At 49.5% G+C, this 144,179-nt stretch overlaps 1 protein-coding gene across 5 annotated transcripts; it reads right to left on the bottom strand.

The window, feature by feature from the left end:
* Positions 1 to 39,067: 39,067 nt before the first annotated feature.
* Positions 39,068 to 139,713, bottom strand: GFRA2 (GDNF family receptor alpha 2). Of its 5 annotated transcripts, XR_002085122.2 has the most exons (10): positions 138,935 to 139,711; positions 133,426 to 133,740; positions 127,751 to 127,834; positions 107,949 to 108,303; positions 70,253 to 70,362; positions 69,362 to 69,502; positions 66,836 to 67,008; positions 63,688 to 63,831; positions 57,197 to 57,250; positions 56,091 to 56,138 (listed from the first exon to the last, which is right to left on the bottom strand). XR_002085122.2 is itself a non-coding variant. In XM_019467045.2 (9 exons), exons 1-9 carry the CDS (start codon positions 138,972 to 138,974, stop codon positions 56,016 to 56,018), a joined length of 1,395 nt encoding a protein of 464 aa, XP_019322590.1. In that variant the 5' UTR covers positions 138,975 to 139,707; the 3' UTR covers positions 54,774 to 56,015. The 5 variants fall into 5 exon arrangements, 4 of the variants coding, with proteins under 4 accessions (XP_053756943.1, XP_053756944.1, XP_053756945.1 ...); XM_019467045.2 differs by lacking the exon at positions 63,688 to 63,831 and having other exon boundaries at positions 54,774 to 56,138; positions 138,935 to 139,707; XM_053900968.1 differs by lacking the exons at positions 56,091 to 56,138; positions 57,197 to 57,250; positions 63,688 to 63,831 and adding an exon at positions 39,068 to 40,523 and having other exon boundaries at positions 138,935 to 139,712.
* Positions 139,714 to 144,179: the final 4,466 nt, after the last annotated feature.

The raw sequence follows: 144,179 nt of genomic DNA, 5'->3' as shown, positions 1-144,179 counted from the left end.
TAAAAGGGTTAAGAATCATCATCCCATCCCCTACTCAGAAGTTGTGCCATCAGCCCACAGTGACAGTCACAATTAGTCATCCCCTGGCAGTGACAAGCAGCATCAAGACCCCAGACAGGGCTCCTCTGGGGATCATGAAGCAGGACCTTCCCCGGTGGCAGTTGTATGAAAGTGTACCGGCGGGTTTAAATGCATGCAGGTGACTGAGGATGACATGGACAGCTAATGCCACTGAAAGATTTCATTGTCACAGTTCCCCTGGAAATGAGAGGCACAGTGTGGCACACAGGGCCACATGGGAAGCACCAAGGTGAGTCAGGAGGCAGAAGTCAGAGCAAGGGGAAAACAGAGCCACAGGATTTATTGTTATTCTGCACACAAGGCAGGGCAGGCCAGGGGAGATGGCCTAGGATTGGCTAGTGTGGATAATGTCATTGGCCAACTGTGGGCTGGGGGGGTAGTGTCTGCCTGGTGCCTGGCCCTGGGGTTGTGCAGGGCAGAGGGATATGGGTTCAGCAGCTGAAAGCTGGATAAAGGATGTAGTGGGGTATGGACTCAAGATTGTTGGTTTGGATACACAAGGTGTGTTCACAGGCACAATGTTTATTATCTCCAAGAATCAGCTAGCCCTGGGAGGGGCTGTCTCATCACAGCCAGCAAGGCCCTTCAAGGAACCATTATAAAATGTAGGAGGTATAAACCACAATTGATACAGCAGTGGAGGGGAGGGTCAGGGTACAAGTAGGTCCTGACACGCATACACATGGCCTCCACAAAAAGACATCAACCTCCACACCAGGGTCCAGTTGCCAGACCAGAGAAGCCCCATTATCCACCCTCTTCCCTCCCCACAGAAAGCCACCCACCCAATTTTCTTCTGAGGCCTATCTCTTATCATTTTACCTTGATTTCACCAGGATTAGGATGGAGGGGCACGCAGAACAGGATACAGCGAAACAGTGTTACTTGCTCTGGGTCACATACTCCCCCATGGGCCTTCCAAAAGCCAGAAATCCCCATCTTTCCAGACGCCATGTGTGCTTAAGGACACACAGCCAGGCAGTGGGGTCTGTCTCCACCCCGGCATGTCACCACCACCCTTAGGGAAGCTGCACAACTTGCAGGGGACACCGTTGTGAACAAGCTCCCAGGCCTGGCTCACTGCATCTGGCACCTCCCACTCAGCCACCTGGCAGGAGGGTGGAACAGCAACACATGTGCAAGGAGACTGCCCACCTGTCTCCCCCACTTATACACACTCTGTGGCTTTAGGGGTCCCAGAGGCCCTGCTGCCTGAATGTCGTTGTCTCCCCACTCCCTGGCAGCCAACACATGCAACCCTTCCTTAATTCTTCTTTCCTTAAGCTTTGTTCAAATGTCCCTCTCTCTGTATTCTTGATAAAATGAGGTTCATTTCTTCATGCTGAGAAGGAAATGGTCTTGAAGTAAAGCAAACTGGGGTTCAAATCTCATCTCCATATTTCCTCAGTGAGTTACTAAATCTATCTGAGCTTCAACTTCCTCATCTGTAACATGGGAATCCTACCTACCTCATAGGACTACTGATGAACACCTGTGACAGCATGTGTGGTAAGCCTGGCACATAGCAGATACCTCAAAAGAAAGTAATGGCGGCCTTTATATTTCCTAAGTCCATTGAAGCACAGAAGCTGGAGGCCTTTGGGGCTGGGGAACAGTACAGCCATATCCCTGAGGGCAGCATGAGGCCTGCCCTTGGGGAAAAGGCCTGGATGGGGAGACCTGGGACCATGTGCCCCTTACCAGTTTGGCTGAAGATGCTCCTACTGCCACCAGTGGGTTGGCCCACTTGTGCTCACTGGTTGGTCCTCTGATGATACAGGTAGCCCAGACCCAAGCAGGGAGCCCCAAATGCCAGCCAAGTACCCTGGCCTCAGGATCAAGGGTGCATCATGTTTGTGTGCAAAACAGTCCAATAGGGTAATAATTAATAATCCTCTTTGGCTGGTGAGCTGCACATCAATAATGCAGAATGTATGATATAATTGCACAGTGTGCCTAATTATAGACTCCAGTGACAATAATAATAGGATTAATTAACCTGGAAAACACTGAACACAAAGGGATCTGTAGCAACTAAAGAGCTGTCCAGGGAAACTAAAACTCAGAGGAGAGGGGACCCTGTTGCCCTGTGTTACCAACAAGGAGCCTCTTCACAGCGAACTCCAATTGTCCCCAAACAGGAATGACATGATGCTAGCCAACGGTTCCTGGAGGAACTGTTCTGGCCTCCTGGCTGAAAATGCCAGTTGCTCGGGTGTCCCTGAGGCACAGTCTGTCTCATAAAAGATCCGGCAGCAGTGGTAGCAGAACTGGAAACTTGCCCAGAAATGAACATCCCTTTGTGTCACCAGCCTTGTTCATGTGCCTCAACAAAGGCACAGACATGGGGCCATGCTCTACATTTTGGCGATGGAAGAGCTGGCTGCCTGCTGAACACTGTTGAATGCTTGCGTGGGCACTGTGATGAAAGCTATTCCCTGTCTGGGTGAAGGGGCTGGGGGGAACAAAGCCGAATGATCTGGGTGCGACGACTAGCCACTCACAGGAAATGCTCTCTCTGGTGCCTGCTGGGTGGCAGGCACTGCCACAGCACTGTGACTTCCTCCTGGTCTGGCACGCAGGACACGCTTAAGTACATAGCTTCCAAGAGGCCATCCAACCTCCTCCAATCTCTTCAACACTCTGGTCTCCTCAACAACAGACAGCAAAGGGGACCAGAAGTCCAGAGGGGCCCTGTCCTGAGCAGTCATTGTGGCTGGCCTTCAACTTCAGGGCCCACCTGCACATCATCCTCCACGCCTGTCCTCTGCAGGGAAGTGACTCTCGGGCCCAAGACAGCTTCCTCACAACTGTTCTGGGGACATCCTACTCACTAGCACATGGCCCATGCCTCTGAAAATGGCACCCAACCACTTCAGTATGTCAAGTACATTTCCCATACAAATCAAAACCACACTCAGATATCACCTCATGCCAGTCAGAGTGGCCAAAATGAACAAATCAAGAGACTATAGATGCTGGAGAGGATGTGGAGAAACGGGAACCCTCTTGCACTGTTGGTGGGAATGCAAACTGGTGCAGCCACTCTGGAAAACAGTGTGGAAGTTCCTCAAAAAATTAAAAATAGACCTACCCTATGACCCAGCAGTAGCACTGCTAGGAATTTACCCAAGGGATACAGGAGTACTGATGCACAGGGGCACTTGTACCCCAATGTTTATAGCAGCACTCTCAACAATAGCCAAATTATGGAAAGAGGCTAAATGTCCATCAACTGATGAATGGATAAAGAAATTGTGGTTTATATACACAATGGAGTACTACGTGGCAATGAGAAAGAATGAAATATGGCCCTTTGTAGCAACATGGATGGAACTGGAGAGTGTGATGCTAAGTGAAATAAGCCATACAGAGAAAGACAGATACCATATATGTTCACTCTTATGTGCATCCTGAGAAACTTAACAGGAACCCATGGGGGAGGGGAAGGGAAAAAAAAAGAGGTTAGAGTGGGAGAGAGCCAAAGCATAAGAGACTTTTAAAAACTGAGAACAAACTGAGGGCTGATGGGGGGTGGGAGGGAGGGGAGGGTGGGTGATGGGTATTGAGGAGGACACCTGTTGGGATGAGCACTGGGTGTTGTAGGGAAACCAATTTGACAATAAATTTCATATATTAAAAAAAAATAAAAAGTGCATTTCCCAGTCACAGGACCATCTCCTAAGGGTAAGCCCTGTATCCTTGGCACCTCAGTAGTTTGGGAGACATCAGAGGTTTTCATTAAACCCTTATCAAATGAGTGAATCATAAACAAGATGCCATTAGTGGATTTCCCACTATATGCTGAGCACTGCCACTTTCATACAATCCTGTAACGACCCTCCAAGGTAGATCATATTATGCCTCTTTAGGAATATGATATTATGCCTTATTCAAGGAACCAAGAAGTGGAGGAATTAATTTAAGCTACTACAGCTGGCAAACGGCAGGACTGAACTCAGCTGAGCTCTTCCTGATCCTGCAGCACCTTTTTCACTACATCCTGTTATGGAAAATATAGTTTCACTTGTAATGTTGGCTTCTATAAATTAGGGATGTGGCATCTAAGAACATACACACTAGAACACACTCTACTACACCAAAAACGTGGTGAGCTATAGAGGTCATTTTAAGGGGGTTTGCAGATGGTCTCTTTCCAACAAATTCAAAGAGGTCCCCAGGGTGTGTATGAGTCAAGACAGTGCTAGCTGCTGTAATGGATGAACCCCAATATCTCAGGGGCTTTGTTCTTTTTCTCTGAAAGTCCCACTAGCAGGTGGAATGGAGAACTCTACACTGCCCATTTAGGGACACAAGTCAAGGAAACGGCCTTCATCTTCAATGTATGACCCTGATCATTGACATCCAGCCAGAGAGAGACAGGGAGAGGGTAGGAAGGTCACATGGGAGGCTCTAGGGAGTCAGGTGTGGTGGTGGTAAGAGGAACTGGGAAATGTGGTTCCTGGCTGGGCAGCTGCCACCCTGCAACAGCACTAAACCATGGAAGGGAAGAATGAATCTGGTAGGTCCAGCCATCTCTGCCATACTGTATGTCCTGTATAAACAGGCAGAAGATTTGGCCCTGCCCTGCTGGGATGGGGAGAAGGCTGGGATTCAAGGGTAGAAGTATGCATCCACCATGCTGATATGCATTGTGCATTTATGGTGCATCTGCCTAGGGATGTCGGCGTGAATGGTAGCATTTCCTGAAGCCTCGGAGTAGGTGTTGGAGCCGGGCCAACTGTTCTCTAACTGAGGCATGAGTTCCCCAAGTCTCGGTTTCCCCTGCTGTGACTTGGGAGCAGTAGTACCCAGCTCACTGGGTTTTGCCAAAATGAAAATGAAGTAGTCCATGTAAAGCTCTGCCTGGCTCACAGTATGTGCTCTGTAATATTAGTTACTGTTACAACACATTTACCTTATTTCATTTAATCCCACAACAATCCACTCTGATAAGCTGAAAGAAGCTAAGTATGTTAGTCAAGTTTATACCCCATTAAGCGATAGAGCTAGGAATCCATTCCATATCTATCTGACTAATAAGAACCCAACAGAGCTCTGGGTGTATGGGGAGAAAGTGTACAGGGTCCCCTGGGAGGAGTCTGGGTGAAGGCAAGGAAAGAAGGAGTGATTAAAAGTCCACACTAGAGGGGCGCCTGCGTGACTCAGTCAGTTAAGTGTCAGACTCTTGATTTCAGCTCAGGTCATGAGCTCATGATAGTGAGTTCGAGGCCCATGTCTCTGTGTTGACAGCATAGAGAATCTTGGGATCCTCTCTCTCCCTCTCTCTGCCCCTCCCCCACTCCTGCACACTCATGCTCTCTCTCTCAAAATAAATAAACATTTTTTGAAGGTCTGCCCTAGAACACAAGGACATCAGAAAGCAGTAGACCCAAGCCCCCAAAAGGGGCTGGTCCTGAAGTCCCCAGATAAGAGAGCATGGGGTAGATGCTCCCTTAACTCCTCCTCCACTGACAGGGGCCAGAGACCCACTGAGTACCAGTGATCGCTGGGGCTCCTCTCCCAGCAGTGACTATCTTTTTACCTGGAGTTTTTTGCCAGTTGTACTTATTACTATTGATTATGCAGTTAGATTAAAGATTATGTACAGTAATAAACTAGAAGTGTGAAAAGGAAGTTGGTGATTGCAAATGCAGCATATTGAACACTTTGGGAAAACTTGATAAGGAGTGGCATTCAAAATGTTGTTAAATAAAATGGAGCTGAGTACATTAACAAAGAGTGGGGCTTGGGGAGCAGGGCAGAGGGGTGGTGAGAGTAATAATAAAAATCTAGAATTCTGAATTTATGCTGTTTTTCGTGGGTCTTGAAGTTCTTGCTCTACTTTAAAGAAACTCAAACTTGGCTTACCTGATGTATCACAGGTGTTGTTGATGCCCGGAAAGTGAAGGGAACTCTAATTAGCAGACCCACATTCAAAGAATAGGCTTCGACCCTTCATCGAAGGATTGCAAATAAGTACGCATTTAGATATTTTGCACAAGATGCTCCCAATGCATAGGTGTCTCTTTTGCCACAATGCCCTGCTTCTGCAAGTCTTTCTGGATTCACCAACTACCAGTGTCTGTTAAGTCACACAGACCATGCTCTGTTCTTGGAAAGCTGGGCTCCAGGGGAAAACATGGGCCCAGAGAAATCTGTCCTACTCTTCTGCCTGTGATTCTTCTGAAATGTATAGCAGTCAGGGAGCTCAGTGACCTCACTCAAAGCCTACCAGCAGGGACAACCAGGGATGCACCTCGAGGCCTCCTTGATACATGACCTTCAGTTAGGTGCCCCAAAGCATAGTCTCCCCCTCAGTTAATATGCTAATCAAAGATCTTGCCTTCTACTTAAAATCCCTAAATGTCCTTGGTGTTCTGCCTAGCCCAGCCACAGAGTAGGCTATGCTGCCTTCCTTGGTGTCTTCTGCTGACCCCAGGCCAGAGCCTGGGCACAGAGCACACAAACTCTCATTCTTCCACTTGTTCACTTAACAAACATCATTGAACAGCTATTACATTCAGGGATTACTTCTGAAATGATGAAGACAGTCTGCCCACTGCCCAATAGAGGACACAGTAAAAGATGATACAGTCAATGTAATCAGTGCTGGGGTGGATGCTAAGTGAATAGACAGGAGAGAATAACTCAGGTACCAACTGGTTAATGTCATACTCACAGTTGTGGCCGATCACATGTGTGCACACACACACACACACCCCATTCCTTCAACCCGGTAGCAGCTCTCAGCTGTCCACAAGGTGCTCTGGAGCAGAGAACTCTAAACCTCCAAAAGAAAATGAACATGGAAACTCAGCTGCTGCATCAGGAACACCTCCCTCTGGCACTGCAGTTACCAGGATGCAAGCAGAGCTGCGTCCTGAAGCCCTCTAAGAATGGCTTCGAGAGTTCCCAGGAATTTCATCAAAACACCCTCTGCATAGCCACCTCCCCAGAGAACATCAATCCAACCACATCACTCCTCTGCTTGAAACATTTCAACGATTCTGCCACTACAGAGCTAATTAAGTCCTCGCCCTTGACCTCACGTGGACAGCTCTCCTGGATTTGTGGACTATTTCACCTCCTCTGCCAGCGTTTTGACTTCTAATTCCAATCCGCTGTTAGACACACACTCACAGACGCACACTTGTTTCATGCATCCATGATTTTATTTACAATTTTCCCCCTGCCAGGACTTGTTGGCAGAGTTTTGTTTGTTTTGTCCTAACTATTCTTCTCTGTTCTTTAAGAGCCAACCGCAGCACTGTCTTTTCTTGGAGGCCTTCCTGAAGCTCCAGCTCCTGCAAGTGCTCCCATAAAATCCAGAGCCTATCCACTTGTCATTCACTATATTAACACCTATTTGCACACTCTTCGAGGACACTCTCTCTGGTCCCCATGCTGAACCATGCAGAGCCCAGCACCCACTGCTCAGTAAATGTTGGTCATCTGAGGCAGGCAACCTAATGTCCTCCATGTAATGCAAGCTGCTACATAAGGAAGGGCAGGTTGAAATGAACACCATCAGGTAGTGTCCCCACTGAGCTGGAGAGTGAAAGCGTGAGTGTGAGCATCCCCCGGGAAGGTGTCCTGACCTACTGACCTGAATACTAGCTGCGTGGTAGGCAGAGCTTAGAGGAAAGGATTGGGTCAGGTTACTGCAGCTCGATAATAAATCCTCACACCCGCCCTGATCCCTTGGTCTCTTTCCATGTTTACTAACTTTCAGTTAGTAAATTGCTTCTCAAAGAGGGGGAAGAGCATGTGGTGTCCAGGTGCCAGGACTCTTGAGTCTTCTTGGCAACTGTATCTCATTGTATATTAATAATCAGCATTCTGGCTTATTAATAAGACTTCTGTGAGTTAAGCAAGTGTAAATCAATTTGCCAAAGCCTGACGTCCCCCTGCATCCTGCAATTGCAGCGGTCGAAGGGGATCCTTCACCATGGAGTGTGGGAACTACTGCACCTTGGAGATCACCTAGGAAAGCCTGGGCATTTCATCACAAGGAACTGGAAGGGATGTCCTCAATGAATTCTAATCAATCCTGCTAGTGAGAAGAATGTATGAGAGTTCTGCTCACTTGAGGAGCTTACAAACGAGTCTGGGAGTTGTGTGATAAAACAGAGAGAAATTGAACTTTAGAACAAAATAGGCTGGGGCTCAGATCACAGCTTTGCCACCTACTAGCTGGATGGCCTTGAACAAGCTCCAGGACATCCTCTAAGTATCTATTCATTCACATGTAAAATGAGATTAATGATATCTATTTCACAGAGTTATGGTTATTTGAGATATTGTATATATCATATGCCTCATTGTGTATACAGTAGGTACTCAATAATCGTTTCTTTACTTGAACCAAAGAATAGGATAAGGACATAATCAAGGACTAAACTGTGATGCCCACTCTATATACTGTTAGAGTTCAAAAAAAAGGAAACACACAGTTGGGGTTTTGTATGAGGCAGATGGATGGGTTTAGGGAGTGGTCAGCTCGAACCCTCTAAGGTTATTTCACACCTATCAAAAACCATCCAAAGCCCCCATTAGGTCCTTCAATCAAACCAACTATTTCACAGACCACATTTTCTCACCCTATTATGGGTTTAATGGTGTCCCTCCAAAATGTATATGTTAAAGCTCTAACCCCCATAATGTAAACTTATTTGAAAATAATGTCTTTCTAGATATAATTAGTTAAGATAAAGTCATAGTGGAAGAGGGTGGACCCCTATTCCAATGTGACTGGTGTCCTTTAAAAGGCAGAAATTTGGACACAGACACTCACATAGGGAGAGTACCATGTGAAGGTTGGATTTTGGCTGCCACAAGCCAAGAAGCCACCTAAAGCCAGGACAGTGCCTTAAATATATCCCCCCTCATGCCTGCAGAGGGTGCATAGCCCTACTGACACCTTGATCTCAGACTTGCAGCCTCCATAACTATGAAACAGTAAATTTCTGTTGTTTAAGCCACTCACTTTGTGGTACTTTGTTATGGCAGCCCTAGGAAACTGATAACACCCATGTCCACTCCATTGCCATCGTGCCCTGAGGGGGCACTAAACCCAAGCCAAAGGGGGCCCAAGGGAACCTACATTTACTCCTCAGCTCAGGGACTATGAGCTAAACAGTGTCAGGCCTCTGGGCTTCTGTGCCCATCAACCAGGAGTGGAGAAAACCTGAACTTCAGGTCTGCAGTTCCTAAACATAGATGCAGGGTGACCAGGGCATAAGAGCTCAGGTAGACAGCATCTGCAAAGTCCCTACTCCTGTCTGGTTCTAAAGTCCACTTCAGCCTCCTTGCCCATAGCTGTCCAGCCTTTGCTTACACACAGATAGTTGAGCAAAATTTATTATCTCTTTAAGTTAAAGATTCCACTAAAAAACAGTAACAATTGGGATACCTGGGTGGCTCAGTCGGTTAAGTATCTAACTCTTGAGCTTGGCTTAGGTCATGATCTCATGGTTCATGACATCAAGCCCAGAGTTGGGCTCCGTGCTAACAGCGTGAAGCCTGCTTGGGAGTCTCTCTCTCTGCCCCTCCCCCACTCATGTGCATGCTATCAAAATAAATAAATAAGATTAAAAAAACAATAACAACGACAAACCTTGATCAACGCTAAGTTCTTCTTATAGAGAAGTTCAGCTCTTTCTTCCCATAACTTCTTCCCTTAGCCTAATCAATAATTCTGCCCTCAGGGACCATGAGGAAAAGAAAAGGAAAAATTGAATCCCACATCTTCTTGGCAACTCTTCCAGTTCTTGAAGACTTAGTATGTCCCCCTAGTATTCTCTTTCTCAGCAAAACAACTCTTCCTATTCACCTCCTACCTAAAAGGGAAGTGGCCATGTGTTCACACATTATGGAAGAATTTTACTTAGCCCATGTGTCTTCATCACTATTTCTCTGGTTTGGGGCTCAGAGTTGAGTTCCTCAGGTCACACAGCCACTGCCCCCACCTTCTTTCCCAGGTCAGCTCACATCTGGCGAGAGTCTACTACAAGGGGCCTTGGCAGAGGCTGGGAGTACCAAGGGGTTAGGACATGGTGTCATTCAGACTACAAGCTCTTAGCAGGCAGGGTGACCCCAACTGTCACCAATGTGGGGGAAAAAATAACTCTTTACCCAAACAGGCAGTAAATGAAAGTTACAGAGAGAAGAAAATCAGATACCCTCCAATTGACGTCAGACTCTCAAAAAGCTCAGTTAAGCAGAAGATTATTGTCCCCAAAGAGAAAGAAAAAGGAAAACTGAATTGACCTGAAAACAACCCCTGACCTCATTTAAAGACTCCTTTTTTTTGCAATCCAATACCCAGGATCCCTTCTTGGGGTGTAAATTCCCTGAAAAGCCAGATCTTTTCAGGACATGAAACTGTTGGCTGCCCTTTTGAGGGCTGAGAGCAAAGAGCTCCAAAATTTATGCACTACATTAAGCGAGATGCCTTGGTATCCAACTAGGTTAAATTGCTTTCTATATTTAAATTGCCTGCTAGCTGGTTAGATGTGGGAGCCACAGCTGTGAAATGGATAGTTCCAGCCAGTAAATAGAAAAGCATAAATCCTAATGGATTAATCTGTTATAATTAGACAATTCTGGATGACTCTGACACGGAGCCAACTCTTGGAAGAAATGGGAGAGAGGTGGGGGTGCCCACAGGTATGGGAAGGGACATGGCAAGAGAAGAGCAAGAAGATGAAAGGGGAGGTCTGAGGATCGGAAGAAGTTTGACCAGCCACAGTGAAGGATGCCTGAGTAAAGTCTGAGATGGGGGGACAGAGAGTTTAAAGAAAGATTCCTCTCCACAAAAGAAATCCACACCCAAACCGGAAATTTAAATTATAGAGAAGAAAGGAAATACATTGCAGTGGACTCCTCCCTCCTCTCCCATCCATTTCCTTTTACTTATAGAAGTTCTTCCCTTCTGCTTCTCAAAGGGGCAAACCCTTTTGAGAAGTTTCCTTGGAGTCTCAAGAAGCTAACCTGGAGCATTTCACTCTGCTCTCTCCCTCCTCCTGCAGCTCTTCCCTCTTGCCAAGACCAGAAAACCCTGAGGGGAGTAAACAGCCAGCAGTGAGAGACATTCTGGCCACCAGGCCCAAGAAAGCCAGGGTGCAGGTGAGGAGTTGAGAGCAGGTTAAGGCGGGCTGGAGGATGGAGTTGGCAGTGCAATGGGGGCACATTTTTGGCCATAAGCAGTTCTGGGAAATCCCTTCTCACTCTAGATCAGGATAGTGAGGATGCCTAGAGCATAAAAGTTCAGTTATCTGGGTTTAATCTAAGTTAAGTTCTTATCGATTTGGAATTCCAGGACAATTTTGAACACTTGTGTTCTACTTGGGACCATCTTCTGTCTTGAGACAATCTCCAGGACCAGAGTGATCTCCTCCCCAAACTGTCCAACCTATTGTTCCTGCTTCCAATACAAGCCCTTGGCTCCAGCAAGACTGGCCTCTTTATTCAAAGAGACCTCAAAGAGAGAGTAGCTAGGAGCTAAGGGTACTACTGATAAAGAACGGGGACCAGAAGCTATATGGGTCAGAGTTTCCTAAGTAAACACACACACACACACACACACACACACACACAGGCACTAAGAGGTACAAATTTGGATTAATCTGCAGATGAAAGAGAGAGACTAACAAGATAACTCAGAAGTTTAGACAACAGGCAGTGGTCAAGGAATAAGCTGGATTCTTGATATAATGATTTACTAGGGGCACTGAGAGTCAGGAAATCACAACTGGGCATCATTTTGGGCAATCAGGCCCTGTATTTTGCCAGCTTAAATAGAATGTGTACCAGATCAAGCGTCATACCTACAGTGATGTCCTTCTATAATAAAACAGATAAAGTATCTGCTAACCACCCATCTACCCTGAGCTATGCAAAACTATAAATCCAGATCCAGATACATAATCAGAAATAAAGGGAGTAGAAATAAGACATGAGCAAAAACAACAACAACAACAAAAGATCTTGAAATAGAGCCTGTGCCTGCTATAGGTTCCCAGATCAGGTGCAAGTAGCCCTGAGTCTCCAAGCAGACCCAGATGCCCCTCCCACCTGCCAGGAAAGAGAGCCCACCTGGGCCCCTGGGAGAGGATGGAGGGTCAAAGTAACAAGCTGCATCAGCCTCTCTCTACCTCGAACACCTCTGTCTCCTGCTCCAATCCTCCTGGTGAGCCAGAGGGCCACCCTATTCCCGTTTAAGCAAAACGTTACCTTATTGAAAGAAAGCTTGAGTAAGGATGGTATATCCCCAGATGGGAAAGCTGAATGTTGTAAAGAATATTCAGTTCTTGAGGCACCTATGTGGCTCAGTCAGTTAAGCATCTGACTTCGGCTCAGGTCATGATCTCACAGTTCATAAAAGTGTTCATGAGTTCAAGCCCCGCATCAGTTGAGCATGAGTCCTACTTCAGGTGAGCCCTGTCTCTCTCTCTCTCTCTCTCTCTCTCTCTCTCTCTCTCTCTCTCTGTCTTTCATGGGATTCTCTGTCCCCCACTCACTTGCGCCCTCTCTCTCTCTCTCTCTCTCTGAAAAAAAAGAATATTCTGCTTTTTGCATATTAATTTATAAACATGGTGCAACTCCAACCAAAATTCCAAGGGAATTATTTTTCCTTAAAGCTTAACTAAGTGATCCAATGGTGCTCTGTAAAAATAAATATGCTTTCATTCCCAAAAATAGAGTCTTAAGAAGAACTTGCTGAGGTAAGAATTAAAACTGACCAGAACAACAGAGATCAACTAGTGTAGAACTGATGGAAGGATCACCACACAGTTCCCAGAAAATCCAGGTGTATAAGGAAGCACATGACTCATACACGTGTATGACTTCATCTGAAACATAGATGCCATCCTCAATCTGTCAGAAAAATTGGGACATTTGGCTATTTGGTTAAGAATTTAAATTTTTTATCAAAATTAATGGGTGAGTAAATTTTATAACCTAAAAATCATAATAAAATCACTAAATAAGTAGAAAAACGGGTGAAAATTAAATTCATCCTGGGGTGGCGAAGACTAAGCATGAAGAGTAAGACTGAGAAAATGTTCTACATGCAAATTGAAGTGTGCGCAGGTCAAAATCCCTGTTTTAAACAAACAGGCCAATGACACATTAGAATAAAATAAGGATATAATTAAACAACCCTTTTAACATTATTTATAGAGCTCATATATAAAAAGGAAAGAAAAACAACCAGTTAAAAATAGCCACCACTGGCTTAGTGGCTTAGTCAGTTAAGCGTCTGACTCTTGGTCTCAGCTTGGGTCTTGATCTTCACTGGGTGTGAAACCTGCTTAAAAAAAAAAAAAAAAAGGATGTACATCACTACATAAAAATAAAAATAGCCATTAAACATTTTTAATAATAATAGTGCCATAACATGATCATTCTCAATCACTACTGATAGAATAAATTGATTAAAGTAAAACAAAACACACACACACACACAGAAATGTTCTGGAAAGTTAAGTTGACAATATGTAACAAGAATTTGACTTCTAAGACTGTGTCCTAAATAATCAGAGATACAGGCAAAGACTTATGAGCGATATTTTTATTGAAGTGTTACAAAACAAAAAATTGGAAATAACCTTAATGTCCACTAACTGGGGACTGGTTTAAAAACATACAGTGCACCTTACAAGGTGGATGATTTAAGATCAATGGCATAGGAAAAGGCTCAAAATATAATCTTAAATTTTTAAAAATCAGAGCAGACTGGAAGAGTAATAAGTAAGGAATTCTATAAAAAGTTTTTGAAAGGAATATATACATAGAAAAAAAGACTGGAAGGAATTCTTTTAAATGTTAACAATGACTATCTCTGGGTGGTAGAATTGTGGTAATTTGAGTGTTCATCTTTATACAGTTCTGATTTTTCAGATGTAATATACTGACCATGTTCCACCTATATAATTAGAAATTTAAAGAAACCAAGCTTATTTATAAAAGAGTAGTCCTCCAGTGTTCCAGAAAGGGAGAAAGGGAGAGGGCCCTCTGTCTAAAAGCACTTCTGAAACCTCCCAGATGCTTCCTCCTTCAGCACTGAACAGACTAACGGAGGCTTTAACCTGGGCTGACAGCGGGATTATTTATACCAATGGCTACACTGCTGCTCGCTCACCTGAAGGGAGCTCCCTGCTGGATCCCCTCCTGCCCTAAACAAATCAGACCCCACAAGCCAAGCCTCACTGGCTGCACTTATCCATGTAAATTAGCTCGATTTGATGTTCATAATTGCTCTCCTCAACTGCCACATGCACGCACGCACACACACCTGCTGTCTCCTCAGATGTGGTTGGCAACCACAGAGCTGTCACCAGCGCTGACCTTTGCTACACAAACCCTCATCCGGGCCCACTATCAGGCTCACACGCACCCAGCTCTCTGCACTGCTGTGTACCCTCACACTGCCCTGCCTGGAACACCATCCCCCTCCCTTCTGCCAATCCACACCCTACCCCGAGTGTAAGTGGCCCTGCGGTTCCTAGCCCAATCTATGAAGTCCTGCTCTGTGCCAGTACGGTGCACCAGGGACAGAAATGGATAAGGCCCACACTCACTACCCGTAAGGTGCTCAGCATCTAGTGCAGAAGACACACAGACGAAGACATCATTTTGAATCCAACAACGAGGGTGCTATGAAGGAGCTGGATGTTGGATGCTAAATGATCATGGAGGACTTCCTGGAAGAAGTGGTGCCTGACCTGAGTCTAGAAGGCCATATAGCAGTCAGCCAGGCAAAGGGAGTGGGAGAGAGTCTAGAAGAAGGAACAGACTAAATGAAAGCCTAGAGTAGGAAGCAACAGAAGCTACAGGACACCCCAAACTGAAAGTTGGCATTCAGGGAACAAGAAACGGGAGGAAAGGATCAAAGGAAGGAATGATGCTGGAGAGCCAAACAAGGACCCGGTGGTAAAGCACGTGGTCCGGTGAGCTGAACTGAAGAGCTGGGTGTGGCCCAGGATTTCCACCAAGCCCTGTCTCTCCCTGTTTAGCCCCCACTGCTCTGCCCAAGAGCACATCTTGGGCCTGGCTCAAGAAAAACAACTCTGTCTGGCAGGATTAACTGGTCACAGCCACCCTGACTGTCACCTCCACATACCTCCCTTGTTTCCAGATTACTGATGCCTGGCCTGGGTTCTCACACATCCTGGCCACATGTGGGAGGTTGCCAGTGGTGGTCCTCTACCTGATCCAGGTCGTCCTCACCTGGGCCCTCTCCAATCAGGCTTGCATCCCCACCCTCCTCTGAAACAGTGCTCATCAATGTCACCAATGACCTCCACATTGCAAAATGCAAGGTTCACTTTCCAGTCCTCACCAGCAGCATCCAGCACAATGCTGACCACACGTCAGCATTTTCCCTGACTCAGGTCTCCCAAGCCCTCCAGGACACAGCCCTCCGGTTCTTCTGGATCCTCACTCAACCTCCTTTTCTGGTTCCTCCTCATCCAGGTCATATCTTAGGGCTCAGTGTATGGTCTCTTTTCTAAGGTCTTAATACTGTCTTTCAGACGACCTAACTCCTGAACTCTTACTCCTATATCCAAATACTTGAGGTCCTATGTGAAATTCCACGTGGACATCTAATACTCACCTTAAATTTAACATATGCAAAACTGTGCTCTCCATCTTCCCCACCCCCCCCCCCCGCACCCTGAGAACATATTAACTAACTAAAGGCTTTCCCATCTTAGTTGCTAGCAACTCCATCCTTCCCATTGCTTGGATCAAAAACCTTCTAGAAGAAAATATAGTAGAGAAGGATACAAAATGTACTAACCATAAAGGAAATACCCATAACATTACAAGTAAGAACTTCTGTTCTTAAAAAAAAAAATCATTGGAGCGCCTGGCTGGATCAGTCGGTTAAGCGTCTGACTTCTGCTCAGGTCATGATCTCGTAGTTTGTGAGTTCGAGCCCCATGTCGTGCTCTGTGCTGACAGCTCAGAGCCTGGAGCCTGCTTCAGATTCTGTGTCTCCCCTTCTCTCTGCCCCTCCCCTGCTCATGCTCTGTCTCTCTCTGTCTCTCAATAATAAATAAATGTTTTTAAAATTTTTTAATAAAATAAAAAAATTTTTTAAGTCATTAAGAAAGTGAAAGGCAGTCTAGATTGGGAAGTAATATGTGCATTGTATATAATCAGCAAAGGACTTGTGCCCAGAATACACTCTTTAAAAAAGTCCCCTATACCAAGAAAAGAAAGACAGGCCACCCATTTTTTTTAATGGGCAAAAGATATGAACAAACATTTTACAAAAATAAATATATCCAAATGGCCAATAAAAACCTGCTCAATTTTATCAGTCATCAGGGAAATGCAAATTAAAAGTACAATGAGAAAATAAATAAAAATATATATATATAAATAACAAAATAAAATAAAAAATAAATAAAAATAAAAAATAAATAAATAAATAAAATAAAAAAATAAAAAAATAAAACTTCAGCATTAAAAAAAAAAAGTACAATGAGACATTGCTGTATACCCAGAAGAATTGCTAAAATGGAAACACACAAACCATACCAAATGCGAATGATGATGTGGAATAACTGGAACACTCATACATTGTTGGTATGGGAATAAGTTGGTACAAACACTGTAAAACTGCTTAACAGGATCTATTAAAACTAAATGTATTTGCATATCCTATAACCTAGAAATTCCATGCTTTAGTATACCCTCAGCAAAAATGCCTATGTATGCAGCAAATGCCACATACAAGAATATGCACAGCATTATTATTTGTAGTAGCAAAAACCTGGAAACAGTCCAAAATGTCCATCAACATTATATAGGATAAGAAACTGTGGTGTAGTCACACAACACAATACAACAATGAGGGAGAGTGAATTATCACTACCTACAATATCGTGAATAAATGGCATCATTTCAAGAGAGGACAGCAGACAAAAAAGAGTACATTCTATGTGATGGCATTTATATAAAGAATTAAAGCAGACAAAACTAATCTATGGTATTCTAATTCAGATGTATGGAACCTTTGGGAAAGGACATGAGATGCCTGACTGCTGACAAGTGGTCAATTATTGGATGCAGATGGTGGTTACATACATGTGTTCACTTTGCCAGAGTTTATCAGCTTCATTCAGGGTCCTTAGAAGTAAAACATGAGATGGGGCTTCTGTGGAGCTGGATTATGGAGGGTGCTCTGGGGAGGAGCATGAGGAAAGCAGGTATGGCAGGGAGGGAACGCTCTCAACTGGGCACCAGCTTCAGCAGGGTCCACAGAGAGTACAGGGGTGGGGGTGGGGAGAATTGCACCACAGATTTATTCTCACTGCGAGGCAAGGGGGCTGGCCTTTTGTCCCCAGCAACAGTCAATTATCAGCTGAGAGAGGAGAGGGTGTAACTATCCAGGTGCAGGGTCTCCACTGGCTAAGGTCAATGCTTTATTGATTATTGTCATCTCTCTAGCCCACCACACACACACACACACACACACACACACACACACACACACATGAATTCCACAAGACATTGGTCTGCTTTGTGTCTCTAGCACCTAGATCCACATGGGGTTCTTTGGGCACAGGGTGGACCTAACACAGTACTTGGTGGAATGAATGAGCCTCTCCCTCAGACTGCTCTTGGGATGATGCACAGAATCTGGCCCTCCCACATTGCTCATCTGGCAAGGACCCTCCCTGTCTCTGGATTCCCACCCTAGAGGCCACATGCTGCATCAGGCATCACTTAGTGTCAGCCATTCAGTTTGCTGTCCTGGAAAGTGCACAGCTTCTTGGGTCACCCCTTGAGCACGAGGTTCTAGGAGAGCATGGAGAACAGTTTAGACATCTCTTTTACTCCTCACAGTGCTGGTCATGGAGTAGGAACCCAATAAGTACTGGTGAGAAGGCTACAAATGTCATTAAAATTAAATTCAGAAGGTAGCTTCTGCACTAACTTTAAAAGAGCTAATGAAGGTATATCATCTTCAGCCCCAAAGAGAACCCAGGAGATGTCAACAAAATTTCCCCTTTGACTAACCAGCAAGCAAGTTATCAGTAGAAAGTAATGGTAATAAACTGCCTGCAGATCATTCTGGTTTTAAAAGTCCATCCGGTGCTCACACCATGCTGGCCGGAGATAATCAGTGATGTGCAGCCAAGGTAAGAGGTCACCCCCAGCTCTCAGGGCAGGTAGAGATGCCATCCCGCTTGCCATGATGGATGGCAGCAACCTTCAGCTTCTAATTGCTCCCAAAGAATTCATGTATGATTCAAGCCCCAAATCACACACATGGGGAGAAGAAGGACAGAAGCCAAGCCAAGAGGTTCAGTCAGCAAAATTGGAATCACTTGAGAAATGGAGGAGGCAGAATCTCCCATCGTTGCTGCCCTATAAAAGCCTAAGTGATGTATTTTCTTCCCCCAGTTGACTTTTTTAAGTGTCTCTCTCATAAGCCATTAATAACTAATTTCACAATCGCTGCATCATGTGATAGTCATAAAATATTGCCTGCACTTTTCCCAGCAAATTTTAGTATTGAGCCAATAATTGAATCCAAATTATCTATTAAGTTAATTCTTTAGTAGACAATATTTTACACTTGAAGTCATTTTTCACAAGTATTCTGGAATGAAGTAATTGTGGAATTAGCAATGACTTTTTCCCCCCTCCTGAGCAAGTAAAAATAAAACTGCTGGGTTCAGCCTGGAGGGTGTCAAGCTGTTATGAATTTTGTTTATATGCTTCCTCTTCCTAGTTAGGACCAGCTCTGTGTCCCCAGAAATCACCAGGCAGACAAACTGGACATGGCTACTATTTAGTCCATTTCTTATCTGGAGCCATCCTGGGACAGTCCCATGTCACCCTCCTCAGTTAAACTCTCGCTTTTAATACTCATCCTTTTTGTCTTTTAAGACAGATTCAGAGTGAATGTGGCAAATCCAGGCAACCCACACTTCTCTTTTCTGAGATCCAACCTCCCATCCACAGGGATGGACCTCTCCAGCCATGCTTGTGCAAGTGACCAGGTCCTACCCCTTCACATTGCCCCACTGCTGCCACACAGATTGTAACAGGGTGGACACTGACCCTTTGTAGGCAATCAGACTGTCTCCTATAAGAATTTGAATTCGGGTCAAACAGGCACCATCCAGTCTCTGTTGGTCCCTTGAAATAAGAAAGTGAAATTTCCATGCACTTTGCACAGGATCTTTGCTTCACAACCCCCAAATCCTCATGAGTCTGGAAGGATTGGGAAGAGATGAGAACAAGAACAAGAGGGAGAAGGAGAGTGAAGAGAGACAGAGAATGAGGGGAACCCACACATTAGAGGACGTGAGGTCCCTGAGGGGGAGGGACAGGCAGGGGGCCCAAACTCCATTCAAGGGTTCCATGAGATCTTTCATTTTCATGCAGCCCAAATAAAATTTGGCTTTTTGGGTCCTGTTTTGTTTTTTTTTTTTTTTATGAGGATACATTGAAAAAAAAAACACAACTCACATATCTGAACACCAAAAGGCCCAAAGATGACCCATAGCTCCTGACTGAAGTTGTTCTTAAGAATTAAGGGAAAAGGAGGCTGCTGCGCCTAACAGTACCAGCAGCATTTCTAAACATGCTTTTAACATTTCTCTTCTGTCCCACACATCGGGGTTGCTGCTCAGACATCTCTCCACCTCTTCCTCCTTAGCTCTCTACCAAATGCTTCCAGAAGGCATCTGTGGCACGTCACACCCTCTGTCTTGTGGAAGCCACCACCGTCTCTCCCTTCACCTCCAAACACTCATCTGCAAAACAGTGACTCATCCATGGTCCCACGCACAGTGACTGTCACTTACAGGACCTGCTCACAGGCAAGGCACAGGCAAGGTACATTACCATCTAAGAATACTTGTAACTTAACACTCATGTCCCTGTTTAGCTATGATCAAGTCCCCACTTTTTACAGAACTAAGGTAAGTGATTTTCTGTTATAATCAACCAAAAGGGCCTTGTTCCAAAAAAATCTCTAAAAGCTGGCCACGACTCAGTCTTTGTCCCACCCATGGGAAAGAGCATAAGATTTGGGGCCAAATAGACGTGGGTGCACATGTCAGCTTCTTAAAAAAATAAAACAACAAAGCTCACATTTCTCCATTCAGTGTGATGCTGCTGTAGGTTTGGGTAAGCAGCCTTTCCAGAGTTAGGGAAGTCCCCTTCCATTCCTGGTTTCCTGAGAAATTTATTATATTGGTGATAATTGTTATAAATGGGTACTGAACTTCATCATTTTTATTATTCTTTATAAATACATATTGAACTTCATCAAGTGCTTTTTTGCAAATCTTGAGCTAATTATGTGATTTTTTTTTCTCTTTCAGTCCTTTAATATTGTGAACTGCCAGACTTTCTGCTGTTAAACCACCCCTAGATCTTTCATATAAACCCAACATAATTGTAGCAATTGTTTTTTATTTATTTATTAATTAATTTATTTATTTATTTATTTATTATTTTAGAGAGAGAGAATGACAGAGAGTACACAAGCTGGGGAGAGAGGCAGAGGGAGAGAAAGAGAGAGAGAGAGAGAGAGAGAGAGAGAGAGAGAGAGAGAATCTCAAGCAGGCTCCACACTCAGCACAGAGCTCAACAGGGGGCTCAATCCCATGACCCTGGGTTCATGACCCAAGCTGAAATCAAGAGTTGACCCTCGGGGCGACGGGGTGGCTCAGTCGGTTGGGCATCCGACTTCGGCTCAGGTCATGATCTCGCAGTCCGTGAGTTTGAGCCCCGCGTCGGGCTCTGTGCTGACAGCTCAGAGCCTGTTTCAGATTCTGTGTCTCCCTCTCTCTCTGACCCTCCCCCATTCATGCTCTGTCTCTCTCTGTCTCAAAAATAAATTAACGTTAAAAATTAAAACAAAAAAGGGTTCACCCTCAACTGACTGAGCCACCCAGGCACCTCACAGTGATTATTTTTAATATGTACATTACTGGATTCAGTAGCTACTGTTTTATTTACTGTTTTCATCTATTTGTGCAAGTGAAATGTGCCTCCAGTTTTTTTTCCATCCTTCTCTGATTTAATAAGAACAATTAAACAACTTCATTAAATGAATCAGACAGCCTTTTCTTCTTTCTTTCTCCTCCTCCTCTTCCTCCCCCTTCCCCTTCCCCTTCCTCCCTTTATTTGTCTCCTTCTTCTTCTCCTTCCCCTTCTCCTTCTTCTACCTCTTCCTCTTCCTCTCCTTCTTCCTCTATATTCTAGGACAGCTTCTACAAGATGGGGATTATTTCTCCATGAATGCTCTGTAGAACTCCACTGGAATGCAGTCTGGATTCCAGGCTTTAAAGGGAGGGGTTGGTCATGATTTTCTTTATTCATTACTGGTCTGTTCAAGTTTTCTTTTTATTCTTTTCCAGGTTTGGTATTTTTAATTTTCACAGAGAGCTATCCAATTTATCTAATTTTTCACATTTATGGGTATCTTGTAATACTTGTTCATAATACGATTTCTTATTTTTAAAAAAAAAAAAAGATCTGTTATGTCTGTCATTTCCCTTTATCCTTCAGTTTTATTTGATTATGTCTTTTTTTTTTTTCCTCAAACAGTCTTGTCAGGGGTTTGTGTAATTTTATGAGTCTTTTCAAAAGACCTACATTCAGCTTTGCTAGGCTTCTGTGATTTTTAATCATAATTTGCTTTTCATGTGTTTCTGCCTTTGCACCCTTCTTTTTCTGTAGGCTAACTCTGCCACTACTTCTACAGCCCCTGGAGATGAGTGCTAAGCTCATTTATGTTAAGTCTTCTAATAAATGGCTGTGAGGCTACACATTTTCCCCTATATGCTGCTTTATCTGTGCCCCACAAATTTTGCAATATGGCTTATTTCATTTAGTTCTAAATATTATGCAGCTGCCTTTATTAATTCTTCTTTAATCTGCAGGCTTCTTAATATTGCCATTTTTTTTAGTTTCCATACATACATGTTTTTTGTTTTTTGTTTTTTGTTTTTTTTTTTTTTTGTTTTACTGATTTCAGGTTTTATCATACTATGGTCAGAGAACATCATCTGTATTATGTCGGTCCTTTGGAATTTACTGAGGTTGTTATTGTGCCCTGATTTATGGTGAATTGAATGTTCTACATACAATCAAAATAATGTGCATTTTTTGTTTGTTAAGTATAGTGCTATGTATGTGTGTGACTATACACACATATTTAAACATAGGCTTAATAATAAACAAGTTGTTCAACTGTTCTATATATTTATCAAATTTTGTCTGCTTGCTCTATCAACTTATAAGAGGAATATGTTAAAATATCCAACTAAAATGTTGATTTATCTATTTTTCCCTGTGTTGCTGCAGCTATTTTTATAAGTGTATGCATGTGTATCACTACACACATACATTTGAGGGTGTATTGTAAGTGGGTATGTATTTATCATGATTGTTATACTTCTATGATCTATTTTCCTTACTAAATGGTCCTCTTTTTATTTTCTTATAAATTTTCTTTTGTTCATATTTGCTTGCTATATCTTCCTCTACCCCTTTATTTCTATCTTCTTGTTGTGTCTCTTGTAAAAAGTGTATTCCTACATCTTATGTTTTTTAATCCAGTTTAAGAGTCTCTGTATTTTTAATTATGAGTTGAATCCATTTATATACCATTGTAAATGGATGTTATAATAAGACTGTGTTTGCCATTTTATTTCGCCTTTTCTATTTTCCTTACTCTTTCTTCCTTCTTTCCTCTTTCCCACTGGATAGATAAAATTTTCCTCTGCTAGTTTGAAAGCCCTGCATTCTATTTTTATGGTTTGGGCACTAAGTTCCTCTAGTTATTCAGGCCAAAAATGACATCATCCTTGATGTCGTTTCCTTCTCTCACCTATTCACCAGGATATCCCATTGGTTCTTCCCTCAAAATTTATCCAGAACCTGAGCCCTTACTTCTCACCAACTCCACTGACACTACACTGCTCCAAGTCACCACTGTCTCTCATCTGAATCAATGTCATCGCTTCCTAACTGGTCTCCAGTCTTCCATCTTGGCTGCCTAGAACCTACTCTCAATGCCGAAACAGATACTTTTATTGTTGTTGTTGTTGTTATTGTTAATTTTTTTAAGTTTATTTATTTATTTTGAGAGAGACAAAGACAGCCTGAGCAGGGGAGGGGCAGAGAGAGAGGTAGAGGGAGAATCCCAAGCAGGCTCCACACCATTAGCACAGAGCCCGATGGGTGGCCCAAACCCACACAACCATGAGATCATGACCTAAGTCAAAACCAAGAGCTGGACACTTAACTGACTGAGCCACCTAGGCACCTCCAGAATGATCTTTTTAAGATGTAAGAGCATGTCACTCTCCTCAAATCCTCCAAAGTCTCATTGTGTCACACAGAGTAAAAGCCACATTTTCACAATGGTCTACAGGGCCACCCCTCTCAGATACCGTCCTCTATCAATCTCCTCTTGGCTCACTCCACTCTGCACATGTTGGTTTCCTTGCTGTTCTTCATACATTCCAGGTGTGTTCCTACTTCAGGGTCTTTGCACTGGCTCTTCCCTCTTCAGAGAACACTCCTCCCCATATATCTACGTAACTACTGCCTTACTTCCTTTGAGACATGGCATCAAGACTTGAAAAGGAGACCTGGCCCATCCATCTTACTTATGTTGTAACTGTGTCCACCCTGGCACTTCTGGTCTCCTTTATACCACCCCATTTTTGCATAGTACTCATGAACTTGTAGCATTAGTACATTTGTTATGTTTACTGAGTATTGCCTGTCTTCCCTCACTCCATGAGAACAAGAACTTTTGTATGTTGTGGCCACAAAAATGTGCTGTTCAGATCTCTGCTGTGAGAAGCATAACTGACCAACAGTCTGATCCCTTTGGGATCCACCACTAGGCTCCTGTTGAGGCCACATTTCTCAGGTGCTGCTCCCAGCCAGGAGCTGAGCACTGTGGGTACTAAGGTAGGAAAAATGCAAGACTCTTCCAATAGCTAACTGAGGTTCAAGGGCTTCACATCAGCCAGGCCAAACCAGTCCTGGAATTGTGTTTTAGTCAGAAATTCTTTCCACCCCAAGCCTCCTTCCTTCCCTCTCTCCTTCTGCAGGTTATCTGACCTTCATCACAATGTGAAGGCTCTCCCTGACGTCCATGTTCCTTCCCCAGGAAATCTCATCTAATTGCAGCATTTTCTTGCTGGGCCTGGACTGTGTCTATTTTGTCCACTGCTGTGCTCAAGTGCCTAGTCTTGTAATAGGTCTTAAGTAAGTATCTGTGAAATGCATGTCTAATGAAGGCCAAGTACAAGCCAATGGGGTTCATCTTAGAGACTTCCCCAAAACACCACCTCAACATTCCTTCAGTTAGGGTTTATAATAGGGAAGGTGAAAGTCTGTCCTTTACAGCCTGGTTCTTCTGACAAGTCTGCTAGCTACATGCTCAACTAGGATGATGAGATCCCAGGGTCTAATCATAACCAATACTTGCATAGTAGTTTAGAACGTGCCAAGTACCTTTACAAACAGATTGCCATATGATACCCCATTATCTATTTCAAATTTGGTAAAAAAAAAAAAAAAAAAAAAGTAAATAAATAAGCACAAAGAGGTTGATTGACTTCCCCAAGATCACACCACAGGGCCAGGCTTCAGGTTAGATGTTTGTGCCCCAGGCCCATGATCTTCCCACTAAATCATATGGCCCACACTGAATGAGCCCCAGAGTAGGAGAAGAGTAGGAGTTAATGACTTCTGGAGAAGTCTAGTTGAGGACTATATAGGCTTACTGCTAAGAGAAAGAGCAGGCCTGGAGAACCCCCTTGGGGAAGGGCCCCATGATCACAGCTCTACAGTGGGGTGTTATTGGTTCTCCCTAGAGTTGTATGACATTGAGGTCCTATACAAGAAGCCATTTCCCTGGGTGCAAGAAGTGTAGGGAAGACTTAGCTAAATAAGAGTGTAAATAGAAAAGAGACACGGAGGGAATGAAGGCTTCTAATCAAGCCTGGGAAGATAAGACTGGACATGGGACAGAGCCTTCTAGAATAAAGAGTTTTCAAAAAAGCCCTCCCCCACCCCCAACTGAACTGAGGTGTCCTCTCTTCCAATCCCATAAACCTAAGAGTACTTTCTTTTATATATATATATATATATATATATATATATATATATATATATATATATTTTTTTTTTTTTTTTTTTTTTTGAGAAAGAGAGAAAGAGAGTATGAGCAGGGGAGAAACAGAGAGCACGAGACACAGAATCCGAAGCAGGCTCCAGGCTCTGAGCCATCAGCACACAGTCTGATGTGGGACTTGAACTCATGAACTATGAGATCGTGACCGGAGCCAAAGTCAGATGCCCAACTGACTGAGCCATCCAGGGCCCCCTTGGGAGTACTTTCTATACCTACCATCATAAGGATATTTTTGCACTTAGAACAGTGGAGCAGGAACTGTTCAGATAACTATGGGTACTTTCCTGCAGGAAAAGGGGTGGGGGACACAGGAGGGACAGACAATATTGATAAGCCCCCACCCCACCCCCAGCATGCAGTATCAGTGCTCCAGTAAGTGACCAACCTGGCATTCAGTCTCTGAACTACTCGAGTGAGGAGCTAGAACCATGACCAGTGGTAGAACAAACCTCTGCTACTAAATGAATAAGCCCCTTCTCTCCTTTGAAGCATTAAATAGAAATTATCAGCCTCTCAAAAAAGAAAAAAAGAAATTACCAGTCTCTCTTCCTGTGCAGGCCAGGATCCCCAACTCCTCAGGCCTGCATGTACTTCCAGCCAGCTCCATAGCCCCAGTGTGCGGGGTGTCATCTACCTGCAGTGTCGCAATGTTGGGGCAAGAGTGGGTTATAGCATATAAGACGTTGAGCCCTGAAGCCTTCATAGCACATGGACCAGGGCTGGCCTCTGGTTACAAGTGGCCTCCCCCATTTATTCTATTGTGCCCTACTGCTGTTATCACCCCCCATTTATTCCAGTGAGCCCTACTGTTATCATTGTCCATGCATGTCATGATGCTGGAAGGGAGGGAGGGAGGGAGGGAAGGAAAGAGGAAGTGGGGAAGCACAAGAGCTCTAGTTGAATCTCCTCCTCCCTCACCCACCACTAGATGCCACCCCACCATTCATTCACCCATTCATTCATTCAATTAAAATGTATTAGTCATCTACTACATGCCCAGCATACTCTAGTATGTCACCTGCAAACTCTTCTGTCAGAAGAAGTCACCCTCTGCCACTAAGAAGCTTTCTAACTGTGGACCTCAGACCTCCATCTATAAACTAGGAGCCTGAATAGAAGCTGGCCAAGGTCCCTGTTAATTCTGACATTCTCGATTATGGTGGGGAAATTCTGTGGAATAACCCCCACTCAGGCAGCTAGGTTTTTCCTTGACCATCACCCCAGGACAAGGACAAACAAACCTCCCTGGAGCTTCTTCCTGCCTCTAGAGTGTCAAAAACTTGTGTCTCTAAATCACTGAGAGCACTCTGGGGTTTGCCTAAATGACTGAAGGTTCAAGGATGCCCTCCCTTCTTCCTAAACAAGACTCCTTCAGAACTGACAGGGAAGAGGAGGTTGGCATTGGAGAGGAAACAGGGATGACTGGGCAGCAACCTCATGGATGACTGCCTAGGGACAGCCAGGATGGTGACATCCCAGTGTACACCTGCATGGTCAGTTATGTCCAGGATCAGAGGAGTCATCAACATCCCACAGTTTGACATAACATTTCAGGAGCCCAGGATCCTAACTCGAGGCATCCCATGTGGCCGGGGAGTAGGGGAGGGAGAGCACAGCTGGGATACCAGAGTCCTTCCTGCCCTCAGGCGGGATTGGCTCAGAATCTGGGGCTGTGGGTGGGATGGGGCCATATAGGGCCTTCCCAGAAAGAGCTGGGGAGTGGAACATGCCAGAAAATGCCTCCCAGGGGTGAGACTCACCAGCCAGCCAGCTCCCTGCAGAGTTCCCTTGGAGGCCATCACAGCCTGGCTGGATTTTCACCCGGGTCCCCCTTGTCCCACAGCATTCCTTTCCTTAGACTCCTCTGCACTACCGGCAGGCCTCATTCACCCAGGCTGAACCCTGTGTCTTGGCAGCCCTGGTGCCAACCTGCTATCTCTGCCAGCAACAGCTGCACCTTGCCAGCAGCCTGCCAATTAACCGGAACCGGGTCCCCCACGGGTGCCATGACCTTAGCAACCCCACCTCGTCCCAGCGATGAGAGTCAGAGCCTCGTGTTCCAGATTGGCACCCTGCCCCTGCCCAGGCTGCTCCATCCCTCCCCAGCCTTTACTGCCCCTCACCACCCCAGTCCAAATTCTGCCCAAAGGATGTCGGGCAACCCTTGTTCCTGTTTGGGGAGCCCAGCCAAGCCCCCCAGGGGCTGCTCCTGTTCCTCTCTTAACCTTATTGTGTAGGTCTAACTAGCTAACAACTGCAGTGTGATGACATCCCCCCTTCCAAGCTGCCTGCCCCGCAGCTCCCAGGGAATTATGCACTACTTAAGGGGCAAGTGTCGCTAATAGAAAACAGTAGATGAACAAGGGCTATTGCAGGCACCTTGCTTCCTTCCCTTAATTTACAGCAAACCTCTGTTTATTGAGCCGGTAACATATTTGAACACTGACTCATAAGAGGCCCTTCTAGCAGACACTGTATATCTAGCAAATAATTCCCCTTCCACTGAGGTGTGTGCGGAATTCAGCCCAGGCAATTTACAGGGCTGCTCAGGGAGGGGCGTGCAGGGTTCACTTAAGCTGCAACCCAGACTGCATAGCAGCTGGTGGTGCCCTGCTCTGTGGAGGATCCACCCCTGCAGTGTGGAGTCTAATCTCCACCGCATAGGCAACTCCAGGGAGGGCCCGCTGCTCTCACACTGGTGCAGGAAGGGGGAGGTGCAGAGGGAGCACCAGACTTTCTATAGGCTGTCTCCCTGCTAGCACTTCTCCACCTGTCCTCTCACTCTTCCCTCAACCAACTCCATGAAGAAGGCCAGGCAGTGTGATTATGTCCATTTTACAGGTAAGTAAGCAGAGGCCCCAAAACCAGATGGTGAAAGTGGCTCAAGGTCACATAGCTTTCTGTTCAGCGTTTGTTCTGCACCCTAGGAGGACATCTGTGAATTCTTTCTTGTGAAAGGGCAAAGAGAAAAAGTAACAGCTGTCCCCCACTCCCTCCCACTGGCAGGAGATGTGGCAGTGTGTCAGTGCCTGGCTGAGAGAGAGAACTCACCATAAACAGCGAAGATGGGGAGACAAAAGGCATCTGATTGGCATTAGAGTGGTTATTACAGATAAGATTAGAAAGCAGCTTCTCTCCCAGCTTGTCACCCGCAAAACCCTTGAAAGGCAGCTGATAATTAAACCTCATTAACAGGGTAAAAGGATGCCCTCCCCCCACCAGCCCACCCTCTGCACACACGCACAGGGGCACACGTGTACACGCATGCACACACACACGGCTCTCTAGAGGAGAAACAAAAGGCTCCCAAGGTTGTCCCATGTTCAAGGATATGCCTGTGGGGGGCTATACTCAGATCCAGTCTAGCCCAAAGAGATGCCTTGCTCACAGGTGCCCCCCAAAGCCAGCCCCAGGCACCCCAAAACCACAGCAGACCAGAGAGGCGGCAGAATGAAACAGAGAGGGCGTGAAACCCGAGTTCAAGTGTCACTTGCTAACTTCATTACCTGGGTGAGTATTAAACTCTCTGAGCTTCAGTTTCTTCAACTATAAAATGGAAGGTGAGTATAGCAATCATACAGATTTTTTTTTTTGGAGGATCAGGTGAAATATTAGACATTTAGCACAGTGCCTGGCATATAGCTGGTGCTTAATAACTATTCAACTGTTTCTCCCTCCTCTTCACTCTTCCTTCCCTGCTAAAATATAACAGCTCATTATCTCCAGAAAGCTTTCCCCAAGGTCAAGCTCCTTAGAAATAGACCCCAGCATTTCGAGCCAGGATTCACATGGGAGTGACATCCCAATGGTGTGCTCCCTGGAGAAATCTGTAAGGAAGAAGGAGCCGGGGTGAGTGCGGATTTAGGGCAGGCCCAGGAAGGCAACCTCAGCAGGTCCCTCAGGGTCTATTACACATCTGAGATGTCCTGACGGTGAGGCCAGGGAGTAAAGCTTACACTCCTGTTCTCCCCCGTCATGGACAAAGAGCCCAGAGCAAGCGCGTGAGGAGGTATGGTTCCTGGCACTTTGGGAAGCAGCTCTCAAACCCCCTGGGCTACCCTCATCAGGGCAGGCATTGGAAGCTCACTGGAGCCAGGAAGGGACTCACAGAAGCAGTCACTGAATGGGTGTCCGAGGGAATGTGAGCAGAGGGAACCCCAGCTCCTAGTCAGTTCCAAGCTGCTGGATAATGCCAGAACTGCGCTACTGAGCATGGCAGGATAAGCCAGGTGGTCCCTAGTATTCAGAGGGCACCTTGTCAAGCATTCATAAAACATCTGCAGACACTCTCTAATCCTCTCCCAGGATTACTTTTCGTGAAGTAAACAGGGCAGATAGCATTACCTTCTTTTATAAAGAAAGTGAGGTCCAGAGAGGTGTGATGAATCACCCAGGGTCACAAGGTTAATTAATAGCAATCTGAATCCAGGTTTCTGGACTCCCAGTGGCGACCTCCTTCCAAAAATAGTGTTCAAACATACACACACATGCACATCATATGTTGCTCATCTATATGAGATTTTGGCCGCTCTTCAGCAGTAAGGTGCAAGTTGATGATTTGGAGAGGGGAAGGGTCAAAAGTAGAGTAGCGAGGGCCATGAGGAAGGGTCCTTCCCTCCAGGATGTGCAATTCTCAGCTCCCCGGTGGGAGGTGGACAGAATCCCAGGGAGAACTAATGGGGACTTTACATCTCAGCGTGAAGTTTTCCCATTTATTTGCTCTCCTGCAAACATCAGGATGCTGCGGGAAGATGAACTTGGTCGAAGGGAAAGAATGAGTTGTCTTTGCTGAGCGCCATGTCCTGGGTGCAGATCAGGCAGCATTCATGGCTGCGCTTGACCATGATTTCCTCAGAGGCAGGGCTGCCATGTCCCCTGTGTGCCTCGGCACATGCATATAGGCCCCCGCGAATGTTTGTTCAAAGAATAAATGAGCACAAGACAGGGAACAGAGCTCTGTAGCAGGGACCTCAGCAAACAGCGGGCACATCAGTCAGTGTGAGAGGTAAAGACAGGGTCGGCAAGAGAGGGGACACCCTAAGGGATTGGGAGGGGGATGCAAAGGAAAGTAGGAAGATTCCAAAGACATCTTTAGCTACCACAAAATCGTCCCTGCAAGGAGCAGTTCCTGCCAGATACTTTGTACACATGCCAGCTCATTTGTTTATCTCAGAGCCCTCTGGGCCCCGTAAATATGAGAATGTTCCTAAGAGCTCCAGTCTCTGGAGCTTCTCCAGACTTCCCTCCCTGGCCCCCAGAGGGTCAGCTGGGGCTATTAGCCTGGATGTTCCCCTAATGCTTTGACTCCAGAACCTGGGAGAATGAGCTGATCTGCATCCAGCCAAGAGAGAGTGAGGGGGTGGCAGGAAATGGAGCCTGAACTCCTGCAAAATGTAAAGAAAATGGAAGAGAGTGTCTGTTTCCAGATGGGGGTGAAGTTTGACACATTGCTTATCCTTCCTCAGTGTCAAAGGTTCAAAGCCATGCTGAGAATCGCAGAGCAGTGAGAGGTGGGCTCCCTGCATGCATTTGCTGTCAACCTGGGTGCAGTGGGGACAGTGACCCATCATCTCCGGGAACTTCTTCTTTTAGCCTGCCTGCCATCCACACTTTGCTCTAGCCATGGTAGGAAGGGGCAAGGGGCTGAGAGATGCTGCTTCTCAAATGGTCTTCCCTTTACCCCAAATGTTTGCTGCAGAGAGGTGCCAGGCAGGAATGCCAGCTGGGGTGAGGGGCTCTGGAGAGGGACCTAGAGCATCTCCCTCATTTCACTGGGGAAGGAACTGAGGCCTGCAGAGGAGAAGGAGCATGCTCCCAGTCTCACAGTTACTTCTTCTCCCTACTCCGAGAAGATGTTCTGCCAACAGGAAGCAAGGGTCACAGATGCGATCCAGGCAGGATAGGGTGCTGGCAAAACAGGGGAGCTGTTCTTGCCAACATCTCATACCCAATACTTACCACAGGCCAGATTTGGCAAATTTAATCTCTAGCTCACAATTCCTCATTGTTAGCAGCATATGGGAAAACCCAAGTTTTTCCATGACACTCTCATTAGCCCTTGGGGATTTCGGGAAGAAACAGGAAGGAAACAGACTTTTTCCCCTGATACAAAAACAAACAAACAAATAAACATACACAAACACATAAAAACATAAAAACACAAAAACAATCAAGCTGCAACAGCCAAGAGAGGGTAGAACAAAGGGCCAGGGTGCAGACAACCACCACTGTCCTTGGGGAAGGCTGGCCTCCACCACTCAATGCCCACATTCCTTTCTGTGTCTTGCCTCTTTGACTAGAGGCCCACAGAGAACCCTAGCTGGATGCCGCTCAGCCAGAGCCCCTCCGGGTCCTCCTGGCATGTTCTTGGCAGCTGAGGGGCTTAAAGGGCTGACACTCGGCACGGAATCTCCACAAACATTTCCCTAATTTCCAGAGTGCATCCCAGAGAGGGCTTCAGAGTTGATGCCTGAGGAGCAAGATCATGGTTTTGTTGTTTCCCCAGCCTCTGTAACTCCCACATGGTCTTTATTTGGGTTACTCCTTGCTGCTCTCAATGAAGATTAGCAACAGAACCCTTAAAAAAAAAAACCACACACACACTTATGTGCCTAGCTCCAGAGTCAGCAAGGAGGTGAGGTGGCTGTGGGACACACAGCCCATAGGAACACAGCCTGTAGCAACACACGGCCCATGGGACACATAGCCCATAGGACAAGGAAGGGAGTTCCAGAAGGAGAGAAAGAAGAGATGGCCTGGTGCCAGGAGATCCCCCAGGGCCACTGTCCAATGCCCACCTCTCAGGACTAGGGGCTTCCTCTGCATTATCCCCTTGACAGAAGTGGAGGAAGTGCTTCCTGGAGGGAAAGGAAAGACCAGAGAGATCACTTTAAGCATCTTCCATCAGTTTCCCTGAGCAAGGTTTGGGGGTGTGAGAGGGACATTGCTGGGTGGGTGGATTGGGATATCCATCAGAGCTCTCAGAACTCCCTGGGGAACTGGGCAGGGCAGGGGTAGTTTGAAAAAGTATCTTCAAGAGTACAATATTTCACATTTAAAAACAAAAAAATTTATGTCATTTTCATAATGCAAACTATGGAAAATGAAATCCAACTTGCTTTTGATTGCTGGAGACAAGCACCTAACTGCAGTGATTCTCTGTGCGATGGGAGGATCAGCCCTGGAGGGCACAGACAGGATCCCCAGGGGAAGGAGCAAGGTTTTTCACACCCATCTGATTCAAACCTGGGTTTTCAGGACCCGGGTCATGACACAGGGTCGATCTTGTCTCTCCCAAGCTGCCCTTCCCTCCGTAACTGGGAACTTGTGGGGAAACGTAACTTCCCAGGGCCCATCACAGACAGCAGCCTGGGATCTGGATTGATTTTAACAAGTAACGCAAGTGATTCTTATGATCAAGCTAGATTAGAACATACAGACTTCCAGGACAAGTCAGATAAAAAATGTATTAAGCCCAAGCTAAAAATAAATAAATCCAGGGAAGCCCTGCTCAGTACCTCCCCTGTTCCCCACCACAGATAACCCTTTGATCCATTCCTTGTTATCTTCCCAATGTTTCTTCAGGCAAACACAAGCACAAAGGAATATATATATTCCTATTTCTTCCCATTTTTTCACAAAAGATATGATACTGTTTATATGTTCTCTACCTAGCTTTTTTCACTTAACAAAAATATCCTGGTGATCCCCACACATCCCTAAGTGGAGATTTTCCTCTTCCTTTCTTACCCCTGTAGTTCTCCACTAGGTGAGATGTACCATAATGTATTCATCCTTTCCCCTTTGCCAGACACAGGGTTATTCCCGGTATTCGGCCATCGGCAGAAATGCCATCATGTGTGACTTTGTGCATGTGTGATTTCACACATGTGCAGCTATGTCTGAAGGACAGACCCCCAGAAGTGGGATCACTGGGCAGAAAGGTGGGATGCATTTGTGATGCTGGGAGACAGATGGGTGAGACCCAGGGTCACCCGAAGAAGTACTCCACTTTAGACCCCACCAGCAATGGCGGAGGACACATGTTTCCCCACAACTTTGCCAGCACTGTGTTTCATCAAGATTTGGAGTTCTGCCAGCTTGAGAGGTGAGAATTCAGTGTAGTTTTCATTTGCATCCCTCTCACTGTGCATGTGTTTGAAGGGGAAAGGACCGTTTGCATTTCTGTTTTATGAACTCAGTGTTCATATCCTTTGTCCATTTTTCTTTTTTTTAAGTTTACTTATTTTGAAAGAGTGAGTGCACAAGCAGGCTCCACACTGTGGCAGAGCCTGCCACAGGGCTCGAACCCACGAACCGTGAGATCATGATCTGAGCTAAAGTCATGAGTAGGACACTTGACCAACTGAGCCACCCAGGCACCCCTCCCTTGTCCATTTTTCTATTGAATAATGGGGTCTTTTTCCTGATTTCTATTTCTTTTCATGTTAGGAGGATTAGCTCTTTGGGATATATTTGTTGCAAATACTTTTTTCTCAGTTTGTCATTTGCCTTTTGACTCTACTTTTGTTGTTCGGGGCATGCATAAACTTTTTTATTTTTATATGATCAAATTTACCCATCTTTTCCTTGGCTTCTAGATTTTGAATCATAGTGAGAAGGTCTGTCCTCATCAAAGGTGATCTTCATGTTTCTGTATGGCACCTTTTTAAAATTTTTTTTTAACATTTTATTTATTTTTGAGAGACTCAGAGAGTGAGAGCAGGGGAGGGGCAGAGAGAGAGAGAGAGACAGAATCTGAAGCAGGCACCAAGCTCTGAGCTGTCAGCACAGAGTCAGACACGGGGCTCGAACTCACGAACCGTGAGATCATGACCTGAGCCGAAGTTGGACGCTTAACCGACAGAGCCACCCAGGCCCCCCCTGTATGGCACTTTTATGTTTGTGTTTAACACTTGGAGAGTATCCCAATGCATGGCATGAAGCACAGAGCCAAATGTATTTTTTTCTAAAAATGGCTATTTTGTGGTCCCAATGTCCTTTATTTAAAATTCATCTTTACCATATTGATTTGAGAGGCCACTTGTATCATTTACTAATTTCTTATAAATGTTCTGGGCCTATCTTGGGAGCATTCTGTCCCTCTGGACTATTTTTGTATGCCACTGCCACACCATTGTAATTACTGAGGCTGTATAGTGTTTGTATTCTCTGGTAGGGCTAGTCTCCACTCATTGTTTTTTTTTTTCCTTTTAATTATTTCTCAGGGTTTTGTTTTTTTTTTTTGCTTGTTTAAATTTCCATATAAACTTTAAAATACCTTGTCTAGTTCCAGGGGGGAAACAAAACCCACTGGTATGTTATTGGAATTATATTAAATGTATACATTAGCCCAGGGAGTACTGGCCTTTTCATGATATCCAATCTTCCCAACAGGGGTGGGGATGGATGGGAGAATGAGTTCTGGCTTCAGGGTCTCGAGTCCTGTGTGGGATGGGGTGATAAGCATGGCGGGTGTGAAGCCTGTATTGGCCATGTTCCCCCTGCCATTCCTGCCATGATACTGTTTGTGGCTAACGTCCATCCGAACTCTTCTTGAGATTTCTGAGAGGACATAAGAGTCACTGAAGTAGTTTAGTAGGACACACTAATTTCATAATCTTTTGAACATCCAATTTAGGATTGGGACCGCTCAGTGTCACTGTAGTGGTTGGTGGTCAGGTGGAAGACAAGTTACAAGTTTAGTAGGTGCTTTCTATGTGCTAAGACTGGGGAGGAGGTTTTACAAGGACAGAGACATTCCCAGATGCCCCAGAGCACATAACTGGGCTCAGCAGCTTGCAACTGTTTAATGCAGGGGGTGAAATCCTACAACACTGACACCAAAGGGGACCATATGCAAAATGGGTTTTAAGTTTTAAAGATGAAAGAGAAAGGCATTGTTGGATGGCAGAGATGAGCATCAGCAAGACATTGAGATCCATGAATTTTTCCTTGTCTTTCCATTTAGGTCCTTCCTTCCATCCATATGACACTTCCTCAGACATAAGAGCCTCCTGTTGGTCCTCGGCTTGTCACATTCCAGCCACACCAAACAACCCGAGGTGCTCACTGCCAGCGGTAGCTCTCATCTCTCTGTGCATCTGCACATGCTGCTCCTTCTGCTGGGGTGCCCTTTTCCCCCTGGCTGTCTGGCCTCTCTTGCCCACTCTTCCAGACTCAGCTCGAGCACCACACTGCTGCCATGAAGGCTGACCCTTTCCTGCATGCCAACAGTCGCTGATGCTTAGCCTACCCTTGTGGAGCCCTCCGGGGCTGGGTGCTCTACACGTCCTCTGCTGAGCACTTTCTCCTAGGCTGTGCCCACAGGCTGTGCTTCGAATGAAGCCTCCCACATTAGACTCTGAGCATCACCTGGGCAAGGACTTCATTTGTATTTCAGAGTTGGATTTATAGAAAACACCCACTATGTGTTTGGATGTCCATTTGTACAAGCTAACAAAGCAATAAGCAGGAGGCCCCAGGTTCAAATCCCAATCATCCACCACCACCATTCACCACAACCAAATGACCTTAGACAAGGAATTAAGCCTCTGTTAGCCTCAGTTTCCATGCTTGTAAAATGGAGAGAATAATAACTCCTCATAGGAATATTAATAGGATTAAATAAGATAACACATGTAAAATGCCTAAAAGGCACTCAATTAATGTTAGTTACCATCGTTGCCATTAATGAGATTTTAGTTAATGAGGTTTGAAGTTTGAGCTTTACATTTAACAAGAGGGTGCAGGGCTGGGCTTGGGCTCACGTTTCCTGTAGGAGAGCTCTTTCTACCATGCTCTGTCCCTTCCATTAAATGTCCCTGCTCCCACTGAGGCCACTAGGTGTGCTGGGCCCTGCCAATGCAGATGGACTCAGAGAGCTTCCCGGATTGAGTGTGCTCAGGAGCAGGTGCCTCCATGACAGAGACCTCCCAGCACAACACAAAGGTTGGGAAGCCTGAGTTAGCGCTCCAGTGGCACATGGAGCCCAGCAGGACAGAGGCACAATTACAGCACATTGGGCTTTCTGGAGCATTCCTCGGAAATGCTTACTGAACAGCAAACCCCAACTTCACATAAGGTCCCATCGGAAAACCGCTGACAAAAGCCCAGTTATGTAACTGAGATGACAAATTATTAGCACAAATGCTCCCCAACAGAAGTGGAAGAAACACCCCCTAAGGCCCAAGCCATTCTCCAGAAGGAGACCACAGAGAAAGGAGAAAGTTGCTTGCATTAGCCCAAGTATCAGGGAAGGATTTTCCTCCCTAGGACAGACTTAATTGAAAACCATCAGAGAACAGCCTGCCCACCGGAGAGAGCTAAGCCAAGGCCTCAGGGTCTTCCTGCGGGGGGGGGGGGGGGGGGGCTGCCAAGTCCCTCTTCACTTCCTGGGAAGGTGTGGGGAGGGGGCCGGTGGGCAAGAGCGCATGGCACCAGTCACCCATGCATGTGAAGGGGAAGCCCGCCCTGCCAGCTGGCCCATGAGGGACTTTTTAAGGCATTTCCTCCTTGTGCCCCCCCAGAGTCAGTACATAGTAGGTTCTAGATAAATGGTGTTGGATGAATAAATTTGTCTGCATCTCAGGCTCCAAGCTCGCAGAGATTTCCAGAGGACTAGGAGAAGATCAGGGCAGGGGGAAGTGTGCACAGAGATCACCTCCCCTATCAGGTGACCACCTGCCTCCTTGAGTGAGCAGCATCCCCAGGGCCTCCACTGTCTTGCAGGCCCAGGTTACTGAGACCAGCTATGTCTGGGGAGAGAGATGATTCTTCTAGGTAAGGGTTAACACCCAGCTGTCAGCAATGTGGAGTGAGTTACCACATAGATTACAAATCGGTGAGGGCTTCATAAAGAGCCACTGAATAAATAGGCTATGCTTTAAAAGCCCTTAAATGTGGATTTAATTTTATACTGCAATTCGAATTTGGAAAGTTGCTAAATGCCAACTCGTGCATGTGTTTGGGAGGCCACTCTGAATGGAGGCGTGTGTGTATACATGATACAGCTTCAGAGGCAAACTTCAGAGCCTTTACTCCACAAGCAGCCCTCTCCACGACCCCTACCACATTAATACTGTCTTTGGCAATGCTGCCTGTCAGAGCTTTTGACTTTGAACCCAGCCCCAGAGACAAATCAAGACCTTCAAAGCTAAGCCCTCTGTCTTCCCCTGATGCCATCATCCCGTGTAAGTCATGGGCAAAGGCAGCCTCACCAAAAAAACAGGCTCTCGTAGCTTCTGCAGGCTGGACTGGTTGTGATTCAGGCTCTGACCTTCTTCAGAGCAAACTTCAGAGACTGTGCCAACTGTTAGACACAGCCCCTGGAGGCACTCCCCCAAGGCTCAGGACAAAGAGCACTGAACCAGGGCCCTAGTTGCAGTTTCTATTGTAGCTTGGCCGCTAGCTGGCTGTGGGATCTCCACCCCATCGCTTGACCTCTCTGGTCCTTAAGCTGCTCACAGAGAATCCAGATGAAAACGCCTGCCAGCCTGTTTCACATAATCCCTGCGAGGACGAAATGAGATCACGGCTGTGAAATAGTACTTTAGAAACATAAAGCTCCACACCTGCACCACAGGTAATTACCGTAGCTTCAGAACAGCGCCCTGAGGCCAGGTGCGGGGAGGGCCGATATCCTGGGCCACGTTCAGTCTATCCTGGCCAGGGGCACAACAGATTGGAAGGTGTTCTTGCCTGACATGAGGAGCCCGGGTCTGGGGCCAGGCTTTCCACCCAGCAGTGTAGCCTGGGGACACCACAGCACCTGCCTATACCCCAGTTTCTCCCACATAAAATGAGAGACAGACCCCTGACCACAAAGGCCCCTTTCAGATCCATGTGCTATAAGTCCATGAGCCAGCCTGGTATTTGTCTGGACATTGTCTCCAACGGTGTTCAGAAGTCTATTCATGGATGTACAGAGCCAATGTGTTCAGTCGGGTGGCCCAGCTTACACAAAAGGAGCATCAGGTAAGTCACCTGGCCTCAAGGAGCTTAAAGTCAGCTCAGAACAGTAGGACACATGAGGTGCATCACATCACTGAGGTGGAGACTTTCTTTCACTCATGATAAATATTTGCTGAGCACTCATTATGGCTAAATACTCTGTTGCACACTTCACTTACATGTTCTATTTCATCTCCCACTGCCCTACGAGAGAAATTTCTTTACCTCCATTTTTATAAACAGAGAAGCAGAGAAATCTGCCCAAGTACACACAGCTGTTAAGTGACAGCCAGGAAAATGCATGTCTTGCTCTGCTCCAAAGTCTATGTTCTCGAGCACAAGACACTCGCTGGAGCTGGCAAAGGAGGTGTTGTGGAAGAGAAACTTAGTTATTTATCTCTTCATTTATTTACATCCTCAACCCCACGTAATTCTAAAGTTGTGTTTATAATAAAAAGTGTGCAGGGGCACCTGAGTGGCTCAGTCGGTTAGGCATCTGACTTTGTTTCGGGTCATGATCTCACGGTTCATGAGTTTGAGCCCTGCATCGGGCACTCCACTGACAGTGCAGAGCCTGCTTGAAACTTTCTCTCTCCCACTCTCTGCCCCTTGCACATGTGCTTTCTCTCTCTTTCAAATAAATAAAGCTAAAAAACTTTTTTATTTTCTTTTTTAAAATTTATATCCAAATTAGTTAGCATATAGTGAAACAATGATTTCAGGAGTAGATTCCTTAATGCCCCTTACCCATTTAGCCCATTCCCCCTCCCACAACCCCTCCAGCAACCCTGTTTTTCTCCATATTTATGAGTCTCTTCTGTTTTGTCCGCCTCCCTGTTTTTATATTACTTTTGTTTCCCTTCCCTTATGTTCATCTGTTTTGTCTCTTAAAGTCCTCATACGAGTGAAGTCATATGATTTTTGTCTTTCTCCTACTAATTTCACTTGGCATAATACCCTCCAGTTCCATCCACATAGTTGCAAATGGCAAGATTTCAATTCTTTTTGATTGCTGAGTAATACTCCATTGTGTGTGTGTGTGTGTGTGTGTGTGTGTGTGTGTGTGTATACCACATCTTCTTTATCCATTCATCCATCAATGGACATTCGGGCTCTTTCCATACTTTGGCTATTGTTGATAGTGCTGCTATAAACATGGGGGTGTATGTATCCCTTCGAAACAGCACACCTGTATCCCGTGGATAAATGCCTAATAGTGCAATTTGTGGGTCATAGGGTAGTTCTATTTTTAGTTTTTTGAGGAACCTCCATACTGTTTTCCAGAGTGGCTGCACCAACTTGCATTCCCACCAACAATGCAAAAGAGATCCTCTTTCTCCACATCCTCGCCAACATCTGTTGTTGCCTGAGTTGTTAATGTTAGCCATTCTGACTGGGGTAAGGTGGTATCTTTTGATTTGTATTTCCCTGATGGTGAGTGATGTTGACCATTTTTTCATGTGTTGGTTGGCCATCTGGATGTCTTCCTTGGAGAAGTGTCTATTCATGTCTTTTGACCATTTCTTCACTGGATTGTTTTTTTGGGTGTTGAGTTTGATAAATTCTTTGTAGATTTTTGGATACTAACGCTTTATCTGATATGTCATTTGCAAATATCTTCTCCCATTCTGTCAGTTTCCTTTTAGTTTTACTGATTGTTTCCTTCACTGTGCAGAAGATTTTTATTTTAATGAAGTCCCAGTAGTTCATTTTTGCTTTTGTTTCCCTTGCCTCCAGAGACGTGTTGAGTAAGAAGTTGCTGCGGGCAAGATCAAAGAGGTTTTTGCCTGCTTTCTCGAGGATTTTGATGGCTTCCTGTCTTACATTGAGGTCTTTCATCCATTTTGAGTTTATTTTTGAGTATGGTGTAAGAAAGTGGTCCAGGTTCATTCTTCTGCATGTCGCTGTCCAGTTTTCCCAGCACCACTTGCTGAAGAGACTGTCTTTATTCCACTGGATATTCTTTCCTGCTTTGTCAAAGATTAGTTGGCCATACGTCTGTGGATCCATTTCTGGGTTCTTTATTCTGTTCCATTAATCTGAGTGTCTTTTCTTGTGCCAGTACCATACTGTCTTGATGATTACAGCTTTGTAGTATAGCTTGAAGTCTGGGATTGTGATGTCTCCTGCTTTGGTTTTCTTTTTCAAGATTGCTTTGGCTATTCAGGGTCTTTTCTGGTTCTGTACAAATTTTAGGATTATTTGTTCTAGCTCTGTGAAGAATGCTGGTGTTACTTTGATAAGGATTGCATTGAATATGTAGATTGCTTTGGGTAGTATCGACAAGCTGAAAAAAAATTTTTAAGTGTGTGGTAATTGTAAAAGATCGAAATGTAAAAGGTCAAACCCCACTGAATAGGAAAGAAAAGATGGTTATATCTGATACCTGAACTAAAGTGTTTATATAACCACTTGTTCATTCATTTACCTTTATTCAATGAGCTTTTATTGAGTACCCATACATTCCAGATAGCAGGTGTTCTGTCCTCAGTGAACTGAGCTGGTCCTCAAGGAACCTAAATCTGGGGGTGGGGTGAATGCGTGCATGTGTGCGTAAATGTGTATGTATGTGTTGTGTGTGCACGCAGGTGTGCATGTATGTGTGCGTTGTGCATGCATGTGTGTGCATATACATGTATACGTGTGTGTACGTGTGTGTGTGTTGAGAGAAAGGGAGTGGGAATGTCAATTGGACAGGGTTCTGTTTGAGGAAAGCATGAATACCAGAAGCACTGAAGTAGGCCTCTTTCTCAGACATGGGGAGTCAGAGAAGGTTTCCTTGAAGGATGTGTGAGAGAGGTTAAGTTGTACAAGTATTTCGGGTATTATAGCTCCAAAGCACAAAATTTAATTGAGTTTTCTGGCAACCAAGGCCAAAAGGGGAAATATGAACTGTTCTACAGTGGTCTAACATCAAGGAAGACTTCATTTTTCCTGTACTAAAATCTAAGATCATGTATTTCAGGGCTATTGCCTATAATGGGCAGTGTCTTCCAGAATGGGTTTGCACACAAAGCAAACTTTCATCAGGTGGCTGGGACTTACAGCAATCCCCCAAAGGGAGCTGAGAGTGGAATGCTAAAATGTCCCCCAGTGTGCATATTTGTACAGGGAATCAAACTAACACAGTCGCCTTATATGGCTTTCCAATTCTCAAACTTGGTGCAGCAAGTGAGCCAGAAAAATGGCAGTGTGGGCAATGAGGGAATAAAGAAAATGAGAAGGGAACATATTTTGTTTAAAATTTTTTTAATGTTTATTTATTTTTGAGACAGAGAGAGACAGAGTGTGAGTGGGGAGGGTCAGAAAGAGAGGGAGACACAGAATCTGAAGCAGCGTCCAGGCTCCAAGCTGTCAGCACAGAGCCTTACACGAGACTCAAACTCACAAACCATGAGATCGTGACCTAAGCCAAAGTTGGACGGCCACCCGACTGAGCCATCCAAGCACCCTGGTGGGACCTATTTTGTTAAAGAGCCTACTGTGTGCCAGGCCCTGCAATACATTCACATTAGCTCATTCAGTACTCCCAAATCTTCAAAATACGTTTGCTTAACCCCCTTTTGAGGTGACAGATTGAGACTACAGAGGTTAAGGGGCTTCCCACAGTCATTTAGCAGGAGCTTAGTGCTGAAGGAGCTGGAAATTGAACTGGCCCACACAGAGACAGCCCATCTTCTCCAGCTGGCCACCTACAGTCTCACCCATTCACTCGCTCTATATTGCCTGACCATCTGCTCCAAACCACTCACTGACAGAAGAGAAAAATGAGGCAGACAGAAGGAAGTCACCTAGACCAGAACAAGGACCACAGCCTTGCTTTCCTGACTCCCCAGCAGGTACCGCCTCCCTCACAACTTTTCCTCTAGGGCAAGCCAACGGTCTTGCCCATCCTGGTGGAGCAGCCAGTCAAAAGTCCCCACAAATGACTACTTCTCAGTGATGAGGAGCTTGTTAGAACCCCCCTGCCCTTTGCCTGTCCTCCATCTCAAGGGCACTGGCCACTTCACTACAGCCCTGAGGGCTGTAAGCAGAATTCCCCAAAGGGCAAATACATCCTAGATCCCATCCAAAGGGATGCAGTGTCGAAATCCTACCAACCTTTTGTTATGAGGCAATCTCCCCCATGCATAGGGAAGCCAACTACAGTGAAAGGGAAAATCCCTCCACAGCCTTCTCTGTGGCTGCTTTTCTCCCCGTCCACTCTTCTTTGGATTTCTCTCTGAGTTCCCATGCAAACAGTTAATGACATTTTTATTTATTTTTTTTTCATTTTTTCTAGTTTTATTTTATTTTATTAAATATAATTTATTGTTGGTTTTCATACAACACCCAGTGCTTATCCCAACAGGTGCCCCCCTGAATCACCCACTTTCCCTTCTCCCCCACCCCCATTAACCCTCAGTTTGTTCTCAGTATTTAAGAGTCTTTACGGTTTGCCTCCCTCCCTCTCTGTAACTTTTTCCCCCCTTTCCCTCCCCCATGGTCTTCTGTTACATTTCTCAGTATCCACATATGAGTGAAAACATATGGTATCTGTCTTTCTCTGCCTGACTTATGTCATTTAGCATAATACCCTCCAGTTCCATTCATGTTACTACAAATGGCCAGATTTCATTCTTTCTCATTGCCAAGTAGTATTCCTCAGAAAATTAAAAATAGACCTACCCTATGACCCAGCAATAGCACTGCTAGGAATTTATCCAAGGGATACAGGAGTACTGATGCATAGGGGCACCTGTACCCCAATGTTTATAGCGGCACTCTCAACAATAGCCAAATTATGGAAAGAGCCTAAATGTCCATCAACTGATGAATGGATAAAGAAATTGTGGTTTATATACACAATGGAATACTACGTGGCAATGAGAAAAAATGAAATATGGCCTTTTGTAGCAACATGGATGGAACTGGAGAGTGTGATGCTAAGTGAAATAAGCCATACAGAGAAAGACAGATACCATATGGTTTCACTCTTATGTGGATCCTGAGAAACATAACAGAAACCCATGGGGGAGGGGAAGGGAAAAAAAAAAAAAAAAGAGGTTAGAGTGGGAGAGAGCCAAAGCATAAGAGACTGTTAAAAACTGAGAACAAACTGAGGGTTGATGGGGGGTGGGAGGGAGGGCAGGGTGGGAGGGAGGGCAGGGTGGGTGATGGGTATTGAGGAGGGCACCTTTTGGGATGAGCACTGGGTGTTGTATGGAAACCAATTTGACAGTAAATTTCATATATTAAAAAAAATAATAAAATAAATTTTAAAAAAAATTAAAAAAAAAAAAGAAGATGTGGTTTAATGACATTTTTAAAAGCCAAGTGAAGGAAGGGGCACCTGGATGGCTCAGTTGGTTAAATGTCCAACTTCAGCTCAGGTCATGATCTCCAAGTTCGTGGGTTCGAGCCCTGAGTCGGGCTCTGTGCTGACAGCTTGGAGCCTGGAACCTGCTTCAGATTCTGTATCTCTCTCTCTCTCTCTCTGCCCTGCCCCTGCTCGTGCTCTGTCTTTCTCTCTCAAAAATAAATAAAGCATTTAAATTTTTTTTTAAAAAGCCAAATAAAGGACTTAGCAAAATTCTTCACCAGTTGTAAATTATCACAGGAAGAGTGCCATCACAGGGGCCATTAAAGGAAATGCCCTGGACTGGCAGGCTCTCAGTCAGATTTGAGACAGGAAGGCAGATGGACAGACAGCAGGACCCTCCTGCAGTGGGGCTTCCCCCCAGCCCACTGTCAGGCCCAGCCGTGGTCCCCTAGTCACCTGAGAACACAACCAGCTGGGTGGCCACAGGGCGAGGCCAAAGAGACCAGTCCCCATAGTCCCGCCATTTCTCAGCCCACTGCCCTTTGATTTGTCAGTCAGCTTCCCACAAAGGAACTCAGATTTGGTTCAGAGAATTGTCAGAGTGAACAATTCCACCCACCCTCATTGTTCTGCCAAGAAGAAATGTGTACGTGTGTGCATATATATGTGCTCACTGGAATGCACATACCCATCACCCCTCACCGCAGAACAGGAGCACAGAAGAGGAAACATGGCCCCTGAGTTGCACAGCCAGCTGCTCAGGTGTGGAGCTCCAGCAGGCAGTGCCGCACGCAGCCCTCCTCTACTCGCCCTCCACGGAGAGTCAGATTTGAAGCATTTGTGTCATGCACATGAAGCATTTTCATGCACATGAAGCATTTTCTTAAGAAGATTGTCAGTACATTTCAAACACTTAAGACCCAGGGTTTGCTGTTCATGGTCCCTGGCTTCTCCTTTGTCTTTAAAAGTCAGCAGCTTTGTGACCCCTGACGGGAGGCAAAGGAACTTTGCCTGTGACCCCTGACTCCAGTCCCCCAGATCAATGCCCCTCACTCTCCAACATCAGTAGCTGGGGGGATAATTATGATAAGGAGGCTGCTCACCCAAATAGACTTTGTATGAGGTTATGTTTGTTCACCGGGGCGCACTGGAACCTTTCAATTTTATCGCCTTCCTGCGATTGTATCTATTTCCTCCCCATTTCAAGAGGCAGCTGTTGATCTCGGTTGTAATGGCCTGGTGATTTCTAACAAGCTCCTCGTCCCTCTGCTGACGGCCTTTCTCAATCACATACCTGAACAAGCAAGACTTAATTTTCCCCTTTTATTATCAGCAGCTCCACAGAGTGAATAAGCCCCCTGCCCCCTTCCTCCACCTCTCCATCCAGGAGGTGGAGGAACCCTTCCAAGCTCACTCTCGTACACTGGGTAGATTTGTCCTTACCAACCTCCCAATTTTTTAACTAGGAGAGTGAGGCTGGGTAAATGAGGACATACAGTGCCTTGGAGGGATGGGATGGAGAAATCCTGATGACTGTGAGCTTGATTATAAAATAAGCTTCCTGCAAAGGAACTCCACCGAAGTTGTTTAAACAGATGTTCAAGCCACCATCCTCAGCCAAGGGGTTTCTTTAGACACCCTCATCAAATCTGACCAGGTGTAAACCTGTGCCTTACCACCTCCACTGAACATTCCTTTTGTCCTATCCACCAGAAGAGTTTGCTAAGCTAATTGATTATTTTAAATGAGATCACAGAGTATGTATACAACCACCTAAGAGAAGAAGCCATTGTCCAAGGTGGAAGGAGGATCAGACTAACAAACGGAATCCTGAGTTCTGGTATCAGCCTTGCTGTTAAGTACGCTCTGTGTGGCCTGGGAGAGAGTACAGACTCTGGACTTGTTTCAACAATAAGGAAAATGTGTCCAGCCAGCACTCCCTGGGCTTCTGCTTTGATATGCTAATTCAAGATTCTCTCTGTTCCTCCCCAACCCTGTTTTCTCTCAATGTGCCACCTGCTCATTCTCCAGGATCTGCTCAAACTCCTTATCAACTTGCAGCCAATCAACAAACATTTGCAGAGGTCCCTCTCTGCCAGGCACTCTTCTAGGTGCTAAGGATATGACAATGAAAAAACAACAGATGGAGCTCCTGTACTCTTGGAGATTACATCATAGTGGAGTGAGGCAGGTCATAAACTCCCAACACACACACACACAGAGACACCAAATACACATGAACATATATGTGTATGTATAGTCGGTCAGAAGGTGACACGTGCTTTGGGGAAGCAAAACATTAGGGAGTGGAAAGTCCTGAAGAGGGTGCCGAGAAAGGTATCCTGGACAGGAAAGTTATCATTAGTTGGCTGACATTTGAGTGGGGACCTGAAGCAGGGAGCAGGGAAGGTAGCTAGAATGACTAGAAGAGTACCCTAGACAGATGGAACAGCCACTACAGAGACCCTGAAGTAGGAGCCAGTCTCACATGTTCAAAGAACAGCAAGGAGGTCAATGTGGCTGGGGCAGAGTGGGCAGGGGAGAGCAATTGGGAAGGAGATGGGAAAGGCAGCCAGCCAGATCCCGTGGGCCTTAAAGGCCATTACAAAGGCTTTGGCCTACTGCAAAGACATCATACTACTCATTCAGCAAGATTCTAAAGTTCAGATTTTTTTTATTCATTTAGGTGAGTCTCCCTTGACCTCCCAATTCATTCAGATGAGAAGAGTTTGTCCCCAGTGGATGGAGGGATACAAGAAAACCCACAGGAAAATTTGAAGAGGCTGCTAGTGGGGAAGATGGAGCTCCTGGGGCAAACCATGCAGGTGAAGGGAGGCTGCCTGCCAAGCTGACAGGAACCCTATAGGTTTCTGCCCTCAACTCCACAACCCATGGTGAGGACACCACCAGGGGCAGGACTGGATGGTGGGGGGAGCATGGATGGGAGGATCGAGATGGAAGCAGAGAACAGCTAGTTCAGGGACTTTGAGGGGACACATCCCCAAAATGCTGCTCATTTGGGCTCAGCTGCTAAAAGGAAGAACAAACCTGACATGAAGCAGAGAACTAGAAGGAGGAAAGCCCTTACTTCTCCAGGTCTACAGATGCTAAACAGACACCCATACCAGAAGGTAACACCAGAGAAAAACAGCCCGGGATAAGATGATGGAAAGGAGAAGGAAAGATGGCATTTCAGGAAGAGAATGACTGGATAGTCTGAATTCTGGATGCCCCACAGCACATGGGAGTCACCTAATCTGTTGAGCCACACCCATAGTCAAAACCCACATTTGCCTGCCTAAATTGTAGGCTCTGGAGTGGTTCCAGCAAAAGGAAGTGTCCAAGGCCACGGCCCTGGCCAGGGACAGCAGCAGGTGGAGTGAAAAGGGAAGGGCTTCTGGGACAGCAGCCCCCAGGGTGGAAGTCGGAGGGATTTTCAGGACGACCACCTTCCATGGAAATCAATCACTCCATCCATCACAGTTTTTCAGAAGGAGATAGTACCCATCCCCAGCCCTCCCACTGTCCTGACACAATCAGATTTCACTCCAGAGCTGTGACTCCCTGAGTCCACATGCAGATGCCCACCTGGAGGACCGAGCAGGCTGAATTGTCACCCAGATGCATGGGGTCCTTTGTCTGTCAGACTCAGGAGCAGGTGCCAGGGTGAATGGAGAAAGCCCTGCCAGCTAATGCCCAAAGAGGAACGAGGGCCACAGCGTGAGCTCAGCCCCATCCCATCCATGACAGGGACCTACACTTGTGGCTGCTCCCACAAACATTCCTCTGATTGCCCAGGGGTCTTTCTAGACCTGTCCTCTCCATGGCTGTACAGGCCCCAGATATCCAGACATTGAGATGCATGGACTTGGGCAGGGTTGAGGGCTGCCGAGGGGTCTTCCCCATCACCCAGACAATAGCCCCTCTGGACCATTTCCAGTCATCAATAAAGTTGCTTCCTCATTTGGAAGAGAAGGTTATTTCAGCAGCTCCCAGCTACAAACTTCCAGGAGGCAGGCATTTTAGAGTCCTTCATGTCCTGGGGCCTCACACTCACCCAGCTTTCTCACACAATGAGAATTAAGAGTGATTTCAGGTTGTAGAGACCCCTGAAAAAAAGGCCTTTCATCTTCCATGGAGGATAAAAGTGAAGGATGCGCTGGGCCAAAGGTGTCATCCCACAAGGATTTGTTTGGCCGACTAAGCTAGACTCTGCTGTTTAAATGAAGTAGAGTGAGAGCTGCAGCCTTTATTGTAAATTGTTAAGCACCTGCATGTGGGTGGGCAGGGAGGAAAGAAGGGGAGTCCACTGTGCAGGCCCGGGAAAAATCACGGCAGAGGTTTTCTCAGATGCCTCTCTTCTGGCTGCCCGAGCTTCAGCACCCCAAATCATGCTGGCCAAGGTGGCTGGGCAAACTCCTCCTGCAGACATATTTGATGAGGATTAGTCACCTCCCGCCTGGGTGGTCCAAGTGTAAACAGTTCCATGACCTCTGACCCCTGAGCAGCATCCCGGTCAAGATGGGGACTCAGACAGGACATGGTGGGTATACCTCCATGTGGCCCCAGCAGGTGTTGACTTTCTGGGAAATGCCACCTTGCAAGGGAAAGAAATGAGGCAGAGCCTGAGAGAGCACCACCATCAGCCATACCCAGAATGAGTCCCACAGCAGCAGTCCGAAGCTCTGCACAAGACACTTGGTGAAAAATTGGAGCAACCAAGCGGGTGGTGGCGTTTATTGAAAGAGAGATGAATTCCGTCTCCTTCCAAGTCATTCTGTGCCGGGCTAGTGAGTTCAGAAATAGCTGGCAGTCATAAAATCAGAGAATCCTATTTGTGGAAAGGAAGCTTGGAGAACAGTGCCTCTGACCCTTCCCTTTGTAGATGAGGAAAGGGCGGGGGGTCAACCAGGTTAAGTGACTTGACGACAGGGGCTTTCAGGGGCTCCACTGCCACACCCCGCCTTCTCCCCTCCCAGCCCCTAGAATGGCAACTGCCCTTGCTCTTGGCCACAGGCCCTGCTCCAGCACATACAGGAGCCCTCGTGCAAACCAGCAAGCGATGACCCCTCCTCAAGCCCAGGGTGGGCCCATGGATGGATGACTTGAGCACAGCTGAATTTCCAACCTATTTGCCCTCCTGGCCCAAAGCCCCCGTGCAGAACACAACTGCAGCCCCCCAGACTCCAAACCACACTTCTGTGAGCACAGACCATAGGCTACATGGTTCTTTCCTCCTTCCTGCCCAGCACAGGACGCTTCCTTCTGGTGTCCTCTCCCACCAATTTCACCTCCCCTGTCACAGTGGTGGACTGTCCTCTCTCTTCTTACAACCCCAGGATAACTTCGGCCCTTCCACCCCTTAGCATTCCTGCCACCAAACCTCAGTAGTCAGAATGCCCAGGATTGAGAGCTTGGTCTCAGAGATTATTTAAAGCAAATGGTGGCAAACTATAACCCCTAGTCCAAGTTCAGCCCATATCTGCTTTTGTAAATACATATTTATTGGAATACAGACAAGCCCCATGATTTACACAATGCCTATGACTGTTTTCAAGCTACAAAGACCAAGATGATAGTTGGCAGCCAAGATGCCACGACCCACAAAGCCTATGCTACTTACTATCTGGCCCTTTACAGAAAATAGTTTGCTGATTTCGGAGAGCAATCTTTCTGAGGCTCAGAGAAATTCAGTGACTTAGCTGATAGATGGCCAGCCAGACTTTGAGCCCAGGTCCCCCGACACCCCTTCAAGTATACCCTACAATTCTTGAGGACAGCATATGAGCTTGAACGTGTCATCAGGCTCACACCTCATTGCCAGCCTTTTTTTCTATAGGGAAATCACAGAGGAGAGAAAGTTCTGCTCAGAAAGCATGGAAGTAACTCAGAATTCATCACAAAACAGGGGTTTGGGGCCTGGGGCTCCCTCCTCACAGGGAGTTCCCAAGCTTGCCTTGGACCCTCCAGGACCCCATGCCAGCCTGTCACCCGTGGGTGCTGACATTGTTCCCAGGCCTCATGGCTGATGAGTGCTTCCTGGTCTCCATTTGGGGCTGCTGATCTGATACGCATTTGCCCTGGTGCCCTTGAGCTGAGATGTCACTGCAGCAGCACGTCTCCTGCCTTCGTGCATGGAGAGGAGGTGGCCAATCAAAAGGACTCCAGAGAGAGCATGACATTTGGCTGTTCTGTAGCCACTGTCCCCAGTGACTCATAGATCAAGTCAACTGTGCTTTACAAATAACAAGGAAGTTTCCCTTTTTTCTCTCCCCACCTCTCCTGCCCTCTCAACTCCACATGGCAATCCTTCAAAGAGCACAGTCCAGGGGCCTAATGACCATCATGTTCTTGTGTTTACCACAAGGCATCTGGCTGCCATGAGGATGAGACCTAGTGAGCCAGGCAGGTGCAGAGAATCTGCGGAGGTCCAGGCTGGCTGGCCCACTGGAAGCAGGAATGGGATGGCTGATGGCCTGCCCACTCTGTGCCAGTCCCTTGGCAGGGTATAATCCCATTTAATCCTGACAAGAGTTCCTATGAGGCAGGGACAGCCATCCCCATTTTACAAATGAGAAACCTGAAGCTCATACTAGACATGATCACCTGGCTGGTCAATGGCAGATCTGTAATTCAAACTCAGGTCTGCCTAGCCCCAAATGTGTCCTCTTCCATCATCACCATGGTGTCCCCAAAGCAAGAGCAGTTCAAAGTCAAGGGCAGGTCCCCAGATGGTCAGTCTTCTTCCTCAAAAGGCCATCTTCCCACAAACTGTTTCCCCACAAGGTCCACACTCGTCCTAGCAAACACCGAGGTGGGACTCTCCCCATCAGAAAGACCTGGGGTGGGCCACGTCTAGAGCTGCATCTTCCTCATGCCTCTCTCCCTTCTGGAGTCTACAATGTATTGGATTTAATGAACCGGTTTACAGAACTCCCTCACCATTTGCCCTATAGGCCGAGAGGGAAGGGAAAGCACAGCAACGAAGCCCAGATTAACTGGAGCCCCCAGGGAAGTGGCTGCCTTGGTCAGGCCAGCTGAGGGCCAGCACAGAGCCAGGGACAAGTGTGGCAGTGTGGCTCAGGCAGCAGCTGGGCAGTTTGAGCCCAGACCCACAAGGCAGCCCACCTGGGCTTGTGTCAGAGTGCCGCCACGCCTCCTACCCTCTGTATGATCTTGGGCAGGATCGCAACTTGTCTATGCTTCAGTCTGCTCAGTATGTAGTATGGGGAGGCAGAGCTAAACTAATTGCATCCCCATGGGAAGGAAATGAGTTGATACTCACGCAATTTTGGAACAGTGTCTGGTGCATGTGAGGGCTATGTAAATGTTGGTTAAATCTTATATATACATATTTTAAAATATCCACATTTGGTTTCAGTTTTGAGTAATGCTATTAAAATCCTTCTATATTGTTCACTTCCCTTTTTCTGCTCTGGAAGGTAGAGCACAAAAAAGCACTTCACTCCAGAAGTGGAATGTGGCAAATAATGTTCTGATTAACTAATGCTTCTCTGCACAGCCCTGATTTTATAAACCACATCTTTGTGAGGATTTCAAAGCCCTTTCCATTTGCTCACTTGTCTTGAGATAGGAATGTAACAATGAAATGGTATGTCTGGGCTTTTAGAAAACACATCTAAACTTAGAATTTGAAATGGTCATATGGCAGACGGGGATGACTCCCCCTTACTCAGAACACTGGAGGCACTGAGCAGGAAAAGCACATCTGGTGTAAACCTCTGTCTCTGTATCTCTCTCCCCCTCTAGAGCTTATTCAGAGTTGAGAAAGACCTTAACTATCCTCTAACAGAACTTTGTAGATGAGGTAACTAAGGTTGAACAAGAAGACAGAAACCAGTGTTTCCACCATTTAAACCCACCACTAAGAATGGTACCAACTTTTTGGGTGTCTGGGTGGCTCAGTCAACTAAGCATCCAACTTTACCACTTCAGGTCAGGTCGTGATCTCGCAGTTCATGAGTTCAAGCCCTGCACTGGAGTCTGCTGTTAGCACAGAGCCTGCTTCGAACCCTCTGTCCCCCTCTCTCTCTGCCCCTCCCTAACTCGTGTGCATGCTTGCACCCCTTCTCTCTCAAAAATAAACATTTTTTAAATACCAACTTTTTACCAGTTTTGGCTCCAAATGACTGCCTTTTCCTTAAAAAATTAAATCTTTCTTTAAATTTTTTTTTATTTTGAGAGACAGAGACAGCACAAGTGGGGGAAGGGCAGCTAGAGAGGGAGAGAGAGAATCACAAGCAGGTTCTGCGCTGCCAGCACAGAGTCCAATGTGGGGCTCGAACCCATGAAGCCATGAGATCATGACCTGAGCCAAAACCAAGAGTTGGATGCTTAACCAACTGAGCCACCCAGACATGCTAAATCTCTTTCTAAAAGATAAATTATCTACTCCCCACTGAGACTTTAAAGGAATAGGCAACAGGCTATGAATACATTTAATTGTATTAACACAGAGTGTATGGCCAGTTTTATCCCCTGGTATCCCAGCCTACAAGAGAGGGAACACCCAGCTTAAGCTCATTCCACAGATTAGAAAAGACTGGCAAAAAATTTCTCCAGCAGCAGGCAACACTGAAGCTTTGCTCTCATGTAAGGAAAGGCAAGTCTTTGTCTTATATGGGCATCAGGCAATCCCTGAGACAGATCTGGGAACTAGAGACAAGCACACACACACCACCCCCGTGAGGCCCTTTGGCACGAAGTTAAGTCCTTGCAGGTGGACCATCAGACCCTGGGAGCCCAGGGACCAGCAGTTACCAGCACAGGGGAGGCTAAACCAGAGTTCCTGGGTGGACATCTCAGTAAGCAGGTGAGCCATGGGCAGGATCCAGAAAGCAGATGACAGTTGGACACCCTGTCAGCCCCAAAGCTGCTCAGCATCTAGAAGGTCTGGTAGACACGGCAGGGCTCAGCTAGGGCCTAAGGATCGAGTCAGGCCTTGTGTCTTAGAAGGACTCTAGAGAGCCAGGTTGGGCTCAGTCTTGGGAAACCTATGCTGTCAAGTAGGTTATGAAGGCAGGGTGTGAGATGCAGGAAACTGAGGTAATGACCCTGCATCTGGTCTCAGAACAAGGCAGAGGTCCAGCTGTGCAGCTCTCCACCAAGGTTAGCTCAGGACCAGGGCGTGGCTCACTTGATACTGAGCCCTCTGTGCTCCTGAATCAGCCTTCTTGGATCTGCCACCATCATAGGTCTCCACTGGGCCTTCAGTGCATTCTGAGTGGTCCTATCTACGTTACAGGAGGGTGGCAGGGCATGAGCCAGGTGGGAAGCTGATGTCTGGGTTCTTGGCTGAGCAAAATCATCGCAGGCTGGAAGCCTCCCCAGGGAGAGGAAAAGCATGCCTATGTGATCTCAGTCTCGTCAAGGTACTAGAGCCTAGTTGCAGACAGATGCATACCTCAGGTCAGGAATCCCCAAGGGACTAACGGCAAAGAAAGCACATTGTATAGACTGCTAACTGGGGTAAAGGCACAGTGAACCTATACTTCATGCAGCTGACTCTCCCCAAAAGAATACTAAAACAATTTTAGCTCTATCTCTGGAGTCCTTACCAATCTTCTCCTGATTCCATTCCTGCCCCTCTTCACTTATCTGTCCCCCATGCCCAATCTCAGTGTTTAGGTCCAAATGTCTTAATGTTACTAAGATTCATTCAAACTATTAAACTAATTAGCATTAAGATAGTGACATTTTATTCTTCCCACTTTTATTTACACATTTTGAGAGAATCACAGGGAACAGGAATCATCTCAACCAAAGGAATGAATATTTCATGGTAAAATTTCAGCTATGTGATACCTAGACAGGGAGAGGTTTTAAGGCAGAGTAAAGCTGCCCTGCATCTATTCTGGCACCTCCAGTTCCTTTCGGGAAATCTTCTCTCCCTCATTATGCAAGCCAAGGGTTTATATCACATTAGGAATACCAGATGTGAGATATTCTCCTCTCTCACAAAAGTATGGCAGGAGGTAGGCACAAGGCCCCAGTAAACCGGTTGGACAAGTTGGTGGTCATTCATCACAGAGACAGCAGCATGCTGACCCTGTAGATCATGCCTTCTGACCCTTCAGATGTCCTTTGGTTCCCACTGTACTCTCCCCTGGTCCCCCCACCTTCCACTGATTCTGAGCCTTTTCCCCCCAAAGCCTTTTAAGTTAGCCAATCTTTGCTGTTCACAAAGAACATGGATTCCCAAGTAAACTCCACAGCCACCTCCACACACAGTAACACCAGTGGTGACTAGGGAAGACAGTTCACTGCCCCACTGGCCCTCCATGCACAGGCTGGAACCTGTACACCACACTACTCACCACCATAGGCCAATGTTGCCGACATTTCAGCAACTGGAAACAAGAGCCATTTGGGGAGAGCAGAAAACAGCATCTCATCTCCCAATGGCGACAGGATGGGATCATGTGCAGCCCTGACAGCGGGAGCACCCCCTCACATGACAGTCTTCCTCCTTCATCTTGGCATGTGCACATACTCATACATGCATATGAACACTCACAAGCCTGCATGTGGGTGCACGTACACACACTCAGCCAGCATCCATCCTCCTAGCCTTCTCCAGGGAGAATCTCCCCAGGGAATACAGCAGGCCCAGGGTCCAGGTGGAGCCCGGGTGGTAAATGGAGAAAAAGAGAAGAAGGGATGGATCATGGTCATCTTCCTTCTCTAGTAGGACCCAGAAGACCAGATCCCTGCCTTCATAATCACATACCTTAAATAAACCAGGAGTCCCAGTGAGAAGATATCACCTCATGCCACATAAGACCAATGGGCCACTTAATAGGACCACACAGACAGCCTTAAAACAAAAATATACCCGAGGTGTCAAGATCAACTGGTCTCCTGCCCCTCCAGGTCCCCACAGGTACTTTCTTTCTCTTCAAGGTGGGGACCAACAGGCACTGGCACTGATAGGTAAGGGAAGGTAGAGGAGGATGGGTAAAGAAGGGCCCAGAAGGCTGAGCATAGCCGGGACGCAGAGACCCACCAAGTGTAAAACCACCTCCTAAAGGAGCTCCATCACCCACATCAAAGACACATAACAGATGGAGACACATGTGCACATGCGTGCATGCCCCCCACACACACACACATTCTCCAAGGCCCACCAGGACCCCAGGTAAGCAGCCAAGAGGCAGCACTGTGCCAAGGAAAAAATAGCAGGAGAAGGCACACCGGAGGGAGGCAGAAGGCAAATTGCTTCCTAGTATGTTTATTGGAGCCTTGGCTAAGTATGAATACGGATCAGGAACCCCCTTCCACAGCCCAGTCAGCCTGACAGAGGCAGAGACACAGGGAGTCAATCTCCTTTTTTTCCCATTATAGACAACATTGTTAAAAAAAATAAACTTTACAATAATACATTTTCGCTCATCTGTTGGGGTATTATTTCGATAGTTTTGTTTCTTAAAAAAAGGAAAAAAGGGGAAACCACACAATATATGTATATGGATCTATATATACATATATGTTGAGAAAGGAGTCGTGTTATGTACATACAGTTGGCGCTTGTCTGGGAAATGAGGAGAGAATGTGGAAAAGAGGAACAGGGGGGCGAGAGGAGGAGAGAGCTGCGGCCAGTGAAGCACAGTGCCAGCAGGTGTCCCGCCATGTTCTTCTCTGCCCCTCTCCCTGGTGGGAGACCCACCAAATGAACCCACAAGAAACCAAAAGAGCCAATGACGGATCATTTCTCTTTGATTTCAAAATTCCTGCCACCAAGCAGGAAGCAGCAGCCTTGAGCTGGTGCCCAAGCTTTGCTCCCTCTGCCCAAGGGGATGTCCCCAGACGGCTGAGCTCCCAAGCCCCCTGGAGCTGGCCCCAGTACTCCCTCCATGCCACAGTCAGAGGGCCTGGTACCACACCCTCCACAGGCATCACTGGGGGTTCTCAGTTCAGATGCAGACAGAGAGCACAAAACAGACTCCATGCTCGAAACCGAGTGGAGGTGCTGAGGTGCCCAGCTGGACCCCCAGCAGCCAGCCTGGCTGCTTTGCTGCCCGATGCCCTCTGCCAAGCCGCCAGTGGGGATCCCTGGCCCTAGTTCACATCAGCACAGTTCCAGTCCCTCAGGCCACAGGGGTGTCATCTTGGTCTTTTATGTCAGCGAGGTCCAGAGAAGAAAACACCGGGAGAAAACGAAGGGCATTTCTAGACCCTTGCACCCTCCTCAGCACTGGGTTTCCCTTGCCGAGGGACCTCTGGGCCAGCTCTCAGGCTGCCCGCCTACTTGTCTGTTTGGTTTAGAAAAACTTCTCCAGAGAAGAAATCTGGGAGGAGACAGGTTCAGAGACAAGGTGGGGAAAAATTTTTTTTTGCAAGATGTGTGTGTGTGTGTGTGTGTGTGTGTGTGTGTGTGTGTGTGTGTGTTTCCATGTTGCCAGGCAGGTGTTCTCATCTGCGTAGTTTCCGGAAATCCCCCGACATGGGTCCCAGAGCCTACAAGGCCAGCTTCAGCATCAGGAAGGAGACAGCGGTCAAGGCAGCCGACGGTCTGGCTCTGCGGGGGCCTGAGTTAGGTTTGATCACCTTGTTACTCCCTGGGATGATATTGGTCGTGAGCTGCAGCCATGACACAAGGGGAGACAGAAGCAAAGAGCACAACAAAAGACAGAAAAACAAAGGAGTCAGTAGGGCTGGGATCAGGCAAAGGAAAGGACTCGAGAAGTGGAGTCCTTGAGCCCCTGCCCACCCCATCCACCCAGGGGACCCTGCTCTGTGCTCGCCCGCAGGTGGTGCTAGGCTTCCATAGAGCTGAGCTGAGCTGAGCCCCAGGCTCCAGGAGACCGGGCAGCAGTCCCCAGGGAAAAGGGTTGACACTGCCAAGTGAGGAAGAGGGTCTGTGGACACAGACCAGAGAGGAGGAACATGGTACCTAAGGTCTCAAGAAGGAGCTCTCGGGGTCCACAGGCACCTGCTTCCTGAGAGGAGAGGAGGGAGAAGCTCTGTTCTACCTGTTCCTAAATGTCTTTGAATCCCCCTGCTCCATGAAGCTTCTTCCCTACACATCTCTCTCTGAGCACTCTCCTCTAGGAGTTTATACTTCTTTTCCTCTCTCTCTCTCTCTCTCTCTAATATATATAGACACACTCTTTCTCTCACACTCTTTCTCTCTCTCTCTCTCTCTCTCTCTCTCTCTATATATATATATATATATATATATATATATATATATGTGAGAGTGTGTGTGTATGCACACACACACGCACATACATACATATAAATACCTACACACACACACTATATATGGAGTCATAAATACACTCCTGTTTTGGGGCTCCTTTTAGGAAGGGACTGTGTCTTTTCCCATCTCCCAATCTCCTCAATATCACAGAACCAGCACAGAGTAGGTACTCAAGACACTTGTCATAAAGAGTCAGGAGGGCTTAAGAGGGCTTTTTCTCAGAGCAGCTGTTTGTGTCTCACCCAAGGAGACAGCCAAGGCCCCTGGCTGCAGCCTCCGAACCTGCACCCCCAGTGCAGTGAGCACCCACCCAAGTCTAAGTGGGCCAGAAGCTCATGCGATGGGATCTGGGGGCTCAGAGTCTGAGACTCACCTAGGAAACACCCCCTTCTAGCCCAGTCCCCTGCAGCCATCCCCCACTCTGCCCTTCACTCACCTCTGTGAAGCACATGCTTAACTCTTTGGAGTTATTGGGTTTTAGCCCCTGTTCCTGTGGAAGAGAAGGTGCTAGTAAGGATGGGCTACCAGAGCTGGGTCTCTGGCCAAGCTTTGTCCCGTGACTTGAATAAGACCAAAGAGTCCATGGCCCCACCATCCACCGTTGCCATCATTAAGCACAAGGTTCACATGAAGAGTGCTGGCTCAATCCCGTGTAGCAAAAAGACCTGGTCCCTTTCTCACACCATCAGCACTTAGGTCCTGTCCCCCTTAGGCTCCTGGAGAAGGGATTCCTAACTCTGCTTTCAACTTAGAGCATGATGGAATAATTACAAGACATTTGCATGTTTGTCTACTATACTCAAAACTCCTCTTGACAGGGCAGGGACCATGGCTCCTTTTCCTTGCACTAAGCAGTGTCTGGCTCATTCACACCAGCTCAGTAAATGCTTTACTAGATGCATGAAACCATGACTCAATGAATGAATGCCATATATCAGAACCAGCATGCAAGTGCCAGCTCCAAAAAGCTCATAAGCCTTATCTGGGCTTGTGGGGAAGAGAACTGCAATTGATTAGTGATGTCTGCCACTGGTGCATGGTAGGAAGACATCTGGCAATAGTGCCAGGCATTGGCCATTCCACCCTAAACAGATGTGGGCACCTGTGAGCTTGGTGGTCCGAGGCGATGAATGAGAAAGGAAGGCTGGCCTACTGATGATTCTAGGATTCTCTACTCCTGGCATAACCACTTGGATGCAGGACCAGAGGGTGAGCAAGAGGAAGTGTCCTTTGTTATCATCATAATAATGATCCATGAGAACCAGTTGGGGGACATGGTGTTTCTACCCTGGCTTCAAATGGCTTGGTTCCCAATGCACTTGTGGGGAAGCTCTGGCCACCATAAGCACCAGGAAGCCCAAGAAATTATTCCTAAATCACTGCTCTTGGCCAGAAGTATCAATAATCCCTTAAACATCATAGGCAATCTACCACCCTGGGCATCTGGTCAGCAAAACAAGGCCCCAGCTGTCACACAGAGGCCAGCCAAAATCCAAGTCACTCCCAATCATGGAGATATGACCACGGTGATGATGAGCACAACGGGAATGGAACCAGGGACCTGACCCAGGAAGATCTTGTTCAAGACCACAGTGCCCATGACTTCAGGTGCCAAGATCCAAGCCTACCATGCTACCCACCTTGGTCCCTGAAGAAGGGCCCTTTGGAACCCAAGGACTGGATTCTACTGCCACAGACGAAGTGCAGCTCCAGCCAGGCCTGTGGGAGGTCACTGCTGGACAGAGCCTGCCCACCCCATCCCAGGGGCTGCACTGTCACCACTATCTTCCATTCAACTGCCCTCATCTACACAATCCTCCCTCAGTCACCCCCCTGAGCAATTCACAGCACTTCTGATATCCTATGCCACAGGACCCAATACCCGCTTTTCCTGGCATTCTTTCCAGGTATCATGGGTTCCAGGTGTGGCAGGTCTCTGTCTCCAGGCCCATGTCCTCTTCCTGTGTATTCCCCTCCCCCAGTGCCACTAAATATGGAACGTGTCTGTGTTGCATCAAACAGCCAGGATGAGTGTTCTCACCCCCACTTCAACCAAAGCAACTCTGATTTTATTTGTTCTAGATGTTGGAGCTATACACAAGAAGTATTTTAAAAAACAGCCTACTACTTAAAAATAAATCAGGTTTCAGAAAAGAACTAAACTAAGTGACCTCTAGGGCCTTGCAGTACAACCTTCTGTGATGGGTCCTCGACACGGGCCTGGCCACCGCTGGCTCTGGAAGGCTGAGCCCCAGGCCAAGTCACACAGAGAGAAGCCAGCAAAGCAGAGGAGCACCAGGACTTAGAATTAAAGCAGTGGGGTGGAGGGGAGATCTGAACACAGATCTCACCTGGAGCAGCTGGCTTATGGCTGGATTTTGCTCCTCAGAGTGAGCAGACTTGACAGGCTCCTCTTAGAAGAAGAGAGGAGAGGGGGCTGTTGGCAAATATTCAAGGAAAAAAGAGAGGGGGAGGAGCAGAGGAAAGGATCAAGAGAGGAAAGGAACAGAGAGAAAAAGGAGAGGCAGCACCCTAGGAGAGCACATGCAGAGAGTTTGGAGGTTTGGGGGGGAGCAGGGAGGACAGAGGGGAGAAGGGGGCAGGGGACAGAGAGGAAGGGGGGGCCACAGGAGAAGGAGAGTAACAGGAGGAGAGGAAGAAGCAGAGGAGGAGCCTTCATCCTCTCATCTGACCCATATCAACAAGAGAAAGTGACACACACCCCTGGGCCAGCCCCAAGGCAATCCAATCCTTGCTTGCTGGTCTCTGACAGGTGCCACAGCGACTGTGGTGGGAGAAAAGGACTGGCCTCCATGAAGATCAGGGATAGGACCTCTCCCTGTACCCCATGTGACCCACTGTATATCCAGCATCCACAGCATTCACCTATGTCCCTCTGCACTGATGACATGTCAGTCCAGCAGGCTCCAGGGCCACCAGCCACACACTGAATGTGTGCTGAATGCCCAGGTGACACCCTGAGCTTCTTCTCGCTGTCCAAAAGTACTTCCTTCAAGTGCTGTGAAATCTAGCTTACAGATTTTTATCCTCACAGACCCATGCAGCCTTTCCCTTTTAGATCAAAGGGTCTTAATTTTTGGCGTCCATCCCCACAGGACAATTCCCTGGATCCAAGGAAGAAGAGCCTGAGAGACCAGAGCCCCGGGCTCAAGCCTTCTTTATCCAGTGACCCACAAAAGTCACTTCATCTACTGGAATATCCATTCTCTCATCTATAAAATAGGGATAGACAAACGCACATCACTGACCCACTGTGATGATTACATGAGACAGTGCACATGGCACAGCAAAGCTCCACACACCTGTAAGGGCTCCTCAATTCCACAAGGCACGAGGCTGAGCCAAGCTTAGTTTTGCATTCAAAGGCAGAGCCTATGAGAAATGCAGGAAGGGCCCAGGAAGGGGCTGTGAGGTGAAACCCAGGGTCAGCCTTAGCCTGGGGCTACCTCAGCCCTACCCCACGGCACATGGAGCAGTCTCTGCCCCAGCACCTGACTTCCAGCAGACACAGAGCAGACAGTGAAGGCTACAGTAATCTCCCCAGTGGCAAACCTGAGACCCCCACACAGCCCCAGCCACACAGAGCAGTGCGGGGGTTTGCCCATCGGCTGACCTTTTCTGAAAGCAGCACATGGGCGAGGTGCAGAGAGAAGGTTGCACTACTTAATGGCAAAACCACCGGTGGCTCAGATTCACTGCCTCCCTCCCTCACCATTAACTTTCCCCCACTGCTCCCACAAGGGGTTCTAAAGATGAATGAGTCACAGCTCTGCTCACACCCTAATGAGACAAATAAACATTCACACAGTCATGTCAGCACCGGTTAAGTAAATGGGAGCAGGAGAAGAGGCTGCCTCCCTCCCCAAATCCCACAGGCTGCAGGCTGCCCTCTGAGGCCATGCCCCCCTAAGGCCACCCACAATGCCTATCTCACCCAATTTTCTTGGACTCCGATGGAACAAGTTTATGGGAATAGAGGTGAGTTGCTCACCCCTGTCCTGCTTCCATCACTACTCTGAGACTCTCCTCCCTTCACGGCAAGCTCAGGCACTGTTGGGTTACAGTGTCCCAAAGGGCACAGGTCTGGACTGCAAGGATGGCAGGAGGCAGGGCTTTTAACAGCAAATCCATGTGACAGAAAGGTGGGTACAGGGGCTTTGTGTCCTTGGCTGTACTACAGGGGGCCTCCAGAAGTATGAAAGAAGCAGATGGCACTGGGGGACTTGAATGAGGGAAGGGGCACAGACACAGAGGAAGAAAGGCAGCAAAGGTAAGCTTCATCCTTCTAGAAATTTCTCCCAGAGGGGTTTTTGCCCTCTGGCAAAAGGAAGTTGAAAGAATTATTGTCTTCCTCTCTTCCTTGCCCACCTCTGTCTCCCACTCCCTAAGCCAGGTCTGGCAGTCCCAGGTCCTTGCTGACTTAGCCCAACTGCTAGGGACGAAGCCCAGTGTTGCGTCCATGGGAAAACCATGTCCCCTGCTTCTGGTCCTGGCCCCATCCCCAAATCTCAGTGTCCTCAGCAGCCTTCCTCCTGGCAGGCCCACCCAGTAACTCATTCCTCTTCCCCTCCGCTACTTGCCACCCCTGGCCCAACGCTTCCATCTTGCCTCCTATGACTATCGATTATGGCAAAGATCAAACACACCTGCAAGCACGTCTCCCTTGCCAATCTCTACCTGCTGTCACAATCTTCCCAAATCACAGCGCTCATCTTCCCATCCGCACGTTCCCCAGTCCAAAGCCTTTGGTGGCCCCTCCAAAGCCCGTGCTTCAGCCTGCTCACCAGACTGCATTCCCATCCCTGTTCTCACCCAACCCAGGGCCTGCTCTTCCTCTAGACCAGGGCAGGCAAACGTTTTCTGCAAAGGGCCAGGAAAGTTAGTATTTTAGGCAACTCTACCTGTAGCACATGGAAAATATGTAAACAAGGGGGTGTGGCTGTATCCCAATAAACCCTGATTTATCCAAACAGGCAGCAGGCCAGATATGGCCAGCAGATTCCCCTACTGGACCTGTTCTGTGCTATGCTGACTCCATGCCCTCACTCCCACGAGACCCTCTGCCTGGACACCCTTACCCACTCTACTCCAATTCCATGTCTCCACATACTCAGTAATCTCTGTTCTTCCAGGCCCAGCAGCAGGGTTTACTCTGCCCATGAGTCCTCTGCCCCTACTCCCAGTCCAGAGCAGCCCTCCCTCCTCTGGGCCCCGTGTCACTTTATCCACCTTCCTAGGGTGCCAATCGCTTCCTCCCCACCAATTATCTGAGTGTGCATCCTGTCCATCCTACCAGTATGGGACCAAGGTACTGGCCCTGGTGAGCTGTCAGCCTCAGAACCTGGAACAGAGAACATGCAGGAAGAATCTACACTGAGTAATGAATGAATGCACTTATGGGTAAATAAATGAATGACTATAAGGGAAGCTAGAAGAAGGGAAGAAAAGGAGGAATGCATTCAAGTCATTCAAAGCTTTGAAACCTGCCATATTTGTATATCAGAACTATATGCCTAATAGACCTACAACACACTGACAGGCCTCTCAGTCCCCCACTCTGATGCCCACAGGCCTGCGCACTGGGATGAGGAGGAGATGAAAGTGTCTGCAGGCTGCTGAGCCTACCACAGGTGTGTTGAGGGGGGGCTGCATCAACCCCTCCAAATTCATTTCTAATTCCACCAGGTGTGATGGGTAGGATCAAGGGGGAAAGCAAAAACTGGCTGGTAGAGACCAAAAGAGCAAAGGAGGCTGTGTTGCCAGGGCTCTGCAGCCCTGGGAAAGGTGAGACCCCAGTTGATCTGATGGGTCCCTGCAAAGTGGCTCAGAGCAAACCACAGGAAATGCCAAGGACACTGAAACAAACCATGACCAGAGAAAGCAAGTCCACTGCCAGTCTCCCACTATCCCCATCACTGCACCACTGCTCATGTGACAAAAGAACCTTCTAACCAATCTTCCTGCATCCTCCATAGAAAGACTTCTCCACCTGCCTACCCTCATGGCATGCAGACAGCATCTGTGAGAAGGAGGTAAGCTGCACAGAGCTGGCTGCAAGCAATAAGGCACTCAGAACCCATTCTCGAATGGAGAGCAGGAAGTTCCAACAGACCCGATGAACCAGGAACTCTGGGTTCTTCCCTCAACCTGTCTAGAACACCTACTCAATGCCATGCACTGAGCACTGGGGTCCACAGGGCAACAAGGAGGGTGAGAGGCAGCCTCTGTCCATCAGGGATGGAGCAGGGCACATCGTGATGGGGGCTCAAGTGAGGTAAAGCAGGAGCAGAGTCAGGGGAACACGCCAAAAGGGGAAGCCAAACAGGGTTCGCCAAGCAGAGAGAGGAAGGACAGGCTCTTCACTCCGAGGACTGACCAGTGCACAGGCCAGCAACCTGCTCACTGCAGCCTATGCCATGGGACAGCCTGGCTGTGCGATGGGAGTTCAAGCCTGACCTGCCGCCTACAGATCAGGGAGGGAATTCACACAGGGGTGTGTTTACCTACAGATACAGGCAAGGCCAGAAGGGAAGGGGAGAGACGATTTTGCAGATATTGCCATGCTTTCTCCAAGTTTCAAACAGTTCCAGGAAGGCAAGGCTGCCTGAAGCGGTGACCACAGCCAGAAATGGAAACATGAGAGCAGGACTCAAAACAGCATCAAAGATGCCCAGATGCAGGCCAACTCAGGGGCCTGCTGGCTCCTGGCTCCTGGGTGGCTGAGATACCCAGGTTTTTGTGTAGCAGCTCTATGATGAGGACAAGGGTTCCAGTTGAAGACCCCAAACCCCACCATGGGAAAGCCCTCTGGGATAGCAGATCTAGGAGAGGACCCAGTGCAATACAGCCAGAGGAAACTGTTCGGGATCTGGGGGCTGGGGGCTCTGAACAAATTACTGTCCTTACCAAGCTTTCATACTTTGGGGCTTGAGAAGGAGATCTCAGAAGGCCCTCTTATCCTAACGTCCAATCACTTATGTGGGATCCCCAACTCGCTGCCATCTCTGGGTGAGTGAAGGGGGTCCCTAAGGCTTTCCCAAGGGCTTGGGCCTATGAATGGGGAGGAGGACAGAGGTAATAAGTAAAGACCTTGCCTTTCTCTCCAGGGGGTGTGTAGGGTGCACAGCCTCCTCTACCCTCCCTCCCACCCTGGCCTCAGCTTCCTGTCTCTGCCCTCACTCCCCTGAGTGGAGTAAAGACTCCTTTCTGTAGTTGTAGGTTGCTGTCACTCCCAAGGCCCCACAAAGGCCACCATGGAGCCCCTTCCAGCCCAGCAAAGCTGAGGGAGAGGGTGTGGGGACAAACCACCCATGCCAGCCTTTAGCCAAGCTGAGGGCAGGGATGAGGGTTTATTCTCCTTGCACTCCCAGCATCAGGCATAGAGTAGTAGGTTCTCACCAAACAGGTTGTGATTAAAACAGAATCAGGCCATTCCCCTTTAGTTTCAGTGAGAAGGAACCAGGAAGATGGTTGGTGGGCCCCCTCTGAGGGTCTACATCTCTTCTTTTTCTCCTGGAATGGCCAATCTCAGCTGTCCCGCCCAGAGTGACACAGTCAGTAGACTGTGAGTGGGCAGTCCCTGAGGCCAGGCCTGGGGAGCCCCCTGCTAGTCAGCCTCCCCAGCTCGGGCCCCTGCATTCAGAGCGCTCCTCTGTCTGCAAGCACTTTCACGTACATCATCTCACATACACATGGTGTATTAACTCCACTGGAATTAAACCAAGTGTAAGACAAGCCCCAAGATGGTGAACCTGAAGAAAACCAGACTGGGGCTAAAAGAAACCAGGCAACAGTTTAGCAAAATGCCGAGGGAATAGAGGAAAAATTTTTAAAAAGGAGTCAGAGCCACCAGGCACTGAGTGGCTGAGTGGGCTGCAGTGAGGGCAAGAGACCACACCCTTGAACTCTTCCACACCCACGGTGGGTCAAGCTACAGTAAGAGCCTCAGGAAAGATCCACAGCCACCTGCTGAATCAGCACTTCCCTTTGTAAGCCTGCCCCGAGGAGCTCAGGGAGGCTGGTGGTGCCCCAAGGGACATGTGGGCCATGCCAGAGCATGGTCACCTGACAGGTGGCCCAGCCCTGACCGCCGAGCTGCCTGCCACTCTAGCATGAAATTGAGCTGGCAACTGTCTGTGCAGCGGGCCCCCAAGCCCCTGCCCGCAGCCACTCAAGCATGGCTAGTGTAATTAGGAGCTGCCCGAGGGTGACACGGACTCCTCAGCTGGGATCTGGAGGAGCGGCCTGATGGAGAGGCGCAAGGCATGGAAGGGCCCATGCTGAGCCTAACAGGAGGATACCTGGAGGTCAGCTGTTCAGCACAGAGAAGCCCACCAGGGAGGGCAGGGGGGGTAGGCTTCCCAACCAGGACAGGCACCCACCCCAGCTCCTGTGGTACAATGGGTCCCTGCTCAAGTCCTCATCCTGGCACCAGGAATGCCCACTGGGGTTTTTTCCAGCTTTACTGAGGTTGTAATTGACCATCAAACATTGCATGTATTCACAGTGTACAACCTGATGACCCAATATATGGGCACACACACTGTGAAATATTTACCACATGCCAATCAACACACTTCATAATACGATAGTGTCAGCTACAGTCACATCGCTGTATGCCAGGTCTCAGAACTGCCTTGCTGTACACAAGTAAAACTTTGTAGCAGATGTGCACTGTTGATCCCTCGAGTATGACACCCAACTTAGCCTGGCGTCTTCACTGCCTCACACGTAGCCAGGCCTTGATAACCCTGCCCCCTCACCCACTCAGGCTGCCCCCAACCTTCTTGGCAATTCTAGGCCCAACTCCCTCACTGTACCCCAACACCCTCAACCTTGCTGTTCCGTCCTTCCTCTGCTCCGATACTCTGCATGGGGTCAGTCCTCTTTTACACTCTTTGTTCTAGGGGTGTGTGTGTATGAGTGTGAAAAAGTGTGTATGTGAGTATGGATGTGAGTGTGAGTGTACGAGTGAGTGTATTATGTGAGAGTATGTGAATGTGAGAGTTGTGGGTGTGTTGTGAGTGTGGGTGTGTGTATATATGTATGTACGTGTGTGTGTGAGTGGCTGTACTGTGTGTGTATATGTATCAGTGTATGTATGTATGTGAGTGTAAGAGTGTATAGGTGTGGGGGGGGGGGTGGTGTGTGTGGGTGTATGTATGTGGGTGAGTGGGTGTGTTGTGGGTGAGTGTATGTATGTATATGTGTGTGTGTGTGTGTGTGTGTGTGTGTGTGTTCTGACTAGATCCAACTGCCTAAGCAAAGAATCTACTGTAGCAAATGGCATGATGGCAGGAGGGTAGCCCAACAGAGAGAAAAAGCTGAGTGGGGAGCCCTAGGATGTGCCCCCATAGTGCCACATGTGTCCCCTATTGTGGCACTGAACCCAGTCCATGCCTGATGCTTGTTGAATTGTTTGACCCTGAACAAGACCGTAAGGACCACAAAACCCAGGACAGTGTCAGTTTTATTCACCAAAGTCTCCCTCACATCTCACGTAAGTCCTGGCACATAACGCATACATAATACATGCTCGATGACTAGGTGGATGGACAGATGGACAAACAAATGAACATCATGGGTTTTGGGGTCTGACGTAAGTTTGAAATCTTATTCTACCACTAACTGGCTGTATGACCTTGGGTATGTTACCTAACCTTCTTCTTGGGTCAGTTTCCTGTGTATAATACATGAAGACCAACACCTCACTTTGTGAAAATTCAGTGAAATAGGCAGAGAATCTGCTAGCATAACACCTGGTAATTAGCAGATGGTTAGTATGTGTTAACCATTCCATTTCCCTGGCACCCCGTGTTTTCTAGCACAATCCAGTGCTTCCTACTTGTCAGGTGAATGCCTAGGGAATGTAGGCACAAAAAAACTAGCTCCCAACAGCTGTTCCCTGCCTCTTGGGTCCTGACCCAAGGGCAAGAACTTGCCAGTCCCATCCCTGATCCCCAGTGAGCTAATTTCCCACACCCGCCTCTCATGTCCTGGTGTTTCTCTATGCCTTCAGCCTGCCCTCCCCAGTTGCAGAGCCGTGTCCCCTCACCTGGACAGATGTGCAGGTGGTGATGACGCTGGTCCCCAGGCTGGTGCTATCACTGAGGTCATCTGGCAAAGAAGGTGTTTTCTCCACCCGAGGGGCCTGCGTGGCCTGGAATGAGGGGCTTTTAGGGGAGAGGTTCACATCCGTGCCGTTGCCAAAGGCCTGGATGGCATTCCCTGTGGGGGGTGAGAGCAGGTAGGCACAGAGAAATCAGGGGCTGCCTCCATAATTTCTTCCCCTCACATCCTAATGCTGCCTCCCCTGTAACAGCCCAGAGCCGGGGACAGGGTGTGGCTTGTCCAAACTTAATTTCTCTGGAGTCCCCTTTCAGACAATACTGACATCTCACATGGAGAGAAGAAAATAGCAAGAGGGAGGTTGCAAAAGACAAACAAAAGAAAGAAATGTGGAGCCCAAATGTCCATCGAAAGCTAAGTGACTTAAGTTGGTCAGAGAAAGACAAATACCATATGATTTCACTCATGTGAAATTTAAGAAACAAAACAGATGAACACAGAAGAAAAAAAAGAGACAGGCAAACCATAAAAGAGACTCCTAACAATACAGAACAAACTATGGGTTGATGGATGGAAGTGTATGGGAAATGGGCGATGGGTACTAAGGAGGGCACTTGTTGGGATGACCGCTGGGTGTTGTATGTAAGTGATGATTCACTGAATTCTACTCCTGAAACCAACATTACATTATATGTTAACTAACTGGAATTTAAATAAAAACTTGAAACATAAAAAAAAAAAGAAAAAGAAATGCAGAAGAGGAAGGGAAGAGTAGAAGTGGGGTGGGGAGCCCAGAAGGAGGCAGCAGGCCGGGCCCAGGGCGGTGATCACTGGCTTCTCTGTAGCATCCTGTGCTGCAGACCACCCTCCACTTCAAAGCGTCCCCCACACCAATCCCCATCCCCACCCCTGCCCCACCCCTGCCCCACCCTCCAACCCCCACACAGGTTCTCCTGGCTCCTCTGCCACCTCAGATGCTTCCAGGTCCTGCCAATGGCATTCCAAGAGCCCCAGACTCAGCCATCTTCCACAGTGGCCTCACCTACTACCACACCATCATCACCCGTGCACTGAAGACTAAATAATGGGACTTCTTGGACCAAACTGTTCCCAAGACATGACCCTGGAACCAAGTGCCTCCAGAAATCTCCACCTCCAAGTCCCAGATGCACCTCAAGTTCATCACATCTACGCCCCAACAAGGCATCGCTCCCTCCTGTTGCATCACTGCTTTCTGCCCATGTTTACAGTCTTGCAGAGGTCATCTCTCCCCACCCAAGCCCCCCACCATGCTTCCATGACCGCCCACTTGCTGGCAGTTGAGCCCATCGCCTAAAGATCTGTGCACTCCATCTCTCCTCTCTCCTGCCCACCACTGCTCCGGCTCAGTCACACCGGCCTCTTTGGGAATAGCTGCCCCCCCACTTCTGAGTACACTGGTGTTGGACCACCTGTCAGAACCACAGCCCCAACCCTCCACACCAGAACCAGAGAACAGGCCATCTGCATGCTGGTCTGCCCACAATGCCACCTGCTGACTCCCCTTCAGTGACCTGCACTCCCACCTCCACCACCTGTAGGACCATAAGATCCTAACACTTTCAGGACTGCAAGGCCCTTCATGAGGAGGATTCCCTCTCCCTGTCCAGATAACCCTCAGCATCCTCATGCTCTAGAGCAAGACTCCATAGTCCACAGTTCCTGCAAGCCGCCCTGCCAAGGGTGGACCGGTGCGCCCTCCCTGCCTCGTCAGCTGACAAATGCCACTCTCCCTCAAGGGGCCAGCCTCTGAGGAGCTTTCAGGGCCTCCTCCTCCAGGCTGACTGGTATCACTAGTCTGGGCTCCTAAAGTGCCCTGTACTGACGTCCACCCTAGTATCACTCACTCCGTACTGTGGTCACAGTGACCCCCTGACAGTGTGCCTCCATCAGACTCCACACTGCTCAATGGCAGGCACCATGGCTCATCTCTCTGAATCCTCAGTGCCATACAAAAAGGGAGGATGGACTGACGGATGGAAGGAAGAAAGGACAGAAGGAAGGCGGGAGATTTTCAAGTGGGTGGGTGGCAAGAGCATTAGACTGAAAAGAGCGAGGCAGGCAGACTGTGGCTAACCTCTCTCTCTAGCCTTTAATTAGCAGTTTGGGACTTGCAAGTCACCAATTCTAACGGGAAACAAATCCTTAAGGGGACAAGTGACAGATGCTGAGATCCTCATCATACGGCTGTCCCTGAAGGAACCTGGCTAAAGCTCTCAGGATAATAGACCAGAAATCTTCGACCTTGGCCTGACATAGGCTCAAATCCTCTGGTGGTAAATTCAGGCTGGCCTACTGACTATTCAGTAGGATGAGTCCCCAAGAGCACAAAACCCAAGTTCTCCGTGGGTCACTGGGGAAGCCCTGTAGATTATCACTGGCCATCCCAATGGAGAGAGAAGGGCATGGCAAAGGTAGGCCTCCAGGGCCCCTCTGGGACTGAGAGGCATGGGGAGGGCCTGCTCGGACTTACGGAGGCACGGGTTCTCGGTGAAGTCCCTCAGGAACTTCTCACACTCCTCCTCCATGTTCCCACTCCCACGACAACTGCACCAGGGGGACACCACGATGCCAGTGGGGTTGGAGTCCACGTAGTTGGGTGTCATATCAAACCCTGGGCAGGGAGAAAGGGAAGGCAAAGGAAAGAGGAATAGTGAGGCCTTCTCTTTGGGTCCCAGGCCCCAGACACAACAGAGAAGAGGCTGGGGAACTCTCCTTTCCTCCCACCTGCCCCCTCAAACACACATATATCCTAACTCAAACAAACGGACCATTACTATCCCAGCGACCATGCAGCCATGGCCACAGGGGGCAGAGGGGTATGGACACTGAGGACAGAGCAAGATAGCAGAGGAGCTATCCCGGAGTCACCACCCTGCCCCCTGCTTCCCTGGGCCTTTGCCTTCTTCACCAGCAAGCAGAACCTGTGTTCGAGAGCCAGGGAGACTAAGGTTCACATCCTGGGTTTGGATCCCAGTGCCAACATTTACTAGCTAGGGGAACTTGTGCAAGTGACTTGACCTCTCTAAGCCTCAGTTTTACCATTTGTAGAATGGAGATAGCAACTCCCCCCTAGTAAGTACTGCTATGAGAATTAAAATAAAACAGTTGGTGTAAACTGCTCAGCGCGGTACCTGGAAAGTCCAAACCATGTAATAAATGTTGTTTTCTCATTTCAAAAGCCTTATAAGGCCCTTGGGGCCCTCCTCCCCCCATGATAAAAGGTTGCCTTCTCCTCTGGTTTCCCACCACAGAGAAAAGCGAGCTCAGGCTGTCCACTCTCTGGCCCTGAGCCAGGCCCCCTGCCCATGGGGATCGGGCAGCCAGGAGCCACCAAGAGCCCAGGTGCGCGGGGGCGGCTTACCAATCATGCCAGCGTAGGAGCCCAGACACGCCTGGTAATTGTCGGCAGGGCAGCTGGTGAGCGTCTGGTAGGAGGCACGACAATTGGCGTGGAAGTCTGCCAGCCGGGACCTGGTGTCAGGAGAAGACCCAACAGAGAGAACGGTTTAGTCTGGCTGCCTTCCCGCCTTTTCTCCAGCAGAGCAGCTCCTGCCTGCAGGTTCCCAGGGCAGGAGGAAGCCAGGAAGATGGAGAGGAACATGGGGGGAACCAAGCCTTGAGGGACTTCAGGCTGGGAGCTCCTTGAGGGCAGGACTTCCTGGAGAGCCAGGTACACAATTTAGGAACGGTGGGCTCTGAATGGATCTTCCAGTCAGAGGAACACAGACAGAAAGAACCTGGGGTGGGTTTGCCAAGAATGCCTGGGACCAAGGAAGGAAAGCTGGGCTCTGCTTTCTGCTTGACCACAGTCCTGGGTGACCTTGCCCAAGGCCTTCAACACATCACTCTTCCTGCCTGCAAAATGCATACAATAATCCCTGTTCCAGCTACTCCCAGGATCCAGTTGAGGGTCAAAGGAGCCAGCCCCCAGACAGGTAAAAAAAGAGTCCGTCTATGGTGAGACACCCATAGGCTTTCCTGACAGTCCTCTTCTGAACCAAGTCAGAGCAAAGCTTCCCCTGCTGTCCTTCCAACTGCCCCTTGGGCAGAATCAGCCCTTTCTTCCCTTGGTGATATAACCTGCTGTCACCCCTTCCTCTCTGTTGGCCCCCATAATACTGCTTCATAACTATGTGGGCACATCCCTCCTTGACCGTGAGTCACCTGAAGGCAAACAGATGCTCTCTGGCCAGGGTCTGTCTCCAGCACCTGATGTGGAAGGTCACATGGAGCCCAGAACACCCAAATCTAACCCACCCTGGCACCCTGGCTACCATCAGCCTGGCCATCTCACCTCCCCACCTGCCATCACTTCCTACAGGTGAGTGCCCTTTGCCATGGGGTCTTCGTGTATCATACCATTTGTGTCTCACAGAAGCCCCAAGTAGAGAGGAATATGGTCTCATTCACTGGTATTTTCCCAATGATGGGCACACAGTAGGGCCTCAACAAATAGGTGCTCAGTGAGGAGACTGTGGTAGCTATAGGAAGGACCAAAATGCAGCCCTTGACTCCCTGCCCCCACTCTCTCCACGCCATAAGGCACCTCACAAAGTCATCCCAAAGGTTGCCCCAAGTTCAGCTCCCCTGATCCTCCACTGGAACTCTGTCCCATCTGAGAAAGAAGCAGGCAGAGAGAGACCAGAGGTTGACAGAGACCAGGACAGCCTGACAGGAACACTCTCAGAGCAGGCAGTTGTGTGTGTCCCACCATGGTACACATTCTGGTTTGTCCTGGGGACAGGGTTTGGGGGAGAGAGAGGAAGCTCTGCAGAGGAATTCAACCCCAACGATGCCTCATGTGTCCCAGACCCTGCAGCCCACAGAAGTGTGGGAGACAGAAGGTGATGAGCACCGAACTGACAGGGGACTGGGGCTCACACTTCAGCTGTGTCCCTAATTCACTGGATGACTCAGGCAAGTCCTTCCTTCTCAGGGACTTGGTTTCCTGGTTTATCAAATGAAATACAAAGTGCTCTCAGTAAAAGATATTTTCACAGTCTGGGAAGATGAAAAAGTTCCGGAGATGGAGGTGGTGATGGCTGCACAACATTGTGGATGTATTTAATGTCACTGAAAACCATACAGTCAAAAATGGTTAAAATGGTAAATTTTATGTAATGTATAACTTATCACAATAAAAATGATTTAAGAAAAGAAACTTACACATCCATCCATTTATCATTAAATCCTCACAAACACTGAGACCTGAACTCTGTGAGATCTGACCAGGATTGTTGTTACTATCCCACTTTACAGAGGAGGACGCTGAGACTCAGAGGAGCTAAATAAATTGCCCAAGATCATAGAGTTCCTGAGCAGTGGAGCCAGGGCCCCGCCCCAGAATGAACAACAGGGTGGATGCCCTTTCTGGGGCAAAAGCCCCTGAAGGTCTTTCCAGAGCCAACATTCTGCATCCCTGAAAACAGGAAGCCTGCAGGTGTCTTCCCCCTCCTTCCTACCCTCTATCTCCTCACCACCCAACACCAAAACAGGGAGAAACAGCATTTCTAACCAAGACTTCAGTCCCTGCAGAGTAAGACTCAGTCTTAAATGGTAAGAGCAGCGTCTGTCCCACCGCGCACCCCACATGTGCGTGAAGACATTCTGACAGTGTGAGTGTGGTGGCCTCTGCCTATCTCCTAGCCTCCAGAGACACAGACTTTAATAGGTAGAGGAGACCTGGAGGCAAGCAAAACAAAAGCTCTAGGCACCTGCTATGGGCTGAATTGCATCCTGACTCCCAGTACTGTAATGGGACCTTACGTCGGAATGAGCTTTTTGCAGACGTGACCAAGATGAGGTCACAGTGGATTAGGGTGAGCCCGCCAGCCAATGACTAGTGTCCTTAAGAAGGGAGAAGAGACGCAGACACAGTGAGAATACATGTGAAGATGGAAGCAGAGACTGAGCAACGCCCCTACAAGGCCAGGAAGGGTAAGGTCTGCAGGCAATACCAGCAGCTGAGAGAAAGGCACTGAGCAAATTCCTCCTTCAAGCCTTTGGGGAACACAACCCACCTGACACCTTGATATGGGACTTCTGGCCTCCAGAACTGTGAGAGAATACATTTCCCTTTTAAGCTCCCAGCTTGTGGGACTTTGTTATGGCAGCCACAGGAGACTCGTACAGCCCTTCAGGTACTTCACTGTCTGCTTTGGCCAGATGCCTCCCTCCAAAAGGAGCCAAGGGGATGTGGTCAGGCCCCAACACTAAGGAGGGCTGGGCTGCAGGTGCGCAGCATGAAGCCAGAACCAAGCTCCTGCAGGGTGTAGGGCAAGGAAGGTGCTAGACAACAAGCAAAGCCACCAATTATCATCTCCTCCCCACCAAGAGGCATTGAAATCATCTCTTAACCAAAGTACATGAGTACGTTCCAAAGCTATGTGATCACACTAGGGCCTGACTCCCTCCTAGTACCCCCGCAAGGCCCACCTGCAGTCCTCCCCCACAAAGCCCTTGCTGACCACCCCAGCTGTGTGGATTTCTCCCACCTCTCTATTCTAGCTACACACATGGTCTGGACCAGGCAATTTCATACTCAATTGTATAAAGACACTGATACTGTCCTATTTGGTCTCTCCAACTGGTACCTATTTTCCTAGAGTGTCAGACTTCACTGATTTCTTCATTCTTCCTCCAAACATGTATTGAGCCCCTGTCACGTGACTGACAGACAAGGCTGGGAAGGGCAATGTCAGAAAGGAAATCCCAGCTAATGGGGTCAGGGCAGAGTACCCACCAGCCATGGCCCAGAGCTTGATGAGAGGTCACGGTCGGCTCGCCCTCCGGTGGGAGCATGCTGCCCACTTCCCTTCTGCAAGGTTAGTTCTCCACTCATTGACACTGGGAACCTTGAGGATCTTGCCTGGCCCCACCATCCACAAAGGCCCTGAAAATGTCACTGGACCCCACGGGCTGGAGAAGGTGCAAAGCATGAGCAAGGAGAATGTGACTGTCCACAAAGATAGGCCACTGGAGATGAGATGAGAGAAAAGGAAGCTGGGAACTGGGAGGTTCTGTCTCACGGCCAGGCTCTATCACTCACTGGCTGTGACTTTGGGCAGGTCTGTCATGTCTCCGAGCTCAGTGTCCCCAGTTATCAAATAGGGTGAGTCGTGCCTGCCAATCTCCCCCCCCCACGGGGCTATGTAAGACAGCTGGGGAACTCAGAGGAGTCATCACCTTATCTTTCTTCTCTATCCAGACATCTTGTCCCCAGTATTGTGCCTGCCAAACACTGGCAAGTGCAAACAGGGAACAGGTTTTCCTGGGTCTGGGATAGAAGGAAAACTACCTGTTCAACCTGCCAAGGTAGGTCTGGTTCCCACACAAGGCAATGCGGGCATACCAGGAACAAAAGACCCCCATGCCCTCTCCCTTACCACAAGGCTCCAGGGTCACCCTGCTGGTCCCAGGTGAACGATGGCTTCCCTACCCCACCATCACTCTCCATGCCACTCTGAGGACACAGGAAGAGGAACACCAGCCCCCAAAGCATATACAAGTCTCCTTTGCCAGACCCGTCTAATGCCATGGCCTACTTCCTTTAAGCAGGCCCTCCAGCTCCATTCAGAGCACAGGGAGGAGAGGAGGTAGGCCCGGGCACAGCAGCCATCAGAGGGGCAGGTGAAGGGAAGGGCCATAGCTCAGCCTTCTGTTCCTCCATCTCTCCATTCTTAGTGTCAAAGTGATCTTGGCAAGAGAGAAGGCCAAATGGGGCCAGTTAGGGGGATGCTGTGTCCAAGTCTCCAGAAGGCCTTTGATTGCTCAGATTCTCTCTGTCCCTCAAGACAGGCTGATGTCCACGGCAGCCAGCTCCCTCTGTCAGCATCAAAGACCAAGTGACATCAATTTCCTTCAAGCTGGCGACACGCTAGACTCCAGCCACTATGTGAAGCAGCCACATAAGCGCTCCCTACCCAGCCCTGGAAGGCGCATTCTCCAAGGCAAATGTTATCCTTTTCATAGTGCACGGTGGCCAGCCAGCTGGGGCTCTCTATGCCCTCTCCGGGCCTGATGCTGCTCCTCCCTGCAGACCCTGTGAGGTCGCCTCTGGACTCCATTCTCACACTGCTAAGAAGACTTCTCCTTGGCCCATCCCCATCACTTTGCAAATTTCCACCTTTAAGAACCCCCATAGGAAAGAGGGCATAAAAGAAAGCATGAGAAAAAGAGAGACAGACAGACAAAGAAAGGCACAGAGAGCCAGCAAAAGAGCAAATATGAACAAAGCCAAGTCCATCCCAGTGAGATCAAGTGAAGACTGCCAAATGAGCTCAGGGCAGCAGGTGGCTCTGTCCGAAAAACACAAACCATCTCTGGGCTGGTTTCATTAGCAGCTGTAGCCTATTCAATCACACAGAAGCAGCAGAAGAGGCACAGAGAGACACTTGACCCCCAATTTGATTAAACGGTTGTCAGATTAAATATAGGGTGTCCATTTAACTTGAATATCAGGTAAACAATGAATTTTTTAGTGTAAGTATATCCCATGCAGTATCTGGGACATACTAATATTAAACTAAACATAACTAATACTAATACTAAGCAGTTTTTCATCATTCATCTGGAATTCAAATTTAACTGGGTATCCTGAATTTTCATTTGTTGGATCTGGCAATCCTATTTGATTAGGCAGATGCACTTCTACAGAGGGAAAAAGAGACAAGGCTCGATGTGCAAAGATCAGCCATACAAGCAGACTCCCTATAGGTTAGTGGTTCTCTAAGTGTGGTCCACAGAGCAACAGCACTGGCATCAACTGGGAACTTGTTAGAAAAGCAAATTCTCCAGACCCACCCCAGACATACAAGATCTGAAATTCTAAGGGCAGGGCCCAACAATCTGTGCTTTAACAAGCCCTCCAGGTGATTCTGAGGCAGGCTAAAGTTTGGGAATATGGCAATCTACACAGACTGCAGAGCTGGGCTTCGGGGAGCCCTTCAGACCCCACCCCCTGGTCTCAGCTTTAAACATCCCCACTTTATGACCTAGCCATGGAAGAAAATAATGCTTCATACCAGGGCCTGAGAAGGCTCCTGGTTACATGGCAAAGAATGCTCATATTTGTGTACACACACACACACAACAATCCCTACACAGACATACACTTACACTTGGATACACACTTCTCAGTTCTATGCTTTGGTCTTAGCCAAGAGAAAGTACAGGCACCTGTAATCAACGAGACCATCCTTGATCCAAATTCTAAATACCTTCCCAAACACATATAGTTTGGGAATACTAAAATATAATACAAGGTGAATTACTCCACAGAACCCCAAAGCACTCCAATGCCAGACAGTACATGGCTTTTTGGTGTGTTCTTGTCAGCTTCCCAAAGTTCCCATTTATCAGATTATACCTTTTACACTGTTGCCATGGAAACCAATGGTTTTCTATTGATAGTCTTAAAAGTGAAGGAGAAAAGGGAGCTAATATTTATTGAGGTCCTATTATGTACCAGATGCAGTTACCTCATTGAATTTTCTGAACAATTCCACAAAGTAGACACATTCCACAGCAAAAACACAGCAGCTCTGAGAGGTAGGCCACACGTACCCTACAGCCAGAATACCACGACCAGGCACCTGCTAACAAGGATAGGGTCTTTTCTCTGGCTGTGCTGTCATGATCCTCCACTGCTAATGATGATTCCAAAGGCAGCCACCAGCACTGTCCTCATACAAACGAACAGGGTACTTGAATATTTCATGGAAGGGAATAGGGTTTCCCAAGAAGTGCAAATTACTCATGATAGGCCTCATAGACAACTTATGGGAATGCAGAGAAAATGGCTTTAATAGACCCAAGTGCCTCTGGAATGGCTTTCTGAGGTTCTCTCCAGCAGTGCAGGGCTTGGTCAAGTGCGTTCAATGTTATGTGACACTGAGAAAGGGGAAAATGGATTTCACCCATGTGGCTGCTTTCTGACACCTCCAGGGCTCACTGTGGACAGCCTGGTCCTCCGTCCTTTCCTGCTCCTCCAGGAGACTGCCACCACTTGTTTCATGAAATCAAGTACCAACCCGGCTTCTTTCCTTTCTGTTTATTCTTCAGGTGTGCAGTAAACATTTATTCTACCTGCTCAGAATAGCAGCTCCCCTGGGAGTGGGCTGAGGGGAGGGACTCCCACCTCCAGCCAGGTAGCTCTAATAAAGGCTGTCAACCATGGCACTCTACTACCTGGGCCAAAGGTGGACACATGACCCAGGCTGGGCCAACCATACAACTCTGTCCCCAGCCACACAGACTAGTTTAGGGATAAGGAAGTAACACAAGCTAGGCTAAACAGGGTGTTTCCCTGGGGTTTTCCTAATGGAGCAAGCAAGGAAGACTATTCTTTTCTCTCTGGTTATGAGACACCACAGACATGAGCCCAGATGAATCGGGGCCATACTCTAGCCTCACGGTCACAAGAAGAATAAACATGCAGCTAACCCGCAGAGAGAAGCAGAAACAAGAGACAAGGAGAGAGAAAGTCCTATTTGTATTTGAGTCCTAGAATCTACTCCTGCCCTTTCTAAATTTTATTGAAAGCCAGTAAATTCCTTTTTAATTTTCTTAAGGGGGTCTCTGTCACTTAAAACAGAAAAATTCTTGACTAATGTCTAGCTTCACTCTCTGATTTTATATGATCTTCTCTGCCCACGTTCAAAGGAACCAAAACAAGGCATACACTGAAAAGGACACAGATCAAAAACCAAATCCACAAAGGGTCTGACTAGCCCATGTGAAAGAGCCAGGATTACAGGAGTACCTCAGTGAGAGCAACTTGGAAAACAGATGTTAATAAAATTCATGAAGGAAGATGGACCTAGCCTTAGATTCTTTCCCCAGCTTAACTAGAGGGGAATGGCTCAGATGGATGAGCCACAGAAAGCAACGCTGCTATTAAAAACGACAAGGACATAGATTGTGCCAATATATGAAAAGTCAAACATGAAATCACGTGAAGGGATTAAAAATCAGGAGACAATACAGTTTGCATACCCTGGTTGCAAACAGGGGAAAATGGTAAGCGTATAAACTAACAAGATGCAGAAGTAAATTTCAAAAGATGCTAATAGAATACACTGTTTGTTATGCTCTCTTTTAATAAAGTTGCTTTAAGATTGTAATTATTTCTTCAAGTTTAATTGAACAAGGCCTCGGAAATCCTGAGTTTATTATAAACAATGATTTTTCTAAGCTTCATTTAGAGAAAGGGTTATTAGTTCCAGGAACATCAGCAAATTTTACTGACCCTCTGTCCCAAGACAAAGAGGCTGAGAGAGAAAAGCTACCATCTCAGAGAACTGGCTCCTCCCTCCGGGTAGCTCCGATACCTAGGCACTTGCAAGTTGGAGACAGAACCTGGTGCCAAACTGGGAAATGCACACCAAACCCTTCTGGACATGACCACGACCCCAGGGCAGGCTGCCACACGTAGAAATGTTTGCTCTCCTCCCACAGGAGGTCCTGAATTCACGAGAACCCCTCTCCCCTCCACCCAGCCAGAAGCACACTCAGCCAGAAGGTCCAATTTCCAACATTATGCCATACTGACTGGGTTTGAGCTTTGGCTTAGCTACTCACTAGCTGTGTGACCTTGAATAGGTCATTAAATCTCTCCAGGCCTCCATTTCTTCAGCTGGAAAATGGAGGTAACAATAGTATTTACCTCATACGGTCATGGCAAGGTCTGAATGAGATGTCCAATGAGCAAATGTACGTAAGTGCTTGGACAGTGCCTGGCACGTAGTGGATGCCCTGGCAGCGCTTGCTGCCGCTCTTGATGAGATCAGAAGACCCTGCTAACCACTCCTGAGCACAGAACACAGTGTTAGAAGGCATGAGCCCTTTCCCTTCAGGCCAAGGGACATAACATCTCTGATCTATTAACAAGCACCCTCTGCATTTGTACAGTGTCACACAAAGTACTTCTACTAACATCCTCACATTTTACTCTGACAACAATTCTCTGAAGTTGGCATTATTACCTCTGTTTTACAGATAAGGAAACGAAGACTTAGGTTAATTAACTCAGTTACTATCTCAGCAGCAAGGCCAGAAAACTTAGCTTCAAATCTTATGAAGCCATTGGGTTTTCCCTTCTACCACAAGGCCTATGCCCTCACCTTCCATCCCCTTTCCCAGCACACCACCCCCGTCCCTTCTCCCAGCATTCTGAAGCCACAGAACGAGGGAGGTTTATTTCTCTCTGGCATCCCCAAGGGAATAAGTGGGGTGCTACCTTGCTCCTTGGCCCCTCCTTGTCATCCAGCCTGGAGATCCCACAGCATCCCCCTTCTCCCCTCCAGGTGAGCCATGGAGAAATGGCCTGGAGAGTGCTGTGGTTGGAGCCACTGCACCCCCAACTGACCAAAAGCAATCAATTAGACCTAGGCCACCATCAAGAGACAGACATACCAACCACGGTGGCCAACCTAAGCCTGCTTTGGGAGAGGATCGATCAGTAGGGTATGGATGGATCTCCCACCCAGGGCCCAGAGATAAGAGCCAAGACCGTATCCTTCTTCTAGAGACCATTGATTAAGTCCCTTCATGTCCTCTGAAAACACAAGCAGATGGGCAGATACCCTTTTCTCCACTTTTCCCCAATCTGATCTTCACCTATGTTCCAAACCTATTATTACACAGTAAGAAGAGAAAAGAATTAAACACATGCATCATTTGATTTTAATTGAAGGACTGTTCTATTTCATTGAACTGCTAAGTAAGCTGAACAAGAGATTGTGTTTACATAAGCAAACCCCGAGTCACTATAGACTTGCTGTCACATTAAGTCAATACTTATGAAGGCTCTCTATTTAATTATTCAGTGAGGATTGACTTATTATTGTGTTAAGAGTGTGGTTAGCCTTGAGCTAGGTAGCCAGCCAGCTGAAAGATTTCTTTCAACTTTCTCTGAATGCTGATATGGTTCTTGCTGATGGTATAAGGTTGGGTTTCTTCCCTCTCTCTCTCCCCACCACCCCCGTCTTCCAGGTCCACCTCCCACCCGTTGGGGGTAGGAAGCAATCCTGCAGTGCCAGGGAGCAGGCAAGGTCCCAGACCTTAGTGGCCAGCCGCTCACATGGTCTTCCTAACCCTAGGAATTAGTCCAGAGGCAGTGACACTTGAAGTCCCATTAGCTTATTTCCTCTCAGTTCCAGCCATTCTGTCCTTCGTTCTTCCCCTTCCTGATGTTGAGAACCTCCTACACAAAGACCCAGATCTCATTTTCCTCAGCATTTCCCCTCCCTTCAACCTCCACACAATGTGCTTCTCAGCCTTCGCAGTCCATCCACACCCATGGTATATTGTTACAGAGATTCAGATAGTTTCTTACATTAAATAACATTTCCTGAAACATATCATACAGAGAAAAATCCAAAGGTGGATGCTTAGCCGAAACTGCAGACCAAATGAAGAGACAGAATAGCATCATGGCTAAGAGAAACATCCCAGGCACCAAATCACCTTCCAACCCCAGCTCTACAACTTACAAGGGGTATAATGTTGGGCAAGTATTCACTTGTCTGTGAGCATCCTCATCCATAAAAAAAAAAAAAAAAAAAAATGTCTAGTAGTTTCTGAGAAGGTAACCGAGATTCCCATATAACACCTAGGGCTGAGCCCCGCTTGCCAGCCTTGGCTTTTATGAAGGGCCCATTCTGACCTGGTGACAAAGCCCCACTGATACCCTGGGCTCCTTCAGCCCATCATGTACCACCCTGATCCCCACCCATAATCCGGATTCCACTGATGTCTACCACTTCATCTCTCCTCATGTTCCTCTCTCCAGCCTCAACCCTTGCAGCAATATCAAAGAGCACACATTCCCCAACCATGATGTTTCATGGACCCTTATCCCACGGCACTTCTTCTGCCAGGAATGCCATCCCCCAACCATGCCCTCCTTAAACTTCTTCCAGTTCACCCTTCCAGACCCAGTTCAGGCACCAGCTCTTCTGGAGCACTTTCTGTGAATGTCCTGCCCCAACTCTGAACATGTTTCACAAACTCCAATTACTGAGCTTGCACCACCAACCATATCATAATTTATATTTTTCATATCTGTATCTCCCATTAAATTAGGAGATCTTTCAGAACAGAAACTATCTTATTCACGTTTGACTCTCCAATTCCCAGAGTCATACTTGACACCAAATAGGGACTCAACAGCCACTGGATGGAAGGCAGAAGGAAAGGATGGATGAAAGGATGGATGGATGGTTAGATAGGTGGATGTATAAATGGGTGGGTGGATGGATGGTTGGATGGATGGATGGATGGATGGATGGATGGATGGATGGATGGATGGGTGGGGACTAGCCTATAGAGGCCTGGAAGACTTTCATCAAAGCAGGAGAAGAGCCAAGAACTCTCTTAATACCTCCCTTTGAAAAATAAAATTACTAGCAGATTTCTAGCTGGCAGCACAGCAAAATGCATCAACATTGCATTAACTTCAGCCCCAAGATAGCTAACTCAGCTCCTCAAAATGCCTATGGTGGGTCTGTCTTCCTCCTCCTCTAATCCTGCCTGGTGGTTGTTAGGAATTTGGAAAAGTATGTTCGCTATCTCTGGTAATAGCCATCTGCTAAAGGAGGCCCCAGTGGCCTGCAAGAATTAACACACATCCTTAAGCACCACTCCTAACATGAAGAAGTGCCTTGGGGACCTGGAGATAAAAACCCAATGGGTCCCTGTGGAGAAAGGCTGGGTAAATTGTCCATTTTCAAACAAGCAGAAGGGCAAAAGGAATTAGTGATGGGGCTGAGTATTTGGGTCAAAATGCTGCTGCTTCCAAGCCATAAACCCTAGAAATACCACTGCATCTCTCAGTACCTAAGTGGCTCTGATACCTACACAGAAGAGTACTTGGAATGAAACCACATAGGCAAAAGCACTTCACAAAAACAGAATTCACTATAAACACGTTTACTCTTTCCTTCTTTGGAATAAAAATAATAACAAGGAATAACAAGGCACCAAAATTCTCTTCTCCAGCTGACTCAACAGACCAGCTCCCAGCACAGGCAGCCAGAGTGGGGACAGGAGAGGGCTGGTGTGGCAGCATGGGTAAGAAGCCTGCATACCACAGCCTGTGCCTGCCAGGAAGCAGGAAGGAGTGGTTGGGGTCCATCCTCAGAGAGTGCTGGGAGATCACATCCTCAGAGTCACAGAGCCTGCAGGAAGCCTTGAGCCCTCAGCCCCTTCCCCCTTGCCCTCCATTCCAGGCCTTCTAGAGCAGACTGCATAGACAAATATTTTTCATATCAGGCAAGTATCTGGGCAGCTATGTCACCACTAAGAGTCTTTCTCATTATATAGACTAATGAGAACGCTATGCTTCTCGGGAGCAGTTTATCAAGGCAACATTCATTATAAATGACATTTTTCCTGAACTAACAAAAGAATGTGAGGCTGGGGAAACTGGTTAAAAGGAAATGTTTAGCTGATTCCAGAAATCATGCCAAATTAATGACATCCCCCCCCTCCGCCTCCAGCTGGTCAATGCTCCCTCTGCGCTCCACCTCTCATCTGGATCCCCTGCCCTGGCCACCCACCTCCGGACCACCTGAGCCAGCAGGTTAGGGAAGGAGAGCAATGTTGGCTCCCAGGAATATACTGCCTTAGGAGGAAAGCGAAGTCTTAAGCAGCAGCATCACTGAAGCATAGAAGACCAGATTATTTGTGGTCCCAACTTGCTGATGTAAGATGAAAAATACAGCAAACTGCAGCTGCTGAACTCAGCTTTTTTTTCTTTTTCTTCCTTCTTTCTCCTTCGCTGAGGTTAGTGTTTTACAAAAAGGGCTTTAAAAAAATAAAATCTATAAACTAGGGGGTTCCAACCTGTCAGCTTAAGGTCAAGCACACAGAATGTAGCATCCAGGGAGGCGAGAACACAGGCCGTTTGTTTCACGTAAGCAGGACACTCACCCACACACATGCCCACATGAAGGCCCTGCCACACACCCCTCAGGTAGAAAGTCTTCAGTCCCCCAACTCCAGGCCCTTCCACTACGCCCTGACTTGCATGAGTCTCCCCCATTCTACCCTCCAGTTCCAAAGGAAATGACAACTTCAAGTATCCCATTGACATCAGAGAGCAGGGAGCCACGCCCATCCTGCGTGGGCGGTACGTACACCAACACTGATCACATGGCGCTGCAATCTTGCTTCTCTCAGCGCCTCCCATGGAGAATGGACAGGAAGGAAATCAGAGGGGCCACAGCAAACCACTCAGGGATGCAGATGGCTACTGGGGCCCAAAGGACTAGTCACTAGCCCCTTGGAAAGCCTCTACTATAAGTCAATGAAACATCAAGACCCTAGAGCTTCTGAGAATTTGAACTGAAGCCTCTGGCTTCATCAGAGAAGAAGATGAAGTGTGCAGACAGACATTCCCATGTGGCAGGAAAAAAGTGGTGACTCCTATGTGAAGATGTAATGCCAGGCGAGGAGTAAGAAGACTCTTTGTTAGCTCGTCAAGCATTTAAGTGAATTTATATTAGAATAAGCAGACTCTGGGTCCCAGGCAAGTTCCTCACCACTTCTGAGTCCTTCACACTTAACCTACAGGGCTCTGCCAAGGCTGAGGTTCACAGGATAGGGGATGGGATACAGGAGTACAAAGTACAGAGGAAAGAAAATCCTGAGTTGAAAATGAGACACAAGTAAGGGCAGACCCAGGAAGGGAGGGAAGGCTATCAGGGCCAATGTGGGATGGAGAGTAGGAATTGGATCCAGCAAGGAGTATGAATGAGTTTTGGGGGCAGAATCTAGAACAATGCCCCAGAGTCTGGATGCAGTGAACAGAGGGCTTTGCAGAGCACCTGTGCTCCAGCCTGAGCAGAAGGAAACCCCTAAGGGGTCTGATACAGACTGAGTGCTGGTGTCATGACAAAATTTATATGTTGAAACTTAATCCCCAGTATGACTGTGTTAGGACAGCTGGGCACAGTGGGTGGAAAATCACAAACTACAGCCCAGACCCACCAGGAAACAAGTGGGGCCAGGGGCAGTCAGGTTCTGTTTAAAGAGAGTTACAAGAGAACTACACCCTAAGAGAACTATACCACAGGGACAAAAGCCAATCAGGCAACCCCAGACCCCAAGAAGCAGTCCTCTAGCTTCCTGCACAGGAAGGTAACATGTACCAGCAGGAAATCCTGATGGTGCCCAGCCATAGATTGTCTTCTGCAAGGGCATGGTGTTTCATGGTGTTCCTTCTTGCTGTCTCTTGGCCCACTGGATGTCTGTATAGGCAACTTGTATTTCATCTGGATATTGCTGGTGATGTTGGTGTTCAAAGGAAAGAGGGAGTAGAATCTACTGTTGCATTGGCATGGGGTACAATGAGTTTTGATACATGTGAATCTACAGTAATGAGGAAGGTAGACCAGTTGTATAGCTGACAAGAGAGCTATTCTTTGAATACCCAGTTGATATGTTCTTCTGTAGTAGTAGGTCTACAACTAGTGAGTAGATACCCATGCTATTAAGGCCTTAAACAGAGCCTTCCCAAACCAGGAGGCAAACTGGGAACAGTAACCTGAGATCAGGTGGCTGATGATCTGTAGTCAAAGTATCTACAAAGGGTGAAAGCTGGTATTTTAATGAAGGACCCCAAGACAATAGTAGGTTCACGTGCACAGAACTGAACATAAACGAAATAAAAAATAATCATACCCCAGGAAACATTCAAGAGTTCATAGTCTCCTTAGCCCCCTAACCCACCTCTAGGCCCAAATACAGGCAGCATATGTAATGGCATCGCACAGAGCATCACTCCTGGTAGAAGTCACTGTGGGATACATTCAACGTCTCGACAAGGCTGCAATGGCCAGGTGCAATGGAGTCATGGCCCACACACAAGCTGTAGACACCAGCCTCCTAGGCCAGGAGTTGCTCATGTTCACCTTCATAGAGCAGACCTTCTCAAAATCCATCCCTTCTGACCCCTCCTGCTCTGAAAGGGAGCAGAGCCAGCCAGCCTGGAGAAGTTGAAGAGTCAAGGGTTAATACCAGTTAGTTATTCCAAAGGAGATTTCTGGGTTTCTCCCAAAATTGAGACCTCAGAGCTGGGTCCTCCCAATCCAGTTCCTGACAAGGACCAAGACCTGCAGCAGCCCTGCTCCCACTACCTGGATACAGTCTGCTGCCACCACCGACAGGAGACCGAAGAGGCTGAGAGGCCTCCAGGTCAGGGGGCCAGAGCAGAAGACTGCTTCACAGAAGCTCCGTACCCAGCCCATGGAAAGGCAGAGCCACCAGGGTGCTGAGCCAGCCCAGGCACTCAGGATCTGAAATCTGTACCTTGGAAACCTATATTTTTATGCTGTTTATGTTTTCTATAATTACTTCTTTTCAGTCTCGCCTTTGCATTCACCGATACCTACCAAACTAATACTAAATAATAATAGCTAACAATCTGACATGTTTACTACGTGTCTGCTAAGCACCTCTAAAAGCATTACCTTGTTTCTCCCTCACAAACCTAAGACAGGTACCACAAAATTCTCCACTTTACAGAGAAGGAAACCCAGCCTTGGAGACATGAAATGACTGGAGACACAGCTGGGAAGAGCTGGGGCTGGGACTTGAACCCAGGCAAGCCCAAGGCTGCTGGTCCTCTCAGGGTTTGGGTTCCTGCTCCCACATGAAACAGACATTGCCCTTGTGGGGTGGGTATGATAGCAGCAGTAGAAACCAAGAGAGAGGCCTCAAGTAATGGGACAGTCACAAGGGCAGAGCCAGTGCTGCTTGGCCTTGAACATACCCTGTCCCCTTTTTCCCTTGTGTGAACGCAGTCCCTGGCCCATGCTCCCCAGCCAAGTGTCCTGGCACCCACCATCTCACTCCTACTTCCTTTCCTCAGAAAGCCCCCCTCAGAATTTCCCAGATTTCTTTGAATAGCACCTGCCCATTTGAGCCACATGCCTCTCATGGGACATGAACTGTCATGACCTTGGCCAGGGCCCACCAGCTTCGGGGTCACAGTGACAGCAGCAACACAGCCTTTCCCTGGAGAAGTATGGGAGACCCTGCCTCAGCGTATTAGTGTCCTAGGGCTGCCCAAACACATCACCAATGGCTTATTCTCTCAGTTCTGGAAGCTAGATGTCTGAGGTCAAAGGTCAGCACTGTGCTTCACTCTGAAGGTGCCAGAAGAGGGCCTTCCTCAGCTCTTCTGGCTGCTGGCGGCTCCCAGCAGTCCTTGTGTCCCTTGGCTTATAGCTGCATCTCTCCAGCCTCTGCCTGTCTTCACATGGCTTCTTCCCAGCATGCCCTTATGCTTGCTCTCCCCTTGTTATAAGGACACCCTAATCCAGTGTGGCCTCAACTAATTACATCAAATAAGCCCACATCCTAGGTTCTAGGTGGACATGAATTTTTGGAGAGATGCTATTCAACCCACTTATATTCATCAATCACCTTCCCCTGACAGCAGGCACTTGGTCCCACTTCCCGCCATGCCCCCAGGCTGGTCCAGAGGCAGGCTGAGACCCTCTGCGTGCCTAGCCTGGGTGACCACTCACTCCTCCAATGGCAGCTTTGACTGTCCAGGATCTGAGACTCTGCTGCCCACCCAAGGATGGCCAGCTCCCCGGCCCTGCCGAGGGCCTTCTCTGGGTAGGCCCTCAGGAGCTGTCGTGGAGGAGAGGGTCAGAGCCCTACCAGGACCAGGTCCTTAGGACCTGCACGCTGCAGCGACACCCTGGGGGAGGAATTCTCACTGTGCTCTCCCCATTCCCTGTGTCCTGCCAGAGAAAGACAGCTACAGGACTTACTTCCTCAGGTCCTCAGACTCGGAGATCCTCAGACTCAGGCCCTCGGGTCCTCAGACTCAGGGCCAGGCGTGCCCCAGCATGGCAGTTGGCCACGCAGGATGCCTTTTGGCCACCAACTCACTGTAACAGGGTTCAGCCAGACCCATGCGGGAGCGCCACCACCCTCTGACCATGAGCACTAGTCTCCACAAAGGACCTAACTCGGTCTTTGAGGCTCAGGCCCATCTGCCTGTTCCATACATACCACAGTGTTTCTCTGCAATGACTATCTAGGCTCACAGCAAACACTTCGATTGTTTTCCAAAGGATAAACAAGCAGAGGTCATTTTAATAGTAAAAATGCCAGCTGGATATTAAAACATAAGTTTTTGGGGGCACCTGGGTGGCTCAATCAGTTAAGCGTCCGACTTCAGCTCAGGTCATGATCTCACGGTCCGTGAGTTCAAGCCCTGCGTCGGGCTCTGTGCTGACAGCTCAGAGCCTGGAGCCTGTTTCAGATTCTGTGTCTCCCTCTATCTCTGACCCTCCCCCATTCATGCTCTGTCTCTCTCTATCTCAAAAATAAATAAACGTTAAACAAAAATTTTTTTAAATAAAAAATAAAACAAAAGTTTTTGGATGCTCCACACAAGTAAACGGCAGATACAGCTGGGCCACTCTCCCACCCAGGCGTACTCCATCTACCCTTGGAAGAGCTCTAGAGAATGCAGAGAAGGTGGAGAGATCAGCAAACAAGCTACCCCTCGCACGTGGATCTAGGAAGTAGATTCATCACGCCGCATGTTCCAGGACCTTATCTACAGGCCCCATACATCACTGGTCCTGGGCAGGGTGTGCCCACATGCATCAGTTTTCCACCTTCACTATGAAGACAATCACCCAGGGACACAGGGAAATTGGATTTCTGGGCCCCAAACCCAGGGATTCTCTTTCAATAGGTTTTAGGAGGGACCTAGGTATCAGTGTTTTAGTAAACACTGCAGGTAATTGAGATGGGGCCCCATGGGCCACATCTGGAGACATGATGAAGAATAACAGTGAAAACACAGCCTTTGGAGCCAGCCTACTTTAGGCTTCTGCTCACCTTCTTAGCTGTGTGGTCTTGGGCAAGTTACTTAAAATCTCTGGTCTTGGTGCCCTTACCTGAGCATAGAGACATAGTAAAAGTGCCTGCCTCAAAGGGTCATAAAGAATACGTGAGGCCAGGCGTGAAAATTCCTAACACAGTAACATGGCGCCTAACATACAAGAGCTCCATCAACGTTACCTGCCTTGGAAGACCACGTTCTTTTGGGAAAGGCTGGCCTCCCTAAAGGGGTGGCAATCCAGTATCAACTACAAGCAGAAGGGACAGGTCCCCTCTGGCAGCCTTACTTGCTCTCTGGGGTCTGGACAGCAGAGTTGGACAACACAGGCCTGTGCCTGGGTAGTAGATCCCAAGTGGTGCCCCCCACATGGGACAAACCAAGACCAGAGCAGGATGGGCACTAGCTAGCCCCACAGAGCATGCTAGGCCCAAAAAGCACATAACTCCCCATGTAGATCTTCCTTTGCCTCCCTGAGGCTTTATTCAGTGTCCATGAACATCTCAGCTGATCCCAGTTCTGACTGGGGGGTATCAGAACGTGGAGAGGCACTCCCACCAGAGCCTGAGTGCTGCCCAGCCCCTTCACACAGACAGAGGAGTGGGAACCATCCATGGAAGGTCCCAGGGAAAGGGCCCCCGGAGACAAGTGGGGGGCCTGGAGGCCCACCTGCCTTTCCTTCCCGAGTTACAGCTTTCCCCACTTTACAACTGTGGAGAGCGTGGGTTGCATTACTATTAAAGAAGAAGGCAGTTCTGTACAGAAGAGGCCCCTGCAGTTCAGAAACATTTTGGCGGAGCATGCTGACAAAATCCATAGACAACACACAGACCCGCTCATGGAAGGAATCCTTCTTGACTGTGTATACACACATTCATTCCCTTGTGCCCCTCATGTGACTATACACTCATCCTTCAAAGAACACACACACTGAGTCTCCCTCCTTCCACTGCCAGCCCTGAAGGGCACCATGACCCAGGGAGAATCACCAGGGGATGACTCTCTCCTTTTTGCTCTTCTGAGAATTATTAGACCACCTCCCCCACCCTGCCCTGCCTGGCCCCCATGTTTCTGAGTCTGGGAAGCCCAAATGCTACAAAGAACAGCCCACAGCCCCACTGACCTGCTTCCATACCTGGAAAACCTAGAATCACAGATGCAGCACCTGTGATGCCTTGGAGAGATGAGCGGTCATGTGCCACACCATTCAGAGGACTCAAGGGGGGTTGGGCCCACAGGCAGGACCTCCCTGGGTGGGAGGAGAAGGGACTGTAAAGGCATTTTCTCAGGTTCTCAGTGTTGTAACACAGGAGGGGCTGTAGAGACCAGTGAGCCCACTCCCCTCACCCCAGAAATGAAGTTGTTGCCCAGAGGGGCAAGGGGCTAACCCAAGACCTCTTTTACGGCTCCTGTGTGTGTGCCAGAGTGGGGAAAGTTCGAGGCTTGCAGAGCAATGCACAGCACAAGGCCCTCTCCTGATAGCTCAGCAGCTCAAGCACAGACTCACGTGCCCTAGGGATTTCTCTGTGCCCCACACCTCACACATCCACGCACGCACAGCACCCCTAAACACTCACCCCCGCACCTTCTCCTGCAAATTTATGGAATCATACAACAGATGTCAATGCAAAGCCCTCGGTCTTTTACCTCACTGTATGGCAGAAATTTTATGAATGCCCTGAGCCTGTGGTCCTCTTCAGATCACATACACCCTCCAGCCCTGCCCCATATTCTAGAAATAAAGCAAATCAATTTGTGAAACATATAAGCTGGGATAAGTGTCATTTCATTCAGCCCTTTTGTTTTCAGATAAAGAAACAAACCCCAACGGGTTACGCAGCATCCCTGAGGTTTCCCAGCAAGATGGGCTGATTTAGGGGCAGGACTCAGGAGTTCCAGCCAAGGCCTGGTCCCTTCCACTAAGCTGCTGACACCAAGTTAACTCGCACTTACCTCACATTCGAAAAGAAGCCCTCAGCATGCCTTATTTCTATCTGGTCCTCATGGCACCCCTGCTTAGGATAGGCATTACTATCACTATCACCGGCGTGGTGCTCACCATCACAGGGTGGGGACGCAACAGTGCCAGGCCCACAGTGTCCTGTGTGGCTGCCACAACCCCACCGGAGACGAAAGCCGCCCTCATCCCAATCCCTGGGCCTGCAGTCAGTGACAAAACAACAGCATAAAACTGTGCTCTTATCCAAGGTCATCAGGGAAAACAGGACAATGAGGATTTGGTCACATTCTTCTCTGGTGAAAACAGAGAGTTTGCCTATCTTTACCCATCTCAATAGCCAACTCTAATTCCAAAAGGTCTCAATATGCTCTGTTGTCCCTTTTCCAAAGTCATCTTACAATATATATTTTTAATCTGAAAGAATTCCACCATAACAGCACTTCTGTAGGTCACTCATCTGGCAGCCTGCCAGGAACAAGGAACAAGCTGCCTGCGTGGAGTATAAAGTTTGCACACTGAAACAGATATTTTAGTCCTAAGAAAATCCTTTATCATTTCACTTAGAGTCTAATGGCTCCTAGTGCATACATAATTCTAATACATAGGTGCTCTGGTTTCCTGTTCCACAGAAAACCTGAGAAAAAGAAAGGGGACAGAAGGAAACTCCCAGGGGCAGACAGAGCCTTCAGCAGGAAATGACAGCAAACACGAAGAAGGAGACAGAACTACCAGAAAAGCAAAACACAGCAACTCAAAATTCACAGTATCTGGGGCTAATTAGCACAGGGGCAAACAGTTCTATATAAGTCAGGAGCACCTGAAGGCATAGCCGCACGCCATCTGTACAACGGAACGGGTAGTCAAGGAGAGCACTGTGTCATCAAGAAAAGGTTAAGCTACCTTCCACAATCTCTGTTCAAGGAGACAAAGAGCATTTAAGAACTCAAGTATTTCTTGCACCTTGCACTGTGCCAGGCTCTGGGCTAGACGCAGGGGTAAATGAACAAGCCACCATGTGAGCTCGAGAGATGCGCATAGTGCACCACATGCAGGAAACTTGGAGAAGGCAGCTGTGTCTCATGTGCCTAAAGGGGCAGCTGCGTATGAACTAAAATGATAAAAAGTGTTTTCCTTTCCTCCCTGCATACCCATGTGCCCCTTCTAGAAAGCGAGCTGGGAGGCCCGGGTGTCCCTGCCGCTGAAAGGCCTTATTTTCAGATGCCTCATGAAAGCAGGTTGAGAGCTGGAGATGCCCAGAGCTTGGTGATCAGGGCTGGAGGGAAGGCTGCTTCCCCAGGCTGGAGGGAACCTGGGCCACACCGTCCTAAGGCCCAGACGAAGGACCACTGGGAGCAGCTGAACAGGGAGACCCATGGCGTTGAGGGAAGTGCCTGCGGGGCCTCTCTGGGCAAGTCTGGAGTCAGTCGAGCTTATAGCTGTGGGGGTAGGGGTGCCCAGAAGATGCTAGAAGACCCAGGCCCACTGTGCAACTGGTAGGAGGAACACCACCACAGGCTGAAGACCAGCATCCCCCACCCCTTCAGGCTTCCTCACCTAAACCCGGGCTGGGCTCCCTCATGCCACAGACAGGGGAAGCTCAATTACCTGGGATTGCATTTCCTGCTGGCCCGGGTAGGTAGCGGGCAGCTGGAGCTAGTTTAAAAAGATCAGGAAATGTGATCTGACCCCAGAGTGTTGTGGAGTAAAATCCACACACTTTACAAGTGCAATGCATCCTAAGAATAGCTCTGACTGGTTGCGACAAAGTAGTGTTGGAGCACAGGCAACAGAACACACCTTCCTGGAAGACACAGAAGCTTCAAAGAGGTGATGACCTCCAAGGGGTCTTCTAGGATGAAGGGGCACTTTCTGTTTCATGAGAAAAAGTCCCCCAAAAGGAGACTTGTCCCTGCAACATCCCAGAGATAAGGGAGGCTCAAGCACAGACACCTGGAAGGAGTCCCTACAAAGGGGTGCAGATGGGTCAGAGTCAGGAGCCTCAAATTCCACATTCTTCAGGAACCTGAGGCAGGATGGCCCCCGGGTTTGAGGGCTTTGAAAAGTTCATTCTGAGGACCTATCTGATGGCTGCTCACTGCCAAGGTGTTTGATTGCAAAATCCATTGCCAAATGGCCTGCTGGTCTGTGAGAAGCCATCGGGACTGTATATCAGAAGCAGCCATCCTCCCAAGGTCCCACATCCCAAGCTGTCTCCTGGCTTCCTCAGGCTGTGGCCGCTCCTGTTCCACAGAGACCCAGCCTGCCCCAACCCCCTCACTCTCGCCAGAAGCCCCACAAATCACCAGGTTCCTGCCCTGGCCTGCCCACAGCCCGAGCTCAGGAGGGTCATTTCTCATCAGAATGAGCAGATTACAACCCCTGCATTTATCCATAGTATGTGGTTAGAATGAAGGGTTGAAGCCCACAGTCTCACCACCGTGGCCTCTGCCCAGCACCCCACACCTGAAGATGTGCCCTTTCAATTCTCCAAGGAGAAAAGAGACAGGAGAGAGAAATGCCCCGGCTACCCACCCCACCCCATTGTAACCACCTGGCAGGTTATCCCAGGCCCAGCAGGGCCCACAGCTGAGCTGGGGGCCACTAGAAACCCTGCTCTAGTTAAAATACATCTATCTGCAGCATTCAGAAAATAGCTATCTACAGTATTGCTTTCAGCTATAATGGAAAACTGATGGCTTTTATCTCCCCAACTTTATGACTATTGATGGGATAGAGGCTGAGGTTTGATGACCATTTAATAGCCGACCCTGTGCAGTTAGAGGAGCATCAGAAAGCAATGAAAGCGCCAAGATGATTGTCTGGCAGAGAATTCTCTGCTGAGGTCCAGGAAGCAAAACAACCACCCTCCCCAGGCTCCGACAGGAAAAAAAAATCAAAGTCATCATCATTTCTGTTTCTCCCCCGCTCCTCTCTGCCATTGACCTCTGGGAGGTTGGTCCAAAGGGGAGAGAGGAGGAGGGGACAGGAGCAATGCAGGTGTGAGCCCTTATGAAGAAAGGGGGGTCACTGACTGGTAGGACACCCCCATGCTCCCCCACCCCTTCCTGCCCAGCCTGTAGTCCACAGTGGACTGGCTGGGCTTCTGGCAGGACTACATGGGCTCTGAACTGTCTGACATACTCCCTGGGAAAGAACTGGGAAGAGAGGGAAGGAAGCAGAGGTCTGGTCTAGCCTGTGATCCAAGCGGTCTTCGACCTTCTGCCCATGGCCAGAAGCCAAAAACCATTCCAGGGCTTTGCAAGTACTCAAGTACAAAGTTTTCCCTGACATTCGGCTCCTTCCCCAGTACCCCATCGCTGCCCACCTTCCTCCCCAGGTTACAGGTCAGGATTCTGGGGGTTGGGTGTGAACACATCACACTTCTAAATATGCAGGGATGGGCACCTGCGTGGCTCAGTTGGCTGAGTGCCTGACTTAGGCTCAGGTCATGATCTCATGGTTCATGAGTTCAAGCCCTACATCAGGCTCTCTGCTGTCAGCACAGACCTGCTTCGGATCCTCTGTCCCCTCTCTCTCTGCCTCTCCCCTGCTCATGCTCACTCGCTCTCTCCCTCAAAAATAAACAAAACATTTAAATGAATGAATGAATGCAGGGAGGGGATATCAGGGGTGGGTTCTTGGCAGCATTACAAGTATCTTCTCTGATCTCTCATTTTCTACAAAAGCCTTGTAAGGTAGACACAACAGACTTGATTCTGTATGCTCTTTTAAATAAGGAAACTGAGACTCAGAAATGTTCCATATCCCAAGTCTGGGACCCCGGTTTTTGACTCCCTGTCGAGTCCACCCACTGCCTGGCCAAGATGCCTTGCACTGCCCAGGGAGGTAAGACCTGACCTTTTGCCTGGATTCTGCCACTCCCTAGCTATGTGACTTTGGGCAGCTAATTTCATGTCCCTGGACCTCAGCTTCTGCACCTAAAAATGAAATTTTGTTGTTAGGGATGCCTGGGTGGCTCAGGAAGTTGAACAGCCAAACCTTGATTTAGGCTCAGGTCATGATCTCGCATTTCTTGAGTTCAAGCCCCACGGAGTCTGCTTGGGATTCTCTCTCTGCGCCCCTCCCCCACTCGTGCTTTCTCTCTCAAAATAAGTAGACTCAAAAAATAAATAAATGAAATTTTGTTGGGATGAGCTGCACGATCTCCTGCAGCTCTGTTTCCAGGTGAACTCATAGATCCTTAGGGGCTCCACCCAGATACATTTGGAGGCACAGTACCTTGCTCTGCCCATAGCTGCCACCTTTCCAGACAACACACCTTTCTCTCATAGTGAAAAAGGCTATGAAACACTAAAGACATAGGAACCAAGGTCCTACCCCTGCCAGCTCCCCTTATTATACACAATCACACCAGGGTCCCTCCAAGCCACCCCTCCTTCAAGCAGTTAGAAGAGAGGAGGGGTGCTCAGACCAGTGGGTGGAGACCTCCAGGGCTCTGCCTTTCCCACCCTTGAGCCAGTTAAGGGTTGGTTCTCTCTCTGAGGACCCCTCTCTCAGCCCAACCTCCTCAGAGACACAGGCCTTAATTGAAGAAACTAGAATACAAAGGGAGAAACAGGCAGAAGAGGTGGCCAAAGTGTCTCCTCCTCCCTGGGCTTCTGTGGACATGTTCCCAGCAGGGGGAAGGAGGAGGCAGGGGTCCCCCAGACCTGTTCACCTGCCCAGCTTTCTTCCCACCCTGCGTACCTTCTGGGGGATGAGAGCCCACCTCTGCTCCAAGCACAGCTCGACAGGGAGAGCTGGCAGCTTAACTGCCTTTGCTGCTGTGGCCCCCAGGTCTTCTGAGCTCACTGGTTACCACTTCGTAACTACTAGTTGATTTCTCAGGGATTTCCCATCCATGCTGGAACTAGGGGAGGATTAGCAAGCAGCAGGCAATGATCCTTGCTTAGTTTACTTACAACTCCCCAAGAGAAGCAAAGCACTTAGGAAAACCAAGTGGAGAAAATATGCCACCGCCCCAGACATTCCTTCCAGGCTCAGCCTGCCAGTCCTCTCCAAAGTGCCCCACGAACCCCTGTCCTCAACCTCACCAGCCAGCTTGTTTTTTAATGGTGTCAACACCCATACCGATTCCTAACATTTTCCACTTTGGGCATCATCTTTCCTTGCCTTTGGATAGTGGCTAAAGAGGCCTTGGCATGTTTCATTCTAAAACTCATTGGCTCCATTACAGCCCTCACCCTGCACACTGTGACAAGTTAGAGGAAACAGACCGCACTCTCCTTAATGACCTGCTCCGACTGAGAGCAACCGAAACCCAAGAGAAGCTAGCCACAAGCACTCACACCCACCATGGAGACACTGCTTCATTCCAGTCCCCTGTCTCCCCCGGACCCTGAGGAAGTCCCAGGTCGGGACCCAAGAGCTCTCTGAGGGTCTTGCTGCCTGGTACCGACTCCCCTCTGAGGGCCTAGGAGGCAGTGGCCCCTACCTTCTGGCAGGCTCGGATCCAGATACAAGTTTTTCCCATAAGAGTGAATGCACGTGTGTGTGAAGAACAAGTGGGGTATGTCATCCCTGGGGACACAAACCCGTAGGGAAAACTAGACCTCCATTAAAACCCAGTAAGCTTGTATGTATGGAGATGCTAACAAAGACTGAATGTTAACAATATATTTAGAGAAAAAAAATAGCTCACAAAACAGCACATACTGCATGACATCATTTTTGTCAAAATACATGTATGCAGATTTACAAAGTCTGGAAGTATATTTTCTCCAAAATGTTTACCATGGCTTATTTCAGGGTGTTAGAGAAGAAGATGATTTCTACTTTCTTTAGTACGCTTGCTTGAATGATGTGTTATAGTGAGTGCATATCACTTTTATAATCAGCAAAAATGGTAAAGTGAATTTCGCTTTAAAAATTAGGGAAAGAGGTGCCTGGTGGCTCTGTCAGTTGGGCGTCCCGACTTTTGATTTCGGCTCAGGTCATCATCTCACAGTTCGTGGGTTTGAGCCCCACATCGGGTTCTGTGCTAACAGCATGCAGCCTACTTAAGATTCTCTCTCTCCCTCTCTTTCTCTCTCTATCTCTGCCCCTCCCCCGCTCTTTGTGTGTGTACATGCATGCTCTGTCTCTCTCTCAAATGAAACTTTAAAAAATAAATTAAAAGTAAATAAAAATTAGAGAAAAAAGGAAAGAGAAAGGGGAGGGGAGGGAACCTCCTAGATCATGTAATCCATTCATCCATTCTCTTCACATGACCCCAAGAGACAGGAGATCCATGCCACATCTGTTCAGAAAGAACCTACAAAGCCCATCCAACCAGACACTCATCCGAGGCTTGCCAAGGGGCCTCCAGCCTCTGCTTAGTCCATACCTCTGAGGACGGGGAACTCACTACCCATCCCAGTTTCCAGTAAGATCAGAGTCAGATACTAACAAAGGTAGTACCAGGACGGCAGCAGTATTGGGATTTAGTATAACTCCTAGTCCAGGACCCTTTTCACCAGACTCTATTTCTTCCTCTTCGTAAGCAACAAATTTGGAAAAATCCTGGGTCTGCTGAAATTGCAACATACAGTGGGAGGCCTGGGAGGGACAGGGGGAGACCCTATGTGCTCTGTGTCTCCCCAGGGCATCTCAAAGTTCCAACTTCATGCATACACACGCACATACATGCACACACTCTCTTTCACCTGTGGCACCTTCTGCTCTGAGCAGCACATTTCTTCCTGCCTGGAACAAACACGCCCAGTCCTGCTTCTCCCTCCTGTCCCCCTCCCCTGGAAGCCTCTGCCCCTAGGGCGCCCTGTCCTCCTTCCCACCCCAGCCACAGGACCTGGGACTCCACACCACCCTCCGTGGCTCTTCCAGCCACACGGCTCCCTTTCTCTGAATGCCTACAGCAAGCAGCCTAATCCTTACAACACTTAATTAACTGGGGCCTCCTCTTCGTATTTAATGTTTTCAGACGTGTGAGCCTTGTCTCCGCAAATGAGCTTATACGCTCTTTGAAGGAAGTAATGTTTACCTTGTGCCTGTGTGCCAGGCCCCACGCTCACTGCTCTTTCTACATTACCTCACTTAATCCCATAATCTCCATCCCAAGCCCCGGTCTTTCTCCTGAATTCCCACATACACAAACACTTCACTGGGATTTCCACTTGTTTCCGATGATAGGCTTGAAACAGACCTCTTCCCTCTATGCCTAGACCTTCTCCTCTTCCTCATCCTCTCTTCTCTCGGGTAATGGCTTCATCAGTCAGCAGACCACCAGGCCAGAGACCATGGACTCCTCACTCCCTTGGGTCCCTATCCTAAAGTCCCCTGGAACTGACCTCTAAAGGTCTCTGAAGTGTGTCTGTGACCCAGCCCCTCCATACTCACCCTGTGCCTTGGCCTGACCCCAGGACCCATCAGAATGTGGTCCCAGTGGGACTCCCAGTCTCCAGCCTCACTCTTCTCAGACCATTGTGTACACAGCAGCAAAAGAAATCTTTCCAAAACACTGGCAGGATCATGTCACTCTCTTGCTTAAAAGACTTCATGATGTCCCGTTTTCTTCTGGAGAAAATCACACTGCTTTCCCTGTGCTTCCATAGGGTCCCCACTTTATAACACATGCATTCCCTCTGGAAGGACCAGAGGCCTGCTTCCTTGTACAGACCTATTCCCCCCTCTAACTCAGCCCAGATATCCCCCAAAGCTGCCTTCCGCAAGGGCCCCCGCCAACTTCAGTGGGGCCAGCCCTCCACATCTCAGCCAGTACCAAGGCAGGCCTGTGATTTACCTGAGCATCCTGGGTGCTGAGCACCCAGAGCAGCCCTGTTGAATGGGTTACCAAGCTTCAATGTGGCATAATCACGTTGCTGTCCTTATTTTGATGAGGAACCCAGAGGCTCCGTGATGTTAAAGCTGCCCAAGCTCACACAACTGCCTAGGTGAGGCTCTGAACCTACCCAAGCTCACACAACTGGCTAGGTGAGGATCTGAAGCTAGGACTGTGACTCCAGCTGCTTCATGCTGCCCTGTGAAGAATACATCTGAGGAGTCTTCTCTTGAGCATGTCACAGTGCTCAGAGAGCACCCGCCATGGGCCAGGTGGAAGAGAAGTCACACACCCGGGAGGACCCCTGCCAGACTAAAGCAGTACACCATGGGCAAGGCAGGCTGTGAGCAGCTATCCCAAAATTTCCCTACTGCTCCACAATGAAGAGTATCTTATGACTCCTTCATTAATAGCCCAATGTCCTGGTTCTACTCTGCATAAGGGCACCAACGGCAGTGTGATATGCTTACTCGCCTTCGAGACCCTGGGATAATAGAATCACCTGTATGAGAGCTGTGAGTCTTCCACTAAGAACCTCCAAAAGGGCCCTGAGGCAGACAGCCAGCTCCAGGATACCAGGCTAGTGCTACTTAGGAAGAAGGGGAACTGCCTCATCCCTGTGGATACCACCCCGGGAGGACAAAGAACATGTCCTGGCTGACCATGGAAAAAGCCACATCCTGCCCCTTGAATGCCGGAGAGGAATGCCCATGCAGGTAGCCCCAGGGGCACCTCTCAAATACTCCTTGGTGTTGTAGTGCATGCCTCCTGGCTGAAGAAGGCTGAAAAAGCAAGGTTCCTCAGGCAGCCTCAGGCCATCTTCTCCAGGAAGGTGGGTCATCTAGGTCATTCAGAAGACCATGGGGTTTAGAAAAAGTCTCTTCCCACATTTAAGGGCCCTTCTGGCCATAACTAGAAAAGCTGAGTCAGTGGCAACCATATCATTGCCCCTCAGAGCCCAGGGAGGACATGGAAGGTGTGATGTTTGGGGTCCTAATCACATTGCAGTGTATGTGTCCGCATCAAAGACCATCAGGCACATGGGGCCCACACCATACACTGTATCTTCAAGGCTGGGCAGCCTCAGGATCACAGACTGACCCTGGCCAAGGGTGTGGCCCTAGGACCTACAGGGTGTTATGGCAGAGGGCCTGAGAGTGCTCACGGTGGCAGTGACCCCCACCCTACACTTGTCAAAGCCATACCAGCATTGGGTTCCCCTTGGCCCTTTCTTCACTGAACAGGCGGATGAGCAACTCTCTACGCTGCACGCACTCCCTTTCCTTGAGGATCTTTCCCAGGAAGCTCTGACCAACCAACTGACAAACATTTCTATAGCTCTGATCAAGCTTCTGTAATCACCTCTTCACCCAAACTGCTGTGGAAGAAGTCACCAGTGCCTTCCACTTTCCCAAATCCAATGGTCAGCTGTGTGTCCTCATCTTTCTGGACTTCTCAACAGCATCTGGCACAGCCGTCCACTCCCTCTTTCTCAAAAACCTCCTTCTGACTCCTGGGACATCATAATAACACCACCAACCCCTTACCAGACACTTACAGGTGCCAGGCACATTCTCAGTGCCTCCGCCCAGACCAGCCTCTCCCTGGGGGACCCTGTCCATTGCCTTAGCCTTGAATACCAGAAATATGCTAATGACCCTCAGAATTTATAACCCCAGTCAAGCTCCAGATAGGAATGTCTCCAAGGCATCTCAAAATTAACATGCCTAAAATGGAATTCCTGATTTATCTCCCATCCAAGCCTTCACCATCTCGGAAAATGGCACGGTCACACACCAAGCTGCTCAAGCCATAAGCCAGCAGGTTACCCTGGAATTCCTTCATCTCCTCACTCCTACATCAAGGTATATCATTTCTATCTCCAAACATCACACATCAGCCCACTTATCTCTCTACACACAGACACCCCCTGGCCTGAGCTGCCATCACTTCTGGTCTGGTGATACTAGGATAACCACTTCCCAGGCTGCTTGAGACCATTCTTGCCCCCTCCCTTGGGTCTCCACACAGTAGCCAGAGTCATCTTTTCATATCCCAATTTAAATAATGTCACTAGCTGGATTCAAAGCTTCCTTTAATTGCACTCAGAAAAAAATCCAAATTCCTTGTTATAAAACAAATATGTCATGGGGGTGTAATGTACAGCACGGGGAATATGGTCAATAATATTGTAGTAACTTTGTGTGGTGACACAGGATGACTACACTTACCATAATGAACACTGCATAACGTATGGAACTGTCAAATCATTATGTCACGTACCTGAAACTGATGTAATGTTGTATGTCAACTACATTTCAATCTACAACAAAACCCAAACTCCTTGCCGTGGCCTGCAAGGCCCTGTGTGACCTGGCACTGCCTGCCCCTCCACTTGCTCCTGCTCTTCTCCCCCGGAGTCCCTTCTGCTCCAGCCATGCCAGCTTTCTTTCATTTCCCCAGCAATGCAAACCCCCCACTCCTCCAAACCTCTGCACATGCTATTTCTTCTGCGTGAAATGTTCTCCCCCATTTGTCTTACCTATGGCTTCTCGTTTGTCATGTCTCCGTTACATGTCACCTCCTCAGATAAATTTGTCCTGGCCCCCTGTCCAAGTAGCTCTCCCCTCCTTCCCCATTATCCTCTATTTCTACATCCTGCTCATTTTGCAAATGTTAATTATATATTTATCTGTTTACTCCTATCTCCTCCATCAGACTATATAAGCTCCAGGGGTGCAGGGACCATCTCTATCATGTTCTCATGCCTAGCACAGTGCCTGACATACAATAAATATTTGTTAAATAAGTCAACAGAGTAGTAACATAAAAATACAACAAAACCAGAGACCTAACTAGGGAGACACAGTACTAAAGGAAAGTCATGTGATCAGTGCCACATTAAGTATACAGCAAAGTTCTAGAAAGCATCAGTAGAAGACATAGCTAGGAGACGGGGACCAAACAGGCTTTGAATGAAGAGTAAGTCTTCATGCTATTGACTGAATGTTCAAGTCCCTCCAAACTGATATGTTCAAACCCTGATCCTCAGTGTGATGGTATTTGGAGGTAGAGTTTCCAAGAGGTAATTAGATCATGAGGGTAGAACCCCCATGATGGAATTTGTGCCTTTATATAAAAAGGAAGAGACACCAGATCTCTCTCTGCGTGCACATTCCAAGGAAGGCCACTTGAGGACATGACCCTCACCAAGAGCTCAACCATGCTGCTACCCTGATCTCAGACTTCCAGCCTCCAGAACTGTGAGAAGATGTTTGCTGTTTCAGCACCCCACCCCCTTCTATGGAATTTTGTTAGAGCAACCCTAAGATATTAAGTTGCAAGCCAGTAGACAGCTCATATCAATGAGTGGAAGTGGAAATAATCAAGGATGCTAGGGCACAACCAAGATGATGGCAGCTGAAAGTGTGCCCTGGTCCCATCTAAGCAAACACACGCACAAGCGTAGGTAATGCCTATGGTAGGAACAGACCTTACTGGTTTATATTCTGATCCTCTCTGCATAGTGGCATCTCTCCCAGATGGGTCATTCCTCCTGCCAATCATCCAGTACTGGAGGGGTTCTTGTGCAGAACTCTGCAAGAGGGGACCTTAGCTAGACAAGGGGTGCACCACCACATCTCTGTGGGGCGTGAGCTCTATGCAGCCCAGATGCCCAGAGAGTTACCCTGGATGGGAAAGGTTAAAGGCACTCTCTGCCCAGCCATGCTAATATCCCTGCAGCAGGCAAAGCCGGAAGATGTAAACTAGATGTCTAGGCAGCAGCTTCTCACCGTGTTTATTTTCCCAGAGCCTTAGTAAAATAATGTTCAAAATTCCAGCTTGGTCTCAATGTATCACAGGAAATTCCAAGAGGAGTCATTTGGGCAGGACCCTTGCTAAGGCCAGCAGCAGGAGCCAGCATGGGATCCCCAGTGTCTCTGGCAAGGTTGAAGATCCCAGGATGCTGCCACACAAAGCGTTTCCCTCCACTGGCAACCTTGCTGGTTAGGTTTGCTTCAGGAAGAGGATGATGTCTCTACCCCATGGCACTCCTGGGCACAGCTTTGCTCTGGAGGTAGACTGGGATGTGGGGTTCTGAGCTCTGCTCAAGACCGGGCAGACCCCTAAGCCAGGTTCATGTGTATGGCTGCTCTCACTGTTACCAAAGTGACCCAGGGGAGACCTGGTAGGTAGCAGAGCAGAACTGTGATGTCAAGAGAACCTGAGTGGAAATGCTATCATCTAGTTTATTGTGTGGCTCTATTCTCACTGCAGAGGCAACAAACAGAGTGCTGACGCTGTACTATAAGCAAACTGAGGACAAGGACCTCCACCTACTTCATGAACTCTCTGATCTGAGTATGAGACCTGGTCCACAGTGGATGATCAATAAATAGTTGTCAGATGAATAAAGCAATGGCCCTAAGACCTGCATTCCTCCTGCTCCAGGTGACCCACTGGGCCCAGGAACACTGGCTGGATTCCAGCAGGGCAGCCACTGTGCCCCTCCTGTGCCTGTAGCAGGTATTGCTAATCAATCATTCACAGTCCTCCAGGCAGCCAATCCAAGCTGGCCATCTAGACAAGGCAGAGGTTCTTAAGTTTTGAGAGATCAAGGAACCCTTTAAGAATCTAATGAAAGCAATGCATTTCTCTCTGGAACATACACACAAAACTTTGTATATGATTTCAAGATATTCCAGACCCTCTCCTTTAAAAGAAGTGAAGGCTTGGAAGCCCCAGAGCCCATTCACCCCATGCAAATAATCACCTGCTGCTGTTTATGGAGATAACTCGCTGAAAGCATCAGTCAACAGATTCTACAGAGTCCAAAGGAAGCTGAGGGACCACCCCAAGGAGCCAAGAATCAAATGCAAACCTGTCCACATACACTGCCTACATCCCCAGACATGCCCCAGTGAGGCAAGAGGCTGAGCTTGCTGAAGAGACTCCTCCCCGCTCCCTGTGGACAACCTTGATTGGGGGGGGGGGGGGGTCCCCAGCCCCTCTGCCTTCCCAGCAGTCCTCCTGGACAAGGACAGTGTCCACTGCACAGGGGGCCCAGGCAGCCAGGGCAGCCCCAGGCTGGAATCTATTTATACACATCCTCAGCACCCAGAGGTTAAATTACAGCCCAGGACATGGCACAGGGCCAGCACCGAGTTATTTATATCCTCTTGGCAGACCAAGAGGAACAGGGCATTTCAGAGGGCCTCTTCTAAACGAGGCCTGAAAGGGACACAGTTTACAGGACAACATAACCATCCTCCCCACAGCTTCCCAGGCACATACACACACACACACACACACACACACACACACACACACAATCCAGACTGTCCTTGCAGTAAGTATAAGCGGAGAGTAGACATCAGAAGATTGTGTTAAAAAAAAAGTAGGTCATGGCCCATTGGGGGGCTAGGGTGAGAGAATTCAGCCAAATTCCATGGATTCATTCCAAGAGATTCTCTGGGCTTTCCAGACTCTGTATCAGAAGACTTTTAAAGGAAAAGCCTCTCCTGGACTTAAGTTTACAGCTCTAAAGGCTCATGGGATACAAACCAGACAAAAGCCAGAGACAGAGCATTCAAATTCAGGGCCAGTTGGAACCAGGGAGCAGGAAGCTTCCACGCTGATTCTGGTCCAAAGAGTCAGGGGAGGATTCAGAAGTGCTTCCCATAAACCCTGGCCCCAGCACAGAGATGTCCTTGTTTAACCAAAGGCTTCTTCAAACTCCAACACCTTGTGTTTAGTGACATTTCATAAGACGGCACAGTGGAGTCTGTTAAATATCACACTGGGGATGTACAAGGCCTGCCCCTGGGTATGCCACAAAGCAGATCAACAGACTTGCTTTAATGCAGTGCCAGTTGAGGTGGGCTCTGGCAGAGCTGTCCCCCAGGAATCCTGGGCCAAGATTCACTCGGAGAGAAACATAGCCAGGCCCCAACTCCCCCAGCAGGAAAGCAAAGGGGGCCAGGCAGGCTTGGCAAAGTGAGGACTGGGTGCTATAGCACTGGAGCACCAGGCATGTCCCAAGAGATGCCTGCCAGCAAGAGCCTCATTCTCCAAGAGTCAGCCCAAAGAAGCTTTCCCATGATCCCCATCAAAGCCAGTTTTGTCCATTAAAGTGACCAGGAAAGGAAGGCTTGGGGTCTCCGTTTCCTGATCCAAACGTCACGCACTGAGTTCACCCATTTCACAGTAAAGATTTCCACCTGTGCCTATCTTGGAGGGCAGAAACCTGGAAGGACCCAATGCTAGGCAAGAAAGGGAGGGTGCTTCTCCCTAGGCATATGGAGAACAAAGTCTGGGCTACCTCTTCTCTTCATGCCCCCCTCCAGCCACCCATCACCTCCTGGGCTCCTCTGTGACATGGGGAAAGGGTCCATGGGTCCGTAAGTCAGGCTTGCAAGAACATGAAAAATCATCAACTCCTCCCCTTCCAGGCCTGTCCCTAGGTCCTTCAAATCTGCCCTCCCATGCCTTCTACCCCAACAAGGGGTCTCTGTTGTATTCTCTTGTGCCAAGAGCTCATCTCCCCAGAAATATACCTCAAGTGGAGGTGCAGGAGGAGAAAGCGGCCCCCAAACCCAGACTCACAGACCTGGGAAGGGTCCTTGCAGACTGGTGAGCATCCCTACGTGATCAATGAAGAAACCAAGGGCATGAGGAGTGAAATGGCCCACCCGGGACCACTCAGGAGACCAGGGGCAGGTCTGCCAGCTCTAGGGTGACCACGGTGACCACTTCCACCCACCACCTATCAATCTGTTTCACCCCATTGTACCTCAAGCCTCAGCTCTGAGTCATAGGCAAAGCTCCCTAGAGAACACCTGGCCAGGCTTTTATAACCCCCAGGCCCTGCCAGCCCCATCCTGGATGCAGATCCTCCTTCAGCCCTGTCCTACCACTTTCAGGACCACACTTTAAATCTGTTCAGGAATGGGAGCTGGGCAGGGAGGGTTAGAGGAATGCCCTGGTTCTAGACCGAGAGCTCACCCTGTCACCTCATCCTGGGGCACCTAGAACTTCAACACTTGACCGAATTCAAACATCTAGAGACTGCACTGTTGGCGGGTCCTGCGATCGCTGTCTAAATTTATGTCCTGTTGCATGGAGCCTCCTCCAGTTGGCTTAGTGCCTCTCAGAGGCTGTCAGCCCTTAGCTCCAGGGACGCCTCATTCCAGACTCTCTCAACCGTTAATCTCATTGAAACACCCCTTCTGGTTCTACAATATGAGGCTTAATCCCCATCTCCTGTTTCTGGCTTCCCCCACCCCTGGAATAAGAAACAAAAAAATCCCTCTGGCTCTTTAAACAGACACAGATGTTCTAGAAGCCTGAAATTATCCTGCTCTCAACTCCCCCCATCTCACTCAGGACCATGGACCTCCCCCACCCCCACATTGAGGAACCACACACACTGTCCTCCCTTAACACAGGACTCATGAAGGGGATGCTGGTGCTCTTGTGGCTTGTCTGCTACGGCTCCTCATGGTGACGGCTGAGGCCGGCTCGTCCGCTGGCCTTGGTGCACCTGGCCCACAGGTGCGCACAGGCTCCTGCATGTTCCAGCCTGTCGTCACTGGACTTGGACTCAGGTTGGCCCTCCAGTTCCCTCCCAGGCCCAGCTCCTAATCCATCTGTCATTCCACATACACTATGTGTAACAGCCTGGTGGGTCATGTCAGCACTTAGAAGAAGGAGAGGATGTTATGTGCATTCAAGAACTACCATGCTCCCTTCCAGTGTGCTCTGGAACTCGTGTGGGTCATCATGGTCCCACTTTATCCCAGCCACCACGAGGCACAGAGCTCCAGCTCAGTGACTGCTAGATCGCACACCTGAGGCACTGGCTCCCGACTTCCTTTGCAGGGCCCTGGATTTCTGCCTCTAACCATCCTCTTGTTGTATGTGTGGTTTGTTTTAAATCACCTCAATCAGTGTCTGTAAGTGACAAGGCCTATTTTTTTTAAGTAAACAAAAGAGAAAAGCCTACCATCTTCACAGCTTTCCCAAGCCCTGCAGCGAGCTCTTGGGATCAGGCCTGTCTCTGAACTCAGGCAGTGCTTGTTTTCCAAACCAAAATAGCATTTCCCCTTCATCGAACACGACCCCCCCCACCAGCACTCCCATGGTAGAAAGAGGCCTCTCTTCCCCCTGCAGCCTCTATCACGGGGTGTGTGTGTGTCTCTCTCTCTCCTGTGCGTGCATGTCCTCAACAAGAGGGTTTGCCTCCACTTCTGCCTCCTGCCATGCCTGAACCAACTACAGCTGGTTTCCACCCGCCACTCACTCACTCACACAGATTCACACACTCCCTCTCACACTCATGCACTCTCAAACTCACACACATCCATACGCCCCCCCCACGTACACACTCTCACACTTCCTCACAGGCACACTCACATACTCTCTTGTACACACATGTACACACCATGAGGCACCATGTCTCAGTCACCCCCTCCCTCAGGAACCTCTCTCTCCTGGATTCTGGCCCACTTCCTCCTGGCTATCCTTCCACCCTCCAAGCCTCCCTGCCACAAGCCCCACTTCCTTTGCCCCTCCCTGAATAAATGGTATTTCCAGAAGAGTTCTGCCTCACTATCCACACCAAAGGCTTCTCTCATCACCTAAACACTGAGGATGCCCAAATCTGTAGGCCTCTCCAGCCTAGACTCCCTCTTGGGCTCCACCAATCCACCCTGCACCATTTCACTCACTGCTGGGGCTTTAATCACCAACGAGGTGCCCAGCAACTCCCAAACCCACTTCTCCACTCCAGCCTCTTTACTGAGCATGCCCCAGACATTGCCTGGGGCATGGCAATGGTCCTCCAGGCACCTCAAATGCTACACACCCAAAACCCCCACACACACTGAATGGCTCCTTCATCTCATAATTACTTAACTAGGAAACATAGTGGTCACCGTTCATTTATCCATTCAAGAAACGTCTGTGGAGTGCTCACCATGTGCCAGGCTTTACATGTAGGACGAGGTATGGAGTAAACAAAACAGAAATGACTTCTGCCTCCAGGGAACTTTCAACCAATCACCCAGTCCTGTCAAGTCTACTTACCAATCATATCTGAAATGATACACTTCTGTTCATTCCTACAGCCACTATCTGAGTCCAGTCCAGGATGCTACAGTGGAAAAAGCAGTGTGGATGGATGGATCCCAGCTCTGAAATGTATGAGCTGTGTGACCTTAGGCAAGCTACCTTCTATGTCTCTATTTCCTCTTTTGACAGATAAAGATGATAATAGTTATCTACCGGTAGTTTTGTTGTGAGAATTAAATTAGACAAACCACATAATAAACCAGCATCCAGGACACAGTAAGCAATCTCTGAATATCTCTGCACCACCATGGCCTCTATTTCTGCAGCAGCCCCACCTGTGGCCTCCCCACCTCACAACCCACACTCCATGTGCACCCACCATCTGCAGTTCCCCATGAGGCCAGGTTCTCTCCTACCCTCCAGCCTTTTGCATATGCTTTTCCAGCTGACACATTCCCTAGCTTTCACCTTCTCATTTTTCAAGGTTTAGCTCAAGGCCCCCTTCTCTAGAGCCCCAGACTAAAGCAGATGTCCCTACCCCATGCTGCCTCATCTGAGAGCCACTGCACTGGGATCCCTGCTTTGTCTGCGTCCCCTTCTGGACAGGCTGTTCCTCAGAGAGCACAATGTTCACCTCTGCACACCCAGGTCTTAGAACTGAGCACTGGGTGCAACAGGGACTCAACAAATGCTTAACAACAAACAGGGAAGACATAAGAACTATACAGAAGCAAATTTCAACTCACGGTAATGACAACTGAAAAAAACCTTGCTAATAATCAGCCTATGCTTATTAAAATGGAGTATACACCAGGCTCTGTGCTAAGCTTCCGACACACATCATGTCACCTAATCCTCACAATAACCGAATGTGGACATTTTTACTCCTGTTCACAGGTGAAGGAATGGCAGCGACTCGGGAAATTTTTACAACTTGCTCGGAGTCACACAGCTAGTAAGTAGAAAAGTCGAACCTGGGCAGTCAGACTCAAACCCACACCCTGCCCCAGCACCAGACTGGCTCAGCTCTCCGTGTGTAAGGAGCTGCCTCTGCGAGTTAGGAGGGCCCCATCCTGCCCGCCACATGACCTCAATGGGACATGAGGTGGCGGTTTCCTTCAGGAGTGGGGCCGAATTCACTGAAGGTCCCTTCTCAGCCCAGCAGGCTCTAGGGTCTATGAAATTCTATGCTCGCTGGGTTGTTCACCATGGATTCCCACAGTGCTAAGCACGAGTGAACACAGAGAAGGCAGACAAACCGTAAACGCGGGTCAGAATGAGCAAGTGGACGCCAGGTGTCTGCGCGCGCACGCCAGGGCCCGGGAGCGCGGAGCGGGGGCTGCGGGCGGGCATACCGGCACAGGTGGTCGGTGCGGCACACGCCGCGGAGATCCAGGCAGTTGGGCTTCTCCTTGTCCTCATAGGAGCAGCTGGGCAGGATGGTCTGCCGGCGGCGCTCGGCGCACGCCCGGTCTCGGCAGGAGCAGAAGAGCATGCGGTAGGTGTACTCGCCCGGCACGCGGTCGAAGAACTGGCGCAGGGCCTTGTGGCACTTGCGGCGGTTGCAGCGCTCCGCGGGAGAGATCTCGCGGTTGCAGATGGAGATGTAGGAGGAGCGCAGCTTCTTGCAGTTGTCGTTCAGGTTGCAGGCCTTGGCGGCATCCAGGCAGTGGTTGCTCTTGGCACTGGCCACCGGGTCTGCCCCTGTCCCTGGGGGTGAAGGAAAGGGAGGTCACGGGCCTGCTGGGGCACGGGAAGACCACCGCCACAGGCCCACTGGGCACACCTCCCAGGGTTCAAGATGCCCTCTACCTCAGTTTCCTTCTCCGTGAAACGGGTCACCCAACAGGCACTAAGGATTAAAATGGGGGAATACACAGCTTAGGACAGCACCTGGTGCACAGCCAGCCTTACCTGTGGTGAGTCAAGATGATGAGGAATGTTAATCCAGGCTCATTTAAAACTTACCACGACCCAAAAGGCAAGCAACTAGCGGGGAGTGGGTTGCTCAGTGGGTTAAGTGTCTGACTCTTGATTCCAGCACAGGTCATGATGTCACGGTTTGTGAGATAAAGCCACCCAGCTCTTTGCTGACACTGTGGAGCCTGCTTGGGATTCTCTCTCTTCCTCTCTCTCTGTCCCTCCCCGACTCGGGTATGCCTGCTCTCTCTCTCTCTCTCTCTCTCAAAATAAAAAAATAAACATTTTTTTTTAAAGGCAAGCAACTAGGTAGGTGTTCATGCCCTGTTCACAAAAGTAGATAATGGGAAATAAAATGACTGGTTCACGATCACACAACTGAGTGGCAGTTGAGGCAAGATGGGCTCCCAGGCCCCTGAGCACCCTGCAATGGCACACTTGAACAGGCTTCTGCTCTGGGTACTGCTGGCATTTAGGGAGGGACAATTCTCATCATGGGATCTTCAGCAGCCACCACTACCACCACCCTCACCCCCACCACAGGACCACTGAAAACTGTCCCTACACATTTCAAAATGCCACATGGCAGGGGTGCTACAGCAGCTAGTTAGCATGGAGAACTCCTAAAAAGGAAGCTCCAGGTGGGAGCCCCGGCAGTAGAGGTAAGAGGCTGAAGTCCAGCCTCAGACTCTAATGGGGCTGAGCGCATAACCAGCTAAAGGGCACATGTACTAGATGTTAGGACTCGGCCGTTAGCACCATGGCTTTGAGCTCTGCCATTGCAGTGAGATGTCTTGGACACAAAGCAGGATTCCCACAATCTGTAAAGCTCCCTTTGTGCTGGCTACCCCATCCCACAAGTCTCGGCTCTTCTAAGGACCACCTGACCCTCCACTGCCAGCTGACACCACCCACAGTGCCTCTTGTCCATCCTGATGACAGACTGGAGGGAGGCAGGAATCCAGCCCATACATGCCCACCTGAGACATTCTGGGGAGAGCCAGATGGGAGACCACCTAGCCCTACCTCTTGATTTTACAGCTAAGGAAACTGATGCACTGAGTGGGCAAGGCCACCCAGACACTGGTGGTAAACCAGAGCAGGAACCAGGTCATGCCAACACTGTGTACACCAGAAGAATCTTCAGCTTAGGTTTTAGGATGGAAGAGCCTTAGCCTTTTCACTCATTCTTCATCTAGCCTGTATTTACTGAGCACCATCCACTTCATGCAAGGTCCTGGGAGGTGGTGGGAAGGATGCAAACTGAGGCAAGCTAACACCATGCCCCACACCCCGCCTCCCGTGGCCAGCCCAGGTGTCCGAGCATTCCCAGCACCATTCCTGGTGTTCAGGTCTCTTGGTCATTAAAGATCTAGCAAACCCCACCTCTGCACAGCCCTCTCTTGGCTAGGTGCTGTGTCAGCTAGAAACGTGTAAGAGGAGGCCCCATTCTCAAAGAGCTCACAAATCTAGCTAGGAAACCAAGAAGCAGTAGCATAGCAGTTAAGACTGGGTGTTATAGAACTGAGCCATCTGTATTCAACTCCTGGCCCTGCTACTTACTAGCTGTACAGTTTTGGACAAATGACTGAATCTTCCTTTGCCTCAGTTTCCCCATCTGCAAAATAATACCTACCACATAGCACGGTTGTGAGTGTGAATGAGATAGCTCATTTTTTCCTCTCTCCTGCATGATAATTTTGCTCTGTCTACTAGATCATCCCCATCAGCTACTATATCACCCATCTTTAAGGGAAAAAAGCCTCCTTGTGACCATATAGCCACCATTAAGGTAATCCTATTTTTCTGCTCTCCTTTAGAGCAAAAGCTCTCAAAGGAGTCATCCATACCAGCGATCTCTTTCTCCCCTTCTGGTCTCACCTGAACCCACTGCAGCCTAGCGTCTGCTTCCCCCTCTTGCCAGTGGTCAGGGATCCTGGGGCTTCCTCCTCCTCAGCCCATCTGGACACTAGACACAGCAGGTTACCCCATCTGGCCCTCTTTCCTCACAGTCTTGCCCTCTCCACTGGGCTTCCTGCTGCCACCCTGCATTCACCTTCACAACTATCCACCTTTTCCTCCAGGGCTCAGCCCCTCTTCTCTATGTGCACCCACTTCCCAGGGCACTCATGGCTTGTCCCCAGCCAAGCCTCCCCGTGAGTACAAGATTCACACGTCCAGCTGCCTGTTTACTTGCCCACTCTACCTGAAAGGCTGACACTGCATCTCAACCTTAACAGGCCCCAAACCAAACCCGCACATTCCCCCCAATGCTGTTCCCCCACCCCAGTTCCCCTCATCTGTATGAAAACAACTCACCCTCCCACTAGCTCAGGCTAAAATTCTAGGTACTCCCTTGACTCCTCTCTCATTCACACACCATGTCAGAAAAACCAACCAGTTCCACCTCCAGAATACATCCAGGATCCAACCACTTCTCACCGCCACCGCTGCTCCCAGTGTGGTCCAAGCCATCATCACCACATCCTGGCAAGAGCCTCCTTCCTAGGCTCCCTGCTCTATCCTCGCACCCACCCCACCCCCTGCCTCAAAACAATCCTCTCATCGCAGCTGGAATGAACCTTCTAGAACATAAGGCAGAGAGATAATGCTCCTAGGCCTCAAAGCTTCCTATGGCTTCCCCTCATTCAGAGGCTTGGGCCTGGTCTTCAAGGCCCTATATCTGAGCTGTCCAATATGGTAGCCACTAGCCACATGTGGCCATTGAACCTGAAACGTGGCTAAACCCAAAATGAGATGTCCACACCAGATTTTGAAAATACACTCCAGATTTTGAAGATTCACTAAGAAAAAAAATAATAAAGCATTTCATTAATAATTTTTTAGTTTGATTATATATTGAATCAATAATATTCTGAAAATATATTAAGCAAATGTATGGTTAAAATTAATTTTACTTGCTTCTTTTTACTTTTTTAATGTGGCTATTAGAACACTTAGAATTATATAGATGACTCATATTTCTGTTAGCCAGCACTGCTCTATGTGACCTCACCTCCTCCTCCTGGTCACTTCCTCCATTCCAGCCACACTGGCCTCCTTGCTTTTCCTGGAATGTGCCCTGACCTCAGGGCCTTCGCACTTTCTGCTTCCGCTTCCTGGAAAGCTCTCCTCCATGACCTTTCCTCACTTCTTTCAGGTCTCTGCTCAAATGTTACCTTATCTGTGAATCCTTTCCGACCATATACGTAACAAGAAGTCACTCCCTTTACCCTTTCTCTGATCTCTTTTTCCCACAACTCATCATCATCTGCCAGAGTATACACTTCCTTAGTCATTTGTTTGTGTTACATATAAACTCCATTTGAAAGCAGGGGCTTTATTGGTTGTACTTACTGCCATATCCATACTTCCCAATGCCTGGTACATGGTAGGTGTTGAATGCAAATTTGACGAGTGAAAGAAAAAATGTACTTAGAACAATATCTAATACGTAACAAGTACTTAGAAGTTGTTGGCTAATACTATTAAAGAAGCCAAACTGATGTGGAGCCAGCAACAGTGGTCAATACAAGGCCATGTCTAATCAAGTATCAGTGTAAGGGCCCAGTCCAGAAGGACTCAGATGTGAAAGTCAGGAGACAATGGATGAAGACTGGGCCTCACCTCAACACCCTGCCAACAACAGCCCTAGAATGGCAGAGAAAGTTCCCTCTCTTCTTGTTGTGAAAGCAAAAGGGGGATTAAGGCCAAAAAGGAATCAAGGTTGGTTTTCAACTCTTTACTAAAGGCCTACTAGGTGCAAGCACTTCCCCAGAGACCCAGCTGGAGACAGGGGAGTGGCCCATGGCAGTGCTAAGCTGTGCATCAGGGAAGTCAAGGTGCTGTAGCAGCAGAGAGGAAAGCATCCTGCCCAGACCAGGGGTCACAGAAGCAGTGACATCTCGGCTAAACCTACAGGATGAGTCAGAGGAAGCAAAAAGAGTAGGAACGGGGTCCCAGGCCAAGGGAACAAAGAGCTGGGGCAACAGCTGGGAGGACCTGACAGCAATTCAGGATGCCTGGACACAGAGACCGAAAGTGAGGCCCAGGAGAGCACAGCGAGAGCTTGTCCCCGGTGGGGTGCGGCCTCCCAAGCTGTCCCCTAAGCTGCAGCCAAACCAGCCTGCCCGCATCGAGATCCAAGGACACACGTCCACACAAAGACTATTCTGGGGGCACCACCTCTACACCAGCCAGGTTGTTCTTCTGTGTTTCTTGCACCTGTCAGGATGCTGGCGGGCAGAGGGGAAGAGCAAGCAAAGCAGCCTGGGGCGGAGGTGGAGGAGAGCAGAGAGTGAGGATGGAGGGGGCCCCCAAAGAGGAGCAGGGCGACAACGCACGCGGAGCAGCAGCTAATTTAGGCCCGCGGCTGCTTTTAGGTTCCCCAGGTGCCCTGTTCCTGCTCCTCTCAGCGTGTTCCTGAGCTAATGCCGCTGTAATTACAGCCTCAGTGCCTTCCATTTGTAGTCTGAATAGTGAAAGCTTGTGCTAGGAGGGTGGGAAATGTAAACCCCTGGGCCAAAACTTGGTAAATTTCCTAGAAAAAAAAAAAAAAAAAACAATAAATGTGGCAACAGTAACAGCAATTGCCTAGTTACAGGGAAGATGCCCCTTCTGATCCTCCCTGAGCAGGTACCGGGCCTGTGGAGAACGGCCCCAGAAGCTGGCCCAAGCACGGCTTTCCCTACCAGTGAGGAGATATGTGCCGGGGAAAGGCAAGCCCACCAGACAGCCCCTTCCCACATCCACTGTCTCTCCTTCACCACTGAGCGCCCCTCCCATGGGTTCAGAAGGCTTTGTTTTCTCTTCAGGAACCCCTACTGGGGGAGGAAGGAGAAATGCTGGATTGCAAACAATAGCCTCACCCAGTGTGGGCCTGAGCCCCTGAACTAAAATGTGCAAAGGGCAGGGAGGGAGGCCCCTGCTACCCCACCTCTCCGTCCCCCACAGACACCACACAGGAGCTGAGAAGGACCCAGGAACTAGAAGTTCATCGTAGGCCTGGGCCAGCCAGCTCTCCACACTCACTCTGCTCCTACCCACGCGGGTCTCCCACGCCTGCCGAGAGGAGCCCAGCTGGGCCAAGGAGTAGATGAGAAACAGCTGCCTCAGGGTGTGTGAGTGGGGATTGAACCATGCCTGGTACTTTTCCAAAACCGCAGTGAACTCAGCCTCCCAGCTCCAGCCCCTGGGGACACGGCTTGGCTTTTTCACGCCCTTCACGCCCTTCCCTTCCTGTCCCTCCGTGACAGCAGGGCCAGGAAACAACTGCAGAAGGGCTCCCTCACCCCAGCGAAGCCTCACCCACCTCCCCTCTTCCCTCCTGGGGGGCTCCCCTGAGCCAAAGACCATGTGTCCCTGGATCGTCAAACTGGTATCTTTAAAATATCCGTGTGACACCATATGGAGATGGGCTCACCACACAGCAGTCAAATTTCTCTTTCAAATCTCTTAATTCTCAAATGAAATCTTTAAATTTCTCAATTGACTCACTTTTTTAAATTTTTCAATACCTACCCGGATTTGTCCTAAATGATAACATCTATGTTAGTTCTGCATTTTTCTACTATGTGTTAAAATGCACTGCTATTAAAATAACAACACTGGGTGGCTCAGTTGGTTGAGCATCTGACTCTTGATTTGGGCTCAAGTCATGAGATTGAGCCCCGCATCGGGCTTTGTGCTGACAGCATGGAGCCTGCTTGGGAGTCTCTCCCTCTCCTTCTCTCCCTGCCCCACCCCCACTCACACACTCTCTCTCTAAAATAAAAATAGTTAATTAATTAATTAATTAAACAAAATAAAATTAAAGTATTTATTCTTATGCCCATCTCCCATTCCCTCAGCAGTGTGCCTGGTCAGTCTGGTTGGTCTGGTCAGCGGGAGGGAAGTAACTGATTTACAGTCAAGGTTCTTAAATTTCATTGCATTGGTTGAGTCACTTGAAGTGCCTGTTACACGCAAATGCACAGGCCCCATGCCTTTCTGTCAAGAGCTCTATGGCTGGTCCCTAGGAATCTGGATTTCACAAGCTGCCCTGTGACTCTGAGGCTGCCTTCCAAAGTTGCAGAACCACTGACTTGGAGCACAGGCTGAGTTGCCAATGCCCATTCCTCAAATATGCACACATCCCACCCAGCACACCATTTACCAAGCCCACCCTCAGCAGAAGGCAATTTGTAGAGCATGCCTTCTGGGGCTTCACCCCCCACTACCCAAACAAGAAGCTCATCAAGGTAGACTTTCTAACAACCAACAGGCCTCTCCCCATGGGAACAGAAATAAGATGCTCACCATTCTATGATACTTGCAGGCTAATGGGTCCTCAGGTGTTTCTGCTCCCTTTCTGGCCTTCCAGGAATCTGCCAGACTGGTTGCTTGCCCCTAACCCCTTTTCCAGCTGCAATGTCCAGCCCCAAGTCCACACTGAGCCCCTGGGCACCCACACAAGTATAAGACTCTGACGGCTGCAGGGAGTGAGAAACCTCCCATCCCACCTCGTTTGGAAACAGGCTAAAAGGAGTCTACCCTGGCCCCATGCAAACACAGCATGTATACACACAGAAACACGTTCATATATACAGGGGTCACAGCCACACTGGCTGCCTTCATGCACAGCCCCCAATTTCCTATCAACTGCCAGTCAGTCACACAGCTGTCAGTCAACAAATATTTTCAGATACTGACCACATGCTCTAGAAATCCAGCTGCGAACTGGAAAGACAGAGTCCCTTCCCTCCAGAGGCTTTCAGTCTAGTGAAAGACCAGTAATAAACATATAAATAGTAAGGTAATTTAAAGTGCTGATGGGTCACCTGGGTGGCTCAGTTGGTTGGGCATCCGACTTTGGCTCAGGTCATGATCTCACAGTTTGTGGGTTCAAGCCCCGCATCGGGCTCTGTGCTGACAGCTCAGAGCCTGGAGCTTGCTTCAGATTCTGTGTCTCCCTCTCTCTGTCCCTCCCCCACTTGCACTGTGTGTGTGTCTCTCTCACACACAAATAAATAAACATTAAAAAAATTAAAAACAAAAATAAAGTGCTGATAAATGCCATGAAGAAAATACATAAGGAAATTCAGAAGAGAATGACTGGGGTCTGGAAGGGGCTGTCCTAGGAGGTAACATCCAAGTTGAGATAGAATGATGGGCAGGAGTAAAATGTGCAAAAAATCCAAAGTAAGAGAATCCCAAGCAAAAGGAAAAGCAGGTGCAAAGGTCCTGAGACAAGCATGACCTTGGTGTGTTCATAGGCAAAAGGAAACATAAAGTGGCTGGAGCTTCCTTAATGAAGCAAAAGTGAAAGAAGAAGCCACAGGTGGTGGTCTAGGTAGAGTGGTAACTACAAAGATGTCAAAAACTGAGCCCATTCGGCAAATAACTTAGAGAGAAAACCAACAGGATGGGTCAGATGCTGAATAGGAAGAAAAAGAAATCCTGGAAAACTCTGAAGTTTTGGGCCGGAGCACCAGGTAGATGGTGGAATCACTTTGTGAAACAGGCAAGACCTAAAGGGGAGAAGGAGGGCAGAACTGAACACATAATTCTGTTTTCACTGAAGTTTGAGATGCCTACTAGATGTCCAAGTGGAGATACTGAAAAGGCAGAAGAATCAATGAGTCTGGATTGCAGAAGGTACATCTGAGCGAGAGGCATAAAATACCATGACTGACATGGAAGCTATTTAGTGTCATAAGACTAAATGAGGTTGCCTAGTTTGAGGGTGACAATAAAGAAGAGGAAAGGGGTCAGGACAAAGCCTTGGACATCATCATGTAGTGGACATTGGGAGGTGGTGGAAAGTCAGGAGACACTGGTGTCATGGAAGCCAAGACAAGAACTTCAAAGAAAAGGACAGTCAACTGAGTCCAAATAATTAGGGACATAAGGGTGAGCAGAGAGGCCATCAACAATGAGATGTCAACAAAACAAACTAAATAGGGATGGATGGAAGGCAGGAAAGGTGGGAGCTAAGGGGAGCCCATCTTCCCTGTTGGGCTATAGCCATCTGCACCATCACCTCCACACCCCTCAGCCTCATGAGGCCATCCACACCCAGCCACCACTCAAGATTCCCTGATTTTCCCAACACGGAGCACTCACTACATGTAAAGCACTGCTAGGAGAAATGAACCAAACCGGCAATGCTCCTGCCCTCCTGGAGCTTACATTCTAGTGGAAATGAAGAGATTATAATCAAGTAACAAATGGAAAATTACCCTTGGCCTGAGGCTCGCTCCACAGGCTTCACAGTGTCCCTGCTGGGGGCCAGGCTGGTGATTATGAGCAGGAACTCTGGCCCAACTGGGAAGCAGAGGACCTGGCAGGGGCAAGCAGCCTCTGGCAGTTGAGGCTCTGCACAACTATCAGAGCAAGCATGTGCAGACAGGTTATGTGACCTCTTTGAGCCTCATTTTCCTCACCTGCAAAATGAGGATAAAACACCCAGGCTGCCTACACACAGGACTATGCTAAAGATTAGACTGGATAATGTAGGTAAAAATGCCTCACACAGTTTCCAGTCCATGGCACATGCACCATAAATGCTTGTTTAAGAATGTGTTCCCCGGCTGGAAAGATCTTCCCCCACATCTCTGTTTGCACATAACCCTGCTAAAAGAAGTCCAACCCATGCACCTCTTGCCCCAGGCTCACACACGACACCCAAAAGATAGAAGGGTCCCCAGTCACTCACTGGTGAGCAAGAGGCAGACTTCAGAGCACCCTCTGCTCATCCAGAAGCCTAAGAGAGCACCACCTCCAGGATCTTCCTCTCAGCTGGGAGCGGTGGCCAGGAGCCCCATACCATCCGCATGAATGCATCTGCATACCGTCAGCTTCCCCAAGAGATGACCTTGCACTCCCAGCATGCCTCGCCTGCCAGTCCTCTGTCCTCACTCAAGGCCCAGGGACCCAGCGGGACCGCAACCTTCATTCCCCCCACCGCTCAGGGTGCCTCCCCCCGCCCCCCACCAAGTGGCAGTGCTAGTCCAGGCTCCCCACCTTATATCCTCAACCTTCTCTGGGACTCTCCCCTCACCTCCATCCCCACACAACACACAGCTACCCCAGCATCCTCCAGGGTCAGCTGTATTTTTGGAAGCAGACCAACACACCAAAAGTCAATTTGATGAATGGCAAATTCACTGAAAATCGATTCCAAAATCGATTGCTTTTTGAATATCATTTTATATTTTGTCAAATCTTAACCACTGTTGGTATGCTTTCTCCAATTCTTCAAAAGGCATATTAGGCTTAATTTTGTGTTTTAAGCAATTAAAAATTAAAATTTCATTATTTCACACTTTAAGGGACTTTTTCAGCCACTTTTGAGGGTTATACGTCTTTTTAAATGTAGTTTGGGTGGGTTTGTTTGTTTAATTAGGATTTTTACCATGCTCACACCAGTTCCCACAACAGCATATCAGCTTTAATTCTGTATTTATAACAATTAAAAGCCAAAATTGAGGCATTTCATATTGATGTGATTCACCTGTACCTTCATCAGCATTTTTTATTTTTGGTGAATGGATGCAGGATTGGAAGCACCAACCATAAGCTAAATTTTTTTAATGATTATGAAATAAACTCTTCTCACCATAAGAAGTCCTTCTTCACAAGAAATTCCAAAAGCCACCTACAGTTGCTGTTTTTACCTTGCTACCTCACATCCTCTTTTCCATCCTCTCCAAATCAAGCTTCCAACCCACAGCCCCACTAAGGACACTCCGGTCAAGGTCATTAGTGACCCCCATGCTGCCGAATGCCATGGTCATGTCTCGAAACATTCCTAACTTGACCTCTTGGCTACATTTAGCATGTCTTACCCCTTCCTCTCTCCTGAGACCCGTGCTTTTCTTGGCTCCCCCTGGTACCCTTCGCACTGGCCTTCATCTCAGCCTCCTCTGCTAGCTCTTCGTCCTCTGCATTGGAGAGCCCCCACCTACCTCCCCCTCGGTCCACACACTCTCACTAGGTGACCTCATGGGTCCAGAGCTTTAAACACCATCTATATGCTAACGACTCTCAATCTATATATCAACCCTAACCTCTCCTCAGAACTCCAGGCTTACATCCAACTGCCTACTTGGCATTTCCAGACAGAGGTCTAAAGGTCTGACTAGTATCTCCAGCCTACTGTGGCAGACAGAGAACTCTCCTCCCCCTTCCCCATCCTGATATATGGCAGTCCCATTGTTGTTCAAGCCTAAATTACCACAGTTGTCCTTAGCTCTGTGCCACCACAGATTCCAGATCATACACCCTACTGTCTTAGGACTCTGGCCAGTGCAACAGCCTCTAATTGCTCTCTGGCTCCCACCGCTGCCCATGCCCCTCCCTGTCCCATGATCCACTCTGCCACAGCGCAAGAGTAAGCTTTCAAAAGCATAACTCGGGGTGCCTGGGTGGCTCAGTCGGTTAAGCGTCCGACTTCAGCTCAGGTCACGATCTCGCGGTCCATGAGTTCGAGCCCCGAGTCAGGCTCTGGGCTGATGGCTCAGAGCCTGGAGCCTGCTTCCGATTCTGTGTCTTCCTCTCTCTCTGCCCCTCCCCCGTTCATGCTCTGTCTTTCTCTGTCTCAAAAATAAATAAACGTTAAAAAAAATTTTTTTAAAAAAGCATAACTCATACTGTGCTACTCAAGTGCCTAAAATCCTAGAAAGGTTTCTCATCACTCTTAAAATGAAATCCACAGTCCTTAACTTACCTGCAGCATCCCAGTGATCTGGCCGCTGCCTACCTAGGTGCCCAACCTCCCAAACCACCACCTCCACCTCACTCGCTGGGTCCCAGGCCCCACCCTCCCTCACAGTGTCCTGCCCTGGGGACCTTTCCCTAGATGTGCTCTCTGCCATTCCACAGACTTCCCATGGCTGGATCCTTCCAGGGAGTCAGACTTTGGCATTCCCAATCTGGATGACCCACCAGCCACCTCTGTCCTGTCCTTCTATTTAATCCTTGCATGCCATTCAGCACTTTCTGTTGTTACTGTTAATTTGTTTGTTGGCTTGTTTTCTGTTTTTCTCTGTCTCAGGTTAATCGAAATAAGCTCCAGAAGAGCAACAGTCTCCCTTGCCTTGTTTGTTCACTGACATTTCCCCAGCACCTAGAACAGGGCACAGCACCCAAGGGATTTTCCTGGAGTCTAAGAATGAATTCACATACACACTGCTTCTGCAGGAGGGGACAGAAGCATCCAGAAGATGACATAACCTCCACACTGTAGGAAGCCCCAAAATACACATACAGAGGTTTAGTCCACTAATTATTTTTGTTAATCACGTGAAGATAGCCTTCCCATCCTCTAATGTCCCTCTGTATTCACCCCTGCACCAGTGTTCTCAGGGCTTCCCTAGGAGGTAGAAAAGAGGGCTGAGGGCAGTGATTGTTCCCCTGACAGAAGGGCCACATCACCCCCTCCACTTTTTCATTCCCACTCAGGCACAACATACACACACACACACACACACACACACACACACACACACACCCCACCTCATACATACATACCACTCCATACAACCACACAAACACACACACCCCCACACACCTCACACACACATACCACCCCACATATGCATACACATACCAATTCATACACACATTCCACAAACACATAACATGCTCACAGTGCACATGCGCACACGCATGCACACACACACCTCCCTCCACACACTCTGACCCCAGTCAAACCTGTTCCTTTCTTTCAACAGCCTAGGGGTTAAAGGAGCGCATCAACAGATATGGTTGGAAGAGGCATTCCCAGGGCAGTTACCCAAAACCTGCCTTCCACCAGGATAAATCAGGTGAGTATAGTTCATGGCTAAGCCAGGAGCGTGCTCAGGGGGTGGAGAGGGAGACAGAACCTTGCAGAGCCATCTGAGAGCCTCTCAAGAGCAGAGACCCAGCCCAGAACCACCCCACATCCCCACTGCTGGCAGAGCCTGGCTTATATACCCAAGGGGAAACAAGTAGGTGCCCCTGGGAGATATTGTTTTAGAAGTACCAGAAAATGTCTTCACCCCAAAAGCCTCGTCCCAACCATGACATGTCAAATTTTACCATTACAAAGCGTTTCCTTGGGGTTAAACTTTGTTCTCTCCTGTTCTACTCATTCTTTCCTTCTTGCCTTCTTCTCATACCAATTTCTTCTTTGGACACAAAGACAATGAAACATGAAGTCACCAACACACCCCGCTCACACCTTAGTACAAGCAAATCCTCCCACCCAATGACAGGACCCCGAGTCACCAGCACTGATAGGAGAGGGGAAGAAATGAAACACAAGGGGGAAACGCCTTGGCACCCCTTGATGGGGAGGCTGGCCTCCTCCCAGGTGCTCCCACCTGCTGCTCAGCATGGCAGAGTCACTGCTCACCTGACCCCATCCACCTAGTCACCTCCCCTCTCCCTGTCCCCACAGTCCCTGTCTGCCCCGCCCCATACCAGCTCTCCCTGGCCACCAGATGAATTCTTCCTGAAAGGGAAGGTGTAAGAGGTGACAGAGCTGCAGCTAAAGCCCAATTTTCGTTGACACTCAGAGACTCTGACAGCTGTTAGAAGAAGAATGTGATTTTGAAATTTAAATAACACACTTCTGCATTCGGCTCAGGGAGACAACCTGAGGATAAGCAGTTTATCACCTAAGCCACTGTGCAGAGGGGCAGGGAGAGAGGCTGCCTGTTCCTTCAGTTCCTCCCCTGATATCCCCAAACCTCCCCTACTACCACCTCACAGGGGCTGCCTCAGAAGGGGGTTTCTGAGAGGCACCAGCCCACAGGCTGAGGCTGAGCCAGTAACGCCCTGGCTTACCCATCCCTGCTAAGCAACACGAAGGGAGGAGGGACTGGTGGCACGAAGGCTCAGGCCCCCCCTCAGAGGAGCAGGGGAAGGGAACAGGCCTCCCTAGGCACCCAGCAGAGCACTGAGGCAACCTTCACAGGGGACTGGCTCTGGAGCCCAGTACTAAGCCTCTCCCTCATCCAAGGGCAGCTCAGCCCCTCCCCAGGGACCCAGGCTCCCTAGCCAAGCAGTCATGCACAGCTCCATCCAGGAGAAGTCTGGGGCAGGAGTCCCAAGGGAAGAGACCCCAGAGAGGCCAATCTCCCATCTGCCACAAGGGTCTGTATTCACTGTTCTCAGAGCCCACCAGGCCCAGAAGATGTGTGGTTCCTTCATCATCCCAGGTGAGCCAGGCCTCCCTCTAGGCCATGACACTACCAAGAATGGCATTCCCAGGCCCCCATGTCTCCTCTTCCAAGACTTTCCTGATTTCCCCAGGATACTTGAACTCTCACGGCAGCACTTGGTCTACACTGCCACCAACAATAAGCCTCCTCATGGGTGTCTAAGTGGGTGTCTGCCTACCCCAGTAGACAGTGAGGACATGAGTCTGAGTCACTCTAAAGCAGTGTCTGACGCAGTATCAGGAACACGGAGAGCTCAATGTTTACTGAACAAAACATGTCGGTCCCCGCCCCATCTCTCCCATGAAGCACTTATGAGCAACCCGCCCTTCTGTAAACCTCAGATACTCCTAAGATGGAGCACACACAGGCCCCCTCAGACTTGCTTGGCCCTCTTCATCACCTTTCCTTGTCCGGTCTAACACCCCACACTAAGCCATTAGTTCCCTCCAGCCCTCAACAGTGCTGCCCTTGGCCACCATCTAAGGTGCCCCAGTACCACATGAGGAACCGTGCATGTGTCCCCACCAATCCTCGCCAGGCAGGCCCAGCCACTCCATCTTACAGGTCAGTAAATGAGGTCCAGAAAGGTCAAGTGACCCGCCCTGTGGTCTCCCAGCTGGTAGGGCAAGGCCAAGATTCAAATTAGGTCTAGCAGGCCCACCCACTAGTCTAGACCCACCCACTAGTCTATCCTCTATGGATATGTAGTAGGAGCACAGCACAGTGCTAGGCACCCCCAGACAGGCATGGATGCGTAGACACAGAGACCAACACCCACAATCACAACACGTCAGAGTGTGGTGGCCTTCATCTGTCAGGGGCCACCCGCCAGGTTCTGGGCAGGGACAGGGTTCCCTCCACTCCTGAGCCCCCAAAAAAGGGCCACTGGAGCCTAGAACAAGAACATCCTTAGGCCTTTCCTGCCCCCATCCAAGCAAGACTGCCCACCCCAGAGGCTTACTGGCCAACTGAGGCAGACGCCGCCCACAGCTTCTTCCTCCAACCCACAAAAGGTCCCAGACCCAGATGTCTTGCCAGCCTCCACGTATCCCCATCCCTCCACAGTGTAGCTCAACAAGGCCAGGGTGGCTCAGCAGAAGCCCCCAGGTCCTACTTGCCCTGAAAATTGCCCAGTCACCTCCCACTCCAGCCCCCACCAAGCACTATCGTGGGTGGGAGGCAGCCTCGTGTCACCCAAAGGCTTGCAACCATTTCCCAAATGCAAGCTTCCAGGCCAGCCCTGCCATAGCCTGCCATATTACCCTTAGAGAAATCACTCCATAATAAGTTTTAAATATTGTAGTGCAATATGCCCCAGCTCTGGGTAAGGATTTACCTGCAGTATCTCATTTAGTCCCAACAAAAATTAGAAGGTAGGTGTTTCCATCAGCCCCTTGCTGTGTAAGAAGAAACCAGGGCTTAGAGGCACCTGCCTGAGGCAGACACTGCACAGGAGTGGGAGCAAGGACTTGAATCCCAATCCAGTCTGTCCCAGTTCTCATGGTCTCAGCTTCCTTTTCTGTCAGGGGAAGAGGTGGGCCTAGGTGATCTCTGAGTTCCTTTATAGCTACAGAAAAGACAGGTTTGCATAAATATGCTCCACACGCATGCATCTGCTAAGGCCTGCATGGGATGGAGGCCCTGGAGGCCCCGTCCCTCACCAGGAATGCACAGCCTGTCCCTGAGGCAAGGCCCGTGACTGCGAGGGAAACCACTGCCTGGGCCTCCCAGACCCTTGCCCCTCACAGTGATGGCCTCCCTCCATGTGAACAGAGAGGTACCACTTCCCTCACTCTCCATGAAACCCTTCCACAACCTCTCTCTGCCTGAACGATCTCTCCTTCCCTTAAGAAGCTCTTCTTCTCTTCACCTGTTCCATCCTCTCCTGCAACCCCAGATGCTACCAGCTGGTATTCAGTATTCACAGGGTCATACCCAGGAATGGAGGGACTCTCAATTTCAGCTCCCCAAACCCCCTGTCCCCTACTAAACATCCTCAGCAAAGAGAGGATGACTAATTCTGTTACCCTACATCCATTCTCGGTGAATCCTCTGTATCAACACTGTCGGTAGGTATCACGTTCCCATTTTACAAACATAGGCACTACAGCTCAAGAAGGCCCAATGAGGCCCAAGATCACACTCCCCTAAGTGGCTAGGTTGGTGGGGCACCTGGGTGACTCAGTCAGTTGAGCATCTGACTCTTGATGTTGGCTCAGGTCAGAATCCCAGGGTCATGGGACCAAGCCCTGCGTCTGGCTCCATGCTCAGGATGGGGCCTGCTTAAGATTGTCTCTCTCTCCCTATCTGTCCCTCTCCCCCCCCACCTCTTCCCCTCTCAAAATAAAAAAATTATAAGTGTTCAGGTCAAGATTCAAACCCTGGACTATCATTTCAAGGCCCACACTTTTTGTGCACTGGACTAACTCCCTAAACACTCCATTTTATGCTTGCAAGGGCAGCTGAATTGCTAGAAACAGGAAAAACCTCAGTTCTCCATGAGCACTCCCTTCCCACCTGGATGCCTCAAACATCACTGTGGCCATGGTTCGGGGCACAGCCAGACTGCTCTCCTCCTGGCCTTAGACTCAGGGCTATCGGGACACCAGTAATCCTACTCCCAGTCACTGACCCTAACCCTAAGCCTAGTCTTTGAACTAGGCAGATCAGAGGGGAGGTTTGCCTTTACCCCAGGGCCTCTGGCATCAGAGAGTGCTAGAGGAATCCTGGCAGCTTTTTTGCCAAGAGAATCCCAGCAGGACTTTCTAAAAACCAAACAGACAGAGGAGTCCAGAGATAAAGAACACATGTTCCAGGAGGACCCAATGACAGGGGCCCAAATTCTTAGGCAGTAGATGTTAAGGATATAGTGGCAACTGAGCCCCAAAGATACAGGAGCACCCTTTTCTGAGTTCCTAGGGCCCTGATTGGGGGTATCATGGTGTAGAGAAGGGCCACAAAGACCCCATGCTCCCCACTCACAGCCTTTCCACACAGATGATGGAAGAGGCAATGCACAGTCAAATATGGGTGTATAGAAGTGGAGAAGGGCTCCATACAGTCCTACAGGGTGGCAGCCTTATCATCCTAAAGTGCCAGTGCAGATCTTGGGTCCCACAGGCCAGGCCTTCCCAGCTAGCAAGCCACAGGCAGGTGACATCTGTGCCCAGATACTGACCCTACGGGGCAGCCAGACAGGGGCCCATGTTCCCCTAAGCTCCAAGATGCTCTGCTCACCCTAGTATGCCAGGCAATAATGCCACTGTCTGTGTGCCTTGGTGGGAAAAAATTAGGGAGCCCTGCTCTAAGGTTAGGTCTTCCTTCTTCCAAAATGAAACATAAGGTCTGCAGCAGGGAAGTGACCTGCCCAAAGCCCCTCAGTTAATTTGGGTGAGAGAATGTAGTGGTACCCGGGCCTCCCAGCCCCCCATCCAGCCTTCCTTCTGCTGTGTGCCCCACCCTGGCCCACTTAGTTTCTCGATGGCCTGGCCAGGGCCCTCCACCCAGTTATGTGCCCAAGTTTCTCCGACAGGGCCACCCATGCACCATCTCTGCAGCTACTCTGGGTGGAGAGGGGTCAACAGGAGCAATGAGGGGGGAGCTGCCAAGACCTCGAAGGCACCCCTCCACTCTATGGGGAGTGGGCCCCAGAGCCCAGGGATCCAGGGTCATGTGGGACCCAGTTTCACCTGGGAAGTAGATAAAGAAAGCTGATTCAGTGAGCTGAAACCCAATCATTTCCTCATTTGTCTTGTCAATGTCCTTGTCCTGCAGAGTATCACGCCCATCGTATAAAGATTTTCTGCTAGAAAGATGTTTAGTGTGAGTCTGGGAAGCAGACCTCTGACCTTCATCCTTCAGGGCACAAGTCAAAACTATTTCTTTGTTGGAGATAAACCCAATGACTCCCACCCATGTAGTAGTGCTCAGCTGGCAGGGTGGGGAATGGTTACATCAGGGCTGCAACGCATCCCTACTCCATCATCACCTGCTGATGATATTCTCAACCTGCACCTGAGCCCCAAAACTGTCTCAAAAGGAGTGGCCAAAGGTGGATTTCTATCCAAAACTAACCAGGATCAGCTCTGAAGTCTCCATTTCATTCACCACCACCCCCAACCACCGCCAGGACCCAAGGGTATATCTAGATGGTCACCCTTTGGCCAGTGCCTCCTTTCTGATAGGGTTCCAGGATTTCTCCCACCAGGTATATAGGTATCTTCCCATCTCAATCCCTTAGAGCATGTATTCTCAATGGGAGCAGAGAGTATCACCCCCAACCGAGCAAAAATCGGTTCTTGGGCAGGCAAAAAAAAAAAAAAAAGCAGGTATTCCTTGGCACTTGCTATGGACCAAATTGTGCCCACCAAATTCATATGCTGAAGTCCTAACCTCCAATGTGACTATACCTGCAAACAGAGCTTTTAGGAGGTAATTAAGGTTAAATGAGGTCATAAAGGTGAGGTGGTAGAGCCATAATAGAACTGGTGTCCTCATAAGAAAAAGAAGAGCTTTCTCTCTCTCTCTCTCTCTCTCTCTCTCTCTCTCTCTCTCTCTCTCTCTCTCTCCGCTCCCTCTTTCTTACCCTACCGCCACCCCACCCTGTGAGGACACAGTGAGAAGGTGGCCATCTGCAAGCCAGGAAAGGAGCTCTCACCAGAAACCAAACCCTGCCAGCCCTTGATCTTAAACTTCCAGCCTCCAGAACTATGAGATAATAAATTTCCGTTGTATAAGCTCCCCAGTCTATGGTATTTTGTTATGGCAGCCAAAGCAGACTAAGACAGTGTTTCTCTACAGAGAATTGCTTTTCTCCTTAGCGGGGCCATAATGGAAAAAGAAAGTTTGAGAAACACTCTCCTAGAGAATTCTTCATTTGAAAGGGTTTAGGGTCTTACAGGAAAGTCTTTCATTTCACAGTTTAGAGTGCTGCTTCTCTACAACACTAAAGTTGTGCCCCCAAGAGGCATTTGGCAATATCTGGAGACATTTTTGGTTGTCACAACTCAGCGGACTGCTACTGGCATCCAAAGGGTAGAGGCAGGGACACTGCTAAATATCCTACAGTGCACAGGACAGCTCTTCCCACAGGAGAGAATTATCCAGGTCAAAATGTCAGTGGTGCTGCCATTGAGAATGGTTTAGAGCAAAAGAAACTTCAGGAGCCTTCACATTCTGCCACAAAACTTCCTAGAAACCTGAGGCCTGCAGCCTTGTCCTGTAACAGCCTGCCTGGCCACCTTTAAGCACCAGTGGTGGCTCCAGGAGGAGCTCACCCCCAGCCCCCACAGAGCAGTTCCCAAGACTGGAAGGCCCCCACCTACCAGTGCCTGAGCAGGGGCAGCTGCCCTGGGCCCACAGGTCTCCCAGAGGCCAGAAGGAACAGGCCAGAAAGAAAGAACCAACAAACTCATCGGACTCCTACCCAAGGACCATAGCAAGCAAAGCTAGAGCTTAACACAGTCCTTCTCACTTCCTGGGGGAGGCCAAGCACCAGAGAACCAGAGGCTTCATGGTGGAGTTCAAGAAGAAGACCCCTCGAGGAAGGAGAATCCCAGAGCAGAACCAATAATAGTGATACTACCGCCACCAACCACAGCTAATAGTTCCTATCCGGGACCCGTGCTGTGCTGCCCAGCAGCTCGCTGAGCACTTTACAATCATCGACTCATTTGTATATCATGACAATCCAAGGTAGGTATTGTTCCACTGCACAACTGAGGAAACTGAGGCACAGAAAAGTTGAGCAGCTTGACGAAAGTAGAATTCCAAAGTGGAAGAGTTGGGAATTAGAAAGAAGAACCCAGGAGGGCAAGACCAATAACAAACTAGGAGAGTGACACCAGGTTTCAGAGTCAAGACCTACTGCATGGTGGGCTCGTTCCACCACTCCACACACAACCTTGGGGGTGGCTGTTATGGTTTCCTCTTTTACAGATGAGGACCCGAAGCTCAGAAGCAGTAAGGGGCTCACCAGTGGAAGGCAGAGCCAACTGAAGGCCAGGGCACCTAGGAGGACTGGGAGGCCCCAGCAAGAGCCCACTTACCTGAGAAGATTGAAGCAAGCCTGAAGATATCCGAGAGGCGGGAGGTCACCGGCTCATAGGGTGAGGCTTCATAGAACTCCTCACCTGGAAGAGAGAACCAGTGTCAGGCACAGGCCCACCCTTCCTACAGGACTAGACGAGAGCAAGTTATGAATGAAACGGTGAGCATTTCACACAGGTAAGTTCTTTCTCACCAATTAGAGAAGTCCCCACAGCAGGTCAGTACTGCCAATACTCTCCTCTACTGACCTCCCTGCATGTCCAGCCCTTTCTAAGGCCTTCCAAATGCTTCTTGAAAGAAGGCACTGGGGAGGTGCCCATGGAAGGTCAGGTATAAATCACAGGATTTGAAGCCAAAGTCCCTCCAAAGTCATTCAGTGCAACTTCCTCATTTCACAAGCGAGGACCCTGAGGTGGGCCAGGGAGGTGAAGCAACCTGACTGAGATCACACAGCTACTCACAGCAGAGCTAGACTAGACTCTGGTCCCCTGACCCTCACACCAGCATTGTCTCTCGTCACACTAGGTTGGCTCTGCCCAGGCCACGTAAGGGCAGAGAACTTCCTCTTTGCTTCCCATCATGTCACCATGATAGGGCTGAAGGTCTTCTCAGTGGAATCCTGATCCCCAGCTTGTCTGACTGACTCCCTGCCACCTGATGGCTTCTCAGACTTCTCCTCGAGGCTTCTGGGTGCATCAGAGATTCAGTGAATGGAAAAGCAAGCGAGTGACAGGAGATAAATGGCACAGGGATGCCCTGGAGACCCACTGCCTCCTCATGGGGACTCCCGCCCTTTGCCAAAACCTCAGCAGGAGAGGAAATATCCTCTTGAGACTTTACTGTGAGGAGAAATCAATGGGTAATCACTCAGACTGCGTGTTTGTGTTGAAGGGGCGGGGGACACAGGTGATGACCCACAGCTTCACACATTGATTTCCTATCCACCCAGGGCCCAGCACCTAAAGAAGAGTACATGTGGGGTGGTATCCATGGGGGCCACCTGCAGAAAGGTGCCAGCCATCCAGAAGAGGGGGCTTGGAATCTGCCTGTAAGGGACGCATTCAGCCAGGCCCATGAGGTCACCCAGAGTCTAGCACTCCAGGCTTGTCCAGCCCTCTGCTGGTTCACAGAGAAAGGCATCTGTCTGCTATATCTGGCAGACCCCCCAAAAATGGTACAGATTCCCCAGATGTTCATTCTCTCCCTGGAGAAATGTCCTCCACCCTTCACTTTACCCTATACCCTCATGCTCTGCAACACCCAGCAAATGCGTTACACACAATGGGTGCCCAAGTGGTCTCTTACTATCCAAAGGTTATTCTTTCAGGCCAGTCCCAATCCCACCTTCCCCCTGGACTGTCACAGGGCTGTACCATCTCAGCAAACTCCACTCTACCCACAGACACTGGAGAAACTCCCGGTGGTGGGGTTACCAGCCATTGCTATTTGTTAGGGCCAAATAATACAAGAGCTTTTTGTAATAAAAATGATGTTACACTAAGCCTTCTATGTACCAGCACCATTGAAAGTGCTTTAGGTGTACTAACTCATTTAATTCTCTTGTCTATGAGATAGGCACTACCCTTTGTTTTATTGATAAAGAACTGGGGTACAGAGACGTTAAGAAACTGGCCCAAGGTCACACAGCTGGTAAGTGCCAGGTTTCAAACCCAGGCAGCTGACTCCAGAGTCCAAGTACTGAAACATTACGAATACTGTCTCCAAAAGTAAAAGTGTTATTGAACCAAACTGTTCTTACACAAGTAGTGCTGCTGTTTAACTTTTTAGAGTCAGTCTTATGCCAGCCAGACTGCTCCCCCAGACCAGGTCCTTCCCTCCCTTATCTGGCAAAGCTAGGCCCGCGGGTATGGATCAGCTAGTATGACTGACTGGGGGCGGGATGGGCGGGGGTGGAATCTCTTGGGGAAAACAGCTTCTTCTAGGACTGGCTGGAAAAGGTCCATCCTATTTAAGTCAACCCATGCTGCCTGTTCCTGTGGCAGAATTCACCAGTGGGAAATCAGAGACCTGGCCACACGGGCATCCTGGCAACCAGATTAAACTAGATCTAGGATGTCACATTCCTGGGCCATGACCTGGGAGAGGCCTTTGCTCTTCACATCTGAAGGAGCAGAATGACCTCAAACTTTAGTGCCACTTTTGGAGAAGTCAAGAAGTGGTCTCAAATCCCCCATGCAGCCAACCAACAGTGACAGTGCCACCATGTAAGATACTGGTGGTTGTGGTGGTGTGACAGAAGGGGAAGATGAGCCTGAGACCACAGGATCTCTCCAGGGCAGCTGGAAAGGGGCCTGGATAAGGAGTCCGGGGGGCCCTGGTCCCACCAGCCCCCCTCCCTGCACCTCAGCTTCCCCACCAAAGTGGGAGTGGGATGGAATGATCTCTAGGTCTTTGCAGTTGGGACCATCTAGGACCTGAGCAGAGGCCACAGTCCTGCCACCGCCAGCTCTATCCACTGCTAAGGACCTCAGACTAGGCACAGCTCAGCCTCAGGTGGAGGGAGAAGAGAGGAATCGCACCCACCAGCCAGGGCCAAGGAGAAGCCACAATCAAAGTCCAAACCCGCACAGATCTCTCCACTCCACAATCCCCCACCCTGCCCCAGGCCCAAGCCAGGTTATTAACTGTTATTAAAGAATAGGGAGGAAGTGCTTACAGCCTCCCCCAGGGAGACCACTCATCCCACACCATGAATAATTAACCCTCAGGTGGATCCTGTCACTCACAGGAACATTACCTGCTGTTAAAAGGCCTCTCAGCTTTCCCTGGCCAACCCTGGGCAGAAAATACCTCTGACTCCTAAGAACCAGGAATGGGGGCAGGGTAGGTTTTGAGGAAGGAGAAAAGCAGGGAGTCTACTTTTCTAGAGTTGGCCCAGGGGAGGGGTCTCCTAGCCTGTATGCTTGCCAGCACAGGGACCATGGCTGAATCTGTGTTCTCACCTTCTGAAGCACACAGTCGGGGCTACACAGACGTTTGCCTGGTAAGGGAACCAACAAGCCAGCTCACGCCTCTCCAGGCTGACATTCCTGGGTTGAAAGGGCCTTGAAGACCACATGGCAGGATGCAGCATAAATGCACAGAACGCACACTGCTATCATCCAAATGCCTCACTGCCTGGCTGCAATCAGGAAGGTTCTTGGTGTTCTGACACGGTGATGCCAGAGGGAGCCATTCTGGTGGCCCTCAGGTGGCCCACCTGGCTCTTTCAGCTGGCAGTTCTGTCCCCTCCCCAGTGCATCCGTCCTGCAAGCCCTCAACAAGCCCATCCTGCAAGCCCTCAACAAGCCCACCCACAAGTGCCACCCAGCCTCCCTTGGGTTGAGACTGAAGACCATGGGAAAGAAAACAAGAAACTAAACAAGCCAGCTGTTGAATTAGGAACCTCAGTTTTCACGCACTACAGAGGCATCCTCCGGGTGAAGACCGCTCCTTGCCTTGCAGAGAATAAACATCACGCGCTTTGTGGCAGTGTTTCCCTCTCTGCTCACTTCTAGTTCTAGGACTCGAAGCTACTAGGAACAGGAGACCTACACATGAGGAATTACTTTGCTATTAATGGTGGTAACACTGTTCATAATTACATGCCCAGTTTACTTCCAAATTCAAGGCAGATTGGAACCATCTTGGCCACTGGTCAGGAATCCCTCATTCTCCAGCCTCACACCAGATCCCAGTTTCCTCCTTCCCTCCAGCACCCTGCTCCTCCATCCGAGGCTAATCAAGGGCACTGTTCCACAGTGCAGCCCTCTCTCTTCACCTCGACATCCCTATCACTCCCAGTCTACCTTAGAATTCAAGCTGCTCCACCCTCTCACCTCTTACAAAAGAAGTCATCCTTTGTTCTCCTCTCCTCTTCACACCAAAGTTCTAGAAGACATCCACAGTCACCACTCCCAGCCCCCAGCTCCCATTCACTCCCCAACCAGGCTTCTGCTCCCAGCAACCACCTACAATGCTCACCCCAAAGGCATGAGGGACATGTCCTAGAGACTGTGGACCCTCTCTCCTCCCCAGGTTTCCTGATATACCTCCCACCTCTCTCCCAACACCTCCCCCCAACCTCTGCAGGTCCCTCTCCCTCCCCTGCTGGCACATCTTTAAATGCTGGGAGTCCTGAGGGCTCTGTCCCTGCCCTCCTCTCAGTGTGTGCACACCCACTCCCATGGCCCCAGTCACACCTACAGGCTAATGGTGGCTCCTCAATCTCCATGTCCAGCGCCACTTCCCCACCTGGGCTCCAGCTGTGTGCAGGGCATGGCCAGTGAGAGCCATGTGCCCCAAAATAAAGGAATCATCTCCCTGCTCTCCCCCCTTGGCTGCTTCTTATGAACCAACCCAGTTGCCCAAAAGAGAAAACTGCCCTCCTCGAGTCCTCTCTCTTCACCAAGACCTGTTGATTCCACCTCCTAAATAGCTCTTGAACCCTCCTCCCTCTTTCCTGCCACTGTCCTTGGCCAGCTGGCCAAGCTGCTGCCCGCCAGGTCCCACATCCCTCCCCTCTCCTCACCCCATCCCCACTTCCAACCCCCCACCTTACTACACTGAGTCACTTGCAGACCGGCAACTCCCTTCTGGGAGTCTTTGCCCAAGCTCCCCTCCACCTCCCACACTCTCCCCACATTCCTCCCTCCCCCCCACCGTGTAACTGCAGCTCACTCCTTAGTCTCAGATCAGAGGCTGCCTCTTCCAGGAAGACTCTGTAGATTTCATAAGAGGCTGCCTTGGGCTACCACAGCACCAGTGCTTTCTGACAGCACTCATACCACCAAGTGACAGAAAGCCCCTCACTTATCCACATCCCCCCACAAACTCTGAGCTCCAAGAAGCCAGAGGCTACCCCAGCTTGTTCTCCACTGTTCCCACAGGCCTGGCAGATGAGAACCTCTCAATAAACAGCTGTTGAATCAAGAAATGAACGTCTAACCAAGGTGGCCAATCCCCCTGCACTGTACACAAATCCCCCACACTGTAGTCTGGAGGGGAGGATGGGGGTGTGTGGAGTGGGTTGTTAGGGGAGGGAGCTGGTAAGGTGCCACCTTGGGACCTGAAGCGGCCTGCTGCCCACACACTGCCCCAAGCCCTATAGAAGGTGCCTAGGCCAGCCCTGCAGTCAGGAAGCCACCTGAAGAGCAGGTGTCCTGGCAGCAGGAAGAACAGAAATGGGACTGCCCTTCGCTGAGCGCCCAGGGCTTCGGGGAGTCCCAGGGACTGGTTTGCTTGGAAGCACAGCTCTGCATGCACAGGACCCACCCTCCCTTCTCCATCTGCCTGGGTACCCCAGCCTCCCCTTCTCTGTTACCACTTCACTCGTCCATCAGTCCATCCATCCTCTCCCGACCCTACTCTCTCCTTTCTCCAGCCTCGTTCTTCTCCCACCACCTGGCCCTGTCTCCTTCCCAGCTGTCACTCTCCCTCCTCCTCCATGTCTCCAGGCTGACTCCGACAACCCCTACTTCCTGTGTTCTAGGCCCCCGTGGCAGGGGGCGACAGAGAGTTCGCCAGTTCCCTCCACTACCAAGTCCTACCCTGAACCTGCCCCACCTCCCCGCCCTCCGCCCTGCGCAGCCCTCCCCACCACCCCCATCCCACCGCATCCCTCCACCCCACCCCCACCCCACCCCCACCCCCCGCCAGGCCCGGCTGGGCTTACCCTCGGTCAGCCCCAGGTGGATACTCCAGTAGATCTGCAAGCACTGCAGCTCCCTCTTCATGCCCCGCTTGCAGCGGCAGTCGTAGAGAGGGCTCTCCTGCAGGACCTCCAGGGCCGCCTGGCACTCCTTGTTGGCCAGCATGGTGTTGCGGTCCCGGCCCGCCAGGCACTGCCGCAGCGTGCGGTAGCGGGAGCTGCAGTTGGATTCCGCGGCGCACAGCTCATTGGCCCGGACGCAGTCCACTGGGGGGCGCCAGCCGTGGAGCTCGGGGCCCTGCAGGGAGGAAGGGCTGGCCAAAGAGCGGAGGGTCTCGTCTGGGTGGTGGGGAGGGAAGACAAGCATGAATGAGGGCCGCCGTCATCTCTGACCCAAGATGCAGGCCTGGGGGCTTGCGCCCTTCTGGGAAACTCCACACCCATTTTACTCCAAAGCACACCAAGGCCACCACAGAGCCGGTCAGAGGAAGAGCTGTGAAAGGACTCCAAGACACCAACACCCCTCCTCAAACCAGAAGGAGAATTCGAGCTGTCATTCTGCCCTGGTTCTACCAGATTCCCTTCCGATTCCACCCTGTCACCCCACAGCCCTGGGCCCAGGAGCAGAGCACGGGAAAGCCAGAAGATCCTTCGGAGAGACCACAGACCCTGTAAAAGACGAGGAGGCCAGAGAAGAAGGTCACAGCCTCAGCAGAGAGCTGGGGGCTGCAGGACCTGCTTGAGCATGCCGAGGGGGACCCTCACTTTCCTGCTGCCCAAACCTCCATCAACCTCAGTTCCAGCCAGAGGTCCAGCCAACATGCCGGGCTAAGCCAGGAAAGCAGCAGAATATTATTTAACTTTCCTAGTCTTTTAGGACTTTAGAGACACAGTGTCCGGCCCCCACATTTTACCATGGGGTTGGGGGGGTGGGGGGACTGAGACCTAAAGAAGGGAGATAACAACTCAAGGTCACACACAGGCCGAAAAGATCCCTCAGACTCCTAACCTGTCCATTCTAAGTTCCCAGACCCTAAGAGAAGACCCCAAGAGACAAGCCTGAGCCTGTGGCCTGAGGCAAGGCATGCCTGGAAGGGAGCAGCTACCCCTCCCCGGCCCAACCCTCCACATCTTCCAGTCCAACTGCACACTGGCTAGAGAGCTGAAAACAGGATTTCTGTAGACAAACTTTACCCCAGCCCCACTGACAGAAAGTGCTGCAGGCAAGCCTGACAAGCAACTCGATTTCCTGTGTGTGTGTGTGTGTGTCCGGACGGGCCTTTTCCATGTCTCTCTCTCACACACTTCTCTCTCTGACTTCCTCCTAAGGTCTATTTCTCCATCACCTTTGCTCTTGGAATAGCTCTGTGCTCTTGTTCACTCTCTCTCTATAGCATCTACTATTTTCTTCTCTTTCTTCCCTCTCTTTCCACCCTCCCCTGAAACCCTGTCCCCCTCTGTCTCTCCTTTTTTTTTTTTTCTTTCCAAAAGCCAAATAATAAGCCAATTACAAAAGAGAAAGAGCTTCCCTCCTCAGACCCTGGCCTTGCACATGGAGCCTCACCTCTCCAAAAGTGAACAAGCAGAATTCAGCCACCTTTCTTACCCATCACCCTCAGAGCATCTAAACCCACAGGCCTCTGAAGGAAGGGGCTCAGGGGAAAAGATTCAGAAGTGAAGGGTAGGGAAGGGCTCACTTGGTCCTGTCAAAATCAAGCTCCCAAAATGGTTTCCTCTAGACACAGATATTTCCCTGGTCTCCCTGTCCTCTCCAAGCCCCTCACTCCAGATTCTGCCCTAGAAAAAGCTCTTCTGTGCACCAGAGCCAAGACTGCCTTTTCCGAGACCCAGGAGTGATCTGGGAGGCCTCCTCCATTCCATCCAGCCCAAAACATTGTAAGATCCTAGGCCAGAAGTCCCCTCCTCAGAATCCCCCACACACACCCTACCCCATTCCCTATCCAGAACAGCCACTTCTCATTCCTTCCCCCAGAAGGCCCTGCTCACAGTGGGGGGGGTGCTACCGCAGGAAGAGAGCGACACCTAGAGGCAGAGCACTGCACCACGAGCCTGTCACTCCCTACAGCTGCAGAGGGAAAAGGAATCTGCTGCTGGAAGGGAGGACACCCACCCACAAGAAAAGGAAGTAAAGGAGGAAGGGGTAGGCCAGAGCAAAAGATAATACCTCTCCCATTGACCATACCTCTGCCCCAGGACAGGAAGAGCTGAAGGCTGTGGCCAGGCTGAGACAAGACCGGAGAAGAAGCCAGCATGGAGTGGGGGCATCTGCCCAGGCACTGGCTGGAGAGGTGTCCTCCACCCAAGCAGAGGCAGCAGCTTTATTTCCTGGCTTCAGCAAATTCCTAGGTCCCTGAGCAAGACTCAGTGCATGTGGGCCACCCACAACCAGCTGAGCTGACCCAGCCTCACTTGCACCTGCTGCCCCTACCCAGCCAGCCAGCCTGCCTGCTCAAGAATAACCCAGCCCTGGGACTTCCACTGACTTCACCCCAACATCCCAGCAGCTTTCTCCCTTCCTATCTTGACTGAGCCTGAGGATGCACTGTCGGAGACAGACTGAGAAAGGAGCATTGTGGGCAGGTTTAAAGGTCAGGACATTGGCCTAGGGGACTGGGGCAATAAAGGCACTTACCCTGCATGCCCGGCAGGTGGGGCCCGGAGCCCCATGGAACAATCCTCACAGAATCCTGGGCTCCTGTGCCAAAAGCAAGGGCTTCCCCCATCCTGCCAGCGGGCACATGTGACTGGGGCAGGAAGATGCTCTGCAGAGAGCCAGTGAATCCTCTCACCAAACTCTCTGGCTGCACCTATCCCTGGCTCTTCTAGTTGGCGTCACGACCCCCAGAACCAATCAAGCCCAGCAAGAGAAAGAAATAGCAACTGAGAGCCTTGGGCCAGGAATTCCAAAAGAGTAAAGGTCAGAGGGTACCCTGGAGATGCTCCCAAGTTCTAGGTCAGGGAAAAAACTCAGATCCATCAAGAAAAGACATGTGGAACAGCTTCTAGAGACAAGGGGGACCGAGAGACTACGTGGAGCTGTACTGAACATCTTGGCAACAGCCAGAATGCTCATTCTCCCCCCTGGGCATGTCAACACTGGAGGTCAGGATGACTGGCCAGAAAGGCCTCTCTACCCCAAGACCTCACTCAGAACCTTGGGGGGTGCTCACTGAAGACCTGTGCTCCTGGGAACATGCTTCACCGTGCCTCTCACACACTGAAACTGCCTACCCAGTCTCAGGCTCCACAAAACCTCTCCTCCAAGTGGAATTTCCAACCAACTCCCAACAGTAGGATCCTTGCCAGGAAAGTGGCCCTGAGGCTGAAGTTTCCTTAATAACAACGTATCCCTTCCTCCTTGGTGGGCCTAACCCACAGCCTTCCAATATCCTGTGGTCACTCAGTTAACCCCTCCCCTGCCCTGGCTTTGGAAAGGGGCATCTCAAGGGAAGGGCTTTGACCAAAAGGGCTGCTGACCCCCTGCTCTTACTCCTCCTCTCACCACTCAGCCCCCAGGGTCCATCTCTGACACACGCAAACACACACACACACACACACACACACACACACACAAACACACACACGCATGCATGCATGCATGCTCTCATACACCTATATCATGAGAACAAAGTCAACTCCTCAGCCCTCTCAGCTGAAAAAAGCCTGCCTGCAACATGGTGTTCTGTGCCGAGACAGCACTAAGGGGCCCATATTGCTGTTTTCTATCCCAGGACATTAGAACCCCCTCTGGGGTGTACACAGCTCAGCAGCGCACAATCTGGTTGCTTTTCCTGAAATATAATTTTCTTTTCTTCTTGGCCCTGCTCATTCTTGATCCCAAAAAGCTGGATTTTCAGACCAGCAGTGGGAGAAAAGGTCAGGTTTTATAACAACCCCTTTGGAATGAGAGTCCACTTGCAGTGGGTAGCCAGGAAGGGCTGCAGGATCACAATGGGCCTGGAGTACCTCTCCAGCTCCTTCCCACACCCTCTTCTACCCAAGAGAGGAGCTGCCTCAGACTTAGGAAGGCAGGACCTCCAAGGCCATACCCTAGAGCAGGGCCAAGCCCCCTAGGAAGTTTCTGGGAAGGGGCAAAGGATGGGGGTGGACAAAGGGTCCAGTGCCCAACCAATATTGACTCAAATCCCCTGTTCAAGTCAAGAGAGCACTTATTAGACCATCCAAATCTTTCCAGGATAGGCACCTACCTCCTCAGGCCTTCCCCTCTCCCCTCCACCAGGAGGCAAAGGGTACACTCTGGACCCAGCCTGGCAGCCTGGCTCACCACTGGCTAATCGCAGGCCAGGATGGTGGGAAGAGCATCCACACTGAAGCAGATGTGTGCTCCCTCAACACATGCATTCCCCAGCTCCCTCTCTGGAGCACCTTCTCCAGAGCAGCAGCCTTGCCTGGGACTCCAGGTCTGCCCAGGGCCTCAGAAAAGCCTTCTCCCTCACCTCCACTCCCAGAATGCTCTCTCTGAACCTATTTCCCAAGCAACTGAGATTTCACATAGCACAAAAGGGGGTGAGAGGTTGGGAATTCTGGGTGGGAAAGAGACTGCCCAAGGTTCGGGGGCACCAGGCAGCCCCTCCTCCCTGCCCTTGGAGGAGGGGGCTTACAGAATGGGCACTGGTCTTTGTTCGGATCTCTTTCTTCCAACATCCCTCTCTTTCTTCATCCAAGGAAGCAAACTTTGACCTCCCTCCTCTTCCTACAAACTACAGGGTGCCCCCGCGGCCAGAGGTGGTGAAGGATAGGCAGTGAATGGTTGCTCCAAACCCTCCACTCCGGCCCAGGTATCTGGCTTGGGTCTGGGCTACAGGAAGGGCAAAGGGTGGGGAGAAACTTGAAAAGTGTTCCAGGGAGCGGGGCCACTGGAAAGGATTTCCGGGTGCGGGAAGCGGGATGCACTTTCCAGAGGTTGATTGGCAGGTGAGGGGATGGCTGCCATCGCTGCCCCCACACGCGTCCAAGCAGGAGCTCCTGGAGAAACCCATGCTGTCTGCCCGAGTCGATCCGGGAGCCGACAAGAAAGATGGAACTGGCATGATTTTTCTCTCCGCGACACTGTGCCTCTCCCCACCCACCTTCCTCTCTTCCAAATCAAGAGTTGCAATTCTTTCTCAAGTTGCCGCAATTTGAATCCATTATTTTGGGAGAAATGAATGCTAGTAGCATTGTGTGCGAGTAAGCGAGTGTGCCTGTGTGTGCGTGCGTATGTGCGGGGATGGTTAGGGTGTTCCACGTCTCCTTCCCAAGCCCCTTCGTAACCAGCCAGCAGCGGTTCGCGTCCCTCCGCCCGCATCCTCGCCGCCCGGCCCCGCTCGGTTCGGCAGCGCTGGGGCCCGGCTCGCTCCGCGGCGCGCTCTCCCCGCCGGTCTCCAGCCCGCGCCCCGCTCGCCCGCCGCGTTCCCGGCTTCTTGCCGGCGCCCGAACGCGCGGCCCCGCGCGGCCCCCCAGGCTCCCGCGGACAAACGGCCCTCCTCCGACCCCGCCCGCAGGTACTCACCTAAAAAGAAGAGGAGGCAGAAGACGTTTGCCAAGATCATGTTAAATAAATCCCACAGTTTTTTGTGTTTTTTTTTTCTTTCTCCCTTGGGTAAAAAATAATAATAACAACAACAATAATAATAGCCAAGCAGTGATAATCAGCCCCAAATCCAATGCGGAGATCCCAAGCTAGTCCACCCGATGAAGATCCCGAGTCCTGCGATTCTCGCCTCTGGGGTGGGGGGTAAGGAGGGCGGTGGGCTGCCTCTCGACGCCCTTCTTGCCCACTGAAATGAAATATACACGTATGTGAGGATATATCTGCTTTACAAGCCGAGAGCCCGGTCGTCGCTCTGTCCTCCCCTCCGCTGCTCCGGGAAGGCGCGAGTCTCCGCGGGTCCAATTCCCCTGCGCTTCCCAGGAGCGGACTGGGGAGGTGGGGGAGAGGCGATTTGAGAGTGAAGGGCTGGAAGGAAGCAGCAAGGGTGGGGGTCAGAATAAAATGCAAATAGAGAAATCCACCGACGGGTGTTAGCGCCAAGGAACAATCCGGTGGGAGCTTCGAGGACGAGAGCCCGGAGTCGCTTCTTTCGCACCAAGACGAAGAAAAGATTCAAACAAAAAAAAATCTTCTCCCGCTAACCCTTGCTCGTCTCACTTTTTTCTAATGGAATTCCAGTGACCGTGTGTATCTGCGTGCGTGTGTCTTTCTCTCGTCTCCCTCCCTCTCCTCTCCCTGGCTCTCGCTCTTTGCTCTCGCTCTCTCCAGCTCTCCCTCGCTCTCCTCCCTCCCTCCCCCTTCTCCCTCTCTCCCTGCTCCTCCCTCCGCCCGCCCCCCCTTCCCCCTTCGCGGCTCCCTCGCCGCGGCTCTCGCGCCCGCGCCCCTCTTCTCCGCCCGGGGCTCGGCGCTCGGGCTCCCAGGCGGTTGGCGGCGCGGGGAGCGGGAGCGCGGCGGAGAAGCGACACTCTGCAGCGGCGGTGGCGACACGGCGGTGGCGGTGGCGCCGGGGAACGCTGGACGAGAGGAGAGCTCCGCCGCTGACTCCCTCTGCTCTGGCGCCCGCCCTTCTCGGGACTGACCTGATGCCTTGGCCGGAAACTGACCCGCTAGCGGGGCTACGGCTCAAGCCCACCAAAGGCTCCGCACCCTTCCCCTCCCCCGCCGCCCCACCAGACCTCCCCCTGCGGCGGGCGGGTTGCGCCCTCCAACCCCCACTGCCCGTGCCCCCGCCGCCTCGGCCCACGGGTCCTGGAGGCCTGGGGAGGCTCAGCTGAGGCCGGAGGGCGTGGGGAGTCCCGGACATCCCAGCTATCCCGGGGTGTGGGGGAGGGGCGCTCGAAAACCCCCCCAGGCCTGGTGGCCAGGGTCTGAGGAGGGGCTCCACCCTCCTCAAGCGGAAGCGTCCTTGGACCCTGGAGTCCAAGCAGAGTGTCTCCCCGAAGGTGCTAGAGAAAAGAAAGACCCCCTCCAGCGCCAGCCCCCAGCGTCCCCGCGCAGCCTGCCTGCCCAGGTCCAGCCCCGAACACGCATACACCTGTGCTCTCCACGCGGGGCTCGAGAACTTTCCCTACACACCCCCGGCGCCCCGCATGCCCCGGCGTTGCAGCCCTTCGAGACTCCCCTTCCCCAATGGTCTCTCCTCCCCTGGTGCGGGAGGAAGGCCGTGGTGCCTGAGCGCCCTGACCGCCTCCTAGAACAGCGGACCTGCCCGAACCGCACCAGAGGGATCGGTCCGGGGCTGGAACCCCACCCCGGGGGGCGCTCCGGAGACCGACCCGGCCCAGGGCTCCGTGCCAAGCTTGGCGGCCCGCGCTCGGCGACGGGCTGGGCTCCGAGAGCTCTCCTGAGGCAACCGGCAGCTCCTCGCTTCGGAGGCACCGGGAGGGGTCCCCTCCCCCAGCCGAGAAGGGGGCGATTGATCCATCTGTCGATGGGCCGGGCTCACCGGCGTGTTTTAGTCACGGAATTTACAGTAAACGCCCAGAGGCACCAAAAAGGAAGCGTCTGGCTGGGAAAGGGCTGAAGGAGAGGTGAGGTTGCTGGCACGTTCCAGCAAGAGGGGGCGAGGCGGCGGGGCGGTGGACACGCGGGGGACACGCCCACGCACGCCAGGCACCCCAGTTTCACTCTTCCTCCTGACACATCCTCAGCAACGTTCGAGCTGCCTGCGTCCCTCGGCTTTGGTGCACACATTCCTACATTCGGCGCGCACCCCGGGTGCTGGGGTGGGGTACACCCAGTGCCTCGTAAACTTTCGGCGCTACTCAAAACCGGATCCAAGGTGTATTTGGTGGTGTCTTTTACCATGCATGTTTAAATGAACAAGTCTCTAGAAAAGAGTAAACGCTAGAAATCGACCTGGGCTCGAAAGGAAGGGTCACTCACAAAACCATCAGCCTTCGCTAGTGGAAGAGCTAGAGGGAGCAACTTCCATCTTGCGGATTTAGGCGGGAACACAGATCCCCAGCCTTGGAAGCACAGCGCGCGGGTCTTCTTCGAATACCTCTCTCCTTTTGCTGATATTGGGGCGTCGGCGGGAGCCCTAGCCCCTCCCCCTGCCCTCCACTGAATGATGCCCTATGGAGGTGCGGCCGAACCCAAGGAGTGGGAGACGGGGTCCAAGAATGCTTGGGGTAAGAGCTGGGGAAAGCCTCCTCAGGGCAGACCTCCCTGCCTTTCCTCTGGGCCTGTCTGTTCTAGGAAAAGACTTCACAACCGACAAGACCTCCCTGCCTCGTTTCCAGAATTCGGGGACTTAAGGAAGCAGCTTCGGAAAAGTATAGATGAAAGGGTAACAAGCCCATAGGGCTTATGCTGCTGGGGAGTCTGGGGAGACTGGAGGCCAGAGGCTAGGAGGCTCCCGCAAATAAAATTTCTCCCTCCCCTGCCCCACTTCAGGGACTTCTGGTAGCCCAAATTCCCTCCACCATCCCCACGCTCTGGTATCCCATGCAGCTTTTCCCTCTTCCAAGGGCTAACTCTACTCCCAGCTCCCAAATCAACACATCGCTCTTTCTCCTCTAAAACTTTAACTGTCTTTTAACCCTGGCTAGACATAAGGACAACTCTCTGGGGGTGCCCGGGAGGCTCAGGCAGTTATGCTTAGGACTTCAGCTCAGGTCATGATCTCACAACTCCTGGGTTGTGACAGCTGTGCTGAAAGCTCAGAGCCTGAAGCCTGCTTATTCTGTGTCTCCCTCTCTCTCCTCCCCTCCACCATTCGTGCTCTCTCTCTCTCTCTCGCTCTCTCTCTCTCTCTCTCAAAAATAAATAAACATATATGGAAGGACAACTTTCTGAAACACATGTGGGAGCTTTGCCTGACCCCCTTTCTGGTGAAGGTTGCTGAGAAAGCAGCAATGGACACCAGGCATGGCTCCCATTGACTTGTCTTCTTGGCAGGAGGGGAATCTGGTAGCAAGAGGTGAGTGGCTGAGGCCCTTCAGGGACTAGGCATCACCGGCCTTAACAAGGACACTAGACAACACCAGCCAGACCACCATTGAGCTTGTTGTGGCTGTGGGGCCCTCTGGCGTTGGGCCCTCTCTTCCTCCCTGTCTATACAAGCCTTTCCCAATACAGCCCACCCTCTGCTGACCCCAGCCCTCAACCTACGTTGCCCTTAGATATGGCGGAGTCCAGGTGCACACCATTATTTCCTGAGCACATGCTATATGTAAGCCTCCCGCCCCACCAGGATCTGCAGAGGAAACACAAAGGAACACATACTAGCCATAGACAATTTAATCTATAAAATCTTTATAAAATGAGGATGAAAAAAATCTTAAGGAAATTTGATGAGATACTGTACACAGAGTAGCTAGTCAGATGCCTGGTTCATAGGCAGTTGTTCATAAAATGTCACCCCTTTCCTCTGGGATCCAGAAAAAAGAATTGGGTACCTATGACAAGGCATAAAACTTAGTGCGGAATAAGAAGGGAAGATAAAAAGCTATAGTTATTCAAGGGAAATAGAGACTACTTTGTAGAGGATGATGGATAGGAGATCTTGCAAGAGGGAGTCATGGGAGAAAGGCAAGTGAGCATGTGTGAACAAAAGCACCTGGGCTTCACTGATGTACTTCCTCACACCCCCAGGTACTGTATCCTTCAGACTGCTTTCCTGAGCCCACCCCAGCTGCCCTGAGCTAACCAGCAGGTAACTCTCGTGCCCATCCACCCACCTTGCCTGCCCTTCCACCATCAAAGATCCAGAAGTTATAATGTGCAGAGGGGAAGGAAGGAGAACACTTAGGCCTTTTGTTTCTTCCTTTGCCTCATCTCTCTTGACCTACGCATCTTGTGGAGTGGATTCTCTGGAGGACAAGAGCAATAGAAGCAGAGAGGGAAGAAGGACTGGGGCAGGAGCTTGCAGCCCCACCACAGTACACACACACGCTTACACACACAGGCATGTGCACATGCCTGAGCAGAGCTCAGCTGACCAGACCTGTACTGCCCCCACAGAATCTCATCCCTTACTTTCCTTCAGTGGAGGGAAGAAGGCTGGGTGTTCCCTTGCCCCAGAGATAAAAGCCAACCAGGGATAAAAAAAATGTCAGCTAAGACATGTCAGGAACAAACATGGAACAGCAGCCCACCAGTCTCCTGCAATCAATCAAGCAGCACCAACTTATTGGACCCCTTTTCTATCCCCAACACAGTGTTGGACTGTTCCTGCCATGGAAGCATTTACACATAGAGTTAGGTCATGTACCCATGAAGAGTAAGCAACCCAAGGGAACACTGACTGGGGCCAAGTAAAAGAAAAGAAGAGTTAGTGCCACTGGATTTCAGGACTTGCTGGGAAAGTAGGACTCAAGCTGGACCTGGAGGATGGGTAGAATTTGACTGAACACAGGGGACAGCATTCTGGGAAGGGGCAGTCAAGGTAAAATCACAGGGGTAAAGGTTTGAGCTGGCCAAGAGTGGGGAGGAACCAAGGGGAAAAGGTTGGGAGGAGCTGGTGGGAGAAAATCTGGAAGGTCCCATTGGGATGCATAGTGGAGGACCAAGCGGGGAAGGCTTTGGACTTGCTCCCCTACAAGCTACTGAAGGTCTCTTAGAGGGCGTGTGACGTGATGAAAATGGTATTTTCAGAAGATTGATCTGACAATTCTGTGAAAGATGGAGATAAGAGAAGTTAGGAGGCAATTGTTAACAGTCTCGCCTAAGGTAATGAGGGCCCAAAACCCAAGCAGGCAGGCGGTTGGCAAGGACAGGAGGTGGTGGTGGGTGTGGCAGGAGGGAAAGACTCAGGGAC

The sequence above is a fragment of the Panthera pardus genome, unplaced genomic scaffold, assembly GCF_024362965.1.
Source record: "Panthera pardus isolate Hobbes unplaced genomic scaffold, ASM2436296v1 HiC_scaffold_13, whole genome shotgun sequence".
In the NCBI taxonomy this organism is placed as follows: Eukaryota; Metazoa; Chordata; class Mammalia; order Carnivora; family Felidae; genus Panthera; species Panthera pardus.
The sequence above is the reverse complement of the archived record's forward strand: the minus strand, read 5'-3'. Positions and strand labels throughout refer to the sequence as shown.

Bases quoted from the DNA above. Each gene is read 5' to 3' on its own strand.
- GFRA2 (XM_053900968.1), bottom strand. From the start codon at position 138,974: ATGATCTTGGCAAACGTCTTCTGCCTCCTCTTCTTTTTAG. The intron at 127,835-133,425 runs GTAAGCCCAGCC...TCTCTCTTCCAG, and splicing joins CCACCTGGGGCTGACCGAGG to GTGAGGAGTTCTATGAAGCC. The intron at 67,009-69,361 runs GTAAGTCCGAGC...CACCCCCCACAG, and splicing joins CACCGAGAACCCGTGCCTCC to GGAATGCCATCCAGGCCTTT.